The sequence below is a fragment of the Bacillus rossius genome, chromosome 10 (genome assembly GCF_032445375.1).
Source record: "Bacillus rossius redtenbacheri isolate Brsri chromosome 10, Brsri_v3, whole genome shotgun sequence".
Lineage (NCBI taxonomy): Eukaryota > Metazoa > Arthropoda > Insecta > Phasmatodea > Bacillidae > Bacillus > Bacillus rossius.
Genome location: NC_086337.1, coordinates 54,484,546 through 54,628,724, shown reverse-complemented (window position 1 = coordinate 54,628,724; position 144,179 = coordinate 54,484,546). Strand labels below are relative to the sequence as shown.

The window sequence follows — 144,179 nt, the reverse complement described above, 5'->3', positions numbered from 1 at the left end:
TCAGAGCAGCTCGCACTGCGTCCAGGATGTGCCGCGGCTCTGCAGTGCACACCTTGCTGCCTGCAACAGTCGCAGCACGCCCCCGTGACAAGACAGTACCTAGGTACACATCATCCAGAGATTTCAATCCCAAGTTAAATATAATTCCCCCTTTTTTTTCTCTCTGAAATCAGTCACTAATGATTCTGATAGTACCAACCAACCATCATATAACCTAAGAAATTTAGTTTAGTTCCAAATGATCTCAGGATATAGGCTCTTTAAAACTTTTATGTGTTTTAATAAAATATTCTCAAATTATTATTTTTGTGTAATGATATTCTTTACACAAAAATTATGGATTTTCATAAGATTTTATTTGCAACAGGTGGTGGTATTCGGTGATAATCTAGTTATTTCCCAATACATAACCATCATGGGCACATGTAATTGTGATATTAATTTACACAAATGTCTATCTTATGCAATACACACAAATTGGCTTTATTGAAAATGGTAGCTATAAATACTACAAATATGCAGCTCTCAACTAATGCCTTTAAGAATGACCTAATACATTCAAACACACAAATATTAACAAAAATTGGTATCTAATCATAAACAATTACAGAGTTCTCCAGATTCCTTTACATTTAGGCATCCTATAGGCATATGAAAAACACAACAATCTTTTGACTAGATTCAAAAAGCCAAGGACTCCAACCGAACGGTGGAACAATTTAATTTACACCACCTTTATTAGAATGAAAATTTTTCTCAACATTTAACTGGTGTACTAGTAAAAATAATCGTATTAAGAAAGTAAAACCATAGTATGTTCACAAGTTGCATTATTAAGTATTACTTATAATTTAACTCTGAATGTGAATGACTCTGATGTTGGTACAGACGAAACGTTAGTGCACAATAAGCGCATGGTAGTCTTAGTACCTATCTAGTGACAGCCCCGTGTTATCAGTGCAATGGCTACCCTCTTATTGCATAATCGTCGCTCTCGCGTAAACGTCGCATTATGTTTTTGGTCCCGCTATTAGATTTCGAGCGTTTAGTGTGGGTATTTTTTTTCAGTATAAAACAATGTATTTTAAAATAGAAATCTAATATTTATTCGGTAATTACCTCTTGTTTAATTAATGGAAATACGTACAGTGGAACCTCATTATTACGATTACGGGATATTACGTGACCTTCGTTGTTAGGACAGTTTTGTAATGCACCGTCAGTATGACTACGTAAATCATAGTAAATTAAACCAGTTATTACGAGTGCCTCCTTGTTGGCCCTTTTGTAAGTACGAGTGATTTGAATGGCATCTTCAATGTTCACGCAGTAAATACAAACAGCTATGTGGCTACGTGGGCGCCAGACAGACTGGTGACAAACAACATGCGCACTCTCTCTTGCCGGCACCCTTTGCTTCCCATCCTAAGTCGGCGGAGAGGTAAATCTAAAAATAGACCAGCCAACACACTTCCTTTCTTCCTTCCTTTGCTCCCGTTTTTTTCACAGCTTGACATACCTTCCCTCCGTGCCTAACCTAACTACATTTAAGGATTACCGAATATAAGTTACATCCCAACCTCCCAGATCTGGTTAAAGTTTCCCTGGGATTTTTTGGAAAATTTATAGTTAGTTTTAAGTCAGGAAGTTAGTTTGTATCCTATAAAGTGGAAACATACCAATCCTAAGGTCCATTGTATTATGTTGTAAAGAACATTTACTTCTCATGCAAGTGCTATGGATTGTAATAAGATGAGATGCTTAAACTAGTTATCTTTCCACGCATTGTGTTCAAGTGATGATTACGAGAACTATTGCAAGCGAGTGCAGAGAGAGCTACAACAGAAACAGCACCCCGAAATAATTGGTGTTAATTATTCTCCATCACAATTTGATCAGCACCACATATTCTCTTCATTCATTAGTATGGGTGTTACTTTCTTGAAATAAGAGACAATTGGTAATGATGTAAGCAATAGACGAATACAGCTCAGCACTAATCACATACAGCTGATGAGAGATCAAGACACCAACGCCTAGCATGAGTCCTGTGTGGAAACCTGCCATTCCACTGCTATTTACGAGTGGATCCACGTGATCAGGAGCTGTCTAGCGTTGTAGGGCCGCACTTGCAAGTCTGTACATCCACGGCAGGTATACAAGTATCTGTATACAACTATCTGGATCAAAACCAGAGAAAATACCGTCCAAGTTACTTAATTCTGTTACGCACACTGCACTCAATGCCATGAAGCATACACCGAGTCAATATTTCTGCATTAGTCTAAAGAGAGAGAACTCCGACACACCTGCCGATCACTCGGCTCCAACGGAAGATGATCACACACCGAGAGCCTCTCATCCTCACAACAAAAACACAAGCATACAACACAGCACTCATGTCGCACACAGCGCACACCAACCTTGTATAGGAAACTACTTCAGGCGGTCTAAAGATTTAGGGCCACGTCACCGGGAGAACAGACTAGACAGTGCGTTTTTAATCTTGGCCAGTAAATTTTGTTCATTTTGCTTTGCTTGAGCCTCTGACCCTGCCATTTGCATGCCACCCCCGCCGCCTGCACACACAAACACAACAGGTTACAGGGCGCGTGCCGTGTGCGCGGCACGGCTCGTCCGGCACGGCACGCCTCGGCACTCACCGTCCTTCTTGTGGGTGATGCCGTGCACGACGCCCGGAGTGTCCCGCTCCAGCTCTGCGTACGCCTGCATCAGGGCCTTCTGCTCCACGCTCAGCGACTTGGGCACCTCTATCTTGATGTTGACGTAGTGGTCGCCGTAGCCGTACGAGTTCACCTGCTTCATGCCCTTGCCCGAGAGACGTATCCGCGTGTGCGAGGACGTGCCGGGCGCGATCTGCAACCGAGCGCTCGCCAGTCAGCACTCCGACCAGACTACCGCTGCTTTAAAGTTATATCTGCCTGCTGGCAACCAGAGGAATGGAGACGTAAGCAAAACTAAAGGTCTTTATTTCTGTACCTAACTGCACAGTTTTCCTCCAAACCAACACATCAGCACATGCGAGTAATGCGACTGCTTTTACCTCACACGGCATGGTAAATGATAAATAAATGTTAAAGAATGCAAGTGGTTACGAAAGGGTGGGCTTCTCCCAGCCACAAGACCAAGTCTTACATGCAGTAGATTTAAAACATCAGGTTTCATTATGTCCCTACTAAGTAGTTTAATTTTTCTTTCTGAATCCAATAAACTAGTTGGTTGGCAAGGGGACCAGCACTCACCTGTATGGTCTGGTCCTCGTATATGCCCTGCACGCGTATCGTGCCTCCCAGCACAGCCTGGGACAGAGAGATCTTGGCATCCGTGTGCACGTCCGGTCCGTCTCTGCGGAAGTAATCCGACTTCTCTACTCGGAATGTGATGAATATCTCCTTCTTGCCGACGGGCATCCTCACCGTCTGACCATCCTCCACGCCTGCAAACACGATAATACAGTATTGCCTTTCCTTCCTAACCAATACCAACCTACTCTTTCATATTCACGACCTATGAGCAACGTAGACAATAGTTTCCACAAATATTTAAGTTTTATTTTAACATGTACTTTAATTCTAAACAGCACTGTGTACAAGGGTATAATCACCTCAAAACGAAAAGGGATATTTTTCGGGAAAACTTTTTGAAAAATAGTTTGTGATGATGTCACAAATTTTCTAACTACAAATCCTTGCTCATTGTTTTTCCACTTGGGAATGTGGTTAAGCACGCAGCGGTATCCAATTGTTTCGATACCAGTGTCACCATGCACAGCAAATGGTTTGCATGGTGGATGCAGCATTTGAGATGGCACATTCATAATTTACCATTTTAAATAATGATTTAATTAGTATAAGTTTATTTGTCATAATTATGTTATTTCTAATTATTTATGACGAACTATGCAAAGATTTTTACTCACCTGTCCATAAACAACATCTTTTTTTGATATTTATTTGACATACGACCTGCCCAATAATTTTTTTTTAATGGCAGCGGTATCTTGACTGTGCAAAGGTAGCTTAATCAACAGTCATTCAATTATTGACTTGCATGGACACTTGGACCAAGTATTAACTGCCTTATTTATAATTATAGAATTAAAATGGTTTAATTTTTTATAGGACGAGAAGACCCTGTTGAAAATTTAATAACACATTTCTGCGTTGAATGACTTTCGAGAACTCTAGTTCTGTGATCATCTTTACGGGGGAGCTGAATTGTTGCCCGTTGGATGGGCAGCTCATCAGGATTTTTCTGACGGTGTTTTTGAAAGGTTGTCTGCATTGTTGCCCCTTGGATGGGCAGCCCTTCAGGATTTTTCTGACAGTGGTTAGTTTAGGTTAGGTTAGATTAGGTTAGCTTAGGTCACTTTACAAACTAAACACTGTCAGAAAAATCCTGAAGGGCTGCCCATCCAAGGGGCAATAATTCAGACAAGCTTTCAAAAACACCACTGTCAGAAAAATCCTGATGGGCTGCCCTTCCAATGGGCAACAATTCAGTCGCCCCATCTTCACAGTAACTGCCGACAAAGTGCTGACCTGCAGGCACGGGCACCACCACCTTCTTGCGCTGCACGCTCGAGCCCTTGCCCTCGCACTCGCCGCACGGGTACTTCACGTACACGCGCGTGCCGTGGCAGTAGCGGCACGTCGACCGCATCACGAACGGACCTGTCCACACATTCCAGCCCGAGCCATCCACATCATTAGAAACGTAATAAAATCTATAAAGAGACTGGTCATGCGAAAAACTAGTGCATATGTATAATGAATACAAAAAAGCCTTTAAAGTGTTATGAGGACAAAATATCTAAACAATTTAAATAAATCTCTCAGCAATGTAATTTTAAAAACAAATGAACACTCAAAAGCAATTACAACCACTTCAAATAATATATTGACAGCCTACCCACCATGATGTCAGCCAATAACTAATAATAAATAAATACAAGGTAGATATATTTTTAAAAAACTTATCAAATTATCAGATTAACATAACTGTTCAAAAAGCATCAAGACACCTGCATTCTTATATAATTCTTTCTTAAATTTGTGACATAATGTTTTTTTTTTGCCAGATCTACAGAAGGTTTCTTTACTTCGCCACGTTTGGAACAAAACAAAACCAAACATTGGGAGGGCATTGCTTGGAGTCTGCAAGCCACATTTGTACTCTCAAATGTAGTGTAAACAAAAGAGAAATAAAAAAAAAACATTCACTAAAAAGATGATAAAAATCTTTCAACATTCTGCATTGAGGCCGCCTGCAAACTGTCAACTTTCACATATGTTGTGCGCTGTTTTACAGACACGTATTTATCCGTATCAATATGGCGACAGTTACAATATATTTGATTATCTTCCTGTGAAATGCAAACATGTTTGCCAACAGCACTGGTGCTGGTGTTGGTTAACCCCAGGAGACAGTAGTTCGGAAACAGGACGGGTCCTAACAAGAGGCTGAGGAGAGAGAGTGGGACTCCCTCTACCTTCTCCGCTCTGTCTACAGTAAAATAGTCATTACCACACCTGAGCAGCATGAGTGGACACAGCAGCCAATCACTGCATAGGACACTCACAATAAGGCGAGTAACAATCTTCATTTGAGCCCACGGAGTTGATTGGCTGTTAAGGCTCGGCTAACACATGAGAATAATAAGCCAAAGATTATCTTTTGTCTCCGTGGCCAGTTGATAACTTAGTCGATAACACTGCAACGCTTTTGCTCGAGGAAAGAACCAGCAGGTCGTAACAACAGGACTGCAGTATGGCCATAGGCAATTTTGGTAAAGGCCTATTAATAGTAATTGTAATATTATTTGTTGTGGTATGATAAAATACGTATCGAGGCTCACTGGTTATTTTTGTGTGTTGCTTAGGAGCACGGATTATGTAGCCAGTGTAACGTTAACATGATGTCGAGAATCATGAATTTAATCACCTGTAATGAATTTTTTGTTATCAGAGAAATTAATTTTCATTGTACCATGTACTATCTGCGTGCTAATCACAAACATTGGTATTTATTCCAACAAGTACAGAACCAAAAATTTGGTTGTCTGTAAAGTCGGATTACGGATGATAGTTTAACGTGAAAACGTCATATCAAAACAGTGATGAAATGATTGCATACTTTTATGAATAAAATTGAATCATTTTTATTGTATTATCACTATTTTGTATGGATACAAAGAAGGAGTGAAATGAAATCTACAATTGAATTGATAAATTTACTTTTATTTGCACTCATTAATTCAAATATGTTTATTACTTTAACGAGAGATTATTTTAACTATAACTTTTATACATGTTTGCTATTTAACTTCTTCCAATCTGTGTTATTCTGTTAAGGATAGGACGATGATAGGAAAAGTAGGAAACGAATGGGAGTGTTTCAAGTTTAATGTGCCTCGAAAAGTCAAATTGATGGTTGTTCCAATCGAGTGGAAGAGAGATAGATGAGGCGCAAGCGTACAATGAGCATAATGGGACACAGCGTAACGGGACACTTTTTCGTGCGTGCAGCCGGCATTCGTTGATATATTAGATGTTGTCACGTCAAAAAAAAAAAAACTCATATATTTTACGAAGTATCACACTATCAAAACGGCCGTCCAGAGAAGCGACGGAACGGGGATGAGCGCACCTGTGCTGATGGTCTGCATGCCCGTGCCGTTGCAGTACTGGCAGCGGCCCGGCTTGGTGCCCGGCTCGCAGCGGCTGCCCTGGCACTTGGGACACGTGTCCACGACGTTCACCTGCACTTCCTTGTTGACCCCGCGCGCCGCTTGGGCGAACGTCAGGTTCATCACCACCTGCTCACCACAACCACTCCAGCTGTAACACCTCCGTGTTTTAGAGCCCCTATCAGAGGGTTCTAATATCACTACCATTAGGTATTATAAATCATTCCCCATAAAATTCTCTCAAATAGGCGACAAAAGTTTCATGTCCAGTGTAATATGCACTTGAAAGGATAATTACTTCCAACATGATGTCGAAATAAAAACAATATTTAACTAAAATACTTTTTATTACAGTATTTTCCTACAGAAGGGTCACACCTTTAATTTTGGGCATAAAAATCTACAATTTTCACCATGCAAGTCTCCCTCGAATGTGGGTCGCACCACACGTCTGTCTCCAGGAGAACAGGAGTGAGTCTTTATGGTCCATTGTAATCCCTGGTTACAAAGACAATGGACTTTCTAAAAAAAAACTTTGAAAATGCTAATAATTTTTTTTTCCCCTGAAACCAACAGAATTTCTATTTCATTATCGGTTAAGTTTTGTAAGGTTTTTCTTTTCTCTTCTCTTCTCTCCCTTCTGGGCAACGATATTACGTTAGTATGTATGTTTAATTGTTTTGCGCTGAAGTTGACAGAACAGTGAAAGAGGCTTCTTCCAGACCCGTTATCAAGCAATTAAGATTCGTCGGAATAGGAACAAACATTTAACATTACAGGTGAGTTTGTAGAAAAAGAACCGGTGCAGGTCCCACTAGTTGCAAGGTCATCAGCCATTCCTGAATGACGCTCCTAATGTACTAGCCAAGGTTTCGCCTTCTCTTAACATTATTTTAATTTTAAGCTGTACGTTTCTGCCACCAGAAAAATAAAGCACATTTTCTAGTAAAGTCGAACTAACAGGAAGTCATCCAATCGGTGAGCACGCAACTAATATAGCATATTGCTGGCATGACCGACCACTCACCTCTTGTGCTGCTCCGAAACCAAACTGCGACTCTGCAAAGTCCTCAAAGTCCCCGAACCTGCCCTTGCCGAAGCCCGCCTCGCCGAAGATCTTGCGGAACAGCTCCTCGGGGTCGACCGAGGACTGGTAGTTGAAGCCTTGGAAGTCGTAGCTCTGGCCGGACGGCCCCCCGCCCATCTGCTGCGAGGTCGTCCCCAGGGTGTCGTACTGCTTGCGTCGTTCCTCGTCGCTCAGCACCTGCACGGCAGCACGACACGGCACTTGCGAGCGTGTTCCCCCTCCACCCAGCTGCACGGTGATCCTGCCTGGGGGCAACTGCTCCACGAGACAAGCTAACTCAACTCACCGCATTCAAAACCTTTCCCAGAATTACAACAGATAACATAATAGTTAGTGTGCTTATGGATGGGAATTAGATGCCGGTACTAACAATGGCAGGTACCATGTACTGGAATGACAGTAAAGTATAATACTACTCTGCACACTGCACTTACAGATGAACCATTCTATTAACTAGGTTGGCATCTGGCCCAAAAATAGACAGAATAAGAGTGATACACTTTTTATAATTTGGCATTTTTGTCCTGTGATGCATTAATTACAACTAGATTAGCATTGATTCTCTTAGATACTCATACAGCCTGAACATGCGACAGATTATACAGTCTCTTGCCATCACCGTCTGGCCTAAGTATGCCCTAGCAACTGCTGCAAGAGTGGTGGCAAGATGATCTGACCTCGTAAGCCTCGGACACTTCCTGGAACTTGCGACCAGCGTCCGGATCACCCTTGTTCGTGTCCGGGTGATACTGCTTTGCTAGCTGGTAGTACGCTTTCTTGATGTCTTTCTGCGAGGCGTTCCTGGAGATGCCCAGCACCTCATAGTAGTCCTTCCTGGCAGCACAGTGGTTGGACGTGCTGATGTGGCGCCTGGGCAACGACCGTGCTGTGCCCACCGTTACTGCAACATACCACATGCACATACATTCAGGAACCAGAGTTCGGCAGCTGCCATCGCAGACACATCACACAGTAACTGTTGACTCTACTGGTTCTTTCAAACAAAATAGAATTGAGCAATGAAATAATTAATTTCTTCATCTACGGTTAGCACTAAATTATTTTCCTGCAATATTACAAGCAGTTATTTATACCCACCTGAATATTTTTATTTTTAGGACGTGTTTTCCTCCTAACAAGGTATGTATTCTCCACATTTACACTATGCATATGCATTTCTTGTGATCGACGTTCATATCCTGAGATGAACAAGAGAGTAAAGTGCATAAATTGCAATAAACCAGTTACCTCCAAAGTAGATTGCTGACATTCGAGACCACATAAACTGGCTTGGCTTTCGAGTTGAACCTCGTCACTGCGAAGTGACGCTCACCTTGTGCTGATGTCACAAGGGGAGAAAGGAAAGCTCTTTAACGAACCAAGTCCAGATAAGCATATCCGTGTCCTGGAAGCCGACAAGGGAATTGCCACCGTAATCCTCGTCGTAAAGACTATGAAACAAAAATCAGCCTTCTATCAGATCGGGTGAATCAAGCAATCCAATGCAACCACGTCAGACAGATTGAAATGAATACCAAGAAATTAATCACTGAATATTCACTTTCAGCAAGAAACAGCTACTTGTCAAAGACAGCAGAACATCATCATACGCACTACCGAAGCTACACAAGCTAGACCGGCCGCTCCACCCTGAGGTTAGTTCAGTGGGCTCTATGGCACATTCCTCAGTCAGATACCTCTGCAAACTCATTTCCCCGATTCTGCCAAGCCTCAAGTTCAACATCAGGAACTCAGCAACTTTTGTAGAAACCTTACAAAACCTAACTGAGAAATTCCTTCCAGTTTCAATGTAGTTTCACTGTTTATTTTAGACCCAGTTCTGGAATATCTTCAAGTTCTTAAAGAACACCTTGAATATTTGCGAAGCAGCCAAGAAACCTCTACTCTGGTTAAACACTGTGTAATAACTACATTCTTCTCATACCAGAATAACATTTTCATCCAGAAAGAAGACAACCCCACGGAGGGAGGCTCCGCTGTTTCCACTACTAACGAACACATTCGTATCAACTTTGAAGAGACTGCGATAAACTCCAGCACATTCAAACACAAGTGCTAGAACAGTTACGTGAATGACATATTCATTTTGTATGGGGCATGACAAGGATAACGTCAAATCTTCAATGGATTCGGGAAAAGAAGGAAAATGGCCTGCCTGGCTGTGGTAGTCTCACAGACATAATGGGAAGCTGGGCCACAAAGTGTATCGTAAACGCACACACTGACAATCCCTAAATGCCACCTCCCCACACACTCCTGCACGGAAGAAAGCTGTCGTATCCACGCTGGTTCACAGAGCCACAAAAAAAATCAGTGAAGAGTCATGACAAATATTAAAATCACAAAACCACTCTACAGTAAAACTTTAACTAAATTGAATAGGTATATAAATTTTAAATATATACATGTAAATTCTGTAATTAACAGTTTAATATTGTGAGAACTACAAAAAAATTAATAAAATAAAAATGGAAAAACAAAAAACTGTAGCAGTGGGTATCAAACTCATGCCGGCTGTTTGCCACACAATGCGCTTAACCACTGCACCATGACTCTAACTTGAAAATTCATCACCAATATCCCTCAACCTCTACTTTAAAATCTTTATAGAGGTTTTTCTTGCTTCCTGAAGCCCACCTGCTTCTAATCACAGTTTAAACAAAATCGGTGAGCCCCGACTCAGACCCTCCCCTTGTTAGTGAAGAATTTAAAAATCTCAACAAAGCACTATTGACCACTGGCTACAAAACAAAAATATACAGCAAGCTATAATCAAATCATTCACTACAAAACTTATATATTTAGTAACGAAGTGGTGCATCTATGTGCACAAGTTACAAAACAGCTAGCCAGACTTCTGAGGTAACAAGAAATACACATAATACAAAATCCTTAAGGAAATTACAAACCTGTCTGCCCTCAGTAAATGCTAAAACGCCAGCCAAACAATTAGTCAAAATCTAAGAAGCACCTTGTATGTGGCCTGGTTTCCATAAGAAAGACAGGACACACCAAGGGCTACAAACAAGAGCCACGAATCTATCATAGAAGAACACTCTGTAAATATGTAGTTGAGCGGTATTTGCGAAAAAAAAATGTTAAAAGTCCGAAAATACCTTTATTAGATGCTCTTCAACTTCCTCTTTTCATTAAAAGCAGCGGAGATAAGAAATTCCAAATACTTTAGGAGATATCGCCGTTCTTATTTTGCATACAAGACCTGTGTTTATCATTCGACCGCCGCCATTTTTTTATTTTGCTGTGTGTTTGTGAATGCCTAATTAATGAAAATGGTCGATTAGGTCAGGTCAGTTACATTATAAATACTTTGAAACTAAGCGTACATTAAAAATAATATTAAATTATTTCAATGGTTCTTTAGTTTTAAAGTATTTATAATGTAACTGTCCTGACCTAACAAACCGGGACAAAGGATGAAAAGTAACAAATCACGTAAATTTTTTTTGTTACTTATTACTTTAGCAACAATAAAAAATAAGACTTTAAAATTAGAAACGTTAAAAACTCGCCTAAGTTGGAGGCGGTAATTAAACACCGTTTTAAAACAATAAATGAACTAAATAATCACGTATTGGTTCATTTGAATTCTGGCCTATCACGATCAATCACGTGACATCATTATCCAATAAAAAAAATAGATACTCGTAAACAAGAAACAATGCGGAATGCCACATGAATGCACTGATATAATTGTGATGAAATTTAAAAATTCGATATCTCCTTAAGTATTTGGAATTTCTTATCTCCGCCGCTTTTAATGAAAAGAGGAAGTTGAAGAGCATCTACTAAAGGTATTTTCGGATTTTTAACATTTTTTTCTCGCAAATACCGCTCAAATACATATGATGAAATTTAAAAATTCGATATCTCCTAAAGTATTTGGAATTTCTTAGCTCTGCCGCTTTTAATTAAAAGAGGAAGTTAAATAGCACAGAATAAAAGTATTTTCGGATTTTTAACATTTTTTTTCGCAAATACCGCCCAACTATATATTTACCGAACACTCATCTATCACCATGTTTAGGGAAGATTTCAACAAATGGAAAACCACAGTCAACATAGAGAATTACAGGAACAAGACAATCAGACAAGCTTTAGAAGAAATATTTGAAAAACAAAAAAAAAATCAACATGAAGATAGTTATCAGGTCCAGTAACACATTGCGCACCACTCATTGAGATGCAACAAACAGACTACTCTACTTCCATGCACATAACAGATGCCTATTCTATTGTTCATGTTTCTCATGACTATTTTTTTTACATCTGCATCGAAGAAACCACTTCCCTCTGCAACACTCAATGTATTACTAGCTTGGTAGCTCCCATAATTTATCCCTTGCTTCTTTCACCAGAATTAGCAGCACCTTCTCTACTATTTCCACCCTATCACTGTTTACCAGGTTGTTTGTCTCACCCTGGTCAATAGATGGTTCCAATGCCCCTTCCTCATACTTCTTATCACGGTAAAAGTTCCGTATCACGTATCCAAGTTTAATTTCCTGATCCCAATGGCATGATCCTATACACATTGATCCTGTGGTACATAATGCTTGCTGTTTTAATTTAGTATATCAAAAGATCCTGACCTGACAATAAAACTTGTGATATAACAATGAATAATGATAGTATGTCTAACACAAAATATATTTTCCTTTTTATTAAACTTCAGATAATAATTCATCACAAGTTTTTGTTACGTGGAGGATCCTTTGACGGACTAAATTAAAACGGCAAGCATCATATACCACAATATCAATGAATACAGAATCATGACATCGAGATCAAGAGATTAACTTAGATACATTATATTAAACATTGGCCCTTATCACCTCAGAGATGCTACTTAACCATCTCCTAAAACTTTTGGTTTGCTTCACTTCCAGTTCTCCTTATTTCAATGCCTCTCATCAAGTTCATTATCAGTATCTTCCCTTTATCCTTTGATACCTTAGTTCTCTCTCTGCCATACTCCTTCCAATTTCTCTTCTCTCTCTCTCTTCCCGATTTCTGTCCCTCTGCTACCCTTCCCCTGTTTTCCCAGATTTGAGCTCTAGTCGCCTCTGCTGTCCCTAACAACTCCACAATACCGATAACATTCCCTGTCATCAACCTCCTAGCCTTTCCTCTCTTAACTTCTCCAGCAGCTGTTTTTCAGCTTCCCGTAGTATCCTAATATCGTCCATTCTTCCCTCCCTGACCTTAAGTTTACATCTGGAATTTTTGTTACCGGAGGTATTAATCTCTACCAGTAAATAAGCTACCGTTCAACCTCTCCATCGAACTAATCTAAACAACAAACTTAAGACAAGATGCTACGATATAAATGTTTTTATACAAATTTGAAGTACTGTAAATCAAATTTTTTTTTAAACTAAACTTTCTTACATGTTAGGTTAGGTGAAGATATTCTTTTTAAAATTCCAAAGTTTGTCCATGATGTGACCGAAGAACTGTGTAATTTATTACACGTAATACAAACGTGTAAAAATCTATATGTAAAATTATTGACACCACCGTAACATAAAACAAAACGTTTATTGCTTAAATGAGGAATTATTGACCTAGACGCTGCCATCTTTCTATACACTGATCCAAAGAAAAATAAACATTATTGTAGAACAATATGGAAAACATGATGGAAAATGCCTTTTAACATGGCGAACTCCAAAAATATTTTGTTGCAGCGATCTTAGTGGATTGGCCTGAAGAATAATATTAAAATTAAAATTAACATGATTTACAAAGGGCGATATGAGCACAGATTTTTTCTCGTAATTGAAATAACTGTTGTCCTAGAGTAATGAATGCATACATCATACTATGTATGAAAACAGTGTTTTCAAAATCAAATTAATTTTCGCAATTGCAGCGCATTCATAATAATAGCATTTGTATCTTTACAGACACACCTGTGCATTTCCCCTTCAGGGCCATGCACAGGGAGCTTAAACTCGAACTCCTGAAGGAGTAGTGTGTCAGGACGGCACAGAAATTCTAAGACATGTCAATTGAGTGTAAATCCGTATATTTATTCTCTTGGGGATAATGAACTGGAATTGTAACGCAAATACAAAATGCCAATCTCTATCCGGGGCTGCATCCGAATACTGGCCTAATGGATCCCTTAGCTAAGGGATCCACTAAAAGTGCATCGTAGTGGACGCGGCCATCTTTGTGTTGAATCCGAATAATTATCACAAGGGATGCCGATGCATCCCTTCACGTATCCACTAATTCGAGATTTCTAGGGATGCGACACTCGCATCCACTAAAGCGTCCCTACATCCATTAGCTTCGGAATCGGGTTTTATTATGTTTGTGTATAATATTACTTCAGATTTTCAGCATAAGATTTGTTTAAAACATTATAAGCGAAAGTGATAACTTAAACAGAGACAAATGAAGACGTTAATAAATATAATCAAAATACGAATTTAAACTTGAAGGATAATTCAAAACTCATAAGTATTTTTAAAGTTTACGATTTATAAAATGTATTTTATTTGGATCGCTAACATGTATAACATACACGTTACATTATTTTTTAATTGGTAGGTATTTATTATTTACGTTTTGCTGAATATTCGTAGATATCCCTACACAAAATGGCTACGTGAACATTAGTACGACTGACAGTCAACAGGTAGTGCTAGCAGTAAAAGTATTCGGATACTATCCATCCATTAGAAATGCGTCCTCTACATTGTGGCTGCATTTGCTAAGGGATGTAGGGATGTGTGTGCTAAGGACGCATGTATGTATGTATTCGGATACAGCCCTGGCGCACAGGTCGCCCTAGATGCTCTGTGATTGGCCGGCTCAGCCAGCCAATCACAGCACGAAGAAAAATTACATGAGATAACCTTAGTTCCGAAGTTGAAGACTGGTGGGAAAACTTTCTCTGTGACCAAAACTTTAACTTTAATTTTAAAAAATCTTAAATAATACTATAATGTAGAATAGAAGAGAGTCATGCAGTAGTGGACCTGCCTTGCAGCCAGCAAAATTACACACCGACTGAGTAGTGTGTAACACTGCTTTGCAGATAGGGGTGTGGTGGGTCTGCCCTTGCATTCATTACAATTATACACTGGCTGAGTAAGGTGTCGTACTGATTGCTGATGGGTATGGCTGTGCTGCGGGGCAGAGCTATGATTTAAATTAATTTAACTTAATTAAAATTACTTTAACTTAATAACTAAACTGTAGATGCCATGCCATGCAGTAGGGCATACAGTGAAAGTATACACCGATCGAGTTGGAAATACCGATACAAGTGGCATGATGATTGCTACAAGGCAGCGCCTCTGAACATGGAACAACTATGAAACCCCACTAAACAAAGCAAATATAAATACGAGTGTTCCCTTTCCATCTGCCTGTGCTTATACATATGCTGACAGTTCTTCCACTATATTTAAGTTATATTTAACCTTAAAATCACATATCATGCATTCTTCCTTAGTCTAGATACCATGCTACTCAGGACTCCCTGCACTTAAAGGCAAATCATACACCAGATTTAGGGTGTCGGTCTGCAGAAGAGCACTGTGTGGCATATTATATGTAATTTATGCCTAGCTGAAAAAAAAATTATAATATTATCTACTGTATTATTATAGTAGCCTTTAAGCACTGCACACCCATGCCTCGGCTCGGTGTACTGCATAATTAAATTAAATTTATTTCTTACAAAAGTTATTAGATTACTTTTGCTAATTTTTTTTTAATCATTCCAAAGGCGCTGTAAGCACTATCGAATGTTTGAATCATCTTAGACCAACCTTATTTACGTTATGTATTCTATGAACGATTTGTAAATATTTGGTTGTGTATGCCGGTGTAAAGTCATAAGAATTTCCTTATAGTAACTGTTTTTAACGTTTCGGAAGTATTAAACAGAACCATGTACATTAACACGATTTCAATGGAAATATGTACCCTAATATATGAACTTTTTATAAATGCACTCATGTTTCAACAATGTCCATTTGGAATATTTTACAGAAGAATACTTCAACATCTTTAATTTTCCAATTAAAAAATAAACAAAATAATACTATTAAGTACGAAAGAATGAGTAATACAGTATCACGTAGTGCAACGAGGTTTAGATTTCGGGTAGTTTGGTTCCCGCGACGAAGACTGAAAGTATTTGTCGTCGTCTTTGGGGTTTCTGCTTGCTTTAGTTTTCTAAGCGAGTTGATTAGAAATGAGAAAGGTGGAATTTCCGACAGCAAGTCGCTAGAGAGTCGTGTTCTCGAGGGACCAGCCACGGAGACAGACCCCTCTCCTGCGCTAGCCGGTGTCCCGAGGTTCGAGCCCCAGAGCTTCCTGGAGGACGCGGCGCCGGGGAACGAGAGCCACTGCCGCTTCAACTACGGTGCCCCTGATGACCTGGAGGGGGCAGAGCAGGCGGCGCCCAGCCCCGGGGGCGGGCCGTACCGCGTGCTCTACAACGTTCTGGAGGGCGGGGCAGGCAGCGGGAATGTTACCTATTGCACGCACGCCACGCCCGAGCTGCTGTACCTGGTGGTGGAGGTGGCGCGGCGCTGGGACGGGCCAGTGAGCGTGGCGGTGTTTGCGCCACTGTGGGACGCTGGCCTGTGCCTTCAGCTGGCGGCGCACCTGTGTCGCTGCTCAGCGCACATGGCGGCCGTGTCGCTGCACCTGGTGTTCCCAGCAGATGCCCCACCCACACCTGCTCCCAATCCCTTGCCTCCGCCCGAGCCGGGCTGCCGGGTCCCGCCCCTGCCCGCTCTCACGGCCAGGCATCAGCACCAGCTCAGCTACCCGGTCAACGCGGCACGCAATGCCGCCCGCACAGCCGCCAGCACCGCACACGTATTGGTGGCGGACGTGGAGCTGCTCCCAAGCCGTGGATTGGCCGACGGCTTCTCGGCCATGAGGGCGCGGCTAGGCGGGGCCAGGCTCGGCAGACCCGGCCACGTGTTCGTGGTGCCGGTGTTCGAGGTGGAGCATGGCGAGACGGTGCCCGTCACCAAGCAGCAGCTGGTGCAGCTTTATGCTCGTGGCCGTGCCGTCTACTTCCACCGCTGGGTGTGCCTGCACTGCCAGCGCTTCCCTGGCTTGCAGCGCTGGCTACACCGAAGACCTCGCCCCCTCGTCCAGGTGCCACATGCTTAGCACTCACCTCGCTTCCTCTGCACTCGCCCTGGCTAACCTGTAGCATGACGTGGTTCCCCTGTCGGCAGCCGCTGTTGGTGGTGCGCCGGGAGTTTCCGTACCACCGCTGGGAGCCGGTGTTCATCGGCACCGGGCGGGAGCCCCTGTACAGCGAGGAGTTGTCCTGGGAAGGTCAGCAGGACAAGATGACCCAGGTATCATGGCCGTCGCACTGCCCTCGTTGCTTCTTGGCTGTTCCCAGTTAATGGTATGGAAATCATGCAACAAAAATGAATGTTTAAAAGGGAATATAAAAGCATATCCCTAAAATGTTAATGTGAGGTTCTGTAAGTAATTATTGTACATACAACTGTATTATAACATTTGTTTTCTTGAGTTTTTAAATTTTTTTAATAGGGTTTAGATACAGCAAAGTGGTTTCACCTCCATTAAACCTATTCCAATCCCGTGCATCAACAGTAGACACAGCTTTAAATTATTCACCGTGCATTTAATGAGCACATGCATGAAAATAGATTTTAGCAAAGTAAGATGTTTAGTTGTTTTAATTTTAGAGAACCTAATCCTTGCCATATGTTAGTAGGAAACTGCTTTAAAAGTTATTTTAAAAAATTAGTTACAATCAAGATGGTATTCCAATCAATTCCAAGGGGGTGAGGGGGGGAGGGGGGGAATTAAATGACTTTGACTTCTACACTGACTGTAGTGAATCAAAAAAACATGTAATTTGTGATACGCTTTTCTTTAAAAGCTTACATTGATTGGACTTTTTATAAGTATTATTTTCATGTTTAGTCACCATGTAAATGCTACTAAATTATGTTCAGGAGAAATAGTGTAAAATAGATTATTTATACCCGATGGTATAATTTATTGAATTTAATGTTTGATGGACTAAGTTTAACTGTGAATATTCAGAAAACTTTGGGAAAAATAAAAATTGCCAGGAAAATATCAAATATTTGTGAATTTATTTTCTGCGTCATTAATTACATGTTTATACTAACATGACCCATGTCGTCAGTTTGGTCTAAGAAATTTCCTATTCAATAATATAATTGATTAAATATTATAATAAAAATACTTGACCATAATACAGATAGTAGAGGGTAGACAGAATGTACTAAATTTGGAAATGAGATGAACGAGTAACTTCTCGAATGACTCGAGTGGTCACAACGAACTGCCCTGCCCGACGGCTGGGTGTGTTGCAGATGGCGGAGATGTGCCTCCTGGGCTACAGGTTCGTGATCCTGGACGGAGCATTCCTGGTGCACATTCCAGGCATGAAGCGTCGTTCCGACCCACCCGCACAGTGGCGCCACCCGCACCAACGCAGCAATGCTCAGGCATATGCACGCATCGTTCAAGAGCTGCGGCAAAAGTACGGCAGTGTCGGTAGCTGTAGGTTGTAGGCAGCTGTGTAGTCAGTTCAGTGGTGCCACCCGCACCATTGCAGCAATGCTAGGGCATATGCATGCATCGTTCAAGAGCTGCGGCAAAAGTACGGCAGTGTCGGTAGCTGCAGGTTGTAGGCAGCTGTGTAGTCAGTTCAGTGGTGCCACCCGCACCAACGCAGCAATGCTCGGGCATATGCACGCATCGTTCAAGAGCTGCGGCAAAAGTACGGCAGTGTCGATAGCTGCAGGTTGTAGGCAGCTGTGTAGTCAGTTCAGTGGTGCCACCCGCACCATTGCAGCAATGCTAGGGCATATGCATGCATCGTTCAAGAGCTGCGGCAAAAGTACGGCAGTGTCGGTGGCTGCAGGTTGTAGGCAGCTGTGTAGTCAGTTCAGTGGTGCCACCCGCACCATTGCAGCAATTCTAGTGCATATGCATGCATCGTTCAAGAGCTGCGGCAAAAGTACGGCAGTGTCGGTGGCTGCAGGTTGTAGGCAGCTGTGTAGTCAGTTCAGTGGTGCCACCCGCACCATTGCAGCAATTCTAGTGCATATGCATGCATCGTTCAAGAGCTGCGGCAAAAGTACGGCAGTGTCGGTGGCTGCAGGTTGTAGGCAGCTGTGTAGTCAGTTCAGTGGTGCCACCCGCACCAACGCTCGGGCATATGCACGCATCGTTCAAGGGCTGCATACTTTAAGCATTAGCATGGCTTTACTAGAGAGATCACGTGGTGATGAAAATGCATGTTTGACGATTACCGAAGGACCCAAAACATTTTTTAAATTCTAGTCAAAAATAAGATTTAAAAGCAATTTACTAAATTTTTAACACGTTATTATGATCACAAAAGTATGTTCATGTATGGTAGACCACACTTAGGCCTATAAGCTATAACTAATGAGCATGTGAGGAAAATATGTGATGTTTAAATGACACATCTAATAATTGCAAGTTATTAAAACAAAGGGGGAGTCTACAACATTTATATCTCTACTGCAATAAAATAAAATATTTTTAATTAACTATAGAAACAGCTATCAGACTAGTAACAAGCAGCTTCTTTAGTTGGTTACATGAGGGCAGCAATAAAAACCTCATAGTTTTCACTTTTTAGCAACACAATTGTTGCTAGTTTAGTGGTTTTTTTTTTTTTTTTTTTCCAAATTGAAGCCTTTGCTGTTGACAAACAGCTATTTGTTTTGTAATTTTTTTTATACATCCTGCCTAATTAAACACAAATATTATTTGCAAAGATTAGAAATATTTACAAAAATAATACGGTTGTCAAATGAGTCGTATAGTTCCAAAACCTGCCTTTTCCACTTTTGGTGTTTTTACAATAATCAAGGAAAACGTATTCATATTGATCACACAATAAATTTAGCAAGATTTGTGTTTATATCAAAATAAAATGAATCAAAGGGCAGTTTTTTCAAAGCTAAATGTTCAAAAAATGTTAATTGTGAGCATTATAATGAAATCAAAATTGAAGAAGGCATGTTTTGGAATTAACAGTGGTGTTAGGAAACTTTTGGAATAAACACACATGGATATGACAGCTTTTGAAAATAACAAGAAAACTTAAATTTTCAGATTTAGGTTTTGAGGTGTTTTGAAAATACAAAATTTGAAGTTGTAATCAAGAAATACGTATCTCTATAGACATGATGATGTTACAATTACATGCAATTAAATATCTTATACATAAATATTACTATAAAATACAGTTACAATCTGTCAAACAAATGTAGCTTAAAATAAAAGCACTTTCAATGTTACACTTTCATTGTAAAGAATATACATATTTAAAAAATATTTATATTCTCAAATCGTTTTCTTCATAGCCACCTTCACAAAACTTGTGCTCCTGGTATGAACAATCCTCAAACTCATTATTATCACTATCTAAATTCTTGTAAAATGAAAGCACTGGCAGGTTTTGCCACAAATCTCCAAAATGTTTTTCAAGCAACTTATAAACATCTTTTACCTTCTCCTTTTTTATTCTGTTTTTGCAGAATGGGAGCACTGAGGCGCTAATTTCTTGTACTGAATTATGTTTCTTAACAATGGACCTATTAACACATAAAATGTCACTTCTGTATGCTTCTTCTCCCCTGACAAGCACTAAAGAGCTTTTCTTAGACTTACTGAGGATAATACGTTTACTAGGTTTGAATTTGAAGTGCCATTTCCCAGGTGGTAGTTGGACGTCACTCACAGCTGTTTTCCAATCATAGACTGGGCATTCGGCAGAACCTAGGCAATGTAAAGTTCCATGGTCAGAAAATATCTGCATGTATTCACATGGTTCAATTATCGTATCCTTCCGTTTAATCACTTTCTCAATACGAGCAAACACTCGATCTGCAGGCATGAAAGAATGACCTGTCACGGGAAATATAAGTTCAATGGTATTCACATTTTTTGGTGCCTTAGAAAGAAGCCACTTTGAAAGCATTCCGACGATAATACCATTCTTGTTTTGTCCTCCGCACCCATCTGCAAATAACCTAACCTTATTTACAGAAGGATCCACAGGATATGAACATAAATTATGATATACAGCACTTGCTATTTCATTCGCACCTTTAGGATGATCCTTTTCAGTCCAACAATAAACAAATACATTCCCTTTATCCAGTGTGTCTCGAGATGATCCTCTGCAAACAGTAAAATTAAATATAAATATTTGTCGACTATAGTACGCTGACTGGTCTGGTACTTTAGGCAAAACATGATTTTTCTGGCAGTCATATGACAGAACAAGCATTTCCTCATTTTTCTCTTTCAAAAGCTGAAAAAATGCTTTAGCTCGCATTGAATGTACTCGCTTCTTAATTATCAGCTCAGATTTCTTTTCACTGTCGTGGCAACGTTTAATTTGCTCTGTTAACTGAAGACACTGAGAGCAAACGTCCATTGCCGGCTGGCCAAAACCTATATTGAAGTTTCTATTAACATAATTCCTGAAAAAAGATTTTGTTACTTTCAAACTTACTTCAGTGCACTGGGTATTATACATTCTCCACAGTTTATTGATCGACAAATCGCTTGGTAAATAATGCCTATTGCTTTTACCTCTGCAGTAGTGGGATTCAAGTGGTTTTAATTGCTCAATAAATTGTGCAATAGATTTGCGCTTTGGTTCATAAGCTTTCGACCTGGTGTCCCCACCTCGGCGTTCATTCAACACCTCACATTTCATGAAATGCTTCTTACAAATGTTTTGTACTCTTGTCTTTTTAACTCCTAAAATGCCTAAAAATGTCTTTTGGCAGACAGGAATCTTACCAGGTTCTCCTGGTCTCAATGTTGCCTTCTTAACGTAATACGTTATTGATATACCTTTACGTGAACTTCCTTCTTTTACTGCCCTTTTTCTTTTCGGCAACGATGCACTGCAGTACTTAATAATAATATAATCCTGTACAAGTTTATTTGGTGTCTTGTAGAAAAGTGCATTGAAATGATTTACATCCCTTTTTGTCAATGTGCAGCACTTGTATGCGTTTGATTTGTGACCACATTGGGGCTGCTTTGGTGGACACTTGGACGTGTATCTGAAAATAAATGACATTTTTAGAGTTGTACAATTGCAAATGTAATAAGTATTTATATTCTTTATAGTTATATTTATATTAATGTTTTATAATGTGATTTTTCAAAACAAAAGCTTGCAAATAATATTTCACCCATTGGTGGCGACAATACTTACCTTTCTACTTTCTTTATGTTTTTTATCCACTTTGCAGGATCTCTTGTTCTCTTCCTCTCCCGTTCTGTAGTTTTGATGACAGAAACATCTAGTTCAGAATGTGTGTCCATTATGTGAGATTTATGAAGAAAAACACTATTTAATCTACATCACAGCACAAACTTCTTTCAGATATAACTCAGGAGCACAGGAACACATGATTTCTTTTCTGCAACAAATGAATGTGATAAATTCGAATACAGCCAGAATGTACAGCCTAGAAAAGAAAAATTATTAAAAATACAATTGTTCTGAACCATTGGTAGTTTCATAATAATAATCTTTAAATAGGCATGTTTTGGAACAGAAATGGATATGGAAGACTTCTAAAAATGAGGATAAAGCAGCATTTGGAATAAATTGAAGTAGGCATGTATTGGAACTAATTTAGAAAGGAGAAGGCAGTGTTTGGAAAAAAACTTAGATTTGCTATGGTGTTTAAAATAGGAATAGATTTTTTTTGGTATAATCTGACAACATCAAAGGATGCGAATTCAAAAACAGAAGGTGCCAGTACCACCAACTCATTTTGTGATTTTTGGGGAGAAGGCAGGTTTTTAACTATACGACTCAAATGTAAATGATAGCCAAAATACAGCAATATCCAGTAAGGTTACTAGATCTACAACAAACAAAAGACTAGTTTAAAATTTTTTTACTGCAGACACAGATCACACACACTGTACACAAAAAGTGTGTTTTTATATATGACCTAGCTTTCCTTTTCAATTAGAATTAGTATAACGTTTGTTACTCACAAAAGATCAAGATACACAGACAACCAATTTTTATATGTAGCTTTACTGCTGGAGATTTTGTTCACTCACTCCGTGGCTAACACTACAAAAACAACGTTGGTTTAGCCAGCAAGTGCTATGATGCAGCTGAAAATTGTTTCAATGTTCAAGGTAGGTTCAAAAATTTGACCTTGTAAACATGCAATTAATTAAAAAAAATTAATTATGCACATGATAGAAAAAGAAAAAAAAACAGAGATTTGAGTATTAAAATAAACACTCAAAAATAAAAGGGCTTGATAAGGACTATTGCATTACGCCTTTATCTTCATTTCTCCCCCGTATAATATTAGGGTAGCGCGCAAGTTTATCCTATGCACGATACAAGCCTGTGCATCAATTCAGAGCCTTGTTTTAGAGGCAACACCGCGCTAGACGTACCAGCCGTCACACTCCAAACGAGGTGGGCCTCCTAACTGAGAAAATTGCTAAAACATCAACCTTCGCCCCTTAACAAATGTAGATCATTACCCTTGCATAATATCTCTATGATTACTTGTGACAGGTTTGAAATCTGTATTATACTTTAAAAAGAATAAAGGGTGGTATTTAAACATTTGTAGGTAGTGTGTACTTTTTCATACCCAGAACTAATAGTAGTTTGTAATGAGACAGTATTTTATGTATAGTGTCAGCCTGTTTCGGTTCCCCAATTGATCGGCTGGCACTCAAAAGCCACAATAAAACTAAGACTTTTGGTGAGAGGAAAAGAAAAGTATTTTACACTTAAATTTATAATAACTAGTGGAAAACAGGAACAAGACATCTCACAATACACAAATATGAAAGACTCCCAACTTTTACGAGGATTTATTTTATATATTTTTTGGAATATTAGCTACAACTCACAGTATAGACTTAAGTTATTTTATGGCTTGACAAACTTGTTTAACATAAATTTTTGTAACATATGATTTTGCTACTTTTGAGATCAGTTTGATTGCTTAATTTCAGCCTAACGTCTCATCAAGTTGGTTAGAGGTGAGGGGTTACAAGGTGAAAGTGGAGCTTGCTCCGTAAAATTGTAGGAAGCCAAGTGTGAAATGGTACTTCGTCTGTAGATTTGATGTGAGAACTCTAAATGTTTTTCAGGTAACAGTTGTTGGACAATGTAAGTACTTTAAAATGTGACCAATATTAATTCATTACCGTCCATGCGAAAAGTCATTCCTACTTCCACTCCAAGGATGTACAAACTATGAACTCTAACTGGATGCGTAATTCATTTTCAATGAATAGACTGTCTCACATTAATCTCTGCTAGCACACACAAACAAAATTTTGGTAGTCATTTTTATTCTAAGGGGCCTGTGCCCTTTTAAATATGCGGGAAGTTAGTGCCTCTTTTAGATTATTTTTATGGTGTGGTCTGATTAGCACATTCCGTAGTTTCTCCCGGCCCTGGCATGATGCCACTTTCACGCCGTTTTGCCTATTGGTAACTGCGCATAACAACCAGCACTACTTTCAACTTAAAATGACATGTTCGTCAGCATTTCGCGTCTCCCGGCAGCCTTCCTCGCTACCGGTCAAGATCACCGTTGTCTCTCTCATCAATTGTTTGCTGAACAAATTGCGATACGTGACTCAGTCGCATAAGAAGGGATTCATTCCGTCAAGACGTCTTACTTCAAAATCTTAATGTAGTAATATGCAGTTACTGGTCTTCAGTTTTCTTTGTGCAATTTGTTTGTGTGCAACGCACCAAAATGGCCTCTTCTGTGCTACGATATGATCTCCGCTATGTCTTGACGATGTAATCTAAACCCTGTCCTAAACATTAAATACTGTCTCAGAGTTTCAGCTTCTATTGTAATTTGATTTTAACACTATTACTTTGCGTATTGGGTTTCTGCGTACCTCTGGATTTATCCCATACCTTACCTTGGGTTCTCACACGGGCCTTTCATGCAGTGTCCCAAAGCATCATGATCATCTACGGCTACCGAGATGAACTCTGTTGTGAAGAACACATCTAAATTGCAAAACAAAACTATTTAAATATATATATATATCAATGACAAATATTAACTTAAAAATCTTGTAGAAGGGCCATTATTTATTTTTTTTAAATTTATTTTGAAGCACTTGTAACAAATGCCTAATTATGTCTGCATCTTCTAGTATTATGAACAGTAAAGATATACGTAGTAACAAAGTTGTCTTTTTCTTTATTATAAACCTGCTTAGTAAAATAAAGCAATTAGATCCGAGAACTGTTCCAGGTAGGATTCCTAACGTGCTCTCCACCTCTGAATTTGTAATAATGGTAGTAGTTTTCAGCACTCATCCAAATTATTTTGTATTCCTCAATAATAATTATAGCTACAAGTTCCAACATACACCACCTGAAGTCTGCCGTCAGACACTACTTGCCTTGCACGGAGTCATGTAACCCTTGTGAACTTTCTTACTTGCCTTCGTAACTGCTAAGATATGAGTTTTTTTTATATGATTCTTCTGTTTCGTCTGTGCGAGGTATCTGCCAGTTATTACAGGATGTGTTAGGAGTGGAGTTAGCAGAAAACAGTAATGGTGATGAAAGACAAAACCATTCCTTTGTAGTTCAGTGTGTTTGCTTATTTCTTTTTGCTGTTTTTTTTTTGTACATGACAAAGTTCACATAGGAGTACAATCATTATTTCTCGATAAATAACTGGATTCTTAGCCTAATGATTGTATTCTGACTGTCAAATGCAGAGATTTACTTCAACTGGTAACAATGAAGCCAGAATTTAATAAGATCTAATCTATTTAAAAATAAAACTGACAGATTTTGTAATGCTGGAATTAGTTTAAAAAGCAAAATTCCCAGACAGGACTGAAACATGGCAGGAACGTAACTAGAGAGCAGCATACGGCCATTTGGGGGTGGGGGGGTGAACCGGGAGAGCAGTTTTTACTTTTGATATGTACTTGAATATTGTGGTGTCACAATACAAGAAAATGTTAGAGGGCAGATGAACTGAATTATTTGTATTGAAAGATACGTACATGTATGTCATCAAATACGCAAAAACTTGATTTTTTTTTTGCATACAATTCAATTTGCTATAGCATACATTAAAAATGAAATGACTGCAAATTAATTAATTTATAATCTAAGTTAAGCAAAAATATTTGGAATAGTGGAATTCATAAGTGGTGGCGATATTAGGTGTTGACGAAAAAGGGTTTTAGTTTGGTTGGTTAGAAGAAAAAAAAGGCCAAATATTAGTTTTTGCCCCGGGTGAAAACTAGTCTAGTCACGTTCCTGACCAATGGTGGTCATATGAATTCCTGGCAAGGTTAACACAGCACACTCAAACAATATTTATTAGTTCTTACATGATCCTTGCAAGTTATCACAACTGCTACAAACCAGTACAGCTTAGTCAGATCCTCTTTCATATAATAGTGGCAACACTATTAACAAGACTAGAATACCAGCGGTATCAAACCAAAGTATTTTAAATTAAGGAATGTGACAATTTATACATTTTACCCATACATTCATTAATCAGTAACAGGTTTGATATTTTCAAGAGTTCCATTTGCACTACTTGAGTATTTCTTCTGCTCACCAAAAAGGAACAAACTGGAAGTCACTAAGAGATATGAGTATGCAAGCACCACAGACTAAATATGCTACCTGCCACACCAACTGCTTTACTACCATCCATCTTAATAGATCTTCTTGAACTGCATGTATTGTACAACTTCGCTCAAACCAGCCCACAATGTCCCTCAATACACTGACAACACTTGGAATTGTAAAGCTAGATTTTCGTGCGTAAACTTGTTTCTAGATTACACAAAAGTAATAATCACTTATCTTCGAGACTATTAAATATCGTAAACTACTTTAATTAAAATTTTATAGAAAAAAATTTTTTCCTTATGTTACCACAAATTAATTAGCTCCACACCATGTACCGCACTGTAGCTCGAATAAATTTGTCACTTCATTATCATTAAATTTGTAACATTTTTCCTGTGCCTACTTTGTAGCATTTGTAAAGATAATCTTTCCTTTAATTGACTAGATTTCCATTAGCACTACTCATTAGTGCAATCAGCCTCGTCAGGCAACAATCGCTGCACACCTCCAGGAGTTGGTGAGCAGACCTAGATTGAGTCCCAAGTTGGTGATGCCCTTGGAGGCAGACATCTGCACCACGTCACTGCAATGCCTCCAACCAGACAGCTCTAGAAGTTGGTGAGCAGCCCTAGCTTGAGTCCTAGGTTGGTGATGCCCTTGGAGGCAGACATCTGCACCACGTCACTGCAATGCCTCCAACCAGACAGCTCTAGAAGTTGGTGAGCAGCCCTAGCTTGAGTCCCAGGTTGGTGATGCCCTTGGAAGCAGATATCTGCACCATGTCACTACAATGCCTCCAACCAGAGAGCTCTAGGAGTTGGTGAGCAGCCCTAGCTTGAGTCCTAGGTTGGTGATGCCCTTGGAGGCAGATATCTGCACCATGTCACTGCAATGCCTCCAACCAGAGAGATCTAGGAGTTGGTGAGCAGCCCTAGCTTGAGTCCTAGGTTGGTGATGCCCTTGGAGGCAGATATCTGCACCATGTCACTGCAATGCCTCCAACCAGAGAGCTCTAGGAGTTGGTGAGCAGCACTAGCTTGAGTCCCAGGTTGGTGATGCCCTTGGAGGCAGATATCTGCACCATGTCACTGCAATGCCTCCAACCAGAGAGCTCTAGGAGTTGGTGAGCAGCCCTAGCTTGAGTCCCAGGTTGGTGATGCCCTTGGAGGCAGATATCTGCACCATGTCACTGCAATGCCTCCAACCAGAGAGCTCTAGGAGTTGGTGAGCAGCACTAGCTTGAGTCCCAGGTTGGTGATGCCCTTGGAGGCAGATATCTGCACCATGTCACTGCAATGCCTCCAACCAGAGAGCTCTAGGAGTTGGTGAGCAGCACCAGCTTGAGTCCCAGGTTGGTGATGCCCTTGGAGGCAGACATCTGCAATGCCTCCAACCAGAGAGCTCTAGGAGTTGGTGAGCAGCACTAGCTTGAGTCCCAGGTTGGTGATGCCCTTGGAGGCAGACATCTGCAATGCCTCCAACCAGAGAGCTCTAGGAGTTGGTGAGCAGCACTAGCTTGAGTCCCAGGTTGGTGATGCCCTTGGAGGCAGATATCTGCACCATGTCACTGCAATGCCTCCAACCAGAGAGCTCTAGGAGTTGGTGAGCAGCACTAGCTTGAGTCCCAGGTTGGTGATGCCCTTGGAGGCAGACATCTGCAATGCCTCCAACCAGAGAGCTCTAGGAGTTGGTGAGCAGCACCAGCTTGAGTCCCAGGTTGGTGATGCCCTTGGAGGCAGACATCTGCAATGCCTCCAACCAGAGAGCTCTAGGAGTTGGTGAGCAGCCCTAGCTTGAGTCCCAGGTTGGTGATGCCCTTGGAAGCAGATATCTGCACCATGTCACTACAATGCCTCCAACCAGAGAGCTCTAGGAGTTGGTGAGCAGCCCTAGCTTGAGTCCTAGGTTGGTGATGCCCTTGGAGGCAGATATCTGCACCATGTCACTGCAATGCCTCCAACCAGAGAGATCTAGGAGTTGGTGAGCAGCCCTAGCTTGAGTCCTAGGTTGGTGATGCCCTTGGAGGCAGACATCTGCAATGCCTCCAACCAGAGAGCTCTAGGAGTTGGTGAGCAGCACCAGCTTGAGTCCCAGGTTGGTGATGCCCTTGGAGGCAGACATCTGCAATGCCTCCAACCAGAGAGCTCTAGGAGTTGGTGAGCAGCACCAGCTTGAGTCCCAGGTTGGTGATGCCCTTGGAGGCAGACATCTGCAATGCCTCCAACCAGAGAGCTCTAGGAGTTGGTGAGCAGCACTAGCTTGAGTCCCAGGTTGGTGATGCCCTTGGAGGCAGACATCTGCAATGCCTCCAACCAGAGAGCTCTAGGAGTTGGTGAGCAGCCCTAGCTTGAGTCCCAGGTTGGTGATGCCCTTGGAGGCAGATATCTGCAATGCCTCCAACCAGAGAGCTCTAGGAGTTGGTGAGCAGCCCTAGCTTGAGTCCCAGGTTGGTGATGCCCTTGGAGGCAGACATCTGCAATGCCTCCAACCAGAGAGCTCTAGGAGTTGGTGAGCAGCACTAGCTTGAGTCCCAGGTTGGTGATGCCCTTGGAGGCAGACATCTGCAATGCCTCCAACCAGAGAGCTCCAGGAGTTGGTGAGCAGCCCTAGCTTGAGTCCCAGGTTGGTGATGCCCTTGGAGGCAGACATCTGCAATGCCTCCAACCAGAGAGCTCTAGGAGTTGGTGAGCAACCCCAGCTTGAGTCCTAGGTTGGTGATGCCCTTGGAGGCAGATATCTGCACCATGTCACTGCAATGCCTCCAACCAGAGAGCTCTAGGAGTTGGTGAGCAGCCCTAGCTTGAGTCCCAGGTTGGTGATGCCCTTGGAGGCAGACATCTGCAATGCCTCCAACCAGAGAGCTCTAGGAGTTGGTGAGCAACCCCAGCTTGAGTCCTAGGTTGGTGATGCCCTTGGAGGCAGATATCTGCACCATGTCACTGCAATGCCTCCAACCAGAGAGCTCTAGGAGTTGGTGAGCAGCCCTAGCTTGAGTCCCAGGTTGGTGATGCCCTTGGAGGCAGACATCTGCAATGCCTCCAACCAGAGAGCTCTAGGAGTTGGTGAGCAACCCCAGCTTGAGTCCTAGGTTGGTGATGCCCTTGGAGGCAGATATCTGCACCATGTCACAGCAATGCCTCCAACCAGAGAGCTCTAGGAGTTGGTGAGCAGCCCTAGCTTGAGTCCTAGGTTGGTGATTCCCTTGGAGGCAGACATCTGCACCACGTCACTGCAATGCCTCCAACCAGACAGCTCTAGAAGTTGGTGAGCAGCCCTAGCTTGAGTCCTAGGTTGGTGATGCCCTTGGAGGCAGATATCTGCACCATTTCACTGCAATGCCTCCAACCAGAGAGCTCTAGGAGTTGGTGAGCAGCACTAGCTTGAGTCCCAGGTTGGTGATGCCCTTGGAGGCAGATATCTGCACCATGTCACTGCAATGCCTCCAACCAGAGAGCTCTAGGAGTTGGTGAGCAGCACTAGCTTGAGTCCCAGGTTGGTGATGCCCTTGGAGGCAGATATCTGCACCATGTCACTGCAATGCCTCCAACCAGAGAGCTCTAGGAGTTGGTGAGCAGCCCTAGCTTGAGTCCTAGGTTGGTGATGCCCTTGGAGGCAGATATCTGCACCATGTCACTGCAATGCCTCCAACCAGAGAGCTCTAGAAGTTGGTGAGCAGCCCTAGCTTGAGTCCTAGGTTGGTGATGCCCTTGGAGGCAGATATCTGCACCATGTCACTGCAATGCCTCCAACCAGAGAGCTCTAGGAGTTGGTGAGCAGCACCAGCTTGAGTCCCAGGTTGGTGATGCCCTTGGAGGCAGACATCTGCAATGCCTCCAACCAGAGAGCTCTAGGAGTTGGTGAGCAGCCCTAGCTTGAGTCCCAGGTTGGTGATGCCCTTGGAGGCAGATATCTGCAATGCTTCCAACCAGAGAGCTCTAGGAGTTGGTGAGCAGCCCTAGCTTGAGTCCCAGGTTGGTGATGCCCTTGGAGGCAGACATCTGCAATGCCTCCAACCAGAGAGCTCTAGGAGTTGGTGAGCAGCACTAGCTTGAGTCCCAGGTTGGTGATGCCCTTGGAGGCAGATATCTGCAATGCTTCCAACCAGAGAGCTCTAGGAGTTGGTGAGCAGCCCTAGCTTGAGTCCCAGGTTGGTGATGCCCTTGGAGGCAGACATCTGCAATGCTTCCAACCAGAGAGCTCTAGGAGTTGGTGAGCAGCCCTAGCTTGAGTCCCAGGTTGGTGATGCCCTTGGAGGCAGATATCTGCACCATGTCACTGCAATGCCTCCAACCAGAGAGCTCTAGGAGTTGGTGAGCAGCACTAGCTTGAGTCCCAGGTTGGTGATGCCCTTGGAGGCAGATATCTGCACCATGTCACTGCAATGCCTCCAACCAGAGAGCTCTAGGAGTTGGTGAGCAGCACTAGCTTGAGTCCCAGGTTGGTGATGCCCTTGGAGGCAGACATCTGCAATGCCTCCAACCAGAGAGCTCTAGGAGTTGGTGAGCAGCACTAGCTTGAGTCCCAGGTTGGTGATGCCCTTGGAGGCAGACATCTGCAATGCCTCCAACCAGAGAGCTCTAGGAGTTGGTGAGCAGCCCTAGCTTGAGTCCCAGGTTGGTGATGCCCTTGGAGGCAGACATCTGCAATGCCTCCAACCAGAGAGCTCTAGGAGTTGGTGAGCAGCCCTAGCTTGAGTCCCAGGTTGGTGATGCCCTTGGAGGCAGACATCTGCAATGCCTCCAACCAGAGAGCTCTAGGAGTTGGTGAGCAGCACTAGCTTGAGTCCCAGGTTGGTGATGCCCTTGGAGGCAGACATCTGCAATGCCTCCAACCAGAGAGCTCTAGGAGTTGGTGAGCAGCCCTAGCTTGAGTCCCAGGTTGGTGATGCCCTTGGAGGCAGACATCTGCAATGCCTCCAACCAGAGAGCTCTAGGAGTTGGTGAGCAACCCTAGCTTGAGTCCTAGGTTGGTGATGCCCTTGGAGGCAGATATCTGCACCATGTCACTGCAATGCCTCCAACCAGAGAGCTCTAGGAGTTGGTGAGCAGCCCTAGCTTGAGTCCTAGGTTGGTGATGCCCTTGGAGGCAGACATCTGCACCACGTCACTGCAATGCCTCCAACCAGACAGCTCTAGAAGTTGGTGAGCATACCTAGCTTGAGTCCCAGGTTGGTGATGCCCTTGGAGGCAGACATCTGCAATGCCTCCAACCAGAGAGCTCTAGGAGTTGGTGAGCAGCACTAGCTTGAGTCCCAGGTTGGTGATGCCCTTGGAGGCAGACATCTGCAATGCTTCCAACCAGAGAGCTCTAGGAGTTGGTGAGCATACCTAGCTTGAGTCCCAGGTTGGTGATGCCCTTGGAGGCAGACATCTGCAATGCCTCCAACCAGAGAGCTCTAGGAGTTGGTGAGCAGCACTAGCTTGAGTCCCAGGTTGGTGATGCCCTTGGAGGCAGACATCTGCAATGCTTCCAACCAGAGAGCTCTAGGAGTTGGTGAGCATACCTAGCTTGAGTCCCAGGTTGGTGATGCCCTTGGAGGCAGACATCTGCAATGCCTCCAACCAGAGAGCTCTAGGAGTTGGTGAGCAGCACTAGCTTGAGTCCCAGGTTGGTGATGCCCTTGGAGGCAGACATCTGCAATGCCTCCAACCAGAGAGCTCTAGGAGTTGGTGAGCAGCACTAGCTTGAGTCCCAGGTTGGTGATGCCCTTGGAGGCAGACATCTGCAATGCCTCCAACCAGAGAGCTCTAGGAGTTGGTGAGCAGCACTAGCTTGAGTCCCAGGTTGGTGATGCCCTTGGAGGCAGACATCTGCAATGCCTCCAACCAGAGAGCTCTAGGAGTTGGTGAGCAGCCCTAGCTTGAGTCCCAGGTTGGTGATGCCCTTGGAGGCAGACATCTGCAATGCCTCCAACCAGAGAGCTCTAGGAGTTGGTGAGCAGCACTAGCTTGAGTCCCAGGTTGGTGATGCCCTTGGAGGCAGACATCTGCAATGCCTCCAACCAGAGAGCTCTAGGAGTTGGTGAGCAGCCCTAGCTTGAGTCCCAGGTTGGTGATGCCCTTGGAGGCAGACATCTGCAATGCCTCCAACCAGAGAGCTCTAGGAGTTGGTGAGCAACCCTAGCTTGAGTCCTAGGTTGGTGATGCCCTTGGAGGCAGATATCTGCACCATGTCACTGCAATGCCTCCAACCAGAGAGCTCTAGGAGTTGGTGAGCAGCCCTAGCTTGAGTCCTAGGTTGGTGATGCCCTTGGAGGCAGACATCTGCACCACGTCACTGCAATGCCTCCAACCAGACAGCTCTAGAAGTTGGTGAGCATACCTAGCTTGAGTCCCAGGTTGGTGATGCCCTTGGAGGCAGACATCTGCAATGCTTCCAACCAGAGAGCTCTAGGAGTTGGTGAGCAGCCCTAGCTTGAGTCCCAGGTTGGTGATGCCCTTGGAGGCAGACATCTGCAATGCTTCCAACCAGAGAGCTCTAGGAGTTGGTGAGCATACCTAGCTTGAGTCCCAGGTTGGTGATGCCCTTGGAGGCAGACATCTGCACCACGTCACTGCAATGCCTCCAACCAGACAGCTCTAGAAGTTGGTGAGCATACCTAGCTTGAGTCCCAGGTTGGTGATGCCCTTGGAGGCAGACATCTGCAATGCTTCCAACCAGAGAGCTCTAGGAGTTGGTGAGCAGCCCTAGCTTGAGTCCCAGGTTGGTGATGCCCTTGGAGGCAGACATCTGCAATGCTTCCAACCAGAGAGCTCTAGGAGTTGGTGAGCAGCCCTAGCTTGAGTCCCAGGTTGGTGATGCCCTTGGAGGCAGACATCTGCAATGCTTCCAACCAGAGAGCTCTAGGAGTTGGTGAGCAGCCCTAGCTTGAGTCCCAGGTTGGTGATGCCCTTGGAGGCAGACATCTGCAATGCCTCCAACCAGACAGCTCTAGGAGTTGGTGAGCAGCCCTAGCTTAAGTCCCAGGTTGGTGATGCCCTTGGAGGCAGACATCTGCACGACAGACACGGAGATGGCAGCCAACATCACGGCCGTCTCCAGGTAGATGGCGTACCAGACCCGCACGAAGCCCGGGGTGTGGCCAACCCCGCCGGCGGCCGTGAAGTCGAGCGGGAACAGCATGCAGGCGGCGAGGGGTCGCGAACGCCCCAGCCCGAACACCAGCACGCCTAGCGTGTAGTACAGCAGGATGGCGAGAGCCGGGAGCCACTTGAGCCAGCGCGGGGGCGTCACGGCGCAGATGCTGCGCGCCCGGTCGGCAGCCTTCAGCGCACCTGCCTCGTCTGGAACACGCGCACACCGGACGTGAGCGTGCGGACAGAGGAGGGGAGGAACGGTGGGCGGAGCTGGTAGCGCACGTACCGGCACTGGGGCAGCAGCAGTGCAGGAGGGCACGGGGCAGCGACACGCCGGGCTGCCAGGCCGCGGCCAGGAGTTGCAGTTTCACGGCCACTAGCACGCCCACGTTGAGCATGAGCAGCAGGTGCAGTGGGATGCCGATGGCAGAGAAGACCACCGCAGCCAGGCGGCCCAGCGTGGTGCGCGGCACGGGGGCTCCGAACCCTGTGCACGTAACCCACTGTCATCTCGCTGAACTCTCTATATCTGAAGCTACTGCAAAATCTTGAATAATATATTTAAAGCTGGTAGGATTTTAAATTACTTTCCTAATTTTTCAAAACTCAAAACATGTTCCAAATATTTTCTAAATGGTTCTCTTAGTAGGACCTGTTTTAATTTTTTTTTTAAGCCCTGAGTTGCATGAAATGTACCACAGAATACACGGTTGCTAAATTGATGCAAGTGCCCGGATAGTATCACAATTATAATAATTTTTATAGAGTACACCACTACATGAGCATTAATTTAAATTAGTGGTGGGCCAAATTCAATTGTTCTCGAATTCAAATCTCAGAGAGTACCTCTAATATACCAGTCGAATCTGAATCTAGGTGTCAAGGGTCCAAAATAAAATAATGTACAATAAATGAAAAAATATTAACTATGTTGTTAAAACATTCTACCATTTAGGGTCAAGTGGGTCAAATAAGAGAAAAAAACCAATCTTTTGATTTCTAACAACTGAGGGCTGCGCGCACGTTCCCGATGACTTTAAGGTGTTATGAATGGGCGCCACCACGTGTAAGGGCACGTGGACCCGGCTGAGTCTCGCTCTCAGGGCGTGACGTAGCCCAGGTGGGGACGAGTTACCAGCCCTTTCTACCCTATCTATCCAGACCTGGCCCGCTCTAGGCGTCGGGCACGCCACACTCCTGGGCTAAGTAGGCTCACTCACCACGTGGTTAAATAAAGTACTCAGGTTTTACTTATACCCAGATTTAATTCCACGAACACGCCTCCCTCTACGCACGTTACACTTTAAATGGTTAAAAAGCCTGAGGCACGAACCGACTTAAGTGAATGCATGGTCCACCGACGTGGCCATGCGATAAAGTATGCTTAGTACACAATGTATAAAAACTCGAATGAGATAATTAGTTATTAATACAGTCCGCCGACCGAGAGCTGCCCCAAGGATTGACGGACGAAAAGGTTTAAGAATAATTAAAGATGCAGAATTACTTGATCGGTGGTTTACAACGGTTGAGATCCCCGGGGTGCTGGCGCGTCTGCTCTCGGTCGGTGATGAAGATGAACTGCCCGAGAGCTGGCTCGTCTCGACTAACATGGCGCCTCCGCGCCAACACAATTACCGTTATTACATTCTGCGATTCCGTGCCCCGGCGAAAGTTAAGTAAATCATAAATTAACATTAAAAAATATATAAAAATTACTGGCAAATTAAAGTACATTAATATTTACGTAGTTATTGAGAATTTATAAAAAAACATTCCTACCCTCGTCCAAGTCCGTGCCTATTCGGGTCCGCCCGGGCAACGTCTGTAGTTTTTTAAGTAATGTAATATTTAAATTAAAGAAATACATGAATAAACTGCAACAAAACACTGGGGAAAAAAAATGAATGAAAAAGGGTTTACAATTCTCATTAAAACTTAACACTTTAGGGGGTCGCCGCACTGCTTCTAAGCGCCCTCTTGCCGGGCTAGAAACACACGCACACACGCACGCACGAGCGGGAGGTTTGAATAGAGATGGTGGTTGGGCGGTGTCATATCGGGCTCAAAGGGGCCGCAGGCCCGGACGACGTCAATACTTTAAATCACATTGATAATGTAGCAAGTACATGCAGTCTGTTCAAAAAGATGAAAGATTTTTTAATTATGTAGGAATTGTTTTAAGTAATTTCAACAGGTACCATATTATAAACAGAAAAATATGTCCCACAATTACCCCACCATGTGGGGCAAGAGGAAAATAAGAGACACCGTGTTAATTCCATTATAAACTCATACACAAGACTTGTAGGGCAATCATAGGACACCTCATGGCAAAAATATACATGAGAAATTTTTACAAAAAATTCAAGGTACCTTTAAATGTACGATGTTCATTAAAATAATACACAAATGCCTCTTTTCTTCTTTTCATACCAAAAGTACTCAATGAAGAACAGTAAATTAGTTTTAACAAATAAAATATTTAAAGCATTTTAATAATGTTATAAACAAAAAATTGGCTTTGCAATTTTGTCTTACTTTAAGACCTAGTTACATAATTTCTTTGGAAATTATGTGCAAATGGAAATCGAAAAATTGTCATAAAAATGTGGCAACATGAATCAATTTTTTAAATATATTACATGATTCCAGTAAACAGTAGGTACTTACTATTTTTTTTTTTTTTAAATAGACACTGCTTAAATTAGCTTTGAATTTGATTGAAAATAAAATTGTATAAATTTTAAAATTTTAACAACAAAAATTGCAAAGTTTGAGATTATATGAACACTTTTTCATATAAGACCTATACTGTATATCTTCAAAATCTGTACGACAAATTGCTATTATACTGAATGTACTACATATCCTGTATCAGTTTTTAATTTTAAGTAGCCTTGAACAGACAAGTTAAGAATGCAACACATCTAACTGGTAACAAACCATTTTATAATTTTTATTACTATGCACCATCTGAAAAAAAAAATATACATCTAAAATCATACAGGAGTATGATGTTTTCCCCTAAAATTAATATCACAGATGAATTTCCATAACATTCCCAGATTTTACAGTAAATTCCCAGTTTTTCCCTGATCAATTTCAACTTTCCTGACTTTTTAGAATGTTGACACCTTCTTAAACCGATACTTTAAAATTTCCCAAAGGTTAAGGCACAAAACCTCACCACTATTTTCTTCCAAGACAAATGCCTTAACAAATGTTAAAGTAAATCAGGAAACGAAGGAACAGGGTCGCTCACCTAGCGTGGTGAGAAGCGACACCGCGAACAAGATGGAGCCCGGGTAGCTCCAGATGGTGCCCACCACGCCGCCCTCGCCGTACCCGGCGCTCACGGCCATGAGCAGGGCGCGCTCGTGGTACTCCAGCTGTCCCTGCACGGCGCGCAGCCACGTGGTGTGGTTGGCGTGGCGCAGCTCCCTCACCAGCTGCTCCGCCGTCGCCAGCTGCTTCACCTTGAGCTCGCGCATCTGCCGCTCCTCCTGGGGGCCCTCCGTCGCGTGGAAGGCCGCGGCCCCCAGTAGCGCCCACGCAGTCAGCACCATGGCCAGTCCGCACTGCGACAGCACCCAGCGCCCTGCCAGCCGCAGCACGAACCACACTCCCTCTGCCCCGCAGAACTGCCGGTCCCCTTCCTCATCCTCCACCGCTGTGCACCCGCACATCGGCAAGAAGCGCAGCCGGTACTGCGCGCACGGCGACACCTGCACGCCTACCGACACGCCCTTGGCGAGGCCCACCCGCGACACGAACAGCGCGCCCTCGTCCGGCTCCGGGCTCTGCGGCCTGCACTCGTCGCGACAGGCCACCAGACACACCTGCACGCTGCCCTCCGGCTTCACGCACGCTTCCGACTCCGTGACGTGCCGACAGACCTTCCCCGGGGGCGGGGGCGGGGTGCCGCAGTGCAGGCTGGACTTCCCACAGCCGCTCGAGTTGCTGGCTTGCGTCGTCATGTAGATTGTGATGTTGTTTTTACTACTTGGTGCAGTTATTAATCTCTCATTTTCCTTATGGTTAGGGTTGGATATCTGAAAGAAATTAACAAACACAACAATTTCTATTTTTTCTCAACAATGTTTTAGAAGGCAAAACCTGAACACATAAGTCAGGGGTGCTACAAAAAGGCTCATCAAACTCACCTGCACGTATATCTGGGTGTTGTGTTTACAAGCCTCCGCCACCCTGCCGGGCAGGTCACGACTGCTTCCATGCTCGCAACAACCTATCAAATGCTTCCCAATTGCAGTTTTATTCTTACTTTCACCCTTGAGCAGTGTCCTGGGCGGCGGGGAACACGGCTCGCCATGATCGTCCCCGGGGGTGGGCCGGCAGGTGCCCTTGAGAGACGAGTGCTTCCTCACGAGGCGCGGCGACTCCGCCACCTCCGTGTCGAACGTCACTTTCGAGACCGTGTGTCTCCTGGCGTGACGCAGCACGTTCCCGGCACTCGCGGCCGCCCCAGGGCTGGCGTCCTCGTTCCCGTTGCTGCCGCTCGAGTGGGCCGGGTACAGGGGAGGAATCACTGCAGGCGGCAATATCCGCCGATTCATTCCTAGGAAGATTCCTAGGCTACACCTGTCTACTACATCGCAACTGGCACAACTGACGTGTACAGCGCGAGGACCTCAACTGCGTTTACGTAGCTAAATATTTGCAGATCTAAACAGATATAAATAAAATTGTATTCTTCGACCCTTCAATTTCCCCCCCCCCCCCCCCTTCGATAATCAAATTATTAAATTAAAATTACCACAATCGAAAACATTTTTTCAAATATGGCATAAACATACAATTCTAGAATTGTATGAAATAAAGACCAGAATATTCTACTGTTGTTTTAAAATAGAGTCGAACTTTCATATTTACTACCAAATATGCTTAAAACAGCAAAACATAAAATTTACACAGCACTGCAGAACATTGCCACAGACAATTCACACCACTTGTCATTTTACTGGCCTTAGTTTTCCATACAGCCATAACAAGGCCTAATTCTAAAACAAAATTTTCAATTTACTAAATAATATTTTATGGACAATAATTGTCACTACAAACGATTAACACTTTAAGCTTAAACTAAATATAATTAGAAAAACTTTAATAACGAAACGTATATTACAAATTAGATAATCGAGTAGGAATTACTGAACTATGCACATACAATCCCGGGACCAAAAGCAATATTTTTTAATAAAACTATAAATAGCCACACAATCGTGGCAACTATTATTTGACGATTGAAAAAACACGATTTCTAAGTAATAATTTTTTGGCAAAAAATTATTTCTAATATGATTTTTATAATAAAAAGGGGACTTTATTATTTTTAAATGAAAATAAATAAATAGAACTATTTATTATTTGACTTCAAAAGTTGGAATCATGAATCCACATCGAATCTACTATGCAAAAAATAACAAACGCATATTTTTGATTAAATAAAGAATACCTAAAGGAAACGGCAAATTTTGTTTTCATCAAGCAAATATCGCATATTTCATAATCTTTCATAAAATATCTTAATACTAACTTTTGTGCAATTGTTATCCATAAATTTCAAACACCAGTTCGGTTGTTGAAACCAGGAAAACCTAGTGCAATACCCCAACACAAAAAAAAAAGAAGCAAAAACAAAATATTTATAATAAAAAAAAAACAATTACAACGCATTTTACTTACTAGACATAGCTAAGCTTTCGAAAGTGATGCAAGTCACTATTACAACTAAGTAAAGAATTTAACAAAGCACAGAGTTTTTAATTTATAGATTTATTAATTAATTATTTAAAATAACTTATGTTTTCTCGTTTTATCAGCAGAACTCTATTAATTACTACCATTATTATTATTTTTTAAATTTACATGTTTTTATTTTCTAAGTAGCCTTTATTTTTAATTCTCTATATTAAATATGTGAATAAAATAATGATTGTTTAGGCCTATAAAATTCAAATCTTATCAAACGATAAAGAGGCTCGTGTTCATAAGCTATTTATTAATAAAACCTAAGTGTATCTGAAAGCTTTATCTTTAATTGAAATTTATTGTGTTTAATTGTACACAAACTATTTCTAGAGTGGTAACATGTGCTGTCGTTTACCTTTGTTCAAATTTATTTTATATTTGCGTTAACACGCATGTGCCCAAATTTAAGCTCGAACCTCATTTTTTTTATAAACAAAAATACTCTAGTTTGTTCCCCTTGGATCTTCTGCTGTCCATATACAGCACAATTTAGCATTTTTACTTTTCAAATAATCAAATTTCCGTTAAATCCAGCGTCCATAGCGTCTGCAGCATGGCCAACATGATTTGTGCGCAAAACGAGGAAAAAATGTCCGCGGATTTGGCAAGCCTGATTATTACTCAGGCCATGGGCCGTATTCAGTCCGGTAATATTCCATTGCAAATAATTTACGCGGTACGGTATTTTGGACGTTGACGCGCGACGGGTTGCATTGTGTATTTTTCTGTGCGCGGGAGTGAGTGTGTGTGTGTGTATCGAGTGAAAGTGCTTTGTTATTCGCGCGTGTGTGTTTCGTAAGTTGATAAAGTGGTAGTGATAATGGCATTTATTAATTGCGAGGCTAGAGGGAGGTGCGAGAATGCTTTCGAGCGAGAGAAAGCAACGGCCGGCGAGATGGCACAAAGCTTGGACGGCCGACTGTACCTGAGTTGCTCGTCGTCTAACGGCTACTACGGCTACTTGCCGGTGTCACGTCCGGACGATTGCGCTATGGACACCGAGGAACCCGAAAGGCACGCCGTGCAAGCCACGGGGCCCGCGAGGCGCAGGAAGGCTAGCGCCGTCTCCGACAATCATGTCGTGGCCAAGAGACCCAGACTAGAAGGTAACAACTATTCCTTGCAATGTTCCATGTCGTAGTTGTAGTCCTGTACCTTCATTCATTCTCGCCGGATAAACGAACGGTTCCTGTATTTTCAGAGGCCTTGGTTAATCGGTGTGCTCCTCAACCACCAACGAGAATTGTGCAATATCCACGGTGCATCATGGGCCACCTCATTTAAAACATATCAGTGTGTGCTACAATACTTTAATTGCATTTTTTAACTTCCATTTTTTTTTTTAAAGGAATTGCTATTTTGAGATGTGCAAAGCTTTGTTTTGATGTAAAGTTTTTTTCTTTCCCTCCAGCATCCTTATCAATAAGTATTTGCAGAAGAGAGAGGCCTTTGTGCAGAAGAAAAGGTGAAGTCGATAGTCTCGAAAGCCTGTTGAAAGGAATCCACGGCTGTGAAATGTATCACTACCTAAATCAAAATGATGTCTAACTTATCAGTGCGATAGCATTCTTTTTTTTTGGTCAAGAACAGTATTTTTTTGCATTAATTTGGTGTATCTAGTTATTGTTGTGTGTATTTGTGTAACATTTTGAATAATAAAATTTTAAGCGATACCTGTTAATTTTATTTTTGGTAAAATTGTGAATTCCAGTTTATTGCAAGGAACTCTGTTATCTGGTAGATTTTATTTAGGAGCCAGTACTTAAGTTTTCATTCATAAAAGTCTTAGAATCTTTTCTGTGCAAACTGCAAAGTTCTTGTACAAGGTTCGTATGCAAAATTGTTTCTGTGGTAGCTACAACCAATATGGCTAATTGTGAACAGATCTGTAATTCTTAAAAGCACATAATAAATGAAATCTTCACACGTGGCAAAAAATTTAGGCATATTTCATGTAGAATGTTGTAGCTTAATTATGCATCAGTAAATAACTACTGATCACTCAACAATATGATACATGAAATTATTTTTCCTATTAACTATGCTGAACACAACATAACAAATTAAATTCTATTTGCACAAAAGCTACAACAACAAAAAGTGTGGCTGTGTGTAATCTTACATCGATGGCTTAAAGCACAGTCATTGTATATCCATTTTCAGAAACTTGTGAGAAACTGAAAAAGAAGATTTCATATTGTTATCCCAACTACCGTTTACAAATTATACTATAACTATTATTTTTATTGAATGAGTAAATGTATATTGTACATGATGAACAAGTGTCAATGCTAACAAGTTACAACTTTAAATTTAATAAATTTTTATTGTGTGAATTCTGTAGACATACAATGTCTGTGCTTCAGAATAAATTGAAATATCGGACATACAACAGAAGTGCACTTATTATCTCTTGTTAAGTTAATGACAGTAATAATACCATGCTAGTTTAATAAATTTTAAATATTATATTAAAGAATTTTTAATTTCAATTGAGAGGAATCAAAAAAATGATCATCCACATTTTACCAAAAATAATTTCTCATTAAACTTTGTGTAATTTTTAAGTTCAAAAATCACACAAAAACACCACATTTTCTTCATCAAAATTTAAAACAATAATATTGTATAATATATATATAATATCAAGTTCTTTGAGTAGGTATTTAATTATAATATTCATTTAAGCAATCAACATCGTCATTCGCTTATTTTTAATCAAATGTTTTAATAAACTTTGTTCAAATATTCACCCTAAACACTATTACTATTTTCTTTAACATAGAATAGTATAAAGTGGTTTATTTTTGTAGTTCTTATTCATTTGAAGAAATCAACAACAAAATCATGAACTTATTATCGACACACATTTCTTTTTAAACATATAGGCCTGCACAATTATTTGTAAGTATACGAAGACAAAATTGCTACATATTTTCTGCGACATAGCATCACAGACAATTGTTAAGTCCTTTGGGTCTTCCACTACTCTTCTTCACTATCCTCCTGGTGTGGAACCAAGTCACGGACACCTTTTTTGCTGGGGATGCCTTCTATAAATGCTGCATAGTCACCAGGTATGGTATGACACCAGTTCTCAGCATATGAATGAGATCTTTTTTCTTTGCAAATGAAACTGCTATCTTTTCTTGGTATTTTTGATTAAGTTCAATAGTATTCCAAACAATAGGCTTCCATTTCTTGTTTGTCCTAGAAGTGTTAAGTGCCAAGAAATTGGGATCACTTAACTCATACTTGAAATAGATTATGGACAGCTGCTCTTTGACAAATCTTAACCATTTTATTTTCAGCCACCGAACTGGGCCACCATCAGTACTTATTTTGGTGTTCACCATCTACAGCTACAATTAACTATGGGCTGAAAAACCTTCTCGTCTATTATTTTTCCTGTTCTACTTGTGTATGTCTTGCCACTCCTGCATTGTTTTTTTTTTTTTTTATATTTCTTTGCCATGAATCTGGATAAGCTTTTCTTTTTCTTTTACGATGGATGTTATCCTTTTGCTGCGCCTCCTGCTTATCTGTCTCTTCCTCCAAACCTTTGGCCAAATCTTTATTGTTGAGTATATTAGGTAGTTCATTGGATTCATTGAAGAATATTGTGTAGTGTTAATTAGATTTTCCATATCGAAGGCTTCTGTATGTATTGAACTCTCTTGAGAAATATTTATGTTTCCATTGACATTGTCATTTGTTACTGGGACTAAATACTGAATGTACAAATTTGTTTCTAAACTGGGAATACTTGTGTACTCATTATCTGACAAATTTTGAAGTACCTGTTGTGAGAAATTATTGTCATCTTGAGTAACATGTATTCTCCTTCTTCAATTACCTCACATTGCGAGATGTTAATGGCATTCAAGGTTAGTATAGAGACACGACTTTTGACGACACAGATATTGTTTGTCTGGATATAAAATATCTGTGCCCTTAAGGTCAGAAAAGACTGCTTTTTAAACTGGAGTATTACCAGCACAAGTATTGCATGTCCATGCTATGGTGGACATACAATGTTTATGCCTATTGGAAAATGGCTCAGTGTTAAAATATAGCTGAAAATGTTGACATACAACATGTGTGCATATAAATAATGATCAAGAATGGACATACAGTTTTTTTTCCAGTTCATTTTTTAATACTTTATTATGGTTTTCGACTTACAATATTTGTGCAGGAAGTAGCTATGAACTTGAACTTTCATATAAAAGCATAACCTCAATTTCCAAAAAAAGTGGACATACAATGACTGTGCTTTAAGCCATCGACATAACTATTACACCTCAACTTCGTGCCTTAATCACTTTTTTCCCTTTAGATATAACGTTATAATTGGAATAGTACATTCCAGTTTTCATTTATTAGCTAATGAGCAGTTTTTAAATTTTATTTAACTGTCATAAATACAAATACCCTTGCATTGTTACTTTGGCGGCTGGTTTCAGACCATCTTACTAACTACACCACAGCACAGTCACGTGTGAGAATTACAATTTGAGTTGGTTTGTCTCAATGATGCAACTTTTTTTTTTTTAAAAAGCCCCCAGGTACACATGAGAGAGAAAGTTGTGAAGGGCTCAAGTCCACAAGCAGACATCCATCAACTCAAGAACTTTTGAGTTGGAACACTGTGGACTGTGGCACTTCCTGTTGCAGTGTAGGATGATAACGCAGCTGCAGCTGAGTAGCTGAGGGTAACAGTGGATATTATGTGAATTTCTTGGTGGTTGGGGGGAGGGAAACAATTAAAAATCATATTTTTGTAGGATGCTATTGTTTCTTAATCTTAATTATCCTGCAAAAGCACATTGTTTAAAATTAATTATTAATTTTTTATTTTCATTCTGCAGAACTTGCTTTCTATAGCATTTAGTGGGGGACACCATTCACATGCTACACCTAAATTTGTCATTTATTATTTTAGGTATTTAAAATGAGAAATAAAACGCAGGTAGACTTACTGCCCTGCATGCCTGCCCGACTCACGATCCAAAAACTAGAATGGCAATGCTTTTGCAGATCGAGATCAGTAGCATCCAAAACCACTTTTTCAAAATTTTCTTTTCTTTATGAAAGCCTCAGTTTACAATTGGCAGTTAGAAGCACTGAAGATGCCGACATAGAGCGATGCTATGCCATCTGGCACATCTAACGAGCGAGAACATCAGCGACCAGTGTACCGACAACACAACTGAAGAATGTGTCTTGGTCGCACCACTCTAACCAGATGCAGCCGAGTTCCGATCATCTCTCATTCAGTTGTGCGAGGCGTTAAGACACAAAGCACGTGTGGTAAGCCTAACAGTGACTTAGCACAATAGTGCTCATCTTGCAAGCAGCAATACTAGCGTAGAGTTAACTCAACCTGTAATGTGTCTGCTGGAATATTGGCACAACTGCACTGATGTGACGAGCATACCTCCACTGCACTTACCAGCGGGGATTACACCATCACTACTGTAATAATACAGATATATTCAGTTGGTTGTCAATTGCTGTATTCTCTTTGTGGCCGGCAGGGCCACATTTTTACTTGTAATTTATTTTTGTTGCTGGTCTCTAGTTTTATATGGTTTTTTATTTCACGTATTTTTACGCTTTTTTAATAAATGTTAATTTATCTGTAAATTTTTTTAATTATATTTGTTTCTGTTAATTAGTTATACGCCTTTTGGTAGCTATCGATTATGAGTTTAAGAACATCGATTGTGTTTCACGTAATTACCACTTGGCGAGCGCCCGGCGGTTGGCTGATGACGTCAGACATTCGGCTTGCCGGGAAGAAAAAATCAGCTGGGCCGGCGTGAGTTGGTGCCGAGCGACCGTCGAGGACAGAGCCATGTGACGGCGCGGACTGGTGTGCCGGACGGCAACGGGCGACGAAGAGTATTGGGATGGAGGCTCCACGCTGGGTGACAGGGCAATGGATTGCCCTGTGATACTGAACTTATCAAGGTAAAGAGAGGCCGCAATTTTGATTTTTACCCTCGTGGTGCTGCAGTGGTTTTTGGCAAACCTAGTGAACTGTGTATTTTCCCATACTAAATTTTATTTGGACGGAACTTTTATTAGCCAGTTTGGTGAAGAGGCCCATTTGTTTTCACACGTTGTTCCAGTGTGGGATTTTTTTAAAAAAGGTCGCCCGTTTGCCTGTAGTTGCAATAAAAGTATAAGTTTGGAAGAAACGAACATTTTGCAATTTGTTTTTGAGACTTTGTCATCGGAATTTGCATACGTAAAGTTGGCATTTAGCTAATATATCAGCTTGTGCAGTATTATTAAATGTATGCGATCGGTATTGGACTACATGCGCAGCCTGATGTTGGTTGGTGCGGCCATTCTACGTTTTTATAAAATCATTGGCAAGTTAATAAAGAAGTAAGACTTTGTTTGAAGTATATGATAAAAACTTCGGTGGTAACATAGTTATGTTACGTGAAGAGTTTTTGCTACATTTCCCTTAAAAAAAATAAGATAATTTTTTTTTTGGTCATCGTTCACGCCTTTGTGAATTCGTACCTATGGCCCGGCGTGGCATTAGACTCTGGAGTTGGTGAGGAAGGTCAGGAAGCCAGCGCACGCCTAGGATATTAACTTTGTTTTTTTGGCAAGTCTTTAGCAACGAACATCTGAAGAAAGACTAAACCGTTGATTGAGAGTTTAAGAACTTTATTTAAATAATTTGTTTGTACTTCAGTATTATTTTTGTAGATTTTTTATATATGTGTATTGATTGTCTTGTTTGATTTTTGGTATTAGGGCAGTCAGTAAATTTTGATATTTTATAGTGGCCACGCCTCACGCCCTTATATATTTTTATACTTGTTGTTATCAGTATTTATATTTTTACGATTTTTTAAAGGTTATTGTTAGTATCGCAAATGGGGATAAGATGCTGCCATTATTAACGTCAGCTTTTGTAACTAAGCTTGTATGGTTATGTATAGTAAAAATTATTTTTGCAAATTTCTATTTTTTAATAACATACGTCCAAAGTCTTGCCTCTTGTTTGTTTAATGGTTACTCTGCTATTATATCCTTTAAATTTTTTGGCCTGACCCCTGGGCAGTGGTGTGGGGAATTTATATTGTTTAGCTTTTTATGCCTGGTTTTAATATTTATTTTTTCCCTTCGCGCCCAGAGTGAGTCGGGGACGCAACCCCTCTTCCAATTAAGGAGGAAGAAGGGTTACATCTTCTATACTTCAGTATACTTATGTCAACTTAAATAAACCAACTGGTTTCTTACTATAATATTACTTTAAAAGTCACATACCAATAGTTCATACTTTTCATAAAAATCTAGTTAAGCTTTGAGGTTTACTTACCTATGGTTATTTTGACCATCTGGTAAACATCAACACATACAGAATTTGTAAATAACTATATATTCAACCATGATAGATAGTTTTATATCACTGAGAGTTTCACAAGCTGTCACCTATATGTTTACAAATGAGTTTGGACAACTTGAAAACACTTAAGGGAGATGCTGTTTCTGCTGCTTTTGTGTTGTGAGGTAACTTGGTTCTTCAGATGTAAGAGTTGATGAATTACAACTTGTTGTAAGGACTCAAAGCCTAAAGGCTATGTGCAGATGGGTAGAGTACACTTTGGAGCGTGATGTAGCTTGGAAAATGCTTGATAATTGGGGCATTCCATATCAAATCAATCAATAAAATAATTATTTTAAACGAGGTTTTCAAAATGTTCTAATATTTGGTGATTGTGTTCTACTCATCATTATGACCAAAAATACAAAGTTTAATTTTTTTTATCTATAAATTCTTGAAAAATTAAAAAAAAAAAAAAAGATAGTTTGTAGGAATGTTTTGAATTATTCAAAAGCATGTAACTCTAAAAATGTTTTTCCTAGAAAGCTCAAATTTATACCATTATCTTTAGAATGGAAAGAGCTTTAATTTGACATATAACTTGAGTGTATCAAATAACTAAATTTTTTCCAAAGAACTCAAAAAATGTTTTTTATAAAATACAAAAAAATGAAATTTTTAATTTGATGAAAAAATTAAAAGAGTTAAGGAAGAAACAATCTTACTCGAGTTCTGTTAGTGATACAAATATTCATATTAACCAGTGTCCGAAATGTAAATACAAAACCAGACTGTAGCAAAAATGATCTTAAGTATCAGGTATAGACTTTTTAAATGCCTCATTGACATCAATACTAGAATCTCCTGTTAAAATAAAATTTAACTCAAATAAGAAATAATGCCAAAAAAAAAAACTTGACAAAATTAAATTAAGATTTAATGAAACTTTTTCTCAAGCTGGCAACATAGAAGAGGATAACAAGAATCTACCAGACAACAAAAAGACAGAAATTCTTAATCAGCTAAAAGAAAAACCTGCAAATAAAGTGAAAAAATCTGCAAGCAAAAGTTAAAAACTTCAGATTTTAACAATTTTACCAACCAGTTGGTCTTGTGCAAGAATGGAACGTGAATTTGTTATTAGTAACTATATGGCGAGGAAAGCAAAGAAACTTGTTGAAAAAAAGAGTGTGCTATCGACACCTGATCCAAAACCTGGAAAGAAACCACCTCGGGAAACAGGTGTTTTGGTGACTGAATTTCACAATTACAATGAAGTGAGTAGGCAAATTACTGGGGAAAAAAGATTAATGTCTCCATGCGTAAAAACACTGAAAAAGAGCCAATCCATGTTAAAGAGAGGTTGATTTTGGGAATTTTGCATGAAATTTACAATATTTTCAAATCAATATTCCCTTATTTAAAAACTGGCTTTTTTCAAAGTTTGCAGAACTGAGGCCCAAGAACTGCATTATTGCTGGTGCCAGTGGCACACATTCTGTCAGTGTTCCCACTGCACACCCGAATATAAAACCCATGTTTTCAGGAGGCAGGTTAAATAAATTGACACTTCCTGGCTCTGAAAGTCCTGTACCGAGTTACAAGGAATGTATGGCTAGTTATGTGCAATCCACCATTACAGGCATGCTTCCTAAATAAATTCTGCACCAATACACTTCAAATTCTCCCTGAAAATAATGTCCCAGCCTCTCGAATATTCTCGTTTACACTAACTCCCTGGAGATAATTTCACAACCTCTTGAATCTTATAGTTCACATTAACTCCCCCGGAGATAATTTCAAAGCCTCTTGAATCTTATCGTTCATATCAACTCCCGCTGGTGAAATGGCGGAACCAAAATGCCAAGCTAGTGCCATTTTACACAAAATTCAAACCATCAAATAATTCTTATTTCACTGTCACAAATAATATTTTCTTAAAATACTTTTAAAAATTTTACTTACTACACATGGAAAATTGAGATCATGCATGTAGTAGATAAATGTTGACAGAATAATTCTCAAAGATTATTTAGATAGAAATTTTTTAAAATTATTATATACGTATACCCTTAAGTTAAAGTTATAGAACAGCTTCTCGGTAAAACATTTTCTTGCGATTATGTTCAGGATAAAGAGCAAACAATTTAGTGGAATTACTAATTCTAGAACATGTTACCTCTAGCTGACATGACTGTAACAACTTTTACTCAACTCTACACCTACCTTGATAAAAGTCCGCTCTTTTGATTAACTAATTGTAATTGAAAAAATATAAATTAATGGAAAATTGTAATATTTTTTAACAGAAATGGTAGTCTGTGGGTTTTTCTGAACATTTGGTAGGAAAACTTTTATTCCTGGTACTAATTGACTTCCATTTATCGTATCACCAGCTCTGTTTACAATATCACAACAAAATCCTGGGATCATTATCTAAAACTCGTGAGAATATAAAGACAATCTGTTCCTGGGTTCGTTATGTTTCCTTCAATTGTGCACCATCACCATGTTTGTGTTTGTGGGCTGCTTATCTCATTGCATTACTGAGCTACTTGTAACCCAGACATACTGAGAGCTAAAGTGTTAGCGAGTTTAGTAAAGATCGAGTCACACTTTGGTACGACCAAATACAGACGGTTCTGGAAAACTGCTGCAGTTGATGACCAAAATATATATATATTTTTTTCCTTGATTAAAATTTTTTAGTTCTTTAGAAATATTTCCTTTAGGTTTGAATGAAACAAGTTTGACTGCAGTTAATGTGCTTATGATTTTAGACTGGATGTGGGCAACACGAGACGCTGGTAACCAATATTATGTAGTATGGTTGCCACAACTCTTACTGGAACAAATGATGAAAATGGTCTCAACAGGTTAACGTTAATGAACTAATGAGGTTGTGCTACACAAGCGAGGGCATTACAGTAGTCGGAACACGCTCTTGTCTCCCAGACTGCCGTTTATCGACCACACGTGAGCTAACCTGCAAAACAGCTGTAGCTACCAAGAGCCAAATATCTGGCCAACACACTCTTTCTTCCCTTCCGCATTCCTGCCGGAGTTCTGAACTCGCTGTGTTTGGGACTCAGCTGAAGGAAAAGGGTTCATTCATCGTTTGAAAGCAATAGTTTAATTTGAAGGACATGAGCTACAGGTGAGGCTGGGGCGAGGCTACGACCAGCAGCAGTGGCACAAGCATCAGGGCAACTCGGCACCTGCAACAACACAAACATCAACTCCGGCAGTGCCGCGGCCATCGTCGCAACTTTCCCATCAAAACCTAGTTTAAAAATGGGGGTTGTCTGTAAGGTCGGTTTACGGACGATAATTTTATGTGATAACGCCATAAGAAAACATTGATGAAAAATTGCATATTTTTTAATTTTAAAATATTATTTACAGTTTTTGCAAATTTAATCTAAATAATTTGTTTAAATATAATCACGAACGATTAGTTAAAAAGCTCGCCTTAACCTGTTTGATATTACAGAAGATTTTCTCACACGGTGGTTGGCCGGTTCTTGCACGCTCGGCTCAGGCGGAATGTGACAATTTTTCGTGCGTGCAGCCGGCGTTCATCGATTTATAAGACGTTATCACATCAAAAAAACCAAACATTTTCCAGTCAAATTAATGTACTATGCGTAGCAAAAATTACGTTTTTATTCGTAACTGCACGAGTGACCTGAGGAATGGAAGACGGAAATACATACAATATTTACAGACTTCACTGCTTGCAATTGTAGCAGGAAGTATAGCTCTGGGAGTTTTTCTTGAAGGAACAGCTGTGGCGGAGGAAAGCACAGTGAATGCACTTGCTTCTCAGAACTGCCAACCAGTCCGCATGAAACACAGTAGTGTACTGGTACAGATGGCGATGTCCCGTGTAACACACACACGGTGGTGTATCAGCGTCGTGCACGGTTTGACTGATGCTCCTATGAGCACAGGCATGTTCGCCCAGGTCCGGACGAATGGCAAATAACGCACACAGTGGTCAGGCCTGATGGACCACGTGCGTGTGATGTATCTAATGTTGAAAGCGGTATCTATGCATGTCTGACACCAAAGAGGGGCCATAAATGCTCTTAAGCTAGAATCACATCATTCACAAGATGTTCCTCTAATGATAAACAAGGAGCTAATGGACATGCATATTGTGCACTGGTCACATGGTACATTCCTGGTGACCACTGCTGGTTGGTTCACAAGATCCCTCTGAAGCAAACAAGAGCGGGCTTGCATACGTCTGCACTCACTGTCACTGCACTGTCCAAGCAGTTTGAAACTGGAAAAAAAACTGAAGTGATATTCTGTGATTTCCGTGACTCTTTCAACATACCCCCCCCCCCCCCCCTCCCCCTTATTTTTCTTCCCTGGATCTGCTATCATCTCCACTTGAAGCACCTTGCTGTGGATCGCACCACAAGCACTGAAAGGTAACGGACGGAACGAGCGATGCACGCACCTGGGGTGATGGGGGGAGGTGGTGTCCAGTCCCGGCTCGTCCAATCCTGGTCGTCGGCCCGTGCAAGCTCCGCCTCCTCGCCCGCCGCCTGCACACAGCAACCCTGCTCTTCCCTGCTCTTCCCTGCTCTCCCCTGCTGTCCAAACACACAACACGCTCCTGGCCCGGGCAGGCAAGGGGAAATGTCAACACTCCTTGCATCAACAGCTCGAGTTCACTCAACTGCTGTACTGCAACCGCTTTACCATCGTACTTCTTGTACAGAAATAACAAACAGGTTCGGCTTGAAACTGTCCCTTGACTAATGACAAGACAGCAGCACATTTCTCGCTACTTCAGTACAATCTGATGCACCCGACAGTCGCAGACAACAATACGTCATTTAAACATGGTGTCATCACCATGTTTGTTTTTGATGAGCGTACATAATTCTTGTCTGTAAACTGATCACAAGTTTTATTTTGTATACAATTATTACAAAATAGATTTAGATAATCGGTTTTCAATACATACGTGCAAGCTAGTTAGAAATAAATAACACCAGAGAGGTTTCAATTGAAGCAGAATAAAAAAAGGAGGGTTTGCATCACTCAGTTAGCGGCGGGCCTAGATGCTGGGGAAGACGCGTGGGTGCCAGGGGTCGGACTAGAACCAACCACCAGCACCCTAAAGTCTAAACGAGAGTGGCTCAGTTAGTGTTGGATTACAGACTGCCGAACCATGGAATAATGGTTTTAAGACCTTTCACTGTAAGATATTTTAACAATCAAAACTGTGCCAAAAAAAAATAACGAAATTACCATTTATATTACCAATGATGCATTACAACAAAAAGCACAGATTACGGTATGTAAAAATAATACAAACACACTTGTTTGATAAAAAAAAGTTAATGGAAATTTTTCATAGTATTCCAAGCCCAGAACTGGTTCGTACAGGCCAATTTCTTTGCATGATCTTAAATAAATGGTAAACATTATAAAGAGCAAAAAATTCCAGACAACGAATGTCTAAAGTTTCAGATAAAGGTTCTGTAGACGTGCATTATAAATATAGTAAAGCCCTATTGTTAAAACCCCTCACGGTTCCTGAGAATAGGGTAGTCATAAACATTTTTGTGCAACTAACCCACCCCCGATCATTATAGTATGTTGAATTATGACATTTATTTGGCTTGGTTTTGTATCGCACCAAGTCCATGTTCAGTCATCTTTGGTACAAAATTGACGAGTTTCCAAAATTGAAGATAAATTAAATTTAATAGCAGTCTTCTTCCGAAAGGATACCAAAGAAAAGCATGTTGTTTCACCTACTGTAACCCAATTGGGCATAAATGCGACGCAATGCGCTGCGTAACTACATCTTTTAACACGCGCTAAGTCCATTTGACGCTGATTTCATTAGGAAGATAAAAGAATTTTCATCAAAATTGTAACTTTATACCAAGCCAGAGACGTTGTTTGTTGTCGCTCGCGCAAACATGCATTGTGTGTCGTGTGTGGGTAAAAGGGGCTTACCTTTTTTAACGCTGTAAAGCGACTTTTTTTTATTGTACACCCAAGGGAAAAGATAATTGCCCAAGTTGACAAGATAATCACGGATGACGGGGATCAACAGCGGGTAGGAGGTGTCTACCGCACCGCGTGCAATGAAGCGTTCGCCAAGAGAAAAACAGCACAACGCTCTTCAAACAAAATTTCGGCAGATTCCTTCAAATTTTCTACCAGGGTTCCTCGAAAAGGGGTTGTAAAAGAGAGATTGTGGTAATGAAAGAGGTTGCAACAACGGTGTTTTACTGTAGTAGGAACACATACTTCAAAAACAAGTCTGTTACACATTTCTAATTCCTAATGAAGTGCTTATATTTTCCCGGTTGTTGATGGCTACTAGTAATATCCAACCTCTGTGGCAGGTTGAGCGTGCTCAGGCGCGCTGTTGGCGTGGCCGTTGACAAGGGCCTGAGTCTCCTCGCTCGCCTCCGACACCCCCACCTCCTCCACCGCAGCTGCCTGCAACAGTGCCGCCACTCTCACAGCACCGTCTCCTGCCACCACGTGGGGAGGTCTCAAAGTGGATTCGACGGAGAGCAAGAGGATGCAAAAGTACATATCATTCAGGGAGCAGAAATTATACTGGTTTCAAACAATCCCATCTATACAAGTGAAACCTCTTGGGGCGCTACGAGGGTAAAATATCAAGGCAGAATTTTAATGCAACATTTTCGTGAAACATTGTTGTGAAACATTTTTGATGCCAAAAAGACAGAGAATACCTAGGTACTTGGCCAAAAAGATATAAAGAGAGCATAATTCTATATACCATATACAATGCTGGGCTTGTTTTTGTTCTTCCCTTTGTGTGATGATTGCACACATTCGAGATACCGGAATACTTTGTTATTGAAATTTGTGCCTTGTGTTGAGGATAGCATAGATTAACACAATAAATAGAGCGGTATTTCAAGCAAAATTTGTGTTTCAACAAAAAAAGTTGAAATTTTGTGGAAAAACTTCAAAAACCATAGAATTTAATTGCAGTTTGGTGTTCAATTTTGTTTTAACATCATGGAAGAACGACAATAACATTAAATTTCTCTTAATTGTGATATTCTGGCAGGAGAATGATTACAGACAATTGCTTGTAGTCCAGTTCTGCGAGATGCCTCGGCACGGGAAAGGCGTACCTCTGCATCGCAGCTAGCGTCCGTGTCGCAGCCGGCACGGCACGACTGGTCGGCCTCCGCCAGGTCTCCGTTGCACAGCTCCGCTGCGCCGACCACCGGTCCTGGCTGCAACACGGCCCGCGTCTCACTCAAGAGTCCTTCACAATTACAATCCACCTTTCTCAAATACACTAGCTGTTTCATTAATGTCTCCAAAACAAGTTCAACAAGTTCATTGGTGGTATAACGTACATCCAATTATTTTGCCAGCTGAAGTTTTAAGTTCTGTTTGTAAATAAACATGACAGAAGTAGGAACTGCATATGTATTTCAATCACCGCGCAAGTACGTGGTGCGTGCTGCATGCTCACCCGGGCAGTGTCCAGCAGCAGTGGCGAGGCGTGGGTCTCGCCTACGTGCTGCACACCGCTCGCATCCTCCCCCTGTACACACGCCACAACCCTCCAGCCACCGGTAGCCCCACTCGTTACTGCCAGCCGTAGCTGAGGATATACGTACTTCACTCCTCTACACATACATTGCTTTACGCACAACAACGTTATGAAGGTCTCTTAAACAATTTTGCCCCCAATGTGCTACAGCTAGGGACAAGATTATTTGGTGAATTACAATGAAACCTAAATAACACCAAAAAACATGTCAATAAACCATAAGACACCATAATGGAATTCAATACACCATAAATAGGGACACCTGTATTTCGCAATTTCATTTCACGCCAAGGTATTTCACAAAACACTGTTGCTTTTTCTAAGAGTCATGGCAAACTGTGAGGGTGCAGCAGTACTGTGACCACATTCTCATTGGCCCTGTCAAGAGCCGGACGACACCTCTCACCGACCTCAGTCAATAACCACAGGAGAAAAGCTACAGTATTTTGTGAAATACCTTGACACGAAATATATTCGCGAAATACAGGTGTCCCTAACCATAAAGCACTGAAATGCTACTGAAAGCACAATATAATCAGCAGTTTTAATAAAAAATTGAACTTGAACCAAAAAATTATTTCTTTTTATATATTAAACTCGAGGACCGAAACATATTTAGCGTTACACTTGTACCAAATTTATGTACTGAATAGATGAACTGTTATTAGCAACTCATTTTGAGATTACAGCATTGGTACATTTAAAATCACTCAATTACTTGCAGATTAATTTTTATTGTTCCGAGTATTAGAAATCATTATATCGTAAAAGAGCATCGTGTATCAGTCACAACACTAAACTGTTTTGGTGACAGCGTGTTACGTACCGTGAAGACAGTAGCAGGCGACGGGGGTCTGCACAGTTGGCCGGCCTGCGCCAGGAAGCTCAGCTCGCCCTGCAGCACTTCTGCCACCACGACCAGCAACTGTTCTGCCACGTTGCCCAGCCTGTACAACACGACACAATACCTGCTAGCCCCCGAGGGAAGATACAGACTAGTGATCATGTTGACCGGCAGTAGTGGGTGGGCAAGAAGGTGTCACAGCAGGGCATCCAGCTAACTGCAGCGGTACACATTGCTGCACTGCTCAGCAGTGTAGATAGAGATGGAGGAGGTGGTAAGCAGTGTAGATATAGATGGAGGTGGTGTAAACAGCATAGATATAGATGGAGGTGGTGGTAAGCAGTGTAGATAGAGATGGAGGTGGTGGTAGGCAGTGTAGATAGAGACGGAGGTGGTGTTAAACAGCGTTGAAGGTGGAGACGGAGATGGTGGTAAGCAGCGCAGATAGAGACAGAGGTGGTGTCAAGCAGCATGGATAGAGACGGAGGTGGTTTTAAACAGTGTAGTTAGACACGGAGGTGGTGTTAAACAGATAGAGGAAGTAAACAGATAGCGTAGATATAGATGGAGGTGGTGGAAAGCAGCGTAGATAGAGACAGAGGTGGTGGTAAGCAGCGTAGATAGAGACGGAGGTGGTGGTAAGCAGCGTAGATAGAGACGGAGGTGGTGGTAAGCAGCGTAGATAGAGACAGAGGTGGTGGTAAGCAGCGTAGATAGAGACGGAGGTGGTGGTAAGCAGCGCAGACAGAGACGGAGGTGGTGGTAAGCAGCGTAGATAGAGAGGGAGGAGGTGTCAGTTACCGGCAGTGGTGGAAGGGCAGGAAGGCGTCACGCAGCAGGACGTCCAGCTGGCTGCAGCAGTACGCGTCGCTGCACTGCTCCGGCAGCAGCCTCACCACGGCACATCTCAGGGTCTCCAGCAGCGCTGGTGTGCAGGTGTCGTCATAATGGGCTCGCAGCAGCGGGCGTAGTTCCGTCACCACGCTCTGAACGCTCCAGTCTGCGTGTGCGTGTCCCTGCCCCTGGGCCAGCTGCAACACCACGCACGGGACACTCCAGTCTCCCGCCAACCACCGCAGGCATCCAGCCGTGTCACTCACCAGCTGAAGATCTGGAGACACCGTCAGCAGTTCCTTCATCTTCCAGGCAGCGTTCCTCGGTAGAGGCTCCGGGAGCACCGGTCCGTTCTCCTCCTGCAGCCCCACACATCCGTGACACTGTGACCTCCAGTGCCGGCTATCATACCCATCCAACTTTCAACTGCGGTACTTAATACAGTGAATTCATTTGCTAAAAACAATACCTCATAGAATATACTCATAGTCAATTGAAAATGTACTATCGTTTAATATTTTGTATAACGAAGAATGTTTTACAATCACAACATGTCGTTGCCCAGTTCAGGAGCTTTAGGAGCATAACAAATTTAAATATTTTGATTAAGTAAGTTATAGAAAAATCATAATTTTCACACATGCTGTAGATATGATTGAATCAAACATAGCTGATGAGAGGCATGGCAATTTTTTGGCAATCCGTGCCAAGTGGATATGCGTCACACCAACACACGTTGACATGTCATACCTGCACTTGCTGACAATTAACACTTTATTTTTGCAGTTGTTAAAAAAAAATTAATTTTTGAATTTAGAGATTGAAAATTGGTCGAAATTGGCTAAAATCCAATAAAGACATATTCAAAATAACATAACATTTATGGAAACCTTAAAGGGTTGTAGAATTGCTAGTTGACTGTATTCCAAAAAATGGTTCCTATAAATATAGCTCAGTAAGCAAATAATACTGAACCAGATAAATTCCATTAATGTGAGTGTCAATGGAATTGTAATAATCCCACCCAGACAATGAAGACGACATTGCAACTCGACTGGAGCCATCTCTGCAGATACAGACCTGCCGGTCGCCAGCGGCGGAGGGTCCCTTGTCGACCAGCAGGCCGGAGAACATCCAGTCCGCAGCCGGGGTGCACGTCTTCATGTCGCTGACCTGCGCACACAACCACCTGCCTGCCTAGCGCTCTCTCGCGGGTGAAACCGTAGAGGCAGAGGGGACGGTACTGCCACCGCCCGCCTCACACAGTTAGTTTCACTCTTCTCATGGCAGATCGTCAGCCTAGGATGGTTACGGGAAGACAGTCTTCTATGTGGCGACTAGTAAAAGGTGCAAATCTCTCATGCCTTACTATTTAAAGGTATTTTACACAGTAGTAGTAGTAGTAGTAGTAGTAGTAGTAGTAGTAGTAGATAAAACAAAAGTAAGGTGTTTATCCACTAAAGATAAATGAGAATAATGAAATGATGAGTAGGTATTAATTATCAGGTTTGGAAAACGAGTACTGATCATCAGTCAACTCCAATTTAATGGTATTGTGCATTGAATTTAATCTATAAATATTGCATACGCCACCCTTTTGTAGCATGTTAATTCAGTGGCAATGCGCTCAGGAAAAAAGCTGTTTTGGCACAGTCAGTTACTCGGTGGGACGCAGCGGCAGTGAACACGTGTACCTAGCGGGCACGACAAGTGCATCGTACCGCACTCACGAGTGCACAGGCTTGGACGTAGGCTGGCAGCAACATCATGCCTAACTCAAAATTTGCTGAAGTTAGTTTTCCCAGTGGACTTAAAAGGCATCTGGCTTTAGCGGTCGCTAGTGCTACGGTGAAGGGCAGCGACAGTGGAGAGTGTCACTAGTAAGACATTATCAAAAAATTATGCTGTACTATCTGACTTGGCACCTGCAATGCATTGTGAGCATAACAAAAACGTTGTTTCTTTTGAATTAATCCATGTGTTAATAACCAATGCTTAAGGATTAGGATTTATAGTCATGCACTGTTTGCTACATCCAATGTTAGTTCTCTCGCTCTGGCGGGAGATTACATATATCAGCAAGTCAAGTTGGCCACCTTAACCCCAGCCACCCTAACTCTCAAGCTGCGACAGGAACTTTTGGCTTCAAGGAGCTATTCTATGGATCTTGCTAACTTTCTCAGCATTTAATTTAAATAAAATATCTCAGGTTCACATTGTCAGTAAGCAGAGTGATAAGGTAAGGAGTGTAATAAGGTATAACCAGGAGGCACAATCAACAGAGAGACCTTGTTGTCAGGTTTAAAGTTTAACCCTTCCTTGTGTACATATGTTAAGTAAAAACTACTTCATCTGTTACCAGAACGACAAGGATTTTTAATATTCGGTAAGATAACCCTCAATCTTGCCAGCACAGTCTGTGACAATTAATTCAGTTGTTATCAACTAAATGAACCGGCAGGTTACATTTTGCCATGTGGCCTACGCCACACACACAATTCACACATAGTGGCAGACCATGTCGCTCTTCTGACACAACACAACATGTGCGACGAAGAGAGTGATTCGTTGCTTACCTTGACGTCGTCGATCGGGGGCGCGGAAGCAGCAGCCACTCTCTCTGCAGGAACGTCGAGTGGTGAGAACTGCCGTGGCTGCAACACCATGTTCTTTCACTCTCCGTACTCATCGCTGAATATACAGGATGCTTGTTACTGTTTGCCCCAATGTATACGTACTTACGAGAAATAGTGGAACTCTAGTCTCTATTGATTGAACTTGAGTTTAATATCTCTATCAAATGTGCTGCAACTCTGTTAGATAATTCTGAAGGAATTTTCATTAGGAACAGTAATTATAATTAAATGAGTTCAATTATTAGCGTGGCCAAGTCTTAATCGGAGAGCTTTAGAATGGCCCTTATATGAAATCTGGTTCTCACATTATCGACTTTGCAACAAATTGATATGGTGAAGCTGCAGTTTGACTACAACCAACTCAAGCTACTTTCTTTTCCAAATGGTTTGTTCCAAGACTATTTGGAATGTCTGGACGGTCGCCTGGAAGAACATCTCACGCCCCATACGGGTCCACGGGGGTCGAGATCGTAGCCCGTCCACACCCGTGTACGCGGGCGTGCCTGGCTCGCTCCGGAGACCCAGGAGTCTCTGGACTTCTGATACGGAAGTCTCGAGGGTTGACGTACAATGCTATTCTTACCTGGCATTTAGGACAGAAAAGTTTTATAAGTACCCTACAAACAGTCATACTAAATTAGGTACTTTTTAAGTTATTTCCACCATCCTACCCTCAAACAAGGAGATGGGGTTACTATTATTTAAGTTTAAAATTCACATTGTTTCCTTTCATAGTCCTGTGCTAGTTGTACTAACCATTAAATAATACATTTAATTGTATGCCCTTCGGATAAAACCAACTCTGAATTACATAGTAAACCTGTTTTGTATTGACTGGTTTTATACTAAAGAGATTTCAATGTACATATATGTTTTAACAAATGCAAAATATCATCTGGACAGTTACCCTCCATATACTAGCCCACACTAGTGGAACCTGAACTAACGAATGGTTGTTAACTACGAGATGAATGAGATGCGGGAGCTCACGAGAGAGAGAGGCGTAGGGCGTACCTGGAGGACGGAGCGAGGCGCGCTCTGCCTCAGAGGGTCCGAGTGGAGGGAGCGCAGCTCACGGAACAGTTGCAGCAAGAAGTCCGGGCGGCTCTCGTTGGCCGATATGAGTGCAGTCACCTCCTCGTGCACTGGGCGCGAGCTGTCGTCCCTGAGGTAGCAGACGCCAGCGCCAGCACTGCCACTACAACAACAATTCATCACCTGCGAATAGTGGACCTTCGACATACATGGCTTCACTTCAGAACTGCATGGGTGACTTGAATGTAACAGATTGTGCGATTTTTTTAACCAGAAAGTATCTGTGCAGAAGTAATTGTTGCTAACTACGTATTTTCTAGAATCGTTGCAAATTCACACAGTATAACACAGCACAACCAGAAAATTACATACATACACATGCAACTAGGAGATATTGTTTGGTAAAAACAACATTATCTTGAGCAGATATCAAACTGCTGATGAAGTGATCAGGAATGCAGCAAGCAGTCACGGCGTGCAAGCGCAAAGCAGCAGCAGCAGCATGCCAGCTCGGTCTTCTGGATGACTTACTGCCGTTTTAACTTTCACACAGCTGTGGCCAATTAAAAAAGTGCCCGTCTCCACAAGGCGATGGCAACTATCACGAGCACTGTGCGACGGTCGACGTGAACTATGGCCCGTGTACTTTTTGAGTTCTCGACTCTTAAGATAACAAACAATGATATTTTTCCGTGTGGTAGCCAAGGCAGTTTGTGTCAGCAGCCCCGTCGCCTGAAAGAAAACAAGCTGTCTGCTTACATCACGGAAACCACTCTTCTCCCGGCCTGTGTTGTCAGTGTGAAGACAGAGCTGTGAGGACTGGGCCATGTTTAAGCTTGCTTTGGCGACCACCATTAGTGTGTTCGTACTTTCAAAAGACATCCATTGATATTTCAATTTAAAAACTTTTGTATCCCAAATAAGATTTTTGTTTAGTTTTAAGGGTTAGGAACGAGTTCAAATTTTTGAATTTCAAGAACAATTTTTGATAAAATAGCTCTTAAACCTAAAATCATTAAGTTTTCTATACTCGGCAGTCGACTGCACAATGTCAGCACATTTAAAAATGGGAAGTACCCTGTACTGTGTTCTTGTGTTGATCAAACTGCACGCTACTAACTTGTGGGTGTTGCGAGGGGGCAGGGAGGTGATCTTGGGGGCGGGGTGTCTCCTCTTCTTGACGGCGGCCGTGGTTGCGACGGAGGCAGCGCCGGCGGCACGCTGATTCACGGCCCGGCCCCGCTGCGTCTGGTCCGTGTTCAGCTTGTCCTTGCGCCCTCTGCAACACAGGAGTCGTCCTGCACGGTCCCTCCCGCGCTGCCGCGAGGAGACCCGGTCGTGCGAGGAGCCGTGCACTCACGCGGACGGCGGCCGCTCCGGCGGGACGGGCAGGGCGGCCGCGCCCAGGGACAGGGCCGGACCCTGCAGCGAGTTGTGCGAGCGCTCCACGAGCGGGCTGGGGCTGTGCGAGGCCGCCCCCGGGCCCTCGTTGCTCTTCGACGCGCCCGTCGACAGCAGGTTCTGGCGCGAGTAACTGCCACACCACACAACACACTGACTTGATGTAAGCTTTTGGACACTGCATGCTGTGCCTTTCACCTTACTGCACCCACTCAGACAAGCAGTAGGACAGTATGCAACACGACTTGATGTAAGTTTTTGGACATACGCCATTGCTAACAATGCAATGGCGTATGTCCAAAAACTTACATCAAGTCATGCACTCCCATTGCACAAATCTTTTAAAGATAACAGTATGCAACACATTAATCCACCTGTCATTATATTATGTGATCAGCTATCGCTGTTTTATACTTATAGGTTGGCTGATAGTTGAAAAAACGAATTCTTCGCCATACGAGAGGCACATAGAGAGTAGGTACATATCCACAAAACTCGAAATTCAGCGAAGATACCAGACACACACACAGATGCGAACGCGCAGCGAAGCAGAACCCAAACGGACGGTGCCGGGTACCTGCGGAAGTTGTCCCAGTAGTTGTTGGCGCGGTTGCCGGGCGGCACCTGGTTGTTCAGCGCGGGCGTGCTGGGGAAGCAGTTGTTGAGCTGGGCCTCATCCTGCGCGGGCAGGAACAGCCCGTACCCGGCCATGCCGCAGCGAGCGGCCTCCGCGGGCTCCGTGCCGGGACCCGCCCCCGAGACCCGCTCCTGCAGCTGCACCCCCTCCCGCCTCTCTCACACCGCCCGCGACACTTCCCCCGTTCCACTCACCAGCACCAAACAAAGAGAAACAAGGTTATGGCCGACGACCTGAGGACAGCAATCTCAAACAGTATTTGATTTGTTTTCCAGTGATCACCTAAAAATATTTTGCAAATAATGTAATATAAAAATATGTTCAAGTTAAATATTAAAAGGCAGTCGTAAAATGCTCAAATTTCTGTTTCACTTTCATAATTTTTAAAATACAATTTTATTTTTATATAGGTAGTTTTAAGATGATAAAAATGTACACCTGGTGCACCAGTACTGGCAACGATTAATCATGACTAGTGATAGTGATTGATACGAATTAATGATTATTCTTAACCGAAAATTATATCAACTAATTCTAATACAGATTAGCAATTAAATAAGACAACCAGGCAGCTACCAGATCAGGAAGGGGAAACCATGTAGGAGCATTTAAAATTAGCTTACTTGAAAAAATACATGCTCTGCCTAAAAACTGCGTCACTTACGCCACTTTCAATGACAGTTATTTATGTATATATTTTAAATTGGGCCTTTTGGAAATGGGCTTTATGGAATTCTGCATTTTGGAATTAGCCTTTTTAATAATAAAAAAAATTTTTTTTGGATTGTAATTTAAGGAATTGAGCTTTTTGGACATTGTCATTTTTGACATTGTCTTTTTTCAGCTTTGAGATTTTAGACTTTGGCTTTTTTACTTTTTCTTTTTGAAATTGGGCTTTTCGGCAAACGATATAATGGTTTTGGACTTTATAAACTTAGGATTTTTGGAATTTTGCTTTTTGTTATTGGACTTTTTGGACTTGGGCTTTATGAAATTGCTCTTTATGGACTTGGGTCTTTTGGAAATACTTTTTCCTAGGTAAGAAAGGATAAATATTTTTTTCTGCATGCTCCTTTAAGCAGTTGAACAACACTAAAACACTGCCTGGCAGGAGAGACTGTTACCGAGTGTACAGCAGCACGCAGGGCCTGCAGATCGCGCTGCTGCAGCCACAGCAGTTGGCAGCACTGGTTCAGCATGGTGAACACCATATTCTGCTGCTGCATCTGGCTGGTGGCCAGCAGGTGTTGGTAGTACGAGTCCCCAGGCAGCGGAGAGTACACCACGCCCCAGCCGTCCCCCTGCGACACACAGCGTTCACTCTCGACCAGAGATAACAGTTGGCAGCACTGGTCCAGCATGGTGAGCACCATGTTCTGCTGCTGCATCTGGCTGGTAATCAACAGGTGTCGGTAGTAATATAGTGTAGATTTTCAACTCACAATTACGTGAAATTAAAAAAAAATACATATTTAGTATATTACTGTATATGATACTTAGCATTTCAATTTTGGTGTCACTTTTTTGGGAACTTATCTACAATATGAGCTGCCCCTAAATGGATGCCAGAACTGAAACTTATGAAATTAGAAGTATATGCTACAAGCTACTCAGGAAACAATTAAAATTTTCCTCAAAATAATTTATTTAGCTTTCTTTGGCAATTAAAATTGATTTGACTTTTTTTTGTTACATTTACATATTCATCTTTTTGCCCGCTATTGAAGTATCTTATGACATGAAGCGGAACCAGCAATGTTTTATGTCCATAAAAACTTTAAAAACCTCTTTAAGGCAAAAATAACATAATTTTTTATGAAAATTATAATACTGTAAATGTTCTGAAGGATAAACGTTTTATGTTAGTACCAAATACCGAACTAGAAGGTGCCAATGAAACTACAGCCTTGTGTGGCTGGCACCACTGACTCACGCCCTCTAAAGGCATCTATATATGTACCAGCTAAGCACCATCCATACAGCTCAATACAAACACTGTCATATAAGCCCTTAGCAGTTTTTTTTAGTTTAATCGCCTCAACAGCTTCTCTTGTGAGGTGTTCCACTAGTTATTACCGTATGCTCACTTGGCGTACCTGGAGATGCGGTGGCTTCCACACGTTGTTAGGGGCACCTCCGGAGAGGGTGCTGCTGGGTGGTGCGTAGTCGCTCGTGGGCGGCACGGCCTTGCTGCTCGCTGCGTCCTGGGGCGCGAGCCACGACGGGCGTGCCGCGCCGTCTCCTGCGACAGGCACACCAAGCTCCGTCGCGGTCCTGCCTGCTTTCCAACAGCAAGGGAAACATCGGGAACATTCCGAGCTTCAGGTGAGATATTGGTGGAACTACGGATTGGGAAGAAGCCAAAGCCAGCATGGGAGGCCAGTAGTTATGTTCAATGTGTTCGATTCCATTATTCTCCTTTGGCTTCCTATTTCCCCCCCACCCCTTTTTACCGTGAGTCGTCCACTCTTCCTTACGTTTCCCCTTTCCTTCTCTCCTTCGACACAGGGCAAGCACATTAGCCGTTAAAATGATGCTGTAATTTCTGACGTAAATCTTTTTTCTCGTTATTCATCTGGTCTGACGACCTCACTAAATACTGGTGGAGCCGCCTCCGAGGTCCGTGATTCAGGTAAGTCACGACGACGTCGTAATTCGTAACTGTGCTTGTATATATAAACATGTGGTTGCCGTGCATGTAAAAGTATTTATAATTTAGTTTTGCTTGTCTACATTTCTTGTTCTAGTCTACCACAATACAAATTCATGTTTAGGCCTTATTTGTGTCTTTGAGTCTTTATATTTACGTTATTTGCCAACCAGGCCTGGGTGTGTTCCATGGTACGTTACAGTGTTTTTTAATGCTACTGGGTAAGATCCAGTTGGGAATGATATCTCTACTGTCCCGTTAAATTTATTTACAAATATTTATCGGGCACTGTTTTCTTGTAAAGGAATTTGGCGTGATCATTATTTTCTGTCAAAGATTCAACAAAGAAGGCTTCTTTTAAAAGTAAATTCATCAAAAAACATTCATCCACAATTTTTGGGCAAAAAAGCTTAAGAAATGACTGTCCAAACATTGAACAAGCATTAACATCTACTCCAGTTTTGGGTCATTTTCAAGAGAACAACCAATGAAGAAGGGAAACACGGAAGCAAGGGAAGAGGAGATAAGTCGCTACCAGAGGTGTGTGGCTGGGTGCTGGGCGCGGAGTCCAGACACAGCGACATGTGGAGAGGTTCCCTGGAGGGGGCCGGCTCCCTCTGCGCTCGGACCCTCATCTGCACGCTGGGGCACACCTCCACGTCCTCCTCCTCTTCTCCGCCCTCGTCACTTGCAACACACACACACACACACACACACATCCAGCTACGTGCACGAGGTTTGTCGCACGAAACGCTGATTAGACACTCAATATTTCTGACTCGTTTAATGGTTATTTTTTTTATTTTTTTACTTCCATCCTGTATTTTTTAAAATAAATGTTTACTTCAGCTTAGCTGAGAACAAATTTCCCAATTTGATTCGACTTTACAAATATTTGAAACATTCAATTTGATATTTGCTTCGCATAATCATAATAGTAGTCGTAGTAGTAGTATTAGTATTAGTAGTAGTAGTATTAGTAGTATTAGTAGTAGTAGTAGTAGTAGTAGTAGTAGTAGTAGTAGTAGTAGTAGTAGTAGTAGTAGTAGTAGTAGTAGTAGTATTCGCACAGGCCACAACAGTTCAGATGTCTCCTGCACAGGTTTATCAGACCCACCTAAAGTGAGTGGATCATCGGCAGTTCTGAACGCCCGCTGACTGGTGGTTCAAGGCGCGGTGCTCACCTGGAGTAGCAGAGACTGCGGTCGGCCAGGTCCTGGGTGGTGCTGCCCCAGGTGGTGCTGGTGGTGCCGTCCACGTAGCCTGCAACACCACCACCTGGTGCTGCACACACTCGCACGCGACGGGAGACACGGCAGAGCACGATGCCGACTGGCGACCCACAGACAACCTCGGCCACACACTGCCCTCAGAGAAAATGAACAGGTCTTTGCTTCAAAAAAAAACAATATTTCATGTTTTGGTACTTAGTGTGAACTCTTGTTTATAGAACTGTGTTGTGAGTTGACTTTGTGGCACTTGTACCAGGCCAAGTGATAGACACAGTTTAAATCACCAGCGCCCCAGCTTTCTACAGTTGGCACCATGTCGAAACACTGCGAGTGTTGGCGTCCATAAACCGTGAGAGTGGCATCCCTGCATTGAGAAACAAAAAAAACAGTCTTCGTTTTCATCGGCATGATGGCGGTAGGTCGCAATGGTGCGGGCTGATGCTATCGTGTAATTTATGTTGCATCGTCGGTTAAAAACATCTTGATGCAGTCCACATATGTTTGTCAACATTAACATCATGACTTTTTATTTTCAATTAGACAAACACAATGGATAACAGCAACAGAAATGGAGAACAAAATTTTAAATACAAAATAAATTAATTATTAATTATTAATCATCTGCTGCTTTATTTACCCAAAGCACCCCTGTGTACAGATCGCATCTATAATTTTGGGCAAAAAAAAATTTAACATTTTCACCGTAAGAGTTATCCTCGAATTAGGGCGCAGTGTAATGGTAAGCAGAGATACCAAGGAGAAAGCGTACCTGTGTCCATGGAGCGAGTCTTGTCGTGGTTGACGGCACACGGCAGCCCCTGGTCCTTGCTCATGAGGGCCTCCAGCTCCAGCCGCTTGGCCTGCAGCTCCAACGCCAGCAGCTGGCGCTGAGACTGCAGCACAGCATGGCACGGTCCTGGCTAGCACGCCCTGGTCCTGGCTCATCGGCCAACATTTGGATTCTACTTGGTCGTTTTCACTTAATTAGCTTCTTTTGACGTGATAACGTCTTATAAATCGATGAACGCCGGCTGCACGCACGAAAAAGCACGACTCATTGTCACGTTCCGCCTGAGCTGGCGTGCAAGACCGGCTAACCACCGTGCGAGAAAATCTTCTATAGTATCAGGCAGGTTAAGGCAGGCTTTTTAAAAGCAGCAATTTAAAAAAAATTTTATTTATTTGTCCCATTTCATCATTTAAAATTAACAATTTATTGATATTAACTTGATTTCAGTTTATTTCTATAACTAATTGTTCGTGATTATATTTAAACAAATTATTTAAATTAAATTTGCATAACTGTAAATAATATTTAAAAATTGAAAAGTATGCAATTTTTCATCAGTGTTTTCTTACGACATTATCACGTAAAATTATCGTCCGTAAACCGACTTTACAGACAAACTACCCCCCTTCCCCGCCCCCCTTTTTTTAACATACTATGTAGTTTTTTTCAAAAAGTATTAAAATTGTACTTCAATAATGTGTGTAGTGTCTGTGAAATGGTTTTATAGTAAATTATATGAAAATTAATGATATACTTTGCCTTTACTTTATCATTTGGTATTTTTACTACTTGAATAATGTTCGATAAAGGTTACATTTTTAAATTTATTATAAGAGGAGGTATAATACAAAATATTGTTTGCTTTTTCAAAACTATTATTGATTTTATCTTCATATAGTACCTTTATCAGGTGGTTGCAGCTTTGACAAATTAATATTTTCTAGGGTTAATATAACTTAATAATAATGCAAGAATGTGTGAACACGGAACGAGCCCTAGCAGGACAGCCAAGAAGCAGCTGAGCAACGACCAACCTGAGAGTTGGTTTTCTTCTCGCGCAGCGCAGGGTACAAGTCCTTGTGGAGAGCAGCGTTCTTGTCCAGGGTCACGTCCGGTCCCAAGCCCGGCCTGGAAGCACCGGACATCATCACCACTGCCGCACAACTTTCAACTGGTTCAACGCCACGATCAGAGCTCGTGAACGGCTCTGGGGAAGCACACACCAAACTAGCCATTGGAACCGAGTGGAAACCCATTTGAAGCATTTGTGGTGAAGGTAGCCAGGTGTCCACACAAATCTGTGGTAGATTTCCACACCTTTTCAATTACTTTCCATGGAAAAAATTACAAATTTCCCTTGCAAAAATTTTTTTTAGTACATAACTTATTTTGTAACTTACTGTGCGGAAGGGGAAGGGGAGAAAATAAAGGAAATCCAGCCTCAACATCTTCATGGCTAGCTTAGTTTAAACAGAATCGTACATATACCATATTATAGTATGTACGACTATGCACTATAAAAGCACCTGAAAAAAAATTCAGCTAGAATGACTGCCAACTGAAGTATGATACTTTCCCCTCAATTAAATCTCACTCGTTCAAGCACTTTTCAAGGATTTTAAGTGAATTCCCTGTCTTTCCCTGACCAATTGCAACTACCACGACATTTCCCTGGTTTTCCAAAATTGTGGATAAACTTATTATAGCAAACAGAACACTATCTGTGGGAAGGCACACAACCCTCATGGCAGCATAACATACTCCAAGGGCTAGTATGTACCTGAGCAGGAAGGCAGGGGTCTTAACACAACAGAGAAGGGTGGCAGGAGGCTAGGATACACCTGTGTGGGTAGGCAGGAAGCTAGGACTCACTTGCGCGGTCAGGTGGGGGGCTAGGAGTGACTTGCACGGGCAGATGGGTGGCTAAAACTCACTTGTACGGGTAGGTGGGGGGCTACAACTCACTTGTGTAGGTAGGTGAGGGGCTAGGACTCACGTGCACGGGCAGGTGGGGGGCTACAACTCACTTGTGTAGGTAGGTGAGGAGCTAGGACTCACTTGCACGGGCAGGTGGGGGCTAAGACTCAATTGCGCTGGCAGGTGTGTGTGTGTGTGTGTGTGTGGGGGGGGGAGGTGGGGGCTACAACTTACTTGTGCAGGGAGGTGGGGGCTACAACTCACTTGTGCAGGTAGGTGGGGGGCTACAACTCACTTACATGGGCAGATGGGGGGCTACAACTCACTTGCACAGGCAGGTGGGGGGCTACTACTCACTTGCATGGGCATGTGGAAGGCTACAACTCACTTGCACAGGCAGGTGGGGGGCTACAACTCACTTGCATGGACAGGTGGGGGCTAGGAGTGACTTGCGTGGGCAGATGGGGGGGCTACAACTTACTTGCACAGGCAGGTGGGGGGCTACAACTCACTTGCATGGGCAGGTGGAAGGCTACAACTCACTTGCACAGGCAGGTGGGGGGCTACAACTCACTTGCATGGGCAGGTGGGGGGCTACAACTCACTTGCATGGGCAGGTGGAAGGCTACAACTCACTTGCACAGGCAGGTGGGGGGCTACAACTCACTTGCATGGGCAGGTGGGGGGCTACAACTCACTTGCATGGGCAGGTGGGGGGCTACAACTCACTTGCATGGGCAGGTGGGGGGCTACAACTCACTTGCATGGGCAGGTGGGGGCTAGGAGTGACTTGCATGGGCATGTGGAAGGCTACAACTCACTTGCACAGGCAGGTGGGGGGCTACAACTCACTTGCATGGGCAGGTGGAAGGCTACAACTCACTTGCACAGGCAGGTGGGGGGCTACAACTCACTTGCACAGGCAGGTGGGGGGCTACAACTCACTTGCACAGGCAGTTGGGGGGCTACAACTCACTTGCAGGTGCAGGTGGAAGGCTAAAACTCACTTGCACAGGCAGGTGGGGGGCTAGGACTCACTTTCGCTGGCAGATGGTGGGCTAGGACTCACTTTCGCTGGCAGATGGTGGGCTAGGACTACTTGTGCGGGCAGTAAGCACCTAGGCAAGGAGCAGAGGGTCCAGAACGCACCTGACGGGGCAGGCGGAGGACTCTTGCAGTAACGCATCCAGGCAGTGGTCCGGCAGCGGGCGGCCGCTGGCGTGGGCGTCCCCCACGAGCGTCATGAGCTCCTGCAGCTGCTGCAGCCGGCCCTGAGCGTCCCTCAGCCTCCTGCGCACCGGCACGCTCACTCAGGCTCACTCAGCTTTCTTACCATCACAGCAGTTTCCACAAACATCTTGTTTTCAAGTCAGACATCTTGAAATGCAATTTTAAATTCTACAATACTGATTATCTTATATTCAAACATTATATGTAAGCAGCAAAACTTAATTTACTACTTTTAGAAAACAGATAATCAAAGCACTGCTCATTTAATCAAATCACTTTTCTCTTATTCTTCAACTTTAAAAAAAAAAAAATAAACACACACATGTACTACGGCAAGCAAAAACAAAAGACGGTGTTAAAAGTCATTTTTCTTTATTTTTTTATAATTACATAATTAAATTCTAAACTAAATATTAGCAGAATGTTTATAAAACATAAATATGTTATTAAAAAATATATATTTCCAAAAATGTTCAAACCCACATATGTTTATTTCTAACCAAACACCATAATATTAAAAGTCAAGCTTCTTACTTTGAAAATGACAGACTCCCCAGATTTTTTTTTAACCATAAATACACTTGCTTATCGAAATGCAATGTTGTGTTAAAATTTAAAATCAATCGATCGACTACTTTTCGAGTACAAACGTGCAGAGAAGAGGGGGTGCGCGTGTGTGTTCGTCCTTCTCTCTCTATAAGAATATAGCGTGTGTAAGAAGCTGACAGACATTGGGGGGGGGTAGCACGCGCGTACTCACTGTGTCCTGACGTGAATGTCGGTGGCCAGATCATCACCAGTGCTGCCACCATGCACGTTCTGCCTGCGCAGGTTGACAGCCTGTTCCTCCGAGCCGCGCTCCCCCGCCTCCTGACACACACAAGGCCTAGTCACCCTGGCTCTCCCCGCCAACACGGCAGTAGGGGTGAATCAACTAAGCACGAATTACACTCAAAAGCCAGTGCTACCAATATATCTTCAGGAGATATTTTATTATTTTTTAACTTTCAAATAAGACTACGTACATCTAAAAAAAAAATCTACTTTTTAAAGATTTAAAACAGTATTAAAGATCGCACCCTCACACTGTCACGTTCATATTTACACAGCCAATTAAAATTCGAAATTATATGTACACCTGTGAGAAACTTCGGCTACATGAATCAATTGAAGCTTTTTATGATATTTGATATTAACTTTGCCAGGAAATTTGCAGCTTCGAATACGATGCAAAGCTTTGCATCTGATGTGAAGCTTCGAATGCAATGCAAAGCTTTGCATCTGATGTGAAGCTTCAAGTTTGTTGCGAAACTTCAAAAAACGTGTAAACCTAAGATGTGCTGCTACCCAGTTACAGGCCCAAATTTTCAATTACAAAATTGTGCTTTATAAATTTTGCAAGTGCAGATTAACACAACTAATAACATTTGTACGATTAAAAAGAAGTAGGTAAACCTTTTCCTATTTTTTTCTCTCTCCATAAAATGTTGTATAAATATCATGCTAAATAAATTACTTTTACTGAATTTAACATGTAAAACATTATGTACTTTACATAACAATCAGGTTTTGATTGAAAATGCTGATCAGTTTTGGTTCTTTGTAGTGTATTAACTATTAACTTTAATTTAAGGGTTATATGGTGTATTGACATTCAATTCACCATATATGTAATTTTGTTCCTACGAATTAAGCAGTAAGGGATCGTCCATTAATCACGTGAGGCTCGAAAAGAGCGGAGAGGGGGGGGGGGGGGGGTCCGGGAAAAATCACGAAATATCACAAGAAAAAGGGGGGAGGGGAGGGGGGGGTTGAGATAGATATCACGTGTATTTATTTTTTCACGCGATTTCTACTTATAAGCCTTTCCTTTATTATTTTTATGCCAGTGAGAATAAACCTGCAACCTTAATGTGTGTCTGGACATTTTTATCACTGTGCTTAATTTTCCAGAATTAAATTAGATTATACCTATATTTAAAGATAATATTCTAAAATATTGTACCAAAAAAATACACGTAATTTATTGGGGGGGAGGGGGGGGGGGAGGGTAGTCTAAAACCTCACCACAAATCACTAGGGGGGAGGGGGAGGGTTAAAAATTTGCTAAAAAAAAACATCACGTGATTAATGGACGACCTCCTAAGTCGCAAACTTCATTCCAGCAACACCTGTCGACGCACGACGTGCTTGTGGACGGGAGGCGAGAGGCGAGAGGCGAGCGTGCAGCGTTACCTTGCCGTGCTCCACGCTCGCCACCAGCTCCTTGAGGTGCGCCAGCTGCTGCTTCATCACGCTCAGCTCCGCCACCTTGTCCCTGGCCGGCGCGGCATCTGCGCACACACACACACACACGCACGCTCTCAGTCCCCGAGGGGCAGCCACGCTTCAAATACTGTGCACTGCTAAGTGAGGTTCAAACGTTCAAACATATTTTGAATTAGAATACATACATCAAGAATGCAGACATACGTATATTTTAAAATTTAACCGTCTGTAATGTTTTATTTTCTTACATCTTCGCAAACAATAAATTTCCGTAAACTGGAACTACAGATTTCATCACTTCAACAATATGGCCTCTATAAAATATGAAAATTCTGAAATTAACTGGGGGAAAAAAAAAATGCAACACAAAATATTTTAATCTATTAAAAATTTTTTTGCCAACCACTAACAATTAAAACATGTATGGTATTCATGCTATATTTGAATAGTTCGCTTTGATGTGTGAAACAAAACAAGTACAAAAAAACTGTATTCATAGTTGTTAGGAATGACTCCGACATTGGTACAACAGTATTGGTACTGCCACCTTCCTACAGGTCTGCCTGCAACATTGTGGCACAGTACGGTTCTATGGTTTTCTGCTCTACACTTGCCCCTTTCTTCCTCTTGCTCGACATTAACACCTGGTTGTTGGCTATCAGGATTAGAGAGGATAGAGGAGTGACTGATTTGCGCGGTGATCTTGGAAGAGGGAGCAACCTCACTCCAATACATAGCTGGAACCAGTGTCTCGGAAATGGTACTGTGATGATCTTTCATAAAACTAACTCACACAAAGATTCGCACACACGCAAAGCTTCAAAACTCACACAAAGCCTCGCAACTCACGCAAAGCTTCGTAACTCAAACAAAGCCTCACAACTCACGCAAAGCTTCGTAACTCATGCAGAGCTTCACAACTCACGCAAAGCCTCGCAACTCACGCAAAGCCTCGCAACTCACGCAAAGCCTCGCAACTCACGCAAAGCCTCGCAACTCACGCAAAGCTTCGTAACTCACACAAAGCCTCACAACTCACGCAAAGCTTCGTTAACTCACGCAGAGCTTCACAACTCACGCAAAGCCTCGCAACTCACGCAAAGCCTCGCAACTCACGCAAATCTTCGTAACTCAAACAAAGCCTCACACCTCACGCAAAGCTTCGTAACTCATGCAGAGCTTCACAACTCACGCAAAGCCTCGCAACTCACGCAAAGCCTCGCAACTCACGCAAAGCTTCGTAACTCACACAAAGCCTCACAACTCACGCAAAGCTTCGTAACTCACGCAGAGCTTCACAACTCACGCAAAGCCTCGCAACTCACGCAAAGCCTCGCAACTCACGCAAAGCTTCGTAACTCAAACAAAGTTTCACAACTCACGCAAAGCTTCGTAACTCATGCAGAGCTTCGTAACTCACACAAAGCCTCACAACTCACGCAAAGCCTCGCAACTCACGCAAAGCTTCGTAACTCACACAAAGCCTCACAACTCACGCAAAGCTTCGTAACTCACGCAGAGCTTCACAACTCACGCAAAGCCTCGCAACTCACGCAAAGCCTCCCAACTCACACAAAGCTTCGCATCACATTCAAAGCTTCAAATGAAACAAATAGCGTATTTCCTTGCGAAGTCGAATAAAGTATTTAAAATAGCTGAATTCTGATTCCCATGGTGGAAGCTCTGCCCAGGCCTGATCCTAAGAGGGAGAAGCAATAACCTGGAGCGACGGCAGCGGCCTGGGGCGCAGACACCAGGTGGTCCATGTGCTGCTTCTTGCTCTGCAGCTGCTGCAGCTTGTTCTGCAGAGCCAGTTGCTCGGGAAGCATCTCCTCAGCCCTGGCCTCTCCCAGCTGCACCGCCAGCTGCAACACACCGCCACCCTGCCAGCTGCAGCTGCATTACCCCGGAGTCACCTCGTCACACAGCTCTGGTGACACGCCTCGCTGAAAGATATTCTGGAAGTAGCTTCGCAGGCCCTTACAACTTGTAAAACACTTGCATAAGAGACTTGTTATTTTTTTTATGATAGGATTCATAACTTCGCTAGGTTTTTTGATATCATGTACAATAACAGCTGATCATAAACTTAAGAAGAATTCATGGTTTAAGCAATGTGCTTTAATGCTCATATTTTTTTTTCTTTAGTTCATTTTTTCAAGCATTTCTGATAATTTGGTTACGTATTTTGATAAAAGTTCTTAAAACTAATTTTTACATGTATCGACAGTAAGGTTAAGAGGGAGCCCAACATAATTTTCTAGTTTAGTTATTTTTTTTATTATATAGTTTGTGTATCGTCACATTATTCATCTTGTGCAAGAGCTGTTGCTAACAGAGGAACCGGTGATGCCTTGAAGTGCAAAAAAGACACTCAAAGAAAAATATACAATCTTGAAATAATCATGATTAAGGTTTAGAAACAAGGGCAGCACATAGGTGCGAGGTAGCAAACACAATCGTTTCTGGATTACGAAATGTATCAAACCAAAGAATCATGGAGAGCGAAGAGCATAGGTTGTTCTTTGCAAAATGGAAAGAAAAAAAAGGGCACAAATCTCGAGAACCATCATCACTCGTGGTCTTAAAAAAAAAAAAAAAAAAAAAAACTTCTCCGAGCAAGGGGAAGCATCGCCCGTGCGATCGAGTTACCTGGTTCCTGTCGTGGCACATCTCGGCCAGATTCTGGAGCCGCAGCTGCAGCTGGTCCAGCTTCACAGCATCTTCCAAGGGCTCCTCCGCGTCGTCCGCTGAGCAGCGCACCATCAGCGCACTCTGTGCAGCACACGGTCCCTCTCTCGCATCATCATCATCATCATCACGCGCCACAATCTCTCTCACTCAGTCTGCATCGCCTCTCCGTCTCCGCAACTTTCATGAACGCCCGCCTGCCGGCTCCAACTTCAAGCATCTGGCCTCAAGCACTGCAAGCCAGCAGCGAAACGGCCGACCCAAGGTCTAAAGGGAGTGCACGCCTCCCGACATAAAGGAAGAAGTCACTAACAACGCTCTCACATCTCTTCCCCCTAACCCCTCGTCGTGGGCACGTGGCGTTGTGAAGTTGCATGAGCAAGGATCATCTTGGCCGCCCATAAGTCATAAGTAGACACAAGATTTTATGGTTTTATTTTTAGGCCCGTTTTGTTTTTTGAAACATATGATATCGCTGTTACTGCTTTCATTTCTTACGAATTCTGTTTATTCATAATAAAGACAGCATATTATTTAACACATCTGAAACATAAATGTTTTATGATATTTATTTTACCAAAACAGTGTCAATTTTTCCTATGGATTATGCGTTCGGAAAAATAAAAATAAATTGAAAGTATTGAAAAATGTACAGGATGCGGGTGCCGGCACAGTATCCACCAGTAGCAGGGACGGTGGATGTAACAGTTCTTTCAAGCCACTGGGCCAGAGTAGTGGGGCGACAGTATGCAGGTACCGGCACAGTATCCTGTAGCAGGGACGGTGGAAGCGACGGCGAGCGTACCTGCTCCTGCCGTGCCTCGAGCAGTTGTTGACGTGCCTTGTCCTGCAGCGCGGCGAGCGCGGCCTGGTGCTCCTGCAGGGCCTGCAACTGAGCGGGCAGAAGCACGGGGGGCGGGTCACACGGAGCACGTCGGCACATACCACCACCAGCACTACGCATGCACGGGGTCGGAGGTGCGTTACCTTCCTCTGGGACTCCTCCACCTTCATGCGCAGCTCGTCACGTTCGCTACCCTGCAAGCAAACACACACCCCGTCCACCGGCCTGAGGAGTTCAGCTGAGCCAGCAGCCGAGCAAACACTGCCATTCCAGGTCTTGCAACAAGCCCCTTCAGGTGTTAGCGGTCGGGGACGCACAACGCCGAAATACCACAACGCCGAAATGCCAAATTGACTCAACGCCGACAGCTAGAAACCTGCTGTGTACCACAACGCCGAAATACACTAACGCTGAAAAATGTCATTGCAGGACTGCCACAAAGGTTAGGTTAGGTTAGGTTAGGTTAGGTTAGGTTAGGTTAGACTAGGTTAGGTTAGGTAAGGTTAGGTTAGGTTAGGTTAGGTTTGATTGTGGTATTTCGGCATTAAGATACATTTAAGAAACACACACAAATTCATTCAGTTGTTATTTCGGCGTTGTGGTACACAGCAGTTTTCTAGCTGTCGGCATTGTGATCAATTTTGACATTCGGCGTTATGGTATTTCGGCGTTGTGGTAACGACCCTTAGCGGCCTCCTTCAGGAGGTTCATTTACATTCATCAGACTGACTGACTTCATGGGTACAACATATCACATCTCTCTTCAAGGGGGTATGTCCTGCTCCAGGTCATGGTTAAACTTGCAGGCTTTTTGAGCGGCCAATCTTCAACAAAATAAAAATAAAAATATTTAAATCATGGATACTTTCTTTTGCAATAATTAGCTGACAGGGTGAATTTTTAACATTTTTGTGCAGTACGGACAAATAGATACGAATGGAATAAATAACCGTAAATTTTGGGGTTTAAAAGGCAATGTTGGAAGTGGATCCTTTAAACATATAACACAGTTTATATATATACATTTCTGGTGCCTCAATTAAATTTAAAGAAGAGAAAATCTCTAGTCTGTGACATTTTACACACATTTCTCACTCGTGCTAATAAATTTGAGTCACTTTTCTTTTTCTAGATAATTAGATAAGAGTAAAAAAAAAACATTTATTTCTCTTAATTTAATTTAAATATGATCATGTGACCTTGTAAACATTTAAAGTATTTAATTATTAGAATTGTGTCATGTTGTCTTTAATTGTCTTAGTACTCAAATCCTTGTTCCTGAAGTTTCATTACATATTTGTATGTTTATGTTTAGTTAAGTATTTTTATATTGTGCCTTCCATAGGGCTTCCTAGCAGTTGCAGGTATTCCACAAACTCAAATACGTACACACGCAAGTGTGTAATGTGTAACGTAAAAACGAGTGAGCCCTTGGCGGGGTTATACTCACAGACTGACGCCGGCCCTGGCTCGAAGCGCGGCTCGGGCTCAGGTTGGACCCGGGGCTGACACCCACGCTTCCCCGGGTCGACGAGCCCGTGCTCTCCAGCTCCACCAAGTTCTGCCAACACGCACACACAACTCCGTTACATCTCTGGCCACGACCCTCGCTACGCACCCGTGTCCCCACACTGCTTGTACGTCTGAACTCTGAACCTTCCTCACCGGTCTCTCACCAACTCTTCATGAAGATCGATAACACCCATGATGACTACAGATAATAGAGCTGCATCAACAACATTACCATCATCTACTAGTGTTTTGTGTATATTCAGTGACATCGATGTCAACAAATTTTGATGATACATTTTTTATTACAAAATAAATTCTCTACGTGAAACACAATTAAACACAAATACATGTGATAAGCCTTCTGTGAATTTTTTTTTTCATTTGAATTGAATTTCGAATAGTATATCACAATATTCAAGAATATCAAAAAAAAAATTTGTAATCTATTTTTAACATACAATAAAAAATTTTTTTAAACCTTCACAGGAGTCCAAAAAAAAATTATCCAAAATACAGTAAAATTAAAAAACGAGTATTATACAGGAAACCATAACAAAGAAGTGTAAAACAGAGGAGATTTAAACAAAAACCTGGAAAAGCATTTTCTTTTATCAGAAATTTTAAGTCTGAAAGTTGTTTTGGGATCGAGTGACATACATAAAATAGAATTTTATTAATAATTTTAAATCATAATCATTGCTTATTTGTTAAATATAAAACAAAGTGTGAATAATGTTGCAACACAAATCTAAATTTCTCAATAAATAAACTTATCCTCATACATGATAATTTTTTTTTGTGAATGTGTCCAATTGGACATGGTTTAGGCCTATTTATTAGTAACAAATAAATTAAGAAAAATAATTAACGTTCAATTTGAAATGTTGAATTGATTTGTGGCCCATGCCTAAGCTGCAACATCTCTAGGGCTTATTTTTTAGGTCTTTTAATTCTTGGCACTCTATGTATGTATTGTTATATTTTATCTCACTTATTATTTTGCTATACGTTAATTTTAGGCTTTTATATAATTTTTTTAAGGGGTGCATATTACAATTTTAACAGCATTTAGTGATTTTTTTAGATAACAGCCATTTTTCACGGAGTAATTTATTTAACTTTGTTCCGAGTTAGCTGGTTAATAACGCTGCACATTTTTCCACCCAAGTTATTGACTATTATTGGGTTAGTAACGTTTACCTTTTCAGTCGTTTCCAAACAGTTCCTACTGTTTTGGTATTTATAAAATTTTAGATTCATTTAAGACCGTCGCTCAGGTTGTGTTTTATGGTCCCGCGCTTAGCGCGTGAATGGCTTGAGTTTTGCGACTCCTGACAAAATAATGGAAAAATATTAATTTAGGATGCTATTCCCCCCGTGAGATCAAATTTTTGTGGTTGCCCTAGTTCTTATTGCTCATGACACTCACGGAGTTCTCGCTGTTCTTGAGCGTGTCCATGAGGCAGGAGGTCTGCTTGATGTAGTCGCAGATCTGGTTGAGCCGCGTCACCACTTCGCTGCGGTCCGCCTGCGGGCAGTCCCGGGCACACGCCCCTCTCAACCTCCCTGGTGCACTCATCTGGGGCTTTCGAGTGCCCAGCAGACAACCTCCGTCCTCAAGACACACGCAACAGCCTGCATTCCACGAAACATCCGCACCCTCACAGCCACGAGTCTTGCCAAGCACTCACTATCTGCGAGCAGCAAGCAACGAGCTCCCTGACTATGTAATGATTTTTATTTTTATTTTTACAATACTGACATAGGAGGACCAGCCGAACTGACCAAACAAAGAAATCCCACATAAAAATGAATACAATTATAAAAATTAAAACAACATGAAAATAAAAGCAAATGAAAATCAGTTTAAGGGGGCTGGCGTGATAGTGTTACGTTAAGTATTTTTTGTTTACATACATATTTTTCGTTCTTGCATTCACAAATTCTTCTGTGGGCATTTTAATAAATTTACACACACGTATTTTATGTACTTTGTGTCAGTTAAAAGGTTATTATTCACATTGGTCAATCTTTTGAGAAAAAAAAAAATGACAATTGTTCCCCCCAAGTTTTGAAAGGTTTTTCTACCAATTGTCATGAAATTTGATTACGTTAATAAAAAATACACTTTGCTAACCATTTTGGTTACATCAGAGTTAGTGAAACCTAACCTATTATTTAGTATAAAAAAACCATTAAATAATATATTGCCATTTGGTACAATTCACTGATTTAAATATCATTTATAATCCCTAAAATACTCAATTTTACGTAATTGTGATTTTGTAATAAGACTTCTCATTGGCTGTTTATAATCTTAACTACTAATTTAAACAGGCAAAGATAACACATTGCGTTAAACCTATTGCAAAAATAATTCAAACACTACATGAAACCTAGAGAATAAATATGTATACTTGAATCTAATGAACTACTATTACAAAGACAAAATCATATTAATTTGGCATCACACATCCTCGTTACTATGAAGACGTGGTTTTACCCTTCATATCACCTTAAGAAGTACTGCTTGTAACACCAATCTGTACGTGCAAAAAGACACGATAATGGTCAAATTTAAAGGACTGGAGGGCATACGTTTCCTTCTGCTGCATCCACGCTGAGCTTTTTGAAGCTGATCGTTTGAGCAATCCACCTAGTACGTTTCGCTCACCGAGAGCAGCTGAAAGGAGAATCGGCGTAAAGCACACGGGCCCGAGGCAGCGAACAAGTGAGGTGAGACCCACCGTCTTGGAGATGTTGCTCTTGTCCCTGATGGAGTTGCGGTGTGCATGCTCCCTGGCCGGGACGGCTGCGTCCGTGTCCGGGGGCGCCGGCCCCGGGCTCGACCACTAGGGACACACACGGCAGGCACTGAAACCCTCAAGTCACGCATGCATGCCGCCATCAATAAAATACATGTTGAGATATCAATCATACATGTTTGAAAATTATTAATATTTGTTTAATTCCATAAATTTTTGAACTTGTGTGGAGATTACTAACATGTAGAATCACCCTTTCTGGCCAAAACACTCCTGAACTAACAGCAACAGACACGAAACTAGAGAGGAGCAAGTTGGCAGACATGCTGGGCTTGTACAGGGAGACTTCAAAACGACAGACGGAGCTGGGACAAATGTGATGATGAACGGAACAGGAAAGAGGTTAAAGAGATAATGACCGGAATAAAAAACAAACAGGTTAAGGAAGTGCCGAGATGAAGAGCGTGAAAGAGAAAGAGAAGGCAATGTCAAAATATTTCAGAACTAAACGAGACATTACCAAGGTTGGCAAAACTTTTCGGACACAGTGCCACTGACTAGTAAGTAATTAACAAAAAACTTTTACTCATCCATCCATGCAATTGGAGAATACTACCACAGTCATATTACCACTTTATGTCAGTAATATACTGCATACTGTACTCTATACTGTATCATACGTGATGCGATACAATTCGCTGAGAGCAAATGTATGGGGACAAAGAATGCAGGGAAATAAAATTAGCAATTGATATCTCACAGGAAATTGTAATGCGTAAATAAAAAATTACATACAATGCAATTCGCTGTATCATTGATGGAGGCGCAAACCAGATATATTTTAATTTTAATGAAAAAATGTTTCTTTGACATTACAACTGTCATAAATATAAGTTTTAAACAAACACTTTAAACCTATATAATGGTACGACTCTTCCTCCCCAAGTGTCAAGTAAATTACATTAAGGGCTGTTTCATAATGTTTGGTTATGTTCCAATTTACTTCCAATTAAAATTTTACTATTAGCAAAATTTTCAGTTTCTCAATCTAAGAACAACGTTTAAACAGTGGCTAACCATCATTTCATTCACGGTTAATTTAAACAGAAAATCAAGTTTCAGTTGAAGTTAGGTATAAGTCCAGAACAGCTGTCGTTGACGGATAAGAAAACCCCATAAAGCCGACAGCGGTTATCGACAGCACACACAGAACACCATAAAAGCCAAGGATTGCTGTCGTCGACAACACACAAGTAAAGCCTACAGGTATGAAGTGGCAACTAGTCTGCCAGTTCCTTTCCTAGACTAGTTCAGAAAATACTTCTTAAAAATTTGCTAGTCTAGTTATAAGCCTGCTAGGTTCATCTGCACTGTCTTCCTCGTCTCATCTAAACTCTTTTGTCAAACTCCCACACGTGATATCGTTTCGCAGTCCTGTCACCCGTTCCAATTGTTTGTTCACCAACAATAGGGCGCGCATTATTCAAAACAAACCACCAATGATTTCACAATTTTAAATGGATTGCACTGCAACGACATGACACATTTTACCTACCATTAAGTAACAACAAAAAAAAAACTGACTGTAGAAACACATCACTTTCGGGCGCCAGGTGGATCACCTGTTAAACCGAAAATTCCTCAACTTCCAGGCAGGCTGGCCAACGTGACAGTTTTGTTCTTCTCTTCGAGCACTGCACTATCTACACTAAACACTGATGTCGACATGCAGCCGTCACGCGCTCCCTGCATGCGCCGGCACGACGAGGGACACTCTCGCTACGGCCCCGGCTGAACTCACCTGGCAGCCATCAGGCGTGTAGGAGGACGAGTTGCAGCGGTTGTCGTGGGAACTGCCTCCGTCTGCAACGCAACACAGCAGGCGGCAATCATGCAATACTAACAACATTAAGTAAACCAGAAGGGTTGCACGGGCGGTCTGACCTGGTCACCAATCTGAAAGTGGAGCCAAACTGTCATTCACGTGGAATCAAAATGATGCGATAAATTTTTACGCGGGAACTGGGGAAAATGAAAATTATGCTAATACCCTGCTGGATGTCGCTAGAACAATAGCTTGCGCTCCTAGGGAGTGAGGGGCAGAACAACGGTCCCTGCCACCACAGAGCAGCCGTGGTCCAGGCATGGATCAGGCCGAGTTCCGGCCCGGTCTTCCCCGAGCACCTACCGCTGTAGGATGTCCCTCGCACCCCGGGGACTGCAACCTTGCTGATCACCGGACACTTAATTACGTAACGACTCAGTACGGAACCTTTTCCTTCCATCCGTGGGGCCTATCTCCTGAAGACTGAATGCTTCGATAATTTATCGTTCATCCACAAAACCAGACTGTATTCACGAACCGTGATCATCGTCCAGCCGCGTGGGTGGAACCTCCACAAAAACCAATTGTGTAATGCAGGGCCTTAAGACTATGCCACTCGCTCACTAGTCCCCTGATGTCAATGTGTTTGGTAATACATGTCTACAAACATTAACCGCATGCCACATGTTGACATCCCCCTTGTTCATTCGTAAGTTGAATTATAAGTTGGCCTTTAAAGTGTTTTAAACCAACAAACACAAAATTTAAAAAAAAATTTTAATCAATCTATTACCGTAATATTATAAATTCAATTTTAAAAAAGTGGCAAAAACACAAAATAATATAGTAATATGGGAAACTACTCCATTTACAAAAACATCATAAAAAAAATAATTTTTGGTGCGGTGCTGACATAAAAAGATAATTTTGGCTGGAGGATTAATGACAGGTAGAAAGTGGAGTGTAGTTTTGGAAAGTAAAGTCACAGCTCCCTCATGTTAAAGCAAGGCGTTTCAGCAATAATGCCTATTTGTGGGCAAGAAGAAATTAAATGAAGATGTCATTAGAAATTAAATACTTTAATATAATTTAACAAATTCTTAAAAAAAAAGTGTGTGCGTAGAGTCTACGTGTGACAAAAGAAAAACTTCTTGCTTATTAGGATTAGAGATAAATTATTTACATTTTCGATCACAATATTCACATAAAAATGAACGATACTAACTGCACAAACCAATAACTCTTTTCCAGGCGAATAAATAAATTGTGGATACTTGAAATAAAAGAAAAGCAGTATGGTAGGGTCAATTGTCAGCCATCAAAAACTGGGGAGTAGACAAGCATAAGCAGCGTTACGAGAATTCCGGTAGCATCACTGCTGCCTAATTTTTACCTCTACCCTGCCCCGTCACCCCTTTCCGGCCGTTACATACAAGCTAGCATGCTTTGCTACGTACATATCCCCCCCCCCCCCCAAATAATCCCATTCGACCGCTAGTGCATGCGTCGGAGTGGCATTACCGCTGACGCGCACTCTCTAGCTCTACCGGTTCCCCCACCAATCAGGATTTTCGTAACGCTTTAAAATTGTAGCTTTTTCAGCAAAGACGTTTCACTTGAAAAAAATAATTGTGTGTTGTTTCCCATTCATGAATTCAAACTTTCAGATGTGTGTCATCACGTTTAGGTTCAGCTTCGCAGCCAGCACCGATAAAGCTCGACCCATGCGTCACGATGTCCGACACACAAGCACACGCTCCCGGGAGAGGCTGCACGTACCGTCCATGGGCTCACAGTGGTCCGAGAACGAGCGGTTGCTGTTCTTCCGGGTGCGCCGGTCGTAGTGGGCGTCCTGCCAGTCCAGCCCCAGCTGCAATCACACAACACTCGGCCTCACGCGCCGGCCGTCACCTATTTATACCCGGCCGCGAGCCGCACTAACTATAGCCCGCCACCTCGGAGCACTCTCGCAACATTCCTGGGCTTTCTCACACTCATTACCCACACCTTCCTTCACTTTCAACTTACTGAGTTGTCAATTTTTTTTAAATTGACATCAATAATAAATATCCGAGTACCTTTTAAAACTGTTTAACAGAATGCACTTCAAGTCATTTCATAAAAACCACACGTAAATGAGATTTTCTTTTTCTTTTTCTTCTAGACATGTATCACTATACGTAAAGAAAATGAATTGAAGGGCTCCCACATTAATGTTCGATGGATATCAAACGCTGCATCAAACTACAAAACCAAATCTTAGTGCTGGCGTGCAATCTGTAATCGAGATTTAAATATGTGCTCTCTCAAAAAAACAGTTCATATAATTACGGCGGACTGCTAAACAAAATAACCCTATAAATATAAACAACGGAAGGACGGTAAAATGAAAAGCATGAAGAACAGTGATAGACCATACACTACAGTGAAAGATGTTTTAAAAACTGGTGAGGAAAAAAATTAAAATCAAGTGCGTACAGAAAGTTGTTTATCACATACACTTGTATTACACTAAGACCATTTTGCCACTGGCAAGTAACATCATGAATATACATTCTCGGGTTATCTTAAAAGACACACATTATTTAATAACTCAGGCTGTAAAGTAATTTTGTTTTACAACAACTATACAGGTAAAGAAAAAATTTTACAGATCAACTATTGCTGCAGGTTTATCACGATAAATTTCATTGAAAACATGCACACGACATATGTCTATAGTGCTTACCAAGGCTGGTACAAGCCTAAGAAGTTGAAGCTAAAAAACATTTTTATTGCAAATAAGAGAGAAGGTATTTATAATGGAACATATGCCTCTGGGTAACATTTAATTGAACAAATTTCTAAAACTACAGCCATAAGTCATAAATAAGTTTTCAACTTTTTTTTTTGTTATGAACCTGCAGACGAGGAGTTCCGACTCATCCTGTATATGTACATATTGTATTAAGCAACTATTATTTGACTTCCATTGCTGCCTAAGTCGTTAGTATGTGAGTATATGATTTTGTGTTGCGAGTTCCAATTTACCCAGATATAAAGTGTGTCCGTAAAGTCACGGTGCACTTCCAACCGGGAGGTAAGAAACCGATAACAAATAATGTGCATGATTAATTACAAACTTTTTTTTTTGAATGCACCCCGAAGTAACACATCACATCTCCAAGCAAATCATACAAATTAAAAACTGAGCTAGAATAACCTACATATGTAGTAAGTTTCATAGCACGTGTTCACCATTTTTTATTATAATTTTATCACTAAGTGGGTGAAAAGGCAGTATTGTTTTATCAAAAAATCATACCCACGAATATAATCAAGCGTGACTGTGATTTCTGGGAGTTTTATTTCATCAATAGTATGTATAACTACTAATCACTAACAAGTTACAATAAAAACTTTAAAAACTAAACTGGCTAACTCATTACAACTTTCGAAATTGCAAATTATATATTTTTATGAATGATTATTTCATTTATACATACACACACAAACACACATATACATACATATATACATAAACGTATTCTTTCTTTAGTATAAACGTTTGGAACCTGGTACAATATTCGCAATATCCTGAAGTTGCCATGAGCGATGCTGGGATTATTTGCTAATCAAGTCTATAAAAAGTTGAAAAAATAGGGAAAGACCTAAATTATAGTTATAGGGAGTCTCCAAAGAATCATTGAACATTATATATAGGGTACAGTGTTGACTAATTGGCTGAATTGTGAAAGCTGTATTCCTATTGGGTGCAAGGGAACCCATAAACAGCTACAAGAAATACCTACGGAAAGAAGTGGCGGGAGTGAAACAAGACTTAGAAATTCAGAGTGAATGAGTTAGGGCCAGCGAACCAGAGCGGACAGCTGCTGAGTAACAAACCAACAGCTTGTGGAACTTAGTACCCCTGTAATCCTAGTAAAAGGTGAAACCGTAGCTACCCTGATGTGTAAAGGTCAAACTTAAAAGAGAATCAAAGAGGAAAAGCAGCAAGTATTGTGCGAGGTTAAGTAAACCAGAAGTTTTGAAAATTTTCGAGACTTTCAAAATCAACAAAACGAGCATCTGACCACACTAACAAAATAATGGGCCGAGTCTGCGCCTGCATTTTCAGCCGCTGAAGAACAGATGGAAGTTCACACCGGAATTTGAAGAACATGCCACCGACCTCCGAGCTCGACGATGTTGGTGATTGCCTCGAGAACCAAGCCTACCGCCGGAACCGGAGGACACAGCGCAGCCTGAGAGCACGGCCGCACTCGCAGCGCACGGCGGGGCGTGCGCAGGGGCGTAGCCAGAAGGGGAGGGGGGGTTTAGGGGTTCAACCCCCCCCCCCCCCCCTTAGCACCAAATCTTTAATTAATTTCTTATTCATCACTCAAACAAATTTCTTATTAAAATTAATACAATTTTTACCATTACAATATTTAAATTTAAGTACCGAAAACTGCTAAAATAGCACCATTTTACACCTTAAAAACCAAAATTTCTCGGGGGAGGACCCCCGGACCCCCCGCTTTAATTTGGGGGGGGGGGGGGGGGGGGGGCCATGCTTCTTAACACACACCCCCATACACAAATCCTGGTTAAGCCACAGGGCGTGCGTACCAGGTTGTTGGAGAAGTGGTTGAGCGGCGGACCGTGGTCGCGACGCTGGTCGCGCGCGGGGTCGTACATCTTGGTCTTGGGCACGGTGCCGGTGGGGCGGCCCCCGCCTCCTGCCCCGGGAGCCATCTCTCCGCCTGCACACCCCGTCCTCCCTGACACCCTCCAACACACGCACTCACCGAGCCAGCGTACGAGAAAATCCCTCAAAGGAAGCACATGGTTAATCATACACCTACTACATATGCTAAAATAATTATGTGATTATCATTATAAATTGTTACAAGAGAAACAAAATTTCTAAAATTTTTTTCCAAAAGTTAGCTTTGTTGATAGTTTTGATTGCCATAAAAATTTAAGTATTTTGCGACACATTTAAAAATCTGGAGGCCATCCTGAATGTAGGATCTACACCTAACCACAGCACGTTACATGAAAGTACCTTCTGCCTGAGACGGGGGATGCCAGTCGACCGCGGGGCTAGACATGGTCCCCCGGGGTTCGACCTTGTGGGCACGCCATGGTCGCAGCACATTTCAGAAAACCAGAAGCTCTTTCAAACACAATATACGGCTTATTACTGAAGTATTATATGTGCATCTTCACTCCGCCGAACTGTGGCCAGAATGGTCACCACCAAAACCTTTTAACATTTCAACGTGAAGAAAATTTTTTTTATCTTCATGCTTATAATCTGAAACAGACTACTTAGTGCTCCACTTCTACTTCTTCGGGAAAGCTGACAGGCTCGGCAATCTCCTTGTACCTGCCTTTCCCCCCCTCTTCCCCTGCTTAGTGTTCTCCAAGGTCCATCCATTACCCCACCAGCCCACAGAGCATTCGTGGGACTTGCCCCGTAAGGCAGTGGTAAGTTACACGTGTAGAATTTGAAAAAAAAAAAAAAAGAAAAAAAGAAAAAAAATACTGTTAAAAAAAAATACTGTTACAAAAGGAATTAAGTGCCAAATAGATAAGGAATTAGAATTCAATGCTGTTGGATTCTAGTTTTGCCTGAGAGCCCTGTCTATGTAATAAACGTAATGTCGTGAAAGTTGTGCTTTTCTCCTCATTAATCAATCAAGAATGTTGACTGCCTCTTTATGCCTTCAAAAGAAAAGTATGTATCAGTACTGTGGCTCCCGTTTGATAATATTCTTACAGAGTGGCTTTTACGTAAAGTGAAAATAAAAAATTTGAAAATATCTTTTTTTCGAACACTAGAGACATTCCTATATTAACCCTGAAAACAGTGTTGTTTCTATATTCCTACTGGTTTCTGATTAATCACCATTAACAGGTCCTCTTTATAGTGTATTGAAGCGGCTGCCACAATTTTTGCTTCCCCGTGTGGGTCAGTGTGTGTATATGATTTTGAGAAATTGACTTAATTTGTGAAAATGGTCAATTAATAAGTTAGGTTAGCATACTAAATTTTTTTTTCAAAACTATATGGACAGTTGGTAGAGTTAGTATAGTTACATTAAAAATACTTTTAAATCATGTGGACGGTGACATCATAAATTGATAATTTCTAAGCAACCATTAAATATATTTTACAATATTTTTAACGTATCTATACTAACCCAATCATACATTTTAAATGTTTTGATGTGTTTTTAATGTAGTAAACCTAACATAATCGACCATTCTCAAGATTTTAAATTGGTAATTTTCTTTTGTTGAGGCTTTTCCAAAAAATAATAATAAAATTCAGAAATTAATTTTTTCAAAAACTAGAAACGTTCTTGCATTTACCTTTAAAACACTGTCTTTATATTATTTTAATAATTTTATTATTTTTCAGAAAAGCCTCAAAGTAAGAAAATAACGAAGATAACAGTCTATATTTGATTTAAAATAATTATTTCCTATCCCAGAGTCTACATGAGATTTAAAAAAACCACCCCTAATTCCCCTTGCTACCCCTGAAGCAGTACTACGGTACTTCTTGATGAAATTTTGCTAACTCAATGTTCAAAGTTAAGAGAAAATTAACTGTCTACATTTAATTGAAAATTTACACCCAACAAATTATTTATATGAGATTTTGAAAAATCACCCCTGTCTACCTTTCCTACTACTAAAAATACTAGCACAACTTGATAACATCTTGCAAACTTAACGTTCAAAAAAGGAGCAGAATTTACTGTCTACAATTGATTGTCATGAAGAAAGTTTTTTGAATACACAATATTTCAAAATTCTACCCCATCCCCCTTTACCACCCTTTTAATAATAATTTTTCACTCCTTGATGAAATATTTACATTTTGATGTTAAAAATAATAATAATAAACTTACTGTTAAACCTAAACTTTTTCCTGGCAATATGCAATTTAGAAATAACTACCCCTATTACACTTGACTACCCCTTAAAGCAGATTTTTGGCTCCCCTTGTGAAATTTTGAACATTTCACATACAAAAAAGGGGAATTTATCATCAATATCCAATTGAAGGAAGAAAAAAAATCACTGAAAATGTTATATTATGAAAATAAAAAAAAAACATTTTTTTCTTTCCTACCCCTTAAAGTAGCTTTAATTTTGTAAACTTGACATTAAAACTTAGAACACTACATACTATCTACATTTGATTTTAACAAAGAGTTAACTGAATACAGCTGAATACATGAGACTTTAATATACTGCTTTCCTCTGGGTCATATCCCCCCCCCCCTAACCTTTTCTAAACTTTGAATAAAAGAAAGTTAAGGAAAAGGCGTACGCGACATTGGTAAGGCCAGTGTTGGAGTATGCCGCGGCGGTGTGGGACCCCTATGTGGAGAAGAAAATTGAGGAGTTGGAGAGGGTGCAGCGCAAGGCAGCGAGATGGGTGACGAATATGTGGCGGAGAAGGGAAGGCGAAGGCAGGACGGGGGACACGCACAGACCATCGGTGATGATGAAGGAGCTGGGGTGGGACACGCTGCAAGAAAGGAGGAAGGTGGAAAGGCTAGTGAGAATGCATAAAGTAATTCGAGGGGGGGGGGAGGGCTGGGGAAAGCTGGGAGCTAGGTTGAACAGAGGGCTGTATCGGGGAAGGAGGGATCATGAGTGGAAGATCCAGAGGGAATGGAGACAGACGGAGAGAGGAAGGCAGGTATTCCTTGTGAGGACGGGGCGAGAGTGGAACGAACTTGAGGGGAGGACACTGGATGTGGGAGGAGGGCAGGACCTGCGAAGGAGGCTCCAGAGGGGGGAGGAGTGAGGGTAGTTGGGGGTTGGGAACTCCATGCCACCGGGCGGATGCCCAATTGCAAGTATTATTATTATTAAATTAGAATTTGGATTAGAATTAAGATGACAAATACTGAATTCATTCGATTAAAAAAAACTTCACCGGTCTAACCCAGGCAACGCCGGATACTTCAATTAGTCATTAACATTAATACGACAGTAAAAAAAGGTTAAAATTTTTTGCATTACTTAACCTCTACAGTAATTTACTTGCTAAACAGTTTAAACCCAAAAAATTAATAACAATAAAATATAGCTTTGAAACATATAATATAAAGCTGAGGCTTCTAGAAGCACCAGTTATACAACGAACCAGAACTACAAACAATACCTTTTATTTATATTTGATTTCTGCTGTTCTGATTAGGGTTCTTTTCCAAATAAAGCAATCAACACAACAGACCTTGCCAAAGAATATAATAGAATAGCATGGAATCATGAATTGTCAGACGACGGCATTCTGTGACTTAGATTAAGTCAATCATTAACTTTGACGTTGCCATATTGTTCCGCTCGTAACATTGCGAATATGGAGCTTTATAGCGCCTGATGCTGTTAACTAAGTATGAATACAGATGAAGCACTTTTTGTGTCTTGGAATACTGACCTTAGAATCCCTTTGGTTAAAAACAGTCATTTTCATTAAAAAAATTGAAACCATTTTTATAATAAAGACACTAGAATTAAGCCAACATTTTAGGCGACTAACCAAATGGCGCAATAATTAGGTGAAGAAAATAAACAGCTTCACACAGTTACCATGTAATCATGCAGATGTGCCCACCCTATGGTCAAAAAATGGTCTTACACAGAATAACAGACAGACAGAGAAAAAGGAGAAATTCTAGAGTCCCAAGTTTTTTCCCCTCAACGTCGCGTTTGAGTGATATATATTAAATTATAACTAATTTCTGACTACCCCATTACGTTTGTAATATGGCCTGACATATTCCGCAGTTCACTGTACATCAAAGACTTTCGTAGGATGCTGGCTCTGAGTGGCCCGCGACTGCTCGGAGATAGGCCAGTCCGTTATAACTACATTGTGCGATCAAAATAAACAAAATTAATATTAAACCAAATTAATATTCAGCACAGTCTCGTCAAAACATGTATTTTCTTATTCATTAAAATAAGTTCTCGAATTATGACATATTAATACATTCAAAGTTTCTGATTATGATGTTTTTAGCCATAATGCAGTATTAAGAAAGCATAAAACCGAGAGCACACTCTGCTGGGGACTAATACCGAGTTTGTGTCGATGCTTAATACAATGTACCTACCATTGTTGCTAGTTTGAATTACATGAAGTTTTACTGACGTGTATAATAGTGTGATGTGTTGTATTATCAATATCGCCTACGTGCGAGATGGCAGGCTCATAAGGTCACGCAAACCAGTCAACTGGGGAGACGCGGAACACAAAGCAGTGACACTAATCGGTTACATGGCCACACATGGCACAAGCAAGATAATTGGTTGATTTCAATAATAAAGGTTTACCCCAAAAGAATAAAACAGGCAACCGAGAATCTTGAAATGGATATGGCCAGAGGATTCGCATAATCTCATCATGACCTTCACTAAACACAAACTAGTTAACAGAATTTAGAGACAGCCAACCAAAAATGTTAAACTACGTTAAGAACGACACTGACATTTAAGACTAACATTTAACGTCGCACCTGCCATGCGCTCAACAAGAACCAATATCAAAATTACTTACTCAGGCCATGTCCAAGATCTCGTTGCACCCTAAAGAATTTAAACGCTCGCTACATCGCCGGTACGCTGTCAGCACGGGCTGATGCTACCACAGCCTAAGTAATGTTAACCCAACGAGCAAAAAACAGAGAAGAAGGCCTCAATGCAAATTTTCAGCCTATTTAACAGAAGTCATACAGAATGCGCAGGCGCGCGGCGGGCGAGGGGAAATGAGGTGAATGCAGGAGGCAAGACAGAGGAACTATAAGGGGGGAAGGGAGGAGAAACAAGGACGAGAGGGGAGGTCAGCACACGCGCGGCAAACGAACTGTAGCGGCGATCGCTGCACTGTATTGATTGTGTCCGGGCCTTTAACCGTTCAGATATTTAATATGAATCTGCCGTCGTCCGGGTTCTCGTGTTCGAGTCCGGGCATGGTTCCTAGCAGGAAGGCTGGTTTTAATGAAAGTGTATCCGGGAGGGCGCTAGGCTAGCTCTGTGTCTTACCAAAAGTTGGGTCGTTGGGTGCGAATGCCCCTGTGTGGCCCGCTAGGACTGTCGGTGGTGGTTGTAGTTGGAGGGGTCCCTGGCTATTAACACGTTACAGGCCCTGTGCAGCATAACACGCTGATTCCTGGCTAGGTTAGGGAGACTCACACAATAACACACACGGGTTCAGTTTTGTACTGTCGGTAACACGTCGAGCATGGAGTGTGCGGAGTGGACGTTTAATAGGTTCGAACAGTTACAATTGCAGTTTACATTTACATGATGTACATTGAATTACCCTACGAAATTACATTAAATTAACACTGGGTGCTCTGATGCGCCGTCACTAATCTTAAACCCTCACGCCAGTCGAGGTTAATGGGTAGGTTAATTGGAGGCGGCCAATCCCGAAAATTGCAAAAGCGGCGGTTCCCAGGTCCACCTGTGTGGACCGCGGCTCGCAGTTAAATTTGTTTCAAGTCATATGCGTCGTTGTTGTCGGTGCCTGTGCACTCGACGATTATCAAAAAGTCATTGGTGGCGGGAGTCGGCCCGTGTCGTATGCTGAAACTTCCCCGTGTAATACTTCGTGCGGGGAGTTTATATTTAAGCGGCTGGGTTAGGCCCTACACTGTAAAAAGGACCGGGTACTCATGGGGAGTTTAAGCAACGAAAGGGATTTGAATTAATGACTATAGTTACCAGAATGAATTTCAGTGGAGACAAAGGATGATGACTCCCCGTGGGACGCACGTCCGCCCCGGTCCGCGAGTCGCTCGGTACTGGCATTTGCCCTTGGCGCGAGGGAAGGGCTCAGCGTTCTCTCGCGCCAAAGTTTCTAAAGTTCCTTTATTCGGAAATTATTTCAATGACAAGAGATTGAGAGTGGCTCTAAATTCGTACATTAAATAATAAAGATTAACCTAATTTGCAGATACTCTCTAAGAATTAGATTTAACAAGTTTACCGACATAAATTAAGTTCAAATAATACGAGTCACACCAGAGACTGTTTGTCACTTGTTGACTGCTCCAGTGGCGAGGTCATAATTACGTTACACAATACTCTAATTAATTTAGGCTGAAGGCCGCAAGGGAGACACAAATGTATTAACGTAAATTCACACATGAGTTACCCGGGCACTCCTGCGTCGCACTTTTCTTAGGCAGGCTTTTTAATAAATAGTGGCATTATTATTAAATTGTGTCTGATTTCTAATGAATTGGGGTCTAGGTGGCTGATTAATTAAGACATGGCCCTGGGTTCTACCAGGTCCTCAGAGGCTCGCCTGACTCGGGTGGGCCATAGATAGGGGTGTGTTCCGTTAGCGGGGTCGGATACTGGCAGTTGCAGGTCGGGCTTTGGGGTGGCCTTCGGTCGGACGACGTCAAATCTATTAAGCCTAGGCTACATCCGCGATAGAATGCAAACAGCAAGTAAATAGCACAGTTGCTCACGCACAGCACAGAAGACGAGGTTACAATCGCACACAACACAGCAGTTCGAATCTTTCCAAAATATTTTGTCCTCTTTTAATTCTGTCAAATTTTTCACTGAAAAATGTTTGGATTTTAACAGCTATTATTTACAGAAGCAGTCGTTTCCCTGAATCCACGCATTTAATATTATTGTTTAGTTTTTAATGTTTATGAATCTACTTAATAAAACTTCAACACTGGCTGACTGACAGACAACTCACAGCCTGAACTGGTAGACCTAGAGACTTGAAAGTTGGAGTAAATATTCATTGAGTACTATAGGGGTGCACTAATGAAGTTTTTTTTTGAAATTCACCTCTAAATGGGTTAAAAGGGGTAGTAAAATTTGTATGAAGCGAAATACCACTCAATGACACTCTCCATACGAATTGTCAGAAACTATAAAACCTACAGACTTGAAATTTGGCACGTGTATTCCTTTTATTGCATAGACATCCGCTAAGGAAGGATATTAGAAAAGCATCTCCCATGTAGGGTATTGCAGCCAGAGCCTATGGCAATCTGTTGGCGACCGAGGCCTCCACACCCCGGCAAATTTTCGGCTCTCGGACTGTGTGTATTCCACTGGAGACAGGCCTGCGGGACTCTGTAATATATTGAGCGGGGAGCCAGAAAATTCTGGCGGTGTTAAAGATAAAAATTTCCAAACTTTTCAATGCTATTGTATTGTTGGTGTATTTCACTCCTTGTCAATGGCTATTGCATTGTTAATGCCTTCTGCATCTCCTGACGACAATTTGCAGATAAGTGAAAATAAACTTTTTTTCGTAGTTTATAAATTAGTAAAAAAATCCATATTTATTATTAAACTACAAAGGTTTCTTTTCCTTTCTCTCTCTCGCTCTCTCTCTGTCTCTCTCCATAACGTCGCTTAGCAAAAAATACCGCCTAACTAACATTTTTAACGAAATTGACTTTTTCGTTTCAATGGATTCTAGTAGACGTTTCACATTCATCGACACAATTGTTAGGGCAAAAATCCTAGAGATAGCAGCACCATCGCAAAAAAAAAAAAAAGAAAGAAAAGAACGGCATTTTCAATATTCTCAAGTACTTTTAAAGTTGCGATTGTTTCGTGTTATGACCATTAAAGAGTACAAAATGCATTCCAGGATAGTTATTGAAGTTTCATTCCGCACACCAACACGCTTGGTACGACTCCCGATAACTATATACGAGTTAATGGCGTCAGACGCGGGTCCGCCATCTGTACGAAACACACGAAAAACTTGAGTACTTCAGTTTCCACAGTTATAACTGATAATTGTACTGAAATAAGTTGAACTCTACTCGGGACGGTGGGTTGCGCTGTGACGGCTGCGGCAAGTGGCGGAGCGGAGGGAGCCGTTAAGGTCGACGCGGCTGGCAGGCGCGCGCGGCAGCCTCGCCCTTACGGCCCGCGCGCGTGGCCTACGTGACCAAACCCGCTCCCGGCTGACCTACAGGCGGCGCTGCTACGGGCCGTTGACCCACCCAACACCGCGCGGGCTAAATATAGACCCGGCCGGGCGCGCGGGCGCGTGGGAACACCCGACCACGCGGCCTTTTGTCGCCGCTGCCCACGATCCATGATGACGTTCAATAACATGTTGCTGAAGCAACTAAACAAATAAACAATACCTTGCTAACATTCCGAGGTTACAATTTCATCCATTCGTCGAAATTCAAAGCTGTTACCACAATGAAGATTGTAGTGTAGTTGTAGTAGTGTAGATGTCTTTTTTCTTCTTATTATTTTTGACGCGATAACCTCTTATAAATCGATGAACGCCGGAAGCACGCACGAAAAATTGTCACGTTCCCGCCTGAGCCGAGCGTGTAAGAACCGGCCAACCGCCGTGCGAGAAAATCTTATATGTATTATCAAAACAGGTTAAGGCGGGCTTTTTTTAACTAATTGTTCGTGAATATATTTAAACAAATTATTTAAATTAATTTTTGCAAAAAAAAACTGTAAATAATATTTGAAAATTTAAAAAGTACGCAATTTTTTGCCATCAATGTTTTCTTATGACGTTATCACGTAAAGTTTTCGTTCGTAAACCGACTTTACAGACAAACCTCCACCCCCCCCCCCTTTTTTTTTGTGTGGCGTATATGTCCTGGGTGCGACTCTGGTAAATGCACTACAAAAAAAAATTTATTTTCGGGGCGCAAGTGTTACATTAGTGGGCTAGATTTCTACTCTCGATCCTTTTTTTTGTACTCTCAAGCTATTCCAAAAATTACTTTTTCGTGTAAGTACTACTGGGTTTATGCAGGGGTGCCCACAAGGGGGGGGGGGGGGTTAACGACGCAGACTGCGTCATTAAAATTTCAGGGGGGTGGGGGGGTGGTTAAAAGACGAGAAAAATGTATATATTATTTACATAATTATAGCTTCTAATGTGAAAATACGTTTCTGGTGCATTGATAATTGAAAGGGATCTTGTAAATCAAATTGGTAACCCCGCACTTTCCTCAACAAAAGCAGTTTGGCATCTGTCGGTTCAGGATGGAAATATTACCTGATATGACCAAAATTATTATTAGAAAATCAGTTTTAATTAATTCAAAATGTGATAAAATATAATACTAAAAAAGTATAATGTTATAAAATAATTGAGTAAATCATTGAGAAAATGGCATAAAAAATTTCTGGGGGGGGGGGGGGTCCATAATTAGGTTAGGAAGGGGGGGGGGGGTGAGTCATAGTGTTTGGGGGGGGGGGGGCACCTCTGGTTTATGATTCCAAAGAGGTTTCACACGTGTCGGCGACGCGGCCGGGTACCGGGGCCTGTGCGCCGCTGTTGTCACGTGACACTTCTCCCCGCGGGCCGGCCTCTGTCTAGCGAGCTTTCTGTTCATACCTCTCTGCTTCACGAGCATTATTATTATTATTATTATTTATGACGTGATAACGTCTTATAAACCGATGAACGCCGGCTGCACGCACGAAAAAGCATGACTCATTGTCACGTTCCGCCTGAGCCGAGCGTGCGAGAACCGGCCAACCACCGTGCGAGAAAATCTTCTATGATATCAGACAGGTTAGGGCGGGCTTTATAAAAGCAGCAATTTAAAAAAAATTGATTTATTTGTCCAATTTCGTCATTTCAAATTAACAATTTATTTACATTGGTTTGATTTCACTTTATTTCTATAACTAATTTTTCTTGATTATATTTAAACAAATTGTTTAAATTAAATTTGCAAAAAACTGTAAATAATATTTGAAAATTAAAAAAGTATGCAATTTTTCATCAATGTTTTCTTATGACGTTATCACGTAAAATTATCGTCCGTAAACCGACTTTAGAGGCAACCTTTTTTTTTTTTTTTTTTTTTAATTCATACAATAGCTTCGAATGCCAGTGGGCACTGTGACGTCGCGACGGTGTAAACGGAATCGTTGGTTTACAACCAGAGCAGCGCAGACCGTGTCCAGTGGTTTTCCGCTCTATGTGTGATTTGTGTTGTCCAGAAGATTACGTCCGTCTGTGCCCACCAGACAGGTTGTAGCCTATAGCTACCAGGCTGACACCGGTGTCGCAGTGTCGCTGGACGGAACGCACAAGGCTGTCGCAGTCACGCCCGCACTGGCGCCTGTCGCAACCTGCGTGTCCCAGTTACGAAAATAGTCCTGATTTGCGTCATTCCGTATCCCTCCGCGCGCCACGTACCTGCGCGCGCATGTATGTAGTTACAGTGTATCCCCCCCCCCCCCCCCCTTTTCACTGTCCCACCAGTAGGGACACAATAAAAGTATAAGTATCTAAACGTTTTGGTGTCGAGTAGTGTTCTTTGGATAATTAACCGTTTGTACTAGATTCGTTTTAATCGATACTTTTACCCATATGCAGGTATCACGTCGAATAATCATAGAATTTTTATGTGCAAATATTTTAGCTCTAGGTAAACGGCATTCGGTGAAAATGAAACAAAAGTCGTTTAACGAAAATGTGACACAAAGATGGCGGACCAACGTGTAGTAACATAAACCCTTATATAGTAACTTTCGTAAAAATTAGGGGACATACCGAACTAATTGGTGTTCCAAATGAAACTTTATGATAGTGAAACTAACCTGGAATATATTTGGCAAACAAAAATAGCCATAGTAAAGTTTTCAAATGTTAAAAAAACTGGCATTACAGATTTGATAACCCTCTGTAACCTCTTGTGTCAAACGCAAGAGGAACAAGGGGTGATATGGTAGACATAGATGTGCTAAGTGTTAGATATCAACTTTTTTATTCTTCAAATACACATACCCTTCATCACAAACATATATTAACTTCAAGATATAAACAAATCACATTTGTTTCCAGAGCTTTCACTTGTTACACAGCTGGAAAGTCTCTGCGAACAGAAAATACAAAAAATGATTAGGACAGCCCTTACTTTAGTGAAATACAAAAAAAAAAAATAGTTACGATGACGCAGTGGTAACCTTAAGGGATGTGGCATTGGAAAAGCTTATTTTTTTTAAATTTTTATACTTATTATGTTAGGGTTTGTTTGTAGGAAGTATTTACAGACTGATTTCAGTCGTTTCTTAAAAAAAATACTTTGTGTTGTAATATGTTTTAAAATGTTCCGGGTTCATAGTATTACCATAACGTGTGCGGAAAGATTAAAGCAATTACGGTTTTGTGAATATTAGCAAGGTGGGCAGAATTTTAGTAAAATTCATTGTCGAATATCATGTTCAAAGCTTAAAGCCTTTGTTCTGTTAAATTTTAATCAGTTCGATAAGGTTAATGTTTGTTATTAGGATGTATTTACCGACCTATTTCTGTAAACGATATTATAAAATTTCAGATTAATTCTGTTTTAATGTAAGCTATCTTTAGTTTTAAAATTTTCGTATATTTATCACTCTCAGCATTATTATAAAGAGTTCTATGTTTGATTTGGTGTCCAAGTTTAGTATTATAAGTAAATTTACAACATTGGTACATAAATTTTTTCCCAGTTACCAAACTGCAGAAAACGTAAGCGAATGACGTGTTATTGCTAAGAAGACTACTGATTGTCGCTCTACCGCTCTGGTTCTGGGGTAGAGCGCCTGCCTTGTGACTTGTAGGACCCGGGTTCGCGCCCCGGCTCCTCCAAGGCGGATTGCCCAGAGAGAATGGTGGCATTTTCTCTGGTAGGAATACAATCCCTTGCAACAAGTCAGGCTACCAAAGAAACGGTGGCGTGGAACAGAAAAAAACCTACCAGGTGGCTTCCAAATGGGGAGCCCGTTTCTTTTCTTAGGGCTCCCCATGCGGTGGCCATTCCGGGGGTTTCTCCGGGGGAACGGAGTTTTGCAAAAAATTTTTTTAGCATTATCAGCTGAAACGAGAAATTTTTTTTGTGTATTAGTCAGTGAGTGGGTCGCACGTGGTAATGTATATCCCACCAAAAAGATTCTGTAAAAAAATTAGCCAAGTCTCGATGGAGCTGCTTGTTTATCTCTAAAAAGTAATGAAATCTAGACAAAGTCGTGCCAAGTCTGAGGTTCCTTACTGCGATTTCTTTATTATTATAGTTAATGTTGTGTGACTTGGCCGTTGAACATTCTTTATACGTTAGTGGTACAAGTCAATTTTGTTATATCTGTTTGTTAAGCCCATACTGGTATTGGTAATTGGACGCTAGTGTATCATTTTAGGCTGTTGTTGATTGTGCAACACATGCATTCAGCATTGACAATGCTGACTTCTGCTCTCTTCTTTTTGGAGCGTCAAATCGACCACCGATCTAACATAAAATAGACGTACAGACGGACTTCTATCAATGATTAGAAGTCCGTCTCTACTGGAAATAATTTTTTATACTGTTTGTTTCAGGCTCGCCTACACATAAGTATTATTGAAATACGCAGCTTTATCAAGCCTACAATTGACTGGTTATTGAATCAACGTTTTCCAAGTGGCAATTTTTCATCGTCAATGGGTAGTGGTTCTGGCGACAGATTGGTGCAATTGTGTCATGGAGCACTTGATTTTGTACCCTTGTGTACCCTTCAACGTCCAAGTCACACAACATTAACTATAATAATAAAAAAATTGCAGTAAGGAACCTTAGACTTGGCACGACTTTGTCTAGATTTCATTACTTTTTAGAGATAAACAAGCAGCTCCATCGATACTTGGCTAATTTTTTTACAGAATGTTTTTGGTGGGATTTCACTTCTTTTTGTAGAAAAGTGGGCATATTGTATATTTTATTATTTGACACATTTTGTTTTCTTTTTAAGAGATTTTTTTTATTATTACAAATATTTCTTTTCTTTTTTTCCGGTTCTGATCTTGGTACAGTAGCATTCGTGTTATTTATTTATTCTTTTAGACGGTTTGGACGGTTTAATTTCTGAAAGATCGGCGTGGTATTTACGCCTAAACCTCACGAAATAATAAGCGAAATCAACGAAATGCAAATAATCCCTCCTAATCCCTAGCAAACGTTTTCAAGCGCAGTAGAAGAATGTCGTAAACGACTGTAACGCGGCCGGTTGCAACTTCGCAATACAGAGGTGCCCCCCCCCCCCCCCCCCCCCGAAATTTTTTATGCCATTTTCTCAATGATTTTATAATATTATACTTTTTTAGTATTATATTTTATCACATTTTGCATTAATTAAAACTGATTTTATAATAATAATTTTGGTAATATCAGGTAATATTTCCATCCTGAACCGACATATGCCAAACTGCTTTTGTTGAGGAAAGTGCGAGATTGCCAATTTGATTTACAAGATCCCTTTCAATTATCAAAGCACCAGAAACGTATTTTCACATTAGAAGCTATAATTATGTAAATAATATATACATTTTTCTCGTCTTTTAACCACCCCCCCCCCCTTGTGGGCACCCCTGCGCAATATAAGGTTATCGGAAAAACAAACGTAAGCGTGTTTTAAAATACAGTCAGCGCCATCTAGCGACGTGTGCGGGTATCACCGCCACTCTTAGTCCAATGACTTATATTTTGACCAAATTTTGAGCGAAATTATTTAATAATTTAGTGTAATTTGTTTATTTAATTTGTGTAATGTTCGAGTAGAATAAAGTTAAGCGTTCGACTATTTATTCTTGTAAACTTGTAAGTATAAGTATAAAAGCCAGTCTAGTCTTATCCAGAGTATTCCTTTAATTTTATTTATATGCGTATTAAAAGCAGAAGGGGAGGCATTCGCCCAGCAGTGGGAAGCAATAGGCTAGATTAAATTAGAAGATGTGTCCCACTACGCTGGATTTTTGCAATGATTGTCGATTTTTTTATGTACCAATAGTAGAAGGGGGCATTATCATCTAATACAGCTGAGACAAGCTGAGGGTTCTTCATCAGATACTTCAGACCTTCGATTTTTGACTTCAAATGAAGAGGCAAACAAAGTTGAATTTTTTTTTGTAAATGTCGATCTTTAATAGTTTGGTTGGGCTCTTGTGTTTTCAAATAAGGGTCACCAGGTACTCCAGATCTTCGATTATCCTGGTTTTTATAGTTTTACCTTTATGTGGCCATTAAACCCTAACTCTGTACCAAATTTCAGCTCTCTGAGTTTATGGGAAGTACTAGTTCTATTCTGATGATCATGAGTGAGTGAGTGAGTGAGTGTCATAAATGAGAAACTTTGCTTTCGCTTAACTTCGGAACTAAATGCCCTACAGACTTGGAATTTTATTTTAAGTATGTGATTTTATAGCTTACTGGATGACGAAAATTTCTGCGTTCTGGTCTTATCCAGAGGTTCTCAAATAGGGGCCTGAAAATGCGGCGAAATGGTTCCAGTAAAGGATGGTACGGCAGTTTTTGCTTCGCGCTCGACTTGGCGGGGGCACTGCCGTGCCCCCCGATATGTATTCGGACATTTAACCGTAACGCTTTTGTGAACGTGGTGGGACGTACCCATCGAATATGCGAGAAATAAATCTTTTTCATAGCAAAACATTCTTGGATATTTAAAATTACGGTGTAAAAATAATAAATAGATAACGCAAAAATTTCATCACCTTAATATCTTGTCAATGGCTATTTTTGAGCTAGTCCAGTACAACATTACTGGGATCGATTCCCAAAACTGGAACTTTTTAACACTAAATGTATGAAAATTATATAAAACCGTTTTTATAATTGCTACATAGTTCAACACATAATTTTTGTTATTTTACACAAGGTAAGAGTATAACCTTTATTTTATTCAGTGGCAACTATATTCAACATATATAAAATCCATCTTATGTTCACAATCATATAAAGTGTTTAGCTTTTTATACAAATCAACAATTTATTCCGAGCTTGATAACATTTAGCACCCTTGCCCTCCGAAACGTGAAGAATACATTAAATTCCGAAAACCTACTATCTACATCTTATTACTGTCTAAAAGGCACACATACAGCTGAATTTCAGTACCTCTTGATTTTGTACACCTGATTTCGAAAAAAAAAAAAAATACTTTTATCCATCATACACCAGCAAATTTATACTCGAATTACTCTCTCTTAAAAAAAAACACCTCGGAAACTACGTTTTATTTGCGTCGAATAATGTAGTTGAAAACACAAGATTATTTAAAATATATTTATCACACTCAGCATTATAATAATATACTAATATAATTAAAACAATATGTCGGATCCAATATGGTGGCCTCCAGGAGACGAAAACAAGATGGCCACCATTACGTCATAATGGCTGACGTTATATCTGCCTTGGCATTAGTGGTGGGAGGCTTCCGTAGAGGAAGGATTCGTCGACATTTTTAGTCATTGACCCCACCGGGTTCGAACCCAGTACTGTTATAAATTTTATAATCAAAATTTAATAAAGGTATTTTTTATGAAATTTAAATATTTTCCCATTTTCTAGCTTAAAAAATATGGTTTTTCAAGATGGCGAACAAATTTCATAATGACGGAATGATTTTTATTAAAACTTTTTATACATTTGATAATTTTTCCCGATTTTCTAGCTCAAGATGGCGGCCGTAACGAACATTGCAATGGTAAGGTCTTACACATCCAAAATGGCGGCCGTAACGAAACTTGCTTGTAGCAGGATCGACATTTGTGTACTACTTACTGACTTGTTTTAACGAGAACAATTGACTTTAGAAAAAAAATTTAAAACTATTAAATAAAAACAAAGTTATAAAATGTTTGGTTTTCTTTTCTCAAGTAAAATCACTGCTTAAAATATCTGTGAATAAACGTTGTTTCCTGTTTGGGTGTGACAAATTTCCTTTATATTCAATTTAAAAAGAAAACTTACTCTTTCAACGGTATTTAAATCGGCGGATTTCTTCTAAAGCTCTGCACACCGTTTGAGGCAATGGATGCACTTATATGAACAGGAAAAAAGGTTTAACTTATGTGCCTCCTGTGAGGATTGAACTCACGACCCCTGGTTTACAAGACCAGTGCTCTGCCACTGAGCTAAAGAGGCTTCTGTATTGTCACTCCACGACACTCGATAATATTTACACAGTTGTGTCAGTTCCGCTGATGCTAACCGAAAGATACGCACGTGACAAAACTCCGGCTCGGTAAATGAAAACTACACAAGATAAGTTCTCTCGCAAAAAAAAAAAAATCCAGTAATGAATAGGCTGCAGAATAGGTCCTCATGCCCGCTCGCATAGCATGAAGTTACGGATTTTCAAGATGGCGGACGTAACAAAAAATTCAAAAATGGCGGCCGAGGTCAATATCAAAGCTCCCCACCAGTGGCTTAGGGCATCCCTGCCATGTCAAATTTAAGCCACTTTGGGGACATTTTTGAATTTTTGAATATTTCTGGAATAAAAACGGGAAATCGTGCATCTTCAGTTTTTTTTTTATTGTAAATAAATATGGCGGTGTTGATAAAAGGATACTAATGGTCAATTAGGTTAGGTTAGCTACATTATAAATACTTTAAAACATTGTGGATGGTTTATTTGGTTAGGATAGCTACATTAAAGATACGGAAAAAAATATGAACTTCGGGGAACTTTGAGTTTTGGCTCTCTCGTCTGTGAAAAGAAGGCTTCCCCTGACGTAGCACACCTGCCATTGTTTGGCGTCGGAAATGCAGATTCGCGAAAACCAGATAGCCTATACCTTATGCGGCGACCTTCAACTTGTTTAGAAGTTCGAGTATGCAAAATTTCACCAATCTTCTCGGAGCTAAACTGTATATTTTTTATTTCATTTTATGAAAAAACAAACCCACCGACACTTTTCTTTATAAACACAAGCCCTGAAAAAAAACTTGACTACCAAAAATAACCTGCTGACGACCCATGTGCACTTTAAGAAATTACAGTAAATTAACGGACATTTCGACGAAGAATTCAAATCTTATGAATGAAGAGTTCTTCGTTACTTCAAATAACCGAACTTCGTAGAAACTACGGCTTATTTCGACCTTCGAGTTCTGAAGCAGGTAATCACGAGCGTCGACAAAGGAAGAGTTGTTCTTGCTGTTAGTTTTTTGAAATGTTTTGTTAATGTACCAAGAATAATTCTTTTGGATTCATGTTCAAAGTAAGTTAATTTACGAGGAGACCCCTGGATAATCTGTAACCAGCGTTGTTCGTAAATATTTTAACAATGTGGAGATGAATGGATCTATGGAGTTTCCAGGTGTGTAGGAATATTCTTTTTAACTTTTGAAAATAATGCCACGTGACAGAACTGTGTTCGCTTCGGGCGCAGACACCGGGCACTTGGCTATTCTCGGTGCGTCGCTCCCTGTCCGGAGCGGAGATTGGCCGAGAGCAGATCTCTCTCCCCCCACACCCCCCTCAGCCGTAATGACAGGGGCGGCGCCTCACATCGCAGGAGCGGGCCTGCCTTATAAGGGCGCGGGCCGGAGGGGCACTGCCGAGTCGCTACGCCCACTTGCAACCTGTCCGGGGTCTCCGGAGGACGAGGAAGTACAGGGCGCTCGCGTCTGCCTGGACACTTGTGTACTTCCCTGTTAAGGCGCCCGCCTCGACAGGGGTGTGTGTGTGTCGGTGAAGCGGTACTAGATGGTGCTTCTAGCGCGGTGTCTCCTCTGGACTGGCGCGCAGTCTTCTCGTCGTGCACATGAGCGGTGACCGTAACATTATATGGCGGAGAAATGAAGATAAAGGTGTAGTGCAAGTCCCTTAAGTGCTTTCAAGAATCTGTACCGGTTGTTTTACGCCTAAAAATTACTCTGAAAACATGCGTTTTAGCCATTTTTAACTCTTCCTAAAATACAGTTAAAAAACCAAATCCGAAATCGAAAGTACTTTTCGGCCCTCAGCGAACTCTTAAATGCTTTCCGTAAGCAGACCCCCACTCGGATATCTCGAGTAGTTATGAAATCGCGTTGTTTTTCCTGAAGCTCTGCGCACCGTGTGTGTGCCCGGGTGGGCGGGGGCCGTAACTACTTCAAAACATCTTTCATCACCCGCACACGGGGGTCAACATGGCCCCCGCAAGGGCGGGGCTGGGTGGACCCCTGGGTCCAGGGCCCGGGCATGTTCATTTTTAACTGTTTAACTATTATAAATTTTTTCAAAATATCAAAACATAACTATTGAATATTTTATAAATAAAACTTATTTTGAACTTATAAAATAGTAACCATAATCATACACTGTATTTACAGGTTAAATGACATTCTAGAAAGAGTGTAGGTAAGAAATAAATAACCATGCAATTATAATGTAGCACGTGACTGAAAAATTTTGGTTGGGGGGGGGGGGGGGGGACCTTCTCCGATTCTGGGTCTAGGGCCCGTAATCGAATGTGGGGGCCATGCGGAGCCAAGCATATTCCGAGACTAGATGACAGTTGAAACACCGTGTTTCGTGACTGGGTGAGTTTCTTTCAGGCGCACGTCTACTGCTAGAACACCGATCGCAGAAATTCAATGACCCAGGCGAATGAAGCGACGACTTCTCTCGCAGACGGCCCGCCGACTACAAGGGAGACACAGCTGGTGCGGGGATACCATCTTGCAGTCTGATGGGCGTTCAGATTCTTTTTTTCCTCCAGCGAAAAATGCCTTCTCCTAGGTATAGGAAATATAATACTCTTTGGCTGAAGTCGCTATTGCGCAAGTGTGCAAGTGTGAAAGTATGTAAGTATGCAAGTGTGCAAGTATGTTGCGTCATTTCTACCTCTCCCCTGCCGTCTCCTCCTCACCCGGGTCCCCCACCACGTACCTAACTACTCCCCTCATGCGATCGGAATTTTCGTGACGCTCGAAAATTGTATCCCCCCCTCCCCACGGCAAAGAACTTCCACTTCGAAAAAAAATTAATTTTTTTCCAGTGTCTCATTTTTTTTTTATTGTTGTATTTGTTAGCAGCCGGGCGGGTCTGTGAAGGACAAGATGGCGCCGGCGAGGTCGAGCAGTAGCTTCAGCCACGTCACGGCGCGTCGTCTCCCGACAGCCCCCGGTCCGCGCGCTCTGGCCACGAGGTCGCTCCGTGCACAGGGGAGAGGGGGGGGTCACCGGGTGTCTGGGTCGCCGTCGAGAGCCGGTTCCCTCCGGTTCCCTGCACGAGTCACGTGAACTACCTACTTCACTCTCAACCATTTCAAAACTTTTATGAATCCCTCTGATATTGTGACACGTTCTTTAGCAGAGCAGCACAACGCCCGTCCACACTAGTAAGTAACATTGGACACCACAACATCACACAACCTCACACACACAAGCTCATCATCGAATACCATCCAGGCCGGCCACCGTGACTGCGCACACCAGAGATGCAACCCCCCCCCCCCCCCCAACGGCCCATCAGCCACGGACGCCCGCCATAGTGCCGTGCCACCATTCTCTCAATGAATGGTACCCACACCGACTACTGTAAATAATGTACATATTTTATATAGTCCTATTTTGTTATTACTATAGTAGGTACATAATACCGAATAAATTTCTATCTAGCGCTTCCTACAAACTAGTGTCCAGGCAAATAAAAACATTGAGCCCCGGGCTCCAATTAATGCAGAAGGTTTTTTTTTTCCTTCTAGATTATCCTGTAAAACATGTAAGTTATGTGAATTTATGTATGTGTGGGAATAGTTTTAATGTTAACAAAATGTTATGTACTTTGTGTAAAGAAGAGCACTGAGTGTTGGAGTACCAACTACTATTGTACAATCCGTGTCAAAATGCATAAATAAAGACTTGTGAATTTGAATTTGAAAATTTGAATTGTAACAACCTTAAAATATGAGCAACCTATTGATGTGTAACATATTAGCTTTCGATAAATATAATTTAAAAGCATATATATAATATTTATTTGTATGTAGCTTTTTTTCATCCTGTCAATTTCGCTGCATTCTGCATCGTATGAAATTCAATCTTTGGTTTTTTTTTTCTTTCATAACGCGTCAAAAAGAAGCCCGGTGATAGCACCGCCCCCGGTGACAGTTGCGAATCAGAAAGGTGGGCCTTAATCGTGAAATCGTAAATCCACGTCGTCAGCTGTTGTCTGGTACTGCACAGGGCGCAGAAAAACTTATGTAAGACTTCAGAGTTTGTATATTCGCTGAGGCTTCAGGTTTCTTGCAGCGAGGGCCACTGGTTCGATCCTGATTACCCGCGCGACTCAGTTTACAAGCATCGAGTCTGTAACTTAGTTATTCCCATCCCAGTGTGATGTAAATTGCTATGAGAAACTTTACATTTATTATTTACCGTAGCACAAAAAAAAAAGAGGTTGTGAAGTTCTTGAGTGGTTATCGAGAAATATTTTAATTTCACCCCCCCCCCCCCCCCCCCCCCAACAAAGGATAGCATAAATATGCGCTTTATAAGTACTTAAACATCGTAATGGTCTTATTCACTTGTGTCTTGGAGGTTAAATATTATTTGCCCACATAGCTTCAGGAAAAATATAAATAACTAACGTCTGTGTTTGTGGAGGAAATTGTGTAAAATATGTTTAGGAATTCAGAGCAGAATTCAGTGAGTTCCTTTGACAACAAGAATATCCGTAAGGGTGACGTTTAATAAATAAGAAATATTTTAAGTGTTTTCAAGATACGGAATTCGTTGTAAAAATTTAATTTCATGTGCCACGACAAATTTAATCGAGAGTGAAGATGACATGATTATTAAGTAGCTTGGCTTCTGGGTTGTAGCCGCGTCCTTGCCAAATATATTCACAGACGTTTCGGTTGACATTGCAGAGGCCATCATCTACTGGTACTACAGTAGGTGACTGCTCCCTGATGATGGCGACTGCAATATTCGACCGAAACGTCTGTGAATATATTCGCCAAGGACACGGCTACAAACCCAGAAGCCAAGCTACTTCAGACAATGGCCGAGCATGCCTGTGAACATTAATGACAAATTATTATGCACATAACTGGTATCCCTGACATACGAAAGGTTTTATTTTGGTTTTTTTGACGTGACAACGTCTAATAAATCGATGAACGCCGGCTGCACGCACGAAAAAGTGTCCCGTTACGCACATTGTTCCGTTACGCGGTGTCCCGTTACGCTCATTGTACGCTTGCGCCGCATTTATCTCTCTTCCACTCGACTGTTTATAAAGTGAAGTGAAAAGTTAATGTGGTTTTCATTGCTTATTACATCAACAAATTCGGCAATAAAGGTTAATTATTCTTGCATTTTAAAAATCTAATTACTAGTATGAGTTCAAGTATTTATTATTTTATTATTAAAAATAAAAATGATTCAATTTTATTCATGAAAGTATGCAATCATTTTTCATCAATGTTTTGTTATGACGTTGTCACGTTAAACTTTCGTCCGTAAACCGTCTTTACAGACAACCAATTTTTTTTTTTTTTTTTTTTTTTCATTTTCGCGAGAAGCACCCGCCACAGCCCATTGCGCCCGAGGTCAGGGCGCGACCCCGCCATGGCGCCGCCTGTGTCCGGCTGTGTGGGGCGGGGTCGTTGCCCCGCGGCCGGCGACTGTCACGTGGCGGGGTCGAGCGACAACCTCGAGCCGAACAGCTCCCGGGGCGCGGGCAAGACCCGGGGGGCCGCCGCGACAACCCCGAGACTGGGGGCTTTGAATATATATACTGTATAGAAGTCGCGAGTGGATAGGATTTACTCTACGTTTTTCAGGAGCGTATGATGAGCAGCTTGGGAACTTCACCGCTGCAGTGCGCTGCCGTAACGCCCTGTATCGTCTTAGTTGTTATTTACACGTTAGAGCGCAGCACTGTCGCCCGCTGTCATTCCCCCGCACCCCTCATCAATCATTCACTGCAGCTCAACGTCGTTCAACAGGAGGAGGGGGAAGGGGTGTTTGAAGAGTTCGGCACTTGTCCGCTAGGGACCACCACAAGTCGATGCCCTAGAGATGGTGGCGATTGCGGCGGTGAATTAACCAACTACCTCAAAACCGTATTAGAAATTTTAACCTGGGCTGGCGAAATCTATACAGTATATATATTCAAAGCCGAGACTGAGGGCTCAGGAGTCGATCACGCCACTGTATTGCTACTGCGCGATAGGACACGGCCAGTCGTCCCCCTCACATTCAGGGAAAACGGAATTCCGTTACCCATGCGTAGGGACCGGAAAAATTTCGATGACCTGTAGGATGAACCCCACAGTTCTACGTACAATCGGTCAAATGCCCTCCCATTCATTGGCTGCTGTCTTGTGAGACGTACCAACGTAGCAGCCTGTGATTCGTATAAAGCTTTGGTCGGGCGTTTCTCATTGGCCCAGAGTCATCCAGATGAGTTGTGAGCCAAATAGCAGAGGCAGCACTGAGGTATAACTATTTGTATTTTAGCCTATAGCTAAATGAATTCGCAAATTTTTCCGGTCCCTACCCATCCGTTGTCTATCTGTTGCCCAAATAATTCCGCGATGCGTCACAGTCCTCACTTAGCGTAACGAATTATTTGATCCTTTAGCTTTCCAGTGGTGTAATTAAATTTTTTGGATGGAGATGATAGACTTGTAGCTGCAACACCAAACTATATCCCTCGATTATGTTATCATTCGATTTTTTTGAATTGCCTCCCACTACGGAAGCATTTTTGAAGTCGTATTCACGTCAAAAAATTACGACAGCGAGACGTTCCCTGCTGCTCGGGACTCACGTGTGAAGGTGCCAGCTGTTGGGACGGACAGGGCCAGTGATAGCGTGATCCTCGTGTCAGACCGCCCGCTGCTCTTCAAGGACGCCTGTGAACACGTGAGCGCGGACACACTTTCCGCGTGGAAACAAGTAACATCGGGTGTTAAATACTTGGAGCGGACCGGCTTTACGACCACGCCAGACACCTGTTCCGGGCAATGTGCGCGCGTTTTTCATTTTTACTGGCACAGACTTCTGTGTCGTTACCCTAGTGCGTGTTGGACGTAAGGACACGTGTCGTACAGCGCACTGCATTTAAAACTGGCGATAAACAACTTTATGGACACGCGCCTAGATCTTTATTTTTATTAATGTTGGCGTGGACGTAAATCCCGAAGGGGGAGAATGTCACTTATTCCCTTTATATATATATATATATATATATATATATATATATTGGTTGTCTGTAAAGTCGGTTTACGGACGGTAGTTTAACGTGACAACGTCATAACAAAATATTGATGAAATGATTGCATACTTTTATGAATAAAATGAATCATTTTTATTGAATTACCACTATTTTGTATGGATACAAAGGAGTGAAATGAAATCTACAATTTAATTGATAATTTTAATTTTATTTGCACTCATTAATTCAAATATGTTTATTACTTTAACGAAGAGATTATTTTAACTATAACTTTGATACATGTTTGCTATTTAACTTCTTCCAATCTATGTTATTCTGTTAAGGATAGGACGATGATAGGAAAAGTAGGAAACGAATGGGAGTGTTTCAAGTTTAATGTGCCTCGAAAAAGTCAAATCGATGGTTGTTCCAATCGAGTGGAAGAGAGATAGATGCGGCGCAAGCGTACAATGAGCGTAACGGGACAATGTGCGTAACGGGACACAGCGTAACGGGGCAATGTGCTTAACGGGACACTTTTTCGTGCGTGCAGCTGGCGTTCATCGATTTATTAGACGTTGTCACGTCAAAAAAAGCCCCTCAAAGTAATCTCGAAACACATGCAGATCTGATTCACGTTGATGATTGGAGGCCTGCTACGTAGAAACGTTTTATGCTTCACTGTTTAAGTTCACTAATTTGTTATTGCCAAAACATAAACTGTTTTTGCTCTTAATAATGTTCGCAGGCTTCCACGGCCATTGTCTGAAGTAGCTTGACTTCTGGGTTGTAGCCGTGTCCTTGGCGAATAATTCACCGACGTTTCGGTCGACATTGCAGTCGCCATCATCAGGGACTATTAAAACATTGTGGATGGTTGGTTATATTAGGTAAGTATAGCTACATTAAAAATACTGTAAAATCAGTTTTTGGTTGCTTAGCAAATAACCTTTTTAATATGTAGCTATCCAGGGCTAGGAAACCGTTTACACGATTTCACAGTATCTTTAATGTAGCTATCCCAACCAAATCAACCGTCCACGATGTTTTAACCTAATTGACCATTAGTTATCATGAGTTGTCCAAAATAAACATTCACGGACACACGGCAAACGAAAAATACGGTGGCGCACAAATAAATACCGTTGCCTTGTTTAAGGTCTTTCCTTTTATCAACACCGCCATATTTATTTACAATGAACAAAAAAAACCGAAGATGCACGATCGGGCGTTTGGCTCTCTCGTCTGTGAAAAGAAGGCTTCCCTCGGTGGAGGACTCAGCCCGTGCGACGCGATCTTGAACTTCGCCTTTCCGCCACCGGCGCTGGCGTCGCTGCCGGGCGCCCGTCACCCCCCCCCCCCCCCCCCTCACCTAAACGCACTCAAGGGCGGGTAGGGTGTTGTGCTTGGCTAGCGGAACTCCTCACTCCACCGGGGGAAAAAATACACTCTATTTTTACCAAATATTCCTTTGTAAACCAGCTGCCAAGACAGATACTGTAACCTCGTGCTACACATGACTATGGTTAATATTGCGTTTATGAACTACGTTTTTTTTTTCGAGATGATACTGAGTATTTTTTTTTTTCGATAATTAGCACATATTTTTACATTTTAATCGAGGTTTCATTCAAGCAAATTTTTTTTAAACAATGGAAAATCGATATTCAATAATTAGAATATCTTTGTCTTATTAATGCGTGCAGTAAATACTGGAAAAGCCATTAAGGGTACGGTTTACAAATAACTATTAACTATCTATTGGAGGTACTGGGAAATTACAAAGCCAAAGTTCAGGATCCGAACCCAGTATTAAAGCCAATACTACCTTGTAGTGATAATGTTGTTTTCGTGTAAACGTACATGTTTACAACTTGCTACGCGTGTGTGAATTTTTATAAAGAGGTGACCCTGCCATTCACAAAAAAAATCGTAGCTTATTCTTTCGCCTACAGTTGGTGGAATCACGTTTAACTGGCCCGTCTCAACAGGGGTGTATGTGTGTTAGTGAGGCGGGATGATAAGCGCGACGCTCCCTGGTGATTCTAGCGCGGTATCACCTCTAAGCGCAAGGCTCTAAATTGACGCGTAGTCTTCTCGTCGTCACAGGATAACTGTGAAATTTGAGCGGTGACCGCAACATTATATGGCCGATAAATGAAGATAAAGATGTAATGTAAGCCCCTTAAGTGCTTTTAATAATCTGTACTGGTTGTTTTACGCCTAAAAATTACTCTGAAAACATGCGTTTTAGCCATTTTAACTCTTCTAGAAATACAGTTTAAAAACATGATACAAAATTAAAAGTACTTTTCGGGCCTCAGCGAACTCTTAAATGTTTTTCGTAAACATGCCCCACTCGGATATCTTGAGTAGTTTTGAAATCGCGTTGTTTTTCCTGAAGCTCTGCGCACCGTCTGTGTGACCAGGTAGGCGGAGCCCCAGTGCGTGATTATTTCTGGACGATATCACACACATCCACATGTTCAGGAACTGCACAGTTGTTGTCCTGGTCAAGCAAGGGATGGGGCTTCTTTCGCCGGTCGCATCCAGTGACGTGAGTAGCGGATCAAACAACAACTCTTGTGTTCCAGCGCCTTTCTATGAGCACTCAGCCGAAGACTACTACTACTACTACTACTACTACTATACCATGTTTCCCCGCAGAGGCGCGTCATTGGCTGGGAGACTGCTCGCCTGTCGGTGTCTAGTGCGTTCACTGCAGATTTTTTTTTGTGAGAGGAACGGAAATATTAATTTAAAAAATTGGTTGTCTGTAAAGTCGGTTTACAAACGATAGTTTAACGTGACAACGTCATAACAAAACATTGATGAAATGATTGCATACATTTATGAATGAAATTGAATCATTTTTATTTTAATAGTAAAAGAATAAATACTTGAAATTATACTAGTAAACAGATTTTTAAAATGCAAGAATAATGAACCTTTATTGCCGAAATTGTTGTTGTAATAAGCAATGAAAACCACATTAGCTTTTCACTTCACTTTATAAACAGTCGACGAAACAGTTCACGTGTAGATTATTTGCAATTAATTTTAAAAACTGGCGTTTAGCTATAAAGTTTAAATATAATTATGAACAAGTTTTCATATAAATAAACTGTAATCAAATATCTATCATCAATTATATGAATCACCATAATTTTTTAGTCAATTGTAACATAACCTCTTATTACTGCACTCGCCGACTGCGTAACGGAACACAGCGTAACGGAACAATGTGCGTAACGGGACACTTTTTCGTGCGTGCAGCCGGCGTTCATCGATTTATTAGACGTTTTCAAGTCAATAAAAATGACATATATGCTGGAATGTGAATGCAGTGTTTCGCCGGGGAAGGGTTTGCGGCGCGCGAGGGACTGACTGGAGGCTGTAACACCGCCCCTTCACGCTCTGTTTGAACACCACAGACACTCTCTGAGCACGCCTCGGCGTGTGCGGCGGGACAACCCGGAACTATGGTGTTCCCTCGCGCTGGATTAAGGCTGTTCCGCACCCTGCTTACCTCACACGGTCGTGTCATTCTCATACATGTACACATTTCCTTTTCTCGCAATAAACTGGGTAGGTGTCAGGCACTGTATATTTTTTTTTTAATGGAATAGAATTATCTCATATACACATTTCCTTATTATATTTTAAAGATTTGTGCAATGGGAGTGCATGACTTGATGTAAGCTTTTGGACATACGCCACTGCTAAGCACATGTACTATGTCTGTAGATGAAAACTAAAAAAATACCCAAAAGACAAAAACACAAATTAAGCAAAAAAATTGCTGTTGTCAACAGGATATAAACACCACATAATATTCCATAACAGGAATATGGTCAACAAAAAAGAAAAACAGAAAATTGGACTAAGAGAACGAAAAAAAACCCACAAATGATGACATCACATTTCCTTTTTCTCGTAATAAACTGGCAAGGTCTCAGGCACAGTAATTTTTATTTTATTTTTAATGGAGCAGAATAATCTCATATACACATTTTATTTTCTCGTAATAAACTAGCAAGGTCTCAGGCACCGTATATGGTAATACTGGGCTCGTTACCTGAGTAGCTACCCCATATTCACTGCACACATTAATAAGCATAATAAATTAAAATAAAGTCAAATCGAATATTCGATTTTTTTTTCGTGGTTTAAATATATCGTAAGAAATACTCAGTATTATCTCGAATAGCCAAATGTTGTACGAAGTTGTAATATATTTCTTGTAGTATTAGAAACTATTTCTTGTCAGCTGGTTCCCAAAGAAATAATCTTCTGTAAAAGTACAGAATTTATTTTTTCTGCGAGTGTAAGATTTCCGTTCCAACCCGAAAGGGAAACTTCTGTTTCAGAAGAAATTTTATCATTTTTTTTAAAATTGCGTGAAAGAATGTTCTCATAAGTTATAAAATCAGCTTAAAATTGTAACATATTTTTCGTTCTAATATTTGGTTCTCTTATACTGTACATGCTGCCAACTGTTGAGAAAACTTAAACTTTGGAGAAAATGCATCGTGTATAATTAGATTACTTTGACAATAACGTAAGCTATGCATTTATAACTCATTAAATTCAATATTTGTCACTCTGGTAGGTAATGTTTTTTTCTTCAAAAATTTTCAGAGTTACCACACACATTAAATTACACTACTGTGAATCGGACGATTTTTAAAAAAAAAAACACAAATTTAAAATGTGTTCAAACATTTAATTAAGAAAAATTAAAAAAACTTCTAATGCAATTAAATTTGACACGTAAAACACTTGCAGACATTTCGAAGTTATAAATAAATTGATCCGTTCGTCTGTCAGAGGTTTGAAGTCACCAAAGCCCTTGACGGGGAGGAAGGATGGAAATATTCCCGGGCCACGTGATTGGCCGCAGGTCGCGTGATTGGCGGGCGGCTCCAGACGGACCAGGCCCGGGTGCGGCAGGGCCTTAATCTTCCCCGCGGTCCACTGAGCCGTGTATCGGCGATCTGCGGCGCGGCTTATTCATTCGCCTCGTGCCGACGCGACGTGAGGAAAGCAGCCCTCCTTTCTCCGGGCGCGGGATCGATCCATCGAGGCGATCGCTTTCGAGATATCGAAGGATACACCAGGGAGACGGTGACGAGGGCGCATGCGCCTCAGGTCCTCGCAGGATAGCTTCGCCACGCAGCCTGAGATATGTGTTATGCATGAACTGACTTGATTATATAATTGTTTTCAGGAGCTGCGCATAGCTGTTTCAGTATCATCTGGTGGTCTGGACATAACATCGTTGGAGATGGATGAAGGCGGGTCCTCACCCGTCAGGCTGAACATAACAGGCATAATTTCCTTCTTGGACACCCATAATAAATAAATAAATAAATAAATAAATCCTCTGGTGGCTATGTAACCATGCAGACGTGGCGCGAGGCAGCGAATCCCACGCGCGTATACTGATGATCGGTGCACTCTCTGTCTTCCGCACACGAGGCTACCATTGGCTTACAGCTCGCCAACAGGACTGTTGGACTGAACTGATTCAAACCATCCCAGGTTCGTTTGTTTGCAGATGGTTCTTAAAACAGTTGAAATAAGCGATGGACAAAAATGCTCCCCAGTATCAACATATAATCTTGCAGGCTTGTTGAATCTCCAATCGTGCTGGTAGTGCAACTCATTTCTCGTCCAAAGACATGGGAAAAAAAAAAATTGTACAGAATGGGCAAGCGAATGTTACAGAGTTCTCGTCAGAGCAACTGAACAGTGGTGGTGTTGTTTATAAACACGATCACTCAGATACTGTTTCCGATTCTACGTTATACTTATTTCGTGTCTGAGTTTCGTATTATAAGTGTGTTTGAAAGATGAGGTCACGTGCATTTTCTCGTTACCAAGTTTAGATGTTACACAGCCACACAGCATCATTGTAAAGAATTCTACGTTAAATTTCGTGCCTGAGTTTCGTATAAGTATGTTTGAAAGACAATATCACATAAATTTTCTCGTTACCAAGGTGAGATGTTACACATATCTGGCGAATACTAAAATAAATTGTTCTTTTTTTTTTTCCTTGTGTAAAAACTTTGTACATAGAAACTTTAAAATTGCAGTTGTTTAAGAAGCATAGTTTTCAAAACATTACATTTTAAAGTTACTAATTTTGGGGTTTTTGTGTAACAGGTTTTTAATTTACTAATACTTTTTTTCCTTGATAACTTGTAATTTATGTGATCTGTACTATCTGCTTAGCAAAATAATCTATTACGAATGCATGTGTTCGCAGTCCCGAGTACCACTTAAACTCAGCGTTAATATTTGGGTGAAACCAAAATTAATCTCTCGATGGAATTTTTTTTTCCCTTCAGATTTTGTTAGTTTATAGTTTGAAACTTAATCTGTAAAATAAAAAATTGGTTAGATTGGTTCATCTGACACGTTTTCGCTAGACTATCCTCCATCATTGTTCGACCCAAAAATACGTATTGTTTCCAACACCGACTATGGCCATCTTCCCACACAGAGGATCAACCCACCATCACAATTTAAATAATGAAATAACTTGATAATAATTTTGTTGGCTGCATGCAATGTTGATGTTTGCGTTTGTCATAGATCTTAGCATGAGTAAATTTTAGTTGGAATATTATTCGAGTAAGTATTTAGTTGTTCGAAATAAACATTTTTTTTATCTCCGTGTGATGTGGCAAAAAAAAAATCACATTCCTAGCGCCAATAAATAGTACCTAATCTTTCTGAATGACAAACAGTCAAAAATTTCACCTTGAACTTGAAAGTTGTCTTATCATTTTTTTCACTGGGATCTGCATGGGATACAAGATACGAAATTGTATTTAATCCGCGTCGTAAAGTTTCGTTGGACTAAGCAGCACGTATAGAGGCAAATAAGTCATATCCCACAAATAAATCGATAAAAAAATTGGTTGTCTGTAAAGTCGGTTTACGGACGATAGTTTAACGTGACAACGTCATAACAAAACATTGATGAAATGATTGCATACTTTTATGAATAAAATTGAATCATTTTTATTGAATTATCACTATTTTGTATGGATAAAAAAAGGAGTGAAATGAATACTACAATTTAATTGATAAATTTACTTTAATTTGCACTCATTAATTCAAATATGTTTATTACTTTAACGAAGAGATTATTTTAACTATAACTTTTATACATGTTTGCTATTTAACTTCTTCCAATCTGTGTTTTTCTGTTAAGGATAGGACGATGATATGAAAAGTAGGAAACGGATGGGAGTGTTTCAAGTTTAATGTGTCTCGAAAAAGTCAAATTGATGGTTGTTCCAATCGAGTGGAAGAGAGATAGATGCGGCGCAAGCGTACAATGAGCGTAACGGGACAAAGCGTAACGAGACAATGGTCGTAACGGGACACTTTTTCGTGCGTGCAGCCGGCATTCATCGATTTATTAGACGTTGTCACGTCCAAAAAGAGCGTACAAAATCATTCAATACTACACCGCCGTGAACAAACGCTGGAACAAGATGGCTGACGGGTACCTGGTACCGAACTTGTGGACATCGTGGGTCATGGTTTTTTTTTTACTAGCAGGTTGGTATGCGTGGTCCATTAGTTCCTCTACACTGTGATTCAGACCGGGTTTATAAACCCGCAAGGGACACAAGGACGCAAGGGACGCAACTTGGAATTTTATAACATTAAAAATATATATATATTCCCTGGGATTCTTTCAATAATTCATGTTTAACATGAAAACGTGTGAAATTGACAATGATTTGACTTCAAAATGTTAAAATATCCCTTTCGGCACAACCATCCATCGCAGGTAGATTACGAAGTACCTATTTCTATTGGAAATGTTTTGGTAACTGCTATAAACACCTGTTACATTTTAAGAAATTAATGTACATAACATCCTATATGTTTTCTAATACTCAACAAAGATCGGGTAAACAATTTACATTTTCTATGCAGCTAATAAAAAAAACATTACTCGTAGTGACATGTAAAACACAAAAAAAAAAAAACTGTGTATAATGCCGCATGCGTAAACCCTTATCCTCCTAAATGCGAAACTAGCAAATAGGAACTAAGCCCGGTTTATATTTTATAACGTTTCAAATTCTACCCTGTTATCATCAAAATCGGCTCTTCAAACTGGCATTTATAAGATCGAAGGGGGAGCTGAATTGTTGCCCTTTGGAAGGGCAGCCCTTCAGGATTTTTCTGGCAATGGTTTGTTTGTACAGCGACTGGAAGGGCACCCCATCCAATTTCTGAAAACATGTTTCTTTGAGTGTTTAAATAATCCTGAAAACTTGCCCCTTGGAAGGGCAGCCCATCAGGATTTTTCTGGCAATGGTTTGTTTGTACAGCGACTGGAAGGGCAGCCCATCCAATTTCTGAAAACATGTTTCTTTGAGTGTTTAAATAATCCTGAAAACTTGCCCCTTGGAAGGGCAGCCCTTCAGGATTTTTCTGGCAATGGTTTGTTTGTACAGCGACTGGAAGGGCAGCCCATCCAATTTCTGAAAACATGTTTCTTTGAGTGTTTAAATAATCCTGAAAACTTGCCCCTTGGAAGGGCAGCCCATCAGGATTTTTCTGGCAATGGTTTGTTTGTACAGCGTCTGGAAGGGCAGCCCATCCAATTTCTGAAAACATGCTTCTTTGAGTGTTTAAATAATCCTGAAAACTTGCCCCTTGGAAGGGCAGCCCATCAGGATTTTTCTGGCAATGGTTTGTTTGTACAGCGACTGGAAGGGCAGCCCATCCAATTTCTGAAAACATGTTTCTTTGAGTGTTTAAATAATCCTGAAAACTTGCCCCTTGGAAGGGCAGCCCATCAGGATTTTTCTGGCAATGGTTTGTTTGTACAGCGACTGGAAGGGCAGCCCATCCAATTTCTGAAAACATGTTTCTTTGAGTGTTTAAATAATCCTGAAAACTTGCCCCTTGGAAGGGCAGCCCTTCAGGATTTTTCTGGCAATGGTTTGTTTGTACAGCGACTGGAAGGGCAGCCCATCCAATTTCTGAAAACATGTTTCTTTGAGTGTTTAAATAATCCTGAAAACTTGCCCCTTGGAAGGGCAGCCCATCAGGATTTTTCTGGCAATGGTTTGTTTGTACAGCGTCTGGAAGGGCAGCCCATCCAATTTCTGAAAACATGCTTCTTTGAGTGTTTAAATAATCCTGAAAACTTGCCCCTTGGAAGGGCAGCCCATCAGGATTTTTCTGGCAATGGTTTGTTTGTACAGCGACTGGAAGGGCAGCCCATCCAATTTCTGAAAACATGTTTCTTTGAGTGTTTAAATAATCCTGAAAACTTGCCCCTTGGAAGGGCAGCCCATCAGGATTTTTCTGGCAATGGTTTGTTTGTACAGCGACTGGAAGGGCAGCCCATCCAATTTCTGAAAACATGTTTCTTTGAGTGTTTAAATAATCCTGAAAACTTGCCCCTTGGAAGGGCAGCCCATCAGGATTTTTCTGGCAATGGTTTGTTTGTACAGCGACTGGAAGGGCAGCCCATCCAATTTCTGAAAACATGTTTCTTTGAGTGTTTAAATAATCCTGAAAACTTGCCCCTTGGAAGGGCAGCCCATCAGAATTTTTCTGGCAATGGTTTGTTTGTACAGCGACTGGAAGGGCAGCCCATCCAATTTCTGAAAACATGTTTCTTTGAGTGTTTAAATAATCCTGAAAACTTGCCCCTTGGAAGGGCAGCCCTTCAGGATTTTTCTGGCAATGGTTTGTTTGTACAGCGACTGGAAGGGCAGCCCATCCAATTTCTGAAAACATGTTTCTTTGAGTGTTTAAATAATCCTGAAAACTTGCCCCTTGGAAGGGCAGCCCATCAGGATTTTTCTGGCAATGGTTTGTTTGTACAGCGACTGGAAGGGCAGCCCATCCAATTTCTGAAAACATGTTTCTTTGAGTGTTTAAATAATCCTGAAAACTTGCCCCTTGGAAGGGCAGCCCTTCAGGATTTTTCTGGCAATGGTTTGTTTGTACAGCGACTGGAAGGGCAGCCCATCCAATTTCTGAAAACATGTTTCTTTGAGTGTTTAAATAATCCTGAAAACTTGCCCCTTGGAAGGGCAGCCCATCAGGATTTTTCTGGCAATGGTTTGTTTGTACAGCGACTGGAAGGGCAGCCCATCCAATTTCTGAAAACATGTTTCTTTAAGTGTTTAAATAATCCTGAAAACTTGCCCCTTGGAAGGGCAGCCCATCAGGATTTTTCTGGCAATGGTTTGTTTGTACAGCGACTGGAAGGGCAGCCCATCCAATTTCTGAAAACATGTTTCTTTGAGTGTTTAAATAATCCTGAAAACTTGCCCCTTGGAAGGGCAGCCCATCAGGATTTTTCTGGCAATGGTTTGTTTGTACAGCGACTGGAAGGGCAGCCCATCCAATTTCTGAAAACATGTTTCTTTGAGTGTTTAAATAATCCTGAAAACTTGCCCCTTGGAAGGGCAGCCCATCAGGATTTTTCTGGCAATGGTTTGTTTGTACAGCGACTGGAAGGGCAGCCCATCCAATTTCTGAAAACATGTTTCTTTGAGTGTTTAAATAATCCTGAAAACTTGCCCCTTGGAAGGGCAGCCCATCAGGATTTTTCTGGCAATGGTTTGTTTGTACAGCGACTGGAAGGGCAGCCCATCCAAATTCTGAAAACATGTTTCTTTGAGTGTTTAAATAATCCTGAAAACTTGCCCCTTGGAAGGGCAGCCCTTCAGGATTTTTCTGGCAATGGTTTGTTTGTACAGCGACTGGAAGGGCAGCCCATCCAATTTCTGAAAACATGTTTCTTTGAGTGTTTAAATAATCCTGAAAACTTGCCCCTTGGAAGGGCAGCCCTTCAGGATTTTTCTGGCAATGGTTTGTTTGTACAGCGACTGGAAGGGCAGCCCATCCAATTTCTGAAAACATGTTTCTTTGAGTGTTTAAATAATCCTGAAAACTTGCCCCTTGGAAGGGCAGCCCATCAGGATTTTTCTGGCAATGGTTTGTTTGTACAGCGACTGGAAGGGCAGCCCATCCAATTTCTGAAAACATGTTTCTTTGAGTGTTTAAATAATCCTGAAAACTTGCCCCTTGGAAGGGCAGCCCTTCAGGATTTTTCTGGCAATGGTTTGTTTGTACAGCGACTGGAAGGGCAGCCCATCCAATTTCTGAAAACATGTTTCTTTGAGTGTTTAAATTATCCTGAAAACTTGCCCCTTGGAAGGGCAGCCCATCAGGATTTTTCTGACAGTAGTGTTTTTGAAAGGTTGTCTGAATTGTTGCCCCGATTTTGTTATAATTAGTTTTTTTTTTTTAATTGCCTGCCACTATGGAAGCCATTTTAAAGACGTATTCACGTCAACTCCTGTCAGTGTCACTGGGCTGGGGAGAGCTAGCGCGGAGGGGCGCTAGCGGCCACGTGGGCGGGTCTTGTGTCCCGCGGCGGGACTGTAAAAATAGCGGCCCTCCTCCTTCCCCCCGCCTGATCAGTACCCCACCCCCCCTGTCGACAAGCAGGTCGGCTCCGGTCTCCGCCTGGAGGAGTCTTAGGCCGGTCTTACAGGCTGTCCAACACACCGCACCTGTACTGTAACCGTATTCCCAGTGCGCGGTGCGACACGGCCTCTTTTAGGGAACGGATTTTGGTGACTTTTATCTGTCGCCGACATTCCGCGCATGCGCAGAGCTCACTTCTTCGTTGATTTCGTACAGATGGTGAACCTCACGTCTGGCGCCATTAAGGGGCCTTCCTAAGTCAGGGGTGTATCTGTGTCGGTGAGGCGGGATGATAAGCGCGACGCTCGCTGGTGCTTCTAGCGCGGTGTCTCCTCTAGACTGGCGCGCAGTCTTCTCGTCGTGCACAAGACAACTAAGAGCCATTGAACGGTAACGATAACATTAGATCTTCTGCTGATTTACACAGTAGTCGCCAGAGCTCAGTGAACATATGGCGCCAAACTGTGTCCATGCAACCTAAATGAGCACGCAGCTAGGTTTTGAACATTCACATGACTTGGAAGGTTGCGGGAGTTGAACAATAGTCATTTTTGAAACACGTTATTTGGAAACCACAACAATCATTAGTGAGCTTCTTGATGAATGCATAATATGCTCACTTAATCACGTGCAGTATCGTTACACTGTAGCTAGAAGGCCTATATAATATAAGGTTTCTTTTTTTCTGGTGATCAATGTTCTGTAACCGGTGAACCAAATGGAAAGGTTATTCAATTCTGAAATCCAGGCTGTTGCCAAATAATAACTCGAATTCATCAGACCTATATGACTACAGCGTATCAACATGAAGTAGCGTTTTTTATTTGTTGAAATACGACCTTTATCTGAGAGGTAGCAATAAAATTCTGAGATAAAGAGTTACCTAAGCGTTTGGGAGAGGAAACATTCCGCCTATCGCGTGGAGATCATCTACAGACATCCAAAGCCTGCCGATAAAGGTAGAAATCAATCATCCATGTCGTTCCACAGCGAGGCGCCAGAGGCGAACATGTCACCGAATTCGCTTGATCCTCTTTAAATTTCCATTCCCAGACGAAGAAGATACAATCCGTTCAAAATAAGGCGAGAATTATTTTACAAGTGCTGCACACAGGAAGAAATATGTTCTGTACTTTTTTCAAAAAATTTATTTACTCAACAGTTTCCAAGAAATAGTTTGTAATACTACATACAAAAAATATATTGTGACTTTGTACATCACATAGCTATGGTTATTTTTGAAGATACGAAATAAGATTTTCAAGATAATACTGAGTATTTACTACGAAAATTGGAGCATGATTCTATATTTTGGTTGGTATTTTATCCAAGCATAATTTTTCTAAACAATGGAAAAGATAATGAAATATTAAAAAATTTAGTTTTATGCTTAATTTTTTAATGTACTTTTTTTTTGTAAATGTAATAAAAATATATATATGAAATTAGAGATATTTGTTAATTTGTACATTTACATGAAAACATTTTAAAAAAAGACAAAAATAGTTTTCTCAGTAATACTGAGTTCGGATTCTTGCCCGGGCTTTAATGCTTTGTGTTGTCCCAGTACGTCCAATAGTTAAAGTCATTTGTAAACCGTTCTCTGAATAGCTTTCCAGTATTAACTGAGCACATAATAAACACAATACAACAAAATAAAGGAAATTTGTTGAATATTCGATTATCTTTTTTCAAGGTTTCAATTTTTTTTTTCTTCCTTGAATGAAACATTAAATTTCAGCCACTCAAAATAACGGCACGTTTAACAGTGTGGAACGTAAATACAAAATAATGACCTTGAACGGGACATGCCTTCCTTAAAAAAACCTTCACTTAAAAAATGTAAGACGAAAAGTAAGCCGAAGTTGAAAGTTAGGCGATGCTTTCGTTGTTTATAAACAAGTATATTTTTTTAAAAAAACTTTTTTAATTGAACTTGTTGTTTTGCAGTTGTTGCGTTGTATGCGTAGTTTATAAACTCGGGCTAACTCACGCTCATTGAACTTAACCTAAGAACACCAGGGGCAGATTGCGAAGACGATGTTCTCCCTAAGGGCTTCGAACTCACGCACTCCATATCGCCGTTCAGGCTACGACCAAGGTTAAGTTGTACTTGAATCCACACTCCATTACCTTTCTTTTCCTTTTCTAAAAGAGAGCTTTAAATAGCTCTAACTTCTCAGAACCATTACTGTTTTTTTAATTTTTGCGTGAGTTTATTTACGCGTGGCTGACGCACTCGCCAGCACACACATACGTGCCTCCCGGACGGAGCGACAGAGTGCGTTAAGGCGGGTTTACGATCGAACATCAAGAAGTAAGAATTAGTCGAACCGCTTAGTTGCGTCACAGAATAAACAATTGGTAACAGAAGCGACAAAATGTGGTTTTATCCTTGGTTAGTGCGTACCAGCAATCTGATGCTCTCGGGGCGTACACGAATGTAAATATAAACAATGTTTTCCCATTGAAAGTAATGGGCGTATGATTTAATGAACATTTTGTGGTAGTAAATACAATAATTCGTCGTAATTTCACAAATATGTTTGAATTCATAGTATTTAGAGTATTCATGCGTGATTCCAACCAACATTATTCTTTTGTATTGGAATAAATAAGCTAGTTCTTGCGCATTCTAGCCTTGTGTTCCGTGATTCAGGGAATTGTGCAGTAAATGCCGAACAAATTTATTTCAGAAAGAATGCATAATTTTTGGTGTAACTCGTCGACATGTTATTAAATAATGATTGAAAGCCAGTAGGCGTCTTGTCCATCTCGTTTGCTGGAAAGAATGCGTGATATTTGTGTAACTCTGTGCTTACTGCCATGCAACGTGTCTTGATGCCTTTATTTATTTATTTTTTGCCACAATTCACTTAAGACTACAGTAATCAAAATGTAGAGTGATTTTTGTCTATAATTTAATATGCCATTTATATTACAAATGCCACACTTAACATACGTGTGATTTATTTTCCTGTAGGCCTAATGTAATATTGTTGAGAGTGAATTTCTTTAAGTCGTTGCTTTTAATAGGCCCCTACGTTATGTAGTTAACACGTATAAAATATGTATTTACATACTTATAATAAACGTTGTAAATGCACATCATATTTAGGTATTTATAATGTAGGCCTAAATAGCTACCTACTTTTTTTGGCTTGTTAAATAAGTAGAATCTCATAACACAAATTAATTTAACATTTAAGTTTACTTAACCATTTTCTTATTGACACTAACTGAAGAAACTTTCTTGTCTGTAAATTTTAGCTCTTAATGGGAGGACAACATATCATTGTCATTTTGTTTAGTTTATTTTGTCCATCTTATCAGATCTTCTGTGTGTACACGTTTGTACAAAGATATTAGACGTCAATACAAAAAAAACCTTGCCTAATGTTAATCAATGTACGTAAATGTGAAGCCTACATAATTAAATCATTTACAATGCCAGAATTCACTCGCAATCACCAACTAATACAGTACTTAATTCAAATCCGACTAAACTGCTATCCCAGCATTGGCTAAACGCGCCCCGAAAAGATGGCGACCGAAAAGTAAACAAACGATGAGCGAGTACGCGGGTAAACCCACTTTGTCGCTTCTGTTACTGTTTATTCTGTGGTTGCGTCATGAGTGAACCACAAGTATATATATATATATATATATATATATATATATATATATATAAACAATAACGGAATACGAACGACCTGAGTGGTTGGTATTGTCGACTCGATATTTTCATTATAAGGACCCGAAAGTACAGAAATCGTCAATACAGTGTAAAGATTAAATTTAAAAAAAAAAATGCAAACGGTTTTTAATTAAGTATAGGTATTTCAATGATTTGATTTTATAATTGCATAGTAGAATATCTAAATAAGTTAAAATTATCATTTCCAACATACTTTTCGTTCTAATATTTGGTTACTAAGGAGGTTTTTGTTATGTGATTTTTATAATTTTACAGCCTTCATTTTTCATAGTTGTTTATTATTTGGTTTCAAGTCCTTATTCTATGAAAAAACAGTTTTGCAATTTTTTTTTAACTACAGGCCTACACTGTATTGACTTTTTCCTGTATTTTCAGGTCTCCATAATGAAAACATCGAGCTGACATAACAAACCCCATCTACTTCTGTCAAGTCGTTCAGATTCTATTATTGTTATTTTATTATCTTTCATTCAAGCACGATGTGACATTTACTATCCTCTCAAAGTATGACTCTATGTTTACGGTTGTCGTGCAGGTATCGAGATCGATCGAGTGCGAATCAGCTGTTGACTTCATAATAGAAATGTTTGTATTTCAATCTAGTCAAAAGCAGTGATCTATTGAACTGAAACTTTTAGTTTGGAAAATACCTGAAAGACAGCGCAACGTTCGCAATGCTTTAGATAACCAAAAAAATGTTAAACATCTTTGACGCCACGTTCGTCCTAACGCAAATTTTCCAGGCTACTAAATTACAGATATTTTTGAAGTTGATATTATATGTTTTACAGTTCTTCCTCAAAAAAGAATACATTTTGGTATATTTATCACTCTCGGTGTTATTTTTTAAGAACTCTACGTTAAATTTTGTGTCCGAGTTTCGTATTGTTATAAGTGTATTTTCAACATGATAACACGTGAATCTGCACGTTAACCGAGGTTAGATATTTACACATCACTGATGAGTTACTGAAAGACTCGCTCACTTTATTTTTGCTTTCGATCGTAAACCCTCCTTTACGCTATTTCCAGCCGTCGCCACTCGATCTCCCAATATTGAATATCGCATGCGCGCAGGCGAATGTCGCGAGGGGATGCGAACAGCGCGCGGAAAGGCACACAGAGGTGTTTCCACAGTTCACGAGGGTAAATATAAGTTTTTTTTATTATTATTTCGAGGAGAAATGTTTCTCGAGGCGCGATGGCTAGATACCCCGACTAGGCCCGAGCAAACATCGGCTCCGTCTCCCCGGTGAGATGTGTGCGCAGACGTGGACGAGAGAGGCACTTCACTCTAGAAGGGAGGGGGGGGGGGCATAGCGCAAGGAAGTAGGACGAAAGTCAAAGAAACTCTTCAAACTGCAGCCGGAAAACGCTGCGTCATTCATGTTGAGTTGCCTCCCCTCTCCAAATGTGTGCCTTTTTTCCCGCACTTCATTTAGAATTCCGTGACGTCTTTACCACTTTACCCGGAGGGCTTTAGCGCTTTTAACAGCGCGACCCGGTCCCAGTCCACGTCGGATGCAAACCTGGATTCCCGCTCGTGGAATACCAATACGTGGGCGGTCTTGTTACTGGAGTCGGACCGTATGGCCCGGAGCCGATGACCCCGGAGGTCGTTTTGGGTGAACCTTTGACCCGACCGCTATCTTGGATTTCGCCATTTTTGAATTATGCCACGCCCATCATATTTTATTGTTACATGTACGCCAATCTTTTGATCTGATGTCACAGCCACCATCTTGGATTCTGAAGTCACAACTGCTTTCTTAGATTCCGGCGTCACAGCCGCCATATTGTTTTCGGTCTGTTGGAGGTCGACATCTTGGATTATTACATGCATGTCATATTTTAATCTGATTCCACGGCCGCCATCTTGGAACCTGAAGTCACAGCCGCCATCTTCGATTCTGGCATCACAGCCACCATATGGTTTTCGGTCTGTTTGAGGTCGCCATCTTGGATTTTTTTTTTTACTACTGGGACTACACAAAGCTCAAATGCCTGGGTAATAATCAGAATACAGTATCACCGCGAACACTATTTTGTAGTGCTGCAGTTGTTTTCATGTAAGTGTACTAACGTGCAAACATCTGTAATTTTACGTGAATTCTTCTGTTCCACTCACGTAAATACACGTGCACGGTGTGGAGACGAGACAGTTACTCCCACGCATAGGCGTACCCGGGGGGGGGGGGGGGTTGGGGGTTCAAACCCCCTTCCCCCCCCCCCCCCGAAAAGTCTTGGCGACCATTCCCGTCTCAATGGCAACTCTGGAGAGGACATTTTCTTACTTAAGAAGATTAAAATCCTATCTGCGGAACACCATATCTCAGGACAGACTGAATGGATTGGCCTTACTGAATGTCCAATACAACATCCACATCGACCCGGAGAATGTGGTTACTGAATTTGCAATAATAATAATAATAATAATAATAATAGAAGAATTCTTCTGTAAAAAGTTTGTAAGCTTAAAAAAAGTTTATTATAAACAATTATTTTTTGGTGTTTATGGAGTTTTTCTTAAAAAATCAGAAACCCCCTTCCCCAACCCCCCCCCCCCCCCCCCGGGAAATATCTGGAAGAAACCCCCCCGAAAAAAAATCCTGGGTACGCCTATGTCCCACGGCGCGGAGCGGCAGGAGGGTCGTTCCCCCAGTCGCTGGCGGGCAACGAGGGACCGGCACTCCGCTTCTGCGAGGGTGCTTGTTCTGTGCGCGGCCGGGCAATCACGCGCGGAGGCCGGCCACGAGACTAATAATAACTCGAGAGGCCTCAAATAACGGACAAACTTCCAGACGTGGGATTGCGCCCCAGCGTGTTTTCTCCTCCGCGTTAATTCGTGGCGCGGGAGAAATCGAGGCCCGTGGGGATGATGATGATAAAAAAAAACCTGTACGCTCGGTTCGTGCCGCTAGCATCCGAGGTACAGACTGTAATCCGAGGTAATCAACCCGTCTGTCTTGCAAGGCGCTGTCTTTAGTAGGCTTTCCAGATATGTGTTACTTCACCTCTGCTTTGATTACTTAGTTTCCTGGAGTTAACCTTCTTCTGATTTATCAAAGTGATCTTTCTGTGATTTTTCGGAGATGTTTTGCGGTTTATAATCCTATTTTAACTTTCAAAAACATCTTACCATACGTAATCGTTTATTTTTATTTTACGGTAACAAGACAAAAAATACCTTTCGGCACAGCCTACAGGCGTAGATAGATTTCGAAGTACCTTATTTCCTCTGAAAATATTTTGGAAACTTCCATAAAATTCTGGATAATTTTAAGAACTTAATGTATATACCATATGTATGTTCTCCAACATTACAAAATGATCGATTAAACATTTTCTCTTTTTCATTGCAGCGAAAATATTATGTTTTTAACTCAATGCACCCAGCATTGAATAGCTTCGAACGAATTACATATAATTCCAAATAAGGAATTTATTAAATATTTGTGGTTTTCAAAAAAAGTTAAATTTATATTAATTTTAGCCTATCACTAAATGAATCCACGAACGTTTCCGGTCTCTACCCACTACACGAGAAAGCAGTTACAAGTGCATAGTGGTATGTTTTCTAGCCTCTCTCCAAAAATAAATAACGTGAATTTTGAAATTATATTATGGCGGTTTTAAATCACGTGGATTTTTCGGTAATTTTCAGTTGAAAGCCATTTTGAGTTGTGACTCTCTCCAAAGGCGCCATGCGACGAAACAGTTGGCAACCCTGCGGGAACAGGAATGAGATCCGTCCTTGCGGCAGGCGCAGAGCTCCCGCCAGGCCGTGGCGAGGGACGCAGAGAAAGTTCAAATTGGTTACGTGGACGAACAGCTTTCGCGCGGCTGTTTCCATAACATTTCACGCGGGGACCACTCGGGAAGCAGGATTTATTTACAGGCCTTCACTGTACCGCAGGGGCGTAGGCACAGTTCTGGTACTCCGGGCCCTACCGGGGGGTCTGGCCCCCCACATCAGAGGGTGGCCTGGGGCATTCTTTTAAAATTAAGTTGGTAATTTTTGTGGCTTTCTGGGGGTAATTCATTTCTCTCTGAAGTCCAGTACGTATTGTCACCGGCTGGCCTCTACGTTCAAGACCAGGGCTGACAACCGTGCACACGCTCGCCGGAGAGGGCCAAATATACTTTTATATCAAAAACATCCAAACCTGTACTGTCAGTAAACCAACCCCCCTCTTTACCAGCGGTGCGTGATGAAGGCAAAAGAAAATTAGAAGAGCAAAAATAATAGATTAGTAACAGAAACAAACTGTCTTATTTATTGTGCAAAATAGTTATAATATGGATCGTGGCTCATTCTAGCTAAATAAACAACTACCAAAAGCTAATATTGTAAATACAAAAAAAAATATTATCTAACAATAAACACATATACAAAAACTAGCCTATATAAATATATAGATTTCTTTAAAGTTCGTAAATAGGTAAAGGGGTCCCCATAAAATATTAAATAATTAGAATTATTTTAAACGTATAAATGTATGTCAACAAAATACACTTCAATACCTATAACGATCAGAAAATTAACGGTATCTCTGTTCTTCTCGGAAGCTAAGGATCTCAGCACAGGTGCAGTAGTTCCTTACAGGAATGTCATTACGAACACGCTGAAACGCCAATCTTGTGTCAGTCTCAGACGGACTGTACACTGTGAACAACCGTCGTTATAATTCGTCGTGCAGAGGAGAAGTTCTTCCTTGCGCGACGGGCCGTGAGCGGCCAGAAGCTGGAACCACAGATGCGACAGGAAATTATCGCCGTATTGTGACCGTGAAATGTGTAACCGCGTGGACAAACATTAACAAACAACTGGATATTAAATATTTCTTGTTTCTTGTTATAATATACAACAGCCATCAATAGTTAAATTTCGTCCAAACCTACATGTTTGCGAAAAATATGTTTGATCCAGATTTAATATTTATTCTGAAAAATTATTGTTGGTGATACGCAGGGGCGCAACAACTAAATTTCCAAAAGGGGGGGGGGGGCATTATACCTTTTTATAAAGAATCATCGATCCCCCTATTGAAGCGAGGGGTCCGGGGGTCCTCCCCCGGGAAAATTTGTATTTCAAGGTGGAAAAAGGTGCTATTTAAGCAGTTTTACTATCTAAAAATTGATTACACAGCACTTTCTTTGCCCCCCTTTGCCCGCACTTCAAGGTTTCAGAGGGGGGGGCAAAATACCCTTGTCCCCCCTGTTGTTGCGCCCCTGGTGATACGCATTTAATGTATTTTCCAAAGGATTTAAGGAAATAAAACCTTACGCCTACACGAATAATGATGTTAATTACGATGCACCAGCTGAACCAACGTTCGAAAACAAAATTTCCCATGGTTCATTTCAGTCCTGGACGCGATGTAAGTATAAGTACCAACTTTCAAATTCGGGAAGTCCCTCGCGCGCGCGGAATGTGTCGCGATGACGTCACAGATGTGTCCAACGTGTCTGCTGTGAAGACAATGCAAGGGAAACACAAGCCCTTCCGCAGAGCGCGAGAGTGCTTCCAGGGAAGTGCAGAACGCAGCCCGCAGCGCCTGAACTCCGCCTGGCGACAAGGCCTAAGGCGCTTGTTCCCTGTCGGCCGAGGAAACTTTCCCCGCGCTTGTTTGCCCGCGCTCTCCGGCGTCAGCAAACACTCGTGTAGTTCGGAGTCCGCGGCAACATCTCGGTCCCGTCGCCTTGGCCTTTTTGTGCGAAGGGGATCCACACATTACTTCGAAAGTCACAACTTAGCGACTTACAACAGTCACATCTTAGAATGCTCGAAAAAAAAAATTCAAATAACTTAACTTAGAACTGTTATAAGATAGAGCGACCCCAACTTAGAAATAGCATCACTTAGAACGAGTTATAAGCACATAACTTAGATTCACGAACCACTGAACCACATAATTTAAAAATTTTAATAATTTAGAAAATCTTAACTTAGAACTATCATAACCTATAAAATTCTATATTGTGTGTTTCTAAGTATTGTGTTTCCAAGCTAAGGCAGTATAATCATAGAAGTAAAATGTAATTATGTTAGATAAAGATTTTAATAGGCCTATGTACCTACTGAAACTATAATTTAAGTATGCACTTACTTGTAGGTAACTAATTAAAATAAATCAATTGATCTTGTCTTGAAATGAAAAATTTGTATCATGAAAATGGAATGCGAAGTTACCAACTTTAAAATAATGATAAGCGCAGCGCGATGCCGGGGGAAGTCGGATGAACGTTATCGCTCGCTGCTTCGGGCGGCTGTGGTCCTGGGGCCTGTAGACAGTCCAGCCCACCTCTAACACGGCCTCTGTCCTTACTCGTCTTCAGCTGGCGCACTACGTTCCACACCTCATCAAGCTAGGCACCCAAGAGACGATTTGTTTTTAGTTTTTTTTACGTGACAACGTCTAATAAATTGATGAACGCCGGCTGCACGCACGAAAAAGTGTCCCGTTACGCACATTGTTCCGTTACGCTGTGTCCCGTTACACTCATTGTACGCTTGCGCCGCATCTGTCTCTCTTCCACTCGACTGTTTATAAAGTGAAGTGAAAAGTATTTTATTCATAAAGTATGCAATCATTTCATCAATGTTTTGTTATGACGTCACGTTAAACTATCGCCCGTAATTCGACTTTACAGACAACCAATTTTTTCCTAATCTAACCAAAACTAAGTGTATTTTGGAGGGGTCCGGGTTAGGGAGGGACCTAGGTGCGTCTCAGGCCGAAGCCTATACGCCTAGTCATGCTGAGATTAGCCATGCAGGGAGAGGGTCGCATGCATCATGTGCTAGGAGGGGATTGGCCAGCCATGGCAACGATTGGCGCCATGACTAACTCCCCTCACTCTTAAATCTAGACTATAACCAGATATAGGTTGGGCCCAGGTAAAACCTGCATAGACACAGGGAAAACCCTGGGCACATTCATGCGGGATGCAAATTGGCATGCATTACGTGTAGGAATTTACAGGAGACAGAGGATGGTCTGGATGAAGTGTTGGACAGAGTAGAAAAGAGTCTACCATGCGGGGGTTGGGCACTTGGACTCGTGGTCCGCTTTGAATTTTATTTGTATCTGGAATATTTGACCAGGGACGCAAGCGCCCCTGGTGGTGAGTGGTTACACTGACCACTCACTCCGCCGCCAGTCAGCACCTAAAAAACTAAGACAGAAAAATATAAATGACTTACAAACTAGGCATTTCGTTACGAAATATGCAAACACCCAACTCAGGGATGGACGTACAGTGCTTAAGATAAAACTAAAATAATAACTATAAATATTATTATTTTTATTTTGTTTTGGCTAGGCACCCAAGAGACGAGAGCCACAACCTCCGCCCGAACAGTTCCGGAGTTTACCGAAGTAAAAGTTTTTGTAAGGTTATGTTCAGTCAGTGTAATAAATAATAGTTATTTAATTTTTTTTTCCCCGGGAGGGTATGTTAAGCTATCGTAACTAAAATGAAACGTTGGTTATTTTATGTTACCGTTATTTCATATAATCTATGACCGTAAAATATATAAATTCTTGCAATATGGTGTTTTTTTTTCACGAGCGTTCGGTAAACTTCGGAGCACTTCGTAACTGTTCGGATGTCAACTAATTGTAGACCCTGATAGAGTACGGGGTATCTGATACAAAGGAACACTCTCAACCACTTTTTCTACTTGGAAGCTATTGCAATGCTCTAAAACCTACGATGAAAGTGTATGCTGAGTGGCAATATACTAACAGGAGTGAAAACGATAAAATATTCTAGCCTAACTATAATTCCTCTGAGAACAACGATAAAACTGTGAGAAATATAGCTATTGTACGGCATCATAGCTGTTGTATTAAAATATAAGAAAACACTTTAGCACAATAACAAATATAGCTGATTAAAAAATCAAACAAGTAAAAATACATATAAGTAATATAAGGAATTTTTTAATTAAATAATTTTTGCTTTATTTAGACCATGTAGTGTCTAGTGATGGTACTTACAGTTGTAGTCATTCCGACAAAAATAATAACTTAATGCTGAACAACAATAATAATTTTTTACAAGAAAACTATTCCTAGCTGTAGTCACTAGTAATATAAGTCAGTCCATAAATGTGATATTATATTCAAAAAGAAAAGAAAAAAAAAACATTAAATGTTATAAAAAAAGCTAACACGCAATTTAAACCAAGATTGCGTCTTTCAATTAAAATTCCTTAAAAATAATAAACACTATTACAATCCAAACATCTAATTCCAAATAATACTTTACGAAATGCGATGTTCAGACACATTAAAAAAATTATCATCACTAGGTACGTTACAAAGTTGTGATTGAACATAAATGTGGCAACAGAGCACTGGAAAGAGAATGGAAAACGCCCATGCAAATGCACACTGCGATCCGAGGACGGGGGGAAGCCTAAGATGTACATCAAGTTCTGTCCCTGCCCGAACACGCCTGAATATTCACCTTCGGCCAACCTCGTGTTTATTTATTTATATTTATATTTCTCTGTTTATTTTAATGTAGCTATACTAACCTAACTAACCGTCCATAGTGTTTTAATGTAGCTAACCTAACCGACCACTTTTAATATTTGAATTAAATTTTTCCTGCACAAAAATAAAACAAATCCCGAGGTTGGGCGAAGGTGGATGTTCGGGCGTGTTCGGGCGTGTTCGGGCAGGGACAGAACTTGATGTACATGTTATGCTTCTCGAGGACGGGACGAGCTGTAGACGCGGACAAAGCTGGCAAGGCTGCGTGGCTCGAGCCGTACTCTTGAGTAACTCGTTACACAACGGGCGCCGGCCACGGCCGGTTGTTTGTTTGTTGAGCCGCTCGGGATTGTTTAAGAACACTTCCTTTCCCCCCCTCGCCCTAAACACGTCTCGGCAATGTCAATGCCAAAGTCACGGAAAGGTCAACGACCGCCGTCGCTAACCCCGCATTGGGGAGAGGGGGGAGGGGGGATCAACGGCTTACAAGTGGAGGATCTGCGGACATTCTTTTCGGCGGGTCTTTATCGCCCCGGAGATACGGCCGTCCGAAAACATCTCCGTCTCCACGTACCAGTGTGTAGTGTTGAGGGGGGGGGGGGGGGGTACACCTGCCCGAAGCCCGCTGGGGGGAAGTTACCACAACGCCGAAATACCACAACGCCAAACCTACAATAACGTCGAATACCATAACGCCGAATGCCAAAATGACCGCAACGCCGACAGCTAGAAAACTGCTGTGTACCACAACGCCGAAAAATGTTGCTGCGAGGAGGGGGGGGGGGGGGGGGGGGCACAGGAGCAAAATGAAAAACAACTGAATGAATGTGTGTGTTTCTTAAATGTATCTTAACCCCGAAATACCACAACCTAACCTAATCTAACCTTACCTTACTTAACCTAACCTTTGTGACAGTCCTGCAATGACATTTTTCGGCGTTAATGTAGCAACATGTAGCTGTAAGATTGTTCAATCAATGGGACTTTAAAATCAAAATTTCCCGTTTTCAAGTGTATGTCCTACGTACTCGAAACTTGGTAGCGAAGTTCCTTATATTATGATGTGTTAAGCCCTGGCAACGCCGGGTATTTCAGCTGGTGTATCATAATTTAGAAATAATCAACCCATTAATTAATTCCAAGATTCCATTGAAGACATGAACTGACACTAGTAAATAAAAGTATATTTACAACTCAATTATACGCGTGTCTCAATTATTAGATTGCCCTAAAAAAATTTTCCTGTCCCTCTTATCTGTGAAGTTTCAATACTAACTCATGTGATCGCCATGTACCCATTATTTTTATGTGTAACATCTTGGCTATCGGGAATTCCGCAAATGTAACGGAAGGCAATTGGGACGGAAATGTGTCCCTAGACACGGTGCTGCCATCTGTGGAAGTCTCAGAAATATCGAAAAGATGGCGGACCTTCGTGATTCATTTGTATATATTAACTTTCGCGAACATAGGGGGCTGTACCAAACGTATTTGTGTGCCAAACTAAACTTTATAATAATAAAGCTATCATTTAATACTTAATGTTATAATTTATTAACATAAAAAGAAATACTGACAATTAAAAAAAAATACGAATTACTATTTTGACAATTCTTAGATAATATTGAAATCTAGAGATAGCTCAGCGTTCGTCATACTGTATGGACACGAGAAATCGTTAGCCTGCACATATTCGACGCCCGGTTGAACAAAACGAACTTCGTGATGAAAATTGTTACTGTTAAATCTTAAATGTTCAATCAGCTCCATAAGGTGAACGTTTTTTTTTTAATCGTGTAGTTTGAAAATTTTTAACTTACATTAAGTTCCTCCGACACCCCTGACGATACCAACGAGAAATTTCCCTCGCGAATGTTCCGTCACAAGTTTCTAATCGCTTCAGTTGATTTTCGATGTCCCCCCGACTGGCGCCTGCCCTTTTGTACGATTTGCTGCGGCCTGCGAGATAAGCTCGGAGATAAAGTTCGCGAATTTAGCTGTTGTTGTTTACGCACTTTTTTTTGCGCTAAAGGTTAATGATCCATTATTTTTTATGGTTATTGATCTCAACCCCAGCAAGAATAGTTTGCAATGGTTTTAATTGGCGTTCGTGGTCTTGACTGGCAGCAATTGGTGACAATTCCAATCATTAAAACGAGTCCAACTAATATTACGTCTGTGATTTTCTTGCTTTAATTTACTCTGCTGAACGCTAAAAGAACAAAACCCTGGTTACATGCTCTCTCGAAAACCATAACCTTGTGTTGTACAATGTTTCAATATTGTTACGACCTTTGTGGGGAGAAATGGGTTCGTAAGGGTGTAAGGGATAGCCCAATTAAGTTTTATTAGTTACTAATATCTATATTACTCATAAGTAGAGCCACGGAATTTACGCGGATTCATTTAGTCGCAAGCTAGAATGCAAACCTCCACACTGTCGCACTGTGTTCATGATTGGCACGCAGTTATCTGGACACGCCCCTCTACGACCGTGAGCCAACGATGCCCAGCTAGGAGAGAAGTAAGCGAATCAGGTAGTGCCAAATAACAAGGATAAAAATGTTCTCGCTAAGAAATAAACCAATGGGAAAGTAAACATGGGTCGAGCACACCTATAACTTTGAATTCTATCCTGAGGCCAGAGGAATCCGCGAAATTTCCGGGACTCTACTAATAAGTAATAGCATTTAAAAATGTCCGATCACCAATCACTGGAACTTAAAAAAAATTGTTTATTCGCAAGTGTCTGACTCAGTGTCTGTGAAGTTCCGCAGTTCGCACTCCTCACTGGAGCCAGGCTCAACAGTGGTTCGCCCCTTGCCACGCACCTGTCCACACACACACACAGTCTCGCGCCACTCAGTCGCACCTTTGAATATATATACTGTATAGAAGTCGCGAGTGGATAGGATTTACTCTACGTCTTTCAGTAGCGTATGATGAGCAGCTTGGGAACTTCACCGCTGCAGTGCGCTACCGTAACGCCCTGTATCGTCTCAGTTGTTATTTACACGTTAGAGCGCAGCACTGTCGCCCGCTGTCATTCCCCGCACCCCCCACCTATCATTCTCTGCAGCTCGAGGTGTTTCAACAGGAGGGGGGAAGGGGTGTTTGAAGAGTTCGACACTTGTCCGCTAGGGACCACCACAAGTCGATGCCCTAGAGATGGTGGCGATTGCGGCGGTGAATTAACCAACTACCTCAAAACCGTATTAGAAATTTTAACCTGGGCTAGCGACTTCTATACAGTATATATATTCGAAGGTCGCACTCTCTCGATCTCGTCACTCCGCGTCGATGTTGCACTTCAACATTCACTCTCGGAACTCGCTCGGAACTTAACTGCTCAAGTACCTGTGGCACCCTTCTCGAACCGACGAGAGCGACAGTAACGTGTCTGATCACAAAATTTCCAAACAATTTCTTTGGTTACTGAGGAATATTTTTAACGCACTTTCAGTGCTACTTGATAACAATTTTACCTTTACACCATTATAATGAATTTCAATTTTTTTAATGATAATAATACAAATTCCTATCATTAGTACCATCAGGTTTAAAATATATGAATACAAGTTTGGTAATAGTAGATCAAAAAATGCATACATTTCTGCGAAATGTTTGCTACTGGAACTATTTCCCTCTCTCCGAATGTGGCTCCACGTACTGTTACAAAACTGTTGGTTTCTTTCGTGCCCTGATATCCTATATTTTTTCGTGCAACATGTTTGATGAGCCATTGTTACTAATATTGAGCCGGGATAAATGCAACTGTGGTGTGGCACGGAGAGGTTGGAGCAGCAGGAGGAACAAGACACACGCGGCCAGTGTAAACCAGTCGTGCTGCCTCCGGCAGACTTCCACCTCCATCCTACACTTGAGACGACCCCCGCTCCCCGCCCCCTCAACTACACTACGTCTGCCTCACGCGGTCTGCACCCAACAAGCGGAACCACTCGGTCCAGGATGCAGACTGCGCCACACGCCCTCACGAGTACAGTCACCCAGCTACACGTGTGTCTAGCACCAGAGTGCAGACTGCGCCACACGCCCTCACGAGTACAGTCACCCAGCTACACGTGTGTCTTGCACCAGAGTCCAGACTGCGCCACACGCCCTCACGAGTACAGTCACCCAGCTGCACGTGTGTCTTGCACCAGAGTGCAGACTGCGCCACACGCCCTCACGAGTACAGTCACCCAGCTACACGTGTGTCTTGCACCAGAGTCCAGACTGCACCACACGCCCTCACGAGTACAGTCACCCAGCTACACGTGTGTCTAGCACCAGAGTGCAGACTGCGCCACACGCCCTCACGAGTACAGTCACCCAGCTACACGTGTGTCTTGCACCACAGTGCAGACTGCGCCACACGCCCTCACGAGTACAGTCACCCAGCTACACGTGTGTCTTGCACCACAGTGCAGACTGCGCCACACGCCCTCACGAGTACAGTCACCCAGCTACACGTGTGTCTAGCACCAGAGTGCAGACTGCGCCACACGCCCTAACGAGTACAGTCACCCAGCTACACGTGTGTCTAGCACCAGAGTGCATACTGCGCCACACGCCCTCACGAGTACAGTCACCCAGCTACACGTGTGTCTTGCACCACAGTGCAGACTGCGCCACACGCCCTCACGAGTACAGTCACCCAGCTACACGTGTGTCTAGCACCAGAGTGCAGACTGCGCCACACGCCCTCACGAGTACAGTCACCCAGCTACACGTGTGTCTTGCACCAGAGTCCAGACTGCGCCACACGCCCTCACGAGTACTGTCACCCAGCTGCACGTGTGTCTTGCACCAGAGTGCAGACTGCGCCACACGCCCTCACGAGTACAGTCACCCAGCTACACGTGTGTCTTGCACCACAGTGCAGACTGCGCCACACACCCTCACGAGTATAGTCACCCAGCTACACGTGTGTCTAGCACCAGAGTGCAGACTGCGCCACACGCCCTCACGAGTACAGTCACCCAGCTACACGTGTGTCTAGCACCAGAGAGCAGACTGCGCCACACGCCCTCACGAGTACAGTCACCCAGCTACACGTGTGTCTAGCACCAGAGTGCAGACTGCGCCACACGCCCTCACGAGTACAGTCACCCAGCTACACGTGTGTCTAGCACCAGAGTGCAGACAGCGCCACACGCCCTCACGAGTACAGTCACCCAGCTACACGTGTGTCTAGCACCAGAGTGCAGACTGCGCCACACGCCCTCACGAGTACAGTCACCCAGCTACAAGTGTGTCTAGCACCAGAGTGCAGACTGCGCCACACGCCCTCACGAGTACAGTCACCCAGCTACACGTGTGTCTAGCACCAGAATGCAGACTGCGCCACACGCCCTCACGAGTACAGTCACCCAGCTACACGTGTGTCTAGCACCAGAGTGCAGACAGCGCCGCACGCCCTCTCGAGTACAGTCACCCAGCTACACGTGTGTCTAGCACCAGAGTGCATACAGCGCCGCACGCCCTCACGAGTAGTCACCCGGCTACACGTGTGTCTAGCACCAGAGTGCAGACAGCGCCACACGCCCTCACGAGTTCAGTCACCCAGCTACACGTGTGTCTAGCACCAGAGTGCAGACTGCGCCACACGCCCTCACGAGTACAGTCACCCAGCTACACGTGTGTCTAGCACCAGAGTGCAGACAGCGCCGCACGCCCTCACGAGTACAGTCACCCAGCTACACGTGTGTCTAGCATAAGAGTGCATACAGCGCCACACGCCCTCACGAGTAGTCACCCAGCTACACGTGTGTCTAGCACCAGAGTGCATACAGCGACACACGCCCTCACGAGTACAGTCACCCAGCTGCACGTGTGTCTAGCACCAGAGTGCATACAGCGACACACGCCCTCACGAGTACAGTCACCCAGCTACACGTGTGTCTAGCACCAGAGTGCATACAGCGCCACACGCCCTCACGAGTAGTCACCCAGCTACACGTGTGTCTAGCACCAGAGTGCATACAGCGCCGCACGCCCTCACGAGTAGTCACCCAGCTACACGTGTGTCTAGCACCAGAGTGCAGACTGCGCCGCACGCCCTCACGAGTACAGTCACCCAGCTACACGTGTGTCTAGCACCAGATTGCAGACTGCGCCGCACGCCCTCACGAGTACAGTCACCCAGCTACACGTGTGTCTAGCACCAGAGTGCATACAGCGCCGCACGCCCTCACGAGTAGTCACCCAGCTACACGTGTGTCTAGCACCAGAGTGCATACAGAGCCGCACGCCCTTACGAGTAGTCACCCAGCTACACGTGTGTCTAGCACCAGAGTGCAGACTGCGCCGCACGCCCTCACGAGTACAGTCACCCAGCTACACGTGTGTCTAGCACCAAAGTGCATACAGCGCCACACGCCCTCACGAGAAGCCACCCAGCTACACGTGTGTCTAGCACCAGAGTGCATACAGCGACACACGCCCTCACGAGTACAGTCACCCAGCTACACGTGTGTCTAGCACCAGAGTGCAGACTGCGCCGCACGCCCTCACGAGTACAGTCACCCAGCTACACGTGTGTCTAGCACCAGAGTGCATACAGCGCCACACGCCCTCACGAGTAGTCACCCAGCTACACGTGTGTCTAGCACCAGAGTGCATACAGCGCCGCACGCCCTCACGAGTAGTCACCCAGCTACACGTGTGTCTAGCACCAGAGTGCAGACTGCGCCACACGCCCTCACGAGTAGTCACCCAGCTACACGTGTGTCTAGCACCACAGTGCATACAGCGCCACACGCCCTCACGAGTACAGTCACCCAGCTGCACGTGTGTCTAGCACCAGAGTGCATACAGCGCCGCACGCCCTCACGAGTAGTCACCCAGCTACACGTGTGTCTAGCACCAGAGTGCAGACTGCGCCACACGCCCTCACGAGTAGTCACCCAGCTACACGTGTGTATAGCACCACAGTGCATACAGCGCCACACGCCCTCACGAGTACAGTCACCCAGCTGCACGTGTGTCTAGCACCAGAGTGCAGACTGCGCCACACGCCCTCACGAGTAGTCACCCAGCTACACGTGTGTCTAGCACCAGAGTGCAGACTGCGCCACACGCCCTCAGGAGTACAGTCACCCAGCTACACGTGTGTCTAGCACCAGAGTGCAGACAGTGCCACACGCCCTCACGAGTACAGTCACCCAGCTGCACGTGTGTCTAGCACCAGAGTGCATACAGCGCCACACGCCCTCACGCGTAGTCACCCAGTTACACGTGTGTCTAGCACCAGAGTGCATACAGCGCCGCACGCCCTCACGAGTAGTCACCCAGCTACACGTGTGTCTAGCACCAGAGTGCAGACTGCGCCACACGCCCTCACGAGTAGTCACCCAGCTACACGTGTGTCTAGCACCACAGTGCATACAGCGCCACACGCCCTCACGAGTACAGTCACCCAGCTGCACGTGTGTCTAGCACCAGAGTGCAGACTGCGCCACACGCCCTCACGAGTAGTCACCCAGCTACACGTGTGTCTAGCACCAGAGTGCAGACTGCGCCGCACGCCCTCACGAGTACAGTCACCCAGCTACACGTGTGTCTTGCACCACAGTGCAGACAGCGCCACACGCCCTCACGAGTACAGTCACCCAGCTACACGTTTGTCTAGCACCAGAGTGCAGACTGCGCCACACGCCCTCAGGAGTACAGTCACCCAGCTACACGTGTGTCTAGCACCAGAGTGCAGACAGCGCCACACGCCCTCACGAGTACAGTCACCCAGCTGCACGTGTGTCTAGCACCAGAGTGCATACAGCGCCACACGCCCTCACGAGTAATCACCCAGCTACACGTGTGTCTAGCACCAGAGTGCATACAGCGCCACACGCCCTCACGAGTAGTCACCCAGCTACACGTGTGTCTAGCACCAAGTGCAGACTGCGCCACACGCCCTCACGAGTAGTCACCCAGCTACACGTGTGTCTAGCACCAGAGTGCATACAGCGCCACACGCCCTCACGAGTACAGTCACGCAGCTACACGTGTGTCTAGCACCAGAGTGCATACAGCGCCACACGCCCTCACGAGTACAGTCACCCAGCTACACGTGTGTCTAGCACCAGAGTGCATACAGCGCCACACGCCCTCACGAGTAGTCACCCAGCTACACGTGTGTCTAGCACCAGAGTGCATACAGCGCCACACGCCCTCACGAGTAATCACCCAGCTGCACGTGTGTCTAGCACCAGAGTGCAGACTGCGCCACACGCCCTCACGAGTACAGTCACCCAGCTGCACGTGTGTCTAGCACCAGAGTGCATACAGCGCCACACGCCCTCACGAGTACAGTCACCCAGCTACACGTGTGTCTAGCACCAGAGTGCATACAGCGCCACACGCCCTCACAAGTAGTCACCAAGCTACACGTGTGTCTAGCACCAGAGTGCATACAGCGCCACACGCCCTCACGAATACAGTCACCCAGCTGCTCGTGTGTCTAGCACCAGAGTGCAGACTGCGCCACACGCCCTCACGAGTACAGTCACCCAGCTGCACGTGTGTCTAGCACCAGAGTTCATACAGCGCCACATGCCCTCACGAGTAGTCACCCAGCTACACGTGTGTCTAGCACCAGAGTGCATACAGCGCCACACGCCCTCACGAGTACAGTCACCCAGCTGCACGTGTGTCTAGCACCAGAGTGCAGACTGCGCCACACGCCCTCACGAGTACAGTCACCCAGCTGCACGTGTGTCTAGCACCAGAGTGCATACAGCGCCACACGCCCTCACGAGTAGTCACCCAGCTACACGTGTGTCTAGCACCAGAGTGCATACAGCGCCACACGCCCTCACGAGTAGTCACCCAGCTACACGTGTGTCTAGCACCAGAGTGCATACAGCGCCACACGCCCTCACGAGTAGTCACCCAGCTACACGTGTGTCTAGCACCAGAGTGCATACAGCGCCACACGCCCTCACGAGTACAGTCACCCAGCTACACGTGTGTCTAGCACCAGAGTGCATACAGCGCCACACGCCCTCACGAGTACAGTCACCCAGCTACACGTGTGTCTAGCACCAGAGTGCATACAGCGCCACACGCCTTCACGAGTACAGTCACGCAGCTACACGTGTGTCTAGCACCAGAGTGCATACAGCGCCACACGCCCTCACGAGTACAGTCACCCAGCTACACGTGTGTCTAGCACCAGAGTGCATACAGCGCCACACGCCATCACGAGTAGTCACCCAGCTACACGTGTGTCTAGCACCAGAGTGCATACAGCGCCACACGCCCTCACGAGTAGTCACCCAGCTACACGTGTGTCTAGCACCAGAGTGCATACAGCGCCACACGCCCTCAGGAGTACAGTCACCCAGCTACACGTGTGTCTAGCACCAGAGTGCATACAGCGCCACACGCCCTCACGAGTAGTCACCCAGCTACACGTGTGTCTAGCACCAGAGTGCATACAGCGCCACACGCCCTCACGAGTAGTCACCCAGCTACACGTGTGTCTAGCACCAGAGTGCATACAGCGCCACACGCCCTCACGAGTAGTCACCCAGCTACACGTGTGTCTAGCACCAGAGTGCATACAGCGCCACACGCCCTCACGAGTAGTCACCCAGCTACACGTGTGTCTAGCACCAGAGTGCATACAGCGCCACACGCCCTCACGAGTAGTCACCCAACTACACGTGTGTCTAGCACCAGAGTGCATACAGCGCCACACGCCCTCACGAGTAGTCACCCAGCTACACGTGTGTCTAGCACCAGAGTGCATACAGCGCCACACGCCCTCAGGAGTACAGTCACCCAGCTGCACGTGTGTCTAGCACCAGGATGCAGACAGCGCCACACGCCCTCACGAGTAGTCACCCAGCTACACGTGTGTCTAGCACCAGAGTGCATACAGCGCCACACGCCCTCACGAGTAGTCATCCAGCTACACGTGTGTCTAGCACCAGAGTGCATACAGCGCCACACGCCCTCACGAGTAGTCACCCAGCTACACGTGTGTCTAGCACCAGAGTGCATACAGCGCCACACGCCCTCACGTGTAGTCACCCAGCTACACGTGTGTCTAGCACCAGAGTGCAGACAGCGCCACACGCCCTCACGAGTAGTCACCCAGCTACACGTGTGTCTAGCACCAGAGTGCATACAGCGCCACACGCCCTCACGAGTAGTCACCCAGCTACACGTGTGTCTAGCACCAGAGTGCATACAGCGCCACACGCCCTCACGAGTAGTCACCCAGCTACACGTGTGTCTAGCACCAGAGTGCATACAGCGCCACACGCCCTCACGAGTAGTCACCCAGTTACACGTGTGTCTAGCACCAGAGTGCATACAGCGCCACACGCCCTCACGAGTACAGTCACCCAGCTGCACGTGTGTCTAGCACCAGGATGCAGACAGTGCCACACGCCCTCACGAGTAGTCACCCAGCTACACGTGTGTCTAGCACCAGAGTGCATACAGCGACACACGCCCTCACGAGTAGTCACCCAGCTACACGTGTGTCTAGCACCAGGATGCAGACAGCGACACACGCCCTCACGAGTAGTCACCCAGCTACACGTGTGTCTAGCACCAGAGTGCATACAGCGACACACGCCCTCACGAGAAGTCACACAGCTACACGTGTGTCTAGCACCAGGATGCAGACAGCGACACACGCCCTCACGAGTAGTCACCCAGCTACACGTGTGTCTAGCACTACAGTGCAGACAGCGACACACGCCCTCAGGAGTACAGTCACCCAGCTACACGTGTGTCTAGCACCAGAGTGCAGACAGCGCCACACGCCCTCACGAGTACAGTCACCCAGCTGCACTTGTGTCTAGCACCAGGATGCAGAAGACAGCGCTACATGCCCTCACGAGTACAGTCACCCAGCTACACGTGTGTCTAGCACCAGGATGCAGAAGACAGCGCTACACGCCCTCACGAGTACAGTCACCCAGCTACGTGTGTGTCTTGCACCACAGTGCAGACTGCGCCACACGCCCTCACGAGTACAGTCACCCAGCTACACGTGTGTCTTGCACTACAGTGCAGACAGCGCTACACGCCCTCTTGAGATTAT

At 42.4% G+C, this 144,179-nt stretch overlaps 5 protein-coding genes and 1 non-coding gene across 11 annotated transcripts in view; 2 read left to right on the top strand and 4 right to left on the bottom strand.

Moving 5' to 3' along the window:
- LOC134536172 (protein tumorous imaginal discs, mitochondrial) overlaps positions 1-13,456 on the bottom strand; it is a 13,649-nt gene extending 193 nt beyond the window's left edge. The window contains exons 1-9 of one of the 2 annotated variants that reach the window (XM_063375810.1): positions 13,227-13,445; positions 8,474-8,697; positions 7,737-7,973; positions 6,670-6,838; positions 4,563-4,694; positions 3,264-3,457; positions 2,664-2,877; positions 2,424-2,579; positions 1-60 (exon numbers count right to left, since the gene is read on the bottom strand). The exon at positions 1-60 is cut by the window's left edge and continues 69 nt beyond it. In XM_063375810.1, coding sequence (XP_063231880.1) covers positions 2,470-2,579; positions 2,664-2,877; positions 3,264-3,457; positions 4,563-4,694; positions 6,670-6,838; positions 7,737-7,973; positions 8,474-8,697; positions 13,227-13,416 — 1,470 coding nt within the window. In that variant the 5' untranslated portion in view covers positions 13,417-13,445 and the 3' untranslated portion in view covers positions 1-60; positions 2,424-2,469. Of the gene's footprint in view, positions 61-2,423; positions 2,580-2,663; positions 2,878-3,263; positions 3,458-4,562; positions 4,695-6,669; positions 6,839-7,736; positions 7,974-8,473; positions 8,698-13,226 lie in introns of both variants that reach the window. The other variant, XM_063375809.1, reaches the window with a different exon arrangement.
- A 2,196-nt stretch (positions 13,457-15,652) lies between these two features.
- LOC134536171 (beta-1,4-glucuronyltransferase 1-like) lies at positions 15,653-20,270 on the top strand. Of its 2 annotated transcripts, none has more exons than XM_063375807.1 (3): positions 15,653-16,973; positions 17,057-17,182; positions 18,203-20,270. In XM_063375807.1, the coding sequence occupies exons 1-3, from the start codon at positions 15,825-15,827 to the stop codon at positions 18,401-18,403; spliced, it is 1,476 nt and encodes a 491-aa protein (XP_063231877.1). In that variant the 5' UTR covers positions 15,653-15,824; the 3' UTR covers positions 18,404-20,270. The 2 variants fall into 2 exon arrangements, with proteins under 2 accessions (XP_063231877.1, XP_063231878.1); XM_063375808.1 differs by having other exon boundaries at positions 17,057-17,235; positions 18,203-18,241.
- A 12,279-nt stretch (positions 20,271-32,549) lies between these two features.
- On the bottom strand, positions 32,550-38,589 carry LOC134536170 (uncharacterized). Its single transcript, XM_063375806.1, has 4 exons — positions 37,766-38,589; positions 36,865-37,654; positions 33,886-34,086; positions 32,550-33,806 (listed from the first exon to the last, which is right to left on the bottom strand). Exons 1-4 carry the CDS (start codon positions 38,174-38,176, stop codon positions 33,454-33,456), a joined length of 1,755 nt encoding a protein of 584 aa, XP_063231876.1. The 5' UTR covers positions 38,177-38,589; the 3' UTR covers positions 32,550-33,453.
- Positions 38,590-39,981: 1,392 nt separating this feature from the next.
- Positions 39,982-41,044, top strand: LOC134535658 (uncharacterized). The gene is made up of 2 exons (XM_063374850.1): positions 39,982-40,477; positions 40,573-41,044. Exons 1-2 carry the CDS (start codon positions 40,192-40,194, stop codon positions 40,653-40,655), a joined length of 369 nt encoding a protein of 122 aa, XP_063230920.1. The 5' UTR covers positions 39,982-40,191; the 3' UTR covers positions 40,656-41,044.
- Positions 41,045-49,835: 8,791 nt separating this feature from the next.
- On the bottom strand, positions 49,836-89,683 carry LOC134536169 (uncharacterized). 4 transcript variants are annotated; one of them, XM_063375804.1, is made up of 34 exons: positions 89,598-89,683; positions 86,033-86,166; positions 83,201-83,291; positions 81,398-81,459; positions 79,579-79,683; positions 78,261-78,359; positions 76,770-76,880; positions 75,463-75,513; positions 75,281-75,367; positions 74,437-74,559; positions 73,505-73,649; positions 71,752-71,849; positions 70,277-70,386; positions 69,436-69,576; positions 67,404-67,497; positions 66,349-66,472; positions 65,532-65,610; positions 64,883-65,034; positions 63,794-63,939; positions 62,822-62,998; positions 61,638-61,834; positions 61,020-61,193; positions 60,780-60,938; positions 59,639-59,822; positions 58,565-58,642; positions 57,069-57,161; positions 56,255-56,347; positions 55,956-56,185; positions 55,137-55,257; positions 54,230-54,301; positions 53,880-53,984; positions 53,098-53,205; positions 51,197-51,284; positions 49,836-49,943 (listed from the first exon to the last, which is right to left on the bottom strand). In XM_063375804.1, exons 2-34 carry the CDS (start codon positions 86,156-86,158, stop codon positions 49,927-49,929), a joined length of 3,840 nt encoding a protein of 1,279 aa, XP_063231874.1. In that variant the 5' UTR covers positions 86,159-86,166; positions 89,598-89,683; the 3' UTR covers positions 49,836-49,926. The 4 variants fall into 4 exon arrangements, with proteins under 4 accessions (XP_063231874.1, XP_063231875.1, XP_063231871.1 ...); XM_063375805.1 differs by having other exon boundaries at positions 70,277-70,383; XM_063375801.1 differs by having other exon boundaries at positions 55,956-56,347.
- A 12,626-nt stretch (positions 89,684-102,309) lies between these two features.
- Positions 102,310-102,381, bottom strand: Trnat-ugu (transfer RNA threonine (anticodon UGU)). Its single transcript has one exon. It is a non-coding gene; the product is annotated as a tRNA-Thr (tRNA).
- Positions 102,382-144,179: the final 41,798 nt, after the last annotated feature.

What these genes read in the sequence shown, in the direction of transcription:
- LOC134536169 (XM_063375801.1), bottom strand. Translation starts at nt 86,158, where the DNA reads ATGGCTCCCGGGGCAGGAGGCGGGGGCCGCCCCACCGGCACCGTGCCC. An exon ending in TGGAGGAGTCCCAGAGGAAG is followed by an intron (nt 75,368 to 75,462) that starts GTAACGCACCTC and finishes CTGCCCGCTCAG; the next exon opens with TTGCAGGCCCTGCAGGAGCA. An exon ending in CCGCCGCTGGCGACCGGCAG is followed by an intron (nt 56,348 to 57,068) that starts GTCTGTATCTGC and finishes GTGGGGCTGCAG; the next exon opens with GAGGAGAACGGACCGGTGCT.
- LOC134535658 (XM_063374850.1), top strand. Translation starts at nt 40,192, where the DNA reads ATGGCATTTATTAATTGCGAGGCTAGAGGGAGGTGCGAGAATGCTTTC. An exon ending in CAAGAGACCCAGACTAGAAG is followed by an intron (nt 40,478 to 40,572) that starts GTAACAACTATT and finishes CTGTATTTTCAG; the next exon opens with AGGCCTTGGTTAATCGGTGT.
- LOC134536170 (XM_063375806.1), bottom strand. Translation starts at nt 38,176, where the DNA reads ATGAATCGGCGGATATTGCCGCCTGCAGTGATTCCTCCCCTGTACCCG. An exon ending in ACACCCAGATATACGTGCAG is followed by an intron (nt 37,655 to 37,765) that starts GTGAGTTTGATG and finishes AATTTCTTTCAG; the next exon opens with ATATCCAACCCTAACCATAA. An exon ending in CTGCTGCTGCCCCAGTGCCG is followed by an intron (nt 33,807 to 33,885) that starts GTACGTGCGCTA and finishes CGCGTGTTCCAG; the next exon opens with ACGAGGCAGGTGCGCTGAAG.
- LOC134536171 (XM_063375807.1), top strand. Translation starts at nt 15,825, where the DNA reads ATGTCCATTTGGAATATTTTACAGAAGAATACTTCAACATCTTTAATT. An exon ending in GACCTCGCCCCCTCGTCCAG is followed by an intron (nt 16,974 to 17,056) that starts GTGCCACATGCT and finishes CCCTGTCGGCAG; the next exon opens with CCGCTGTTGGTGGTGCGCCG. An exon ending in AGCAGGACAAGATGACCCAG is followed by an intron (nt 17,183 to 18,202) that starts GTATCATGGCCG and finishes GGTGTGTTGCAG; the next exon opens with ATGGCGGAGATGTGCCTCCT.